At 40.1% G+C, this 144,179-nt stretch overlaps 1 protein-coding gene and 1 long non-coding RNA gene across 3 annotated transcripts; one reads left to right on the top strand and one right to left on the bottom strand.

Annotated features, from left to right (window-relative positions):
- Positions 1 to 73,246: 73,246 nt before the first annotated feature.
- On the bottom strand, positions 73,247 to 123,076 carry LOC126295220 (uncharacterized). Of its 2 annotated transcripts, XR_007552422.1 has the most exons (4): positions 122,597 to 123,076; positions 104,131 to 104,354; positions 81,850 to 82,015; positions 73,247 to 73,367 (listed from the first exon to the last, which is right to left on the bottom strand). It is a non-coding gene; the product is annotated as an uncharacterized LOC126295220 (long non-coding RNA). The 2 variants fall into 2 exon arrangements; XR_007552423.1 differs by lacking the exon at positions 81,850 to 82,015.
- A 1,562-nt stretch (positions 123,077 to 124,638) lies between these two features.
- Positions 124,639 to 126,015, top strand: LOC126295219 (uncharacterized). The gene is made up of 2 exons (XM_049987560.1): positions 124,639 to 124,874; positions 125,464 to 126,015. Exons 1-2 carry the CDS (start codon positions 124,680 to 124,682, stop codon positions 125,818 to 125,820), a joined length of 552 nt encoding a protein of 183 aa, XP_049843517.1. The 5' UTR covers positions 124,639 to 124,679; the 3' UTR covers positions 125,821 to 126,015.
- Positions 126,016 to 144,179: the final 18,164 nt, after the last annotated feature.

Here is a 144,179-nt window from a genome sequence, read left to right as displayed (position 1 = left end):
GGTGCCTTGTCAGACTAAAACCAAAGATGGTTCATCCATATCTGTTGATGCAGATAACATAAGCAACTGATAGGAAGTTAGTTTTCCATTGTCTTAAAGTAACAACTTGTGACCATAACAAAATTTGTATGGTTGCATCTTTAAACACTTCAGCAATTCCACATAAGCACAACCACTAGTAAAAAAGCAGAATGCTTAGATAGGCATCCCACTAACTTAGAGAGACACAGAATACACTGCTCATACATTGATAACTTCTGTTATTGGCATGTTGACGGCTGCATCTAAGATTCCTGTGACCTGCAACTTCTCAGCCTTCTGATTGATGATAGACTTGTCTTATGCACTCTTCTCATATTTACCTGACTATTGGCATATTTGGCTCATATTGTGTAATTTATGGTAGTGGAAAAACTATAGAACCTGGTAATCTAGCAGTAAAGTGTGTGCCTGGAAACAGAGGTCACAGGATAAAATCCCATATGAACCACAAATTTTCAGGCTCCCTTAAATCTAGCCTTCGCCTCTCAATGATGGGAAGAATCACCAGGTACAACACATGGTTTGGATACCATGTTAAACTGTACACCCCCCCTCGCTGTTTGTATAAATTGAGTAGAAAAGGGACATGCCAGTTGCTGACATGGCATCAAATTGAGACTTGAACTATCCCATTGAGCTGAGTCAAATTATTATTAAACTCTGTGTAATCTGTGGTCCATTTCTTCCTCAGTAAAACAAAGATCATATTAGCCTTCATAAAGAAACGATCTGAAGGCTGTAAAATGATAACCACTGAAGAGACCGTAACACCATTACCTGCAGAAGGTGGTTTGGACCCTGTAAGACCTTTTAGGCACCAAACTCATTGCTAGGAGGGCACTGGTGCACACTTAAGTCATGGCTGGGTGAGTCTGTGCACTTAACTGTCCACGCAGTAGTGCTGAAAACAGAAGTGCAGGCATCAGAAGATGAGCAAAGGCATTTCCTGACAGCAGGAGTAGTGCAGGGAACACTGAATGTCCATAGCAATTCAGATGCTTAATGTGACCCGTGGAGCAATGGCTGTCACCATAACTCACCAGTCTGCTTGGATGATTGTATCAGTAATGTGGTGTAGCATTCCACTCAGTGTGTCACTGGTCAATACATCTGCCCTACCTTGAATCACATGTCGCACCTTTATCCTTGAATTGTACATTTATGCCATTCTTGGATGAATTTCCATTTTTTGCACTGCTGCTGTTATGTATTGGCATACCCCTTCACTTCTTTTTACTTTTTTAGCTTCATGTTTTTTGTTTTCAGCACGACTGTGACGAGTGAACAATCAACATGTAAAGGTCTCACTTGCCGCATGGGTGAGCATCTTTGTCCCTCTAGTCGTAAGTTTAGGTTGTCGGTACTCCTGTAGGGACCACACCTTCTTTTGTAGGCAAAGGCAGAACGATCCCTTCAGCAGCTTTCATTTTAAAACCTCGGGTTATTTTCTTTTGAAATGAAACGAATGCAGCCAAAAATCAGCATACTTCCATAAGGTTCTCACTTCTTGAATGAATGATTTGAGATACTTAAGTTATGAATATACGGCATTTGAAGGAGTCTATCAGTAGTAAATGGTAAAAACCTGTGCAATTTGTTACTAAATAAGATGTAGTACTCTGGAAAAACTAAGAAATTGCCATTGCAATTTTATTCTTAATTCCTGTTACATCAGTGTTAATTGTCTTAGATTGTGGCATTCATCACAGAAGTTTTTGTGTAACATACATGTGCTGAATAAGGGGAGCTCACTCTAACAGTGACTAAAGGAAGTCTTATGTGCAAGTTTTGTAACTTCTTGATGTGTCATTGCACAGTTAGCTGAGAATTGAAAATATGGGGAATGACCCATTCACAGTCCCAAGTTTTGAAATATAGTAGTACTTTGTGTGGCAGTCATGCAAGTTGCACAGAATTCTACCCTATCTCACAGTTGCCACGTAGACAATGTTGCAAATCAACTTCACGACTAGTATACACCACAGTGTTTGAAGTGTGCTGTGTCTTATGTGCAGTGAACTGCCACAAGAGTTCAGCACTGGTGTGCCCATGGTGTAGTTGACTGTTGTACTTTCTGAACTTTCATCAGACCTTATCATTTGCTCTAAATACAACATATTGAATGTTTGTGTAGAGTATGATTTTGTCAGTTAAGTGTTTGCTTTTGGCAGAACCTTGCTACATTTTATACTTTCCAGTAAACCCAATAGATGGAATTTATTGATTCTGCATCTTTGTACAATGCGGTGACTCTGTACTATGATAGTCTGCAGAAAACTGTGTAATCATTGTAGATAAATATTCCTAACCACTTCAGTGCCGGGAACATTAAAAAGCTGAGAAACAATGTGTGTCAAAATAATTTGGTGCATGGCAAGAGGTGTGAAAATGCAGTGACCTAAGCATAGCCACAGTTTCAACAATTTAACAAAGAAATTCGCCAATCAGGTGTGCAAATAGCAAAGTTATTTTAATTACTAGCTTATTCATTTCAGTAGGCCGTCTTCAGGCACCATATGCACCTCTCGAAAATATGCTTATGGGGCCTGAAGATTGCATTTTGAACTGATAAAACTGGTAGTGAAAAAGTAAAATAACTTCTCTATTTGCACAACTGTTAGAATTTCTTTGTTAAATATTTGACCAACCGCTGTCTCACATCTACAATGGAGCAACAGAGAAGTCTCAAGTATTGTCAAAAGGGTTAATATTAAAGTGTCTTGAGAAATGATCAGAGTGCGCAAAGCTAGCGACTGAATTTGCCAAAATTTCTCTGTGGGCAGGGATATTCTACTCTCTCATCTTGACAAAAGTTAGACTTTACAAGATTTGTATCGATACCACCACAGAATGGACAGACTTGCAAATGACATACAAGTGTGCACCTGTACACCTGATGATGTGATACAGATAACGTATACATCATAGGTGTGCGGGTGTTGTCTTGTATGTAATCGCCCTGGTGCTCCACTGGCCTCAGTGGAGGTTTCCTTCTGGTTGAGGTGTGTACATGGATGTTCAAACTACTGCTTGCTATGCCCTTATTCATTTTCTGATTAGTTTCATTTTGGTCTTTTTTAAAATGATTTTTACTCCAACTGTTGTTGGTTTCCACAGTAGTAGTATTGCTTCCTACTGAGGAGATTTTAATCGTAGATGCACAGGAGATATTTCTTAACTTGTACATTGAATGACTGAAATACTTTTTACTTTGCTATGAGTAGCACTGCCTTGCATTATGCTCTTAGTCTGATACTGCTTTGTAGGTTTGGAGTGCATTGTGATGGCCTAGTGAAGAGGTTGATATGGAAGGTGGCATTTCTCATAAGTGACTTATTTACACTGCATGGCATGAATTATCTACACAGGAATGTTTTTATTTTTACCTTTAAATATTTTTTTTGCTGTCAGTTTAAAATTAAACCTTAAAGTGAGTATTTCATGTTAAAGTTAATTTTAACAAAAGTTAAAGTTGAGGAAGTTTCTAATTGCCACAGTTGAAAGAAACTAAATTATGCATTTAATTTTTTATTTCTGTAATCAATGTTACCAGGGAAAATAGAATTCTCCGTATGTCATTTATGAAGTGGAGTTGAAACCTCAACCTAAATGTCCTGTGTTACATTCCAAATTGAAGGCTTAATAAACCTGATGAGCATCATTCAGGAGTCATTTTGTAACAGAATCAGCTGAAAATGTTTGGAGGAGGGTGAATGAGCATTAAAGTCACAAATATTGAAGTAATTAAACCTCTCCTTGTAGGATTGGTGGTTTTGTAAGTAGGGGAATTTGTATAGTGAAAAGTCAGTCAATAGTCACTAACATTTTTGCTGGGCATAAAGGATACTTGGCCAGTTGCAGATTTTTCTGTGGTAGTACTGTCAGTCTGTATAAATAGCATCGGTGTATAACAGATGTCTCATCTGATAGTGTTCTAATGTTTCAGTAGATACCATGAATTTCATTTTTGTTATGTTAATGGAGCCAGCGTAAAAAGTGGTACCCATCATGCGATTCGCGCAACATTGGATATTTCGAACTCCAAGGTTCCTTTTGTCAAGATGTCAAATCAGAGTAATGTATTCTACATTGCATGGTTTTTCTTTGTTTTGCCAATATAAATGTGGAAAGAGGAGTCAGTTTAACTGATCTCTCTTTCACTTGCTGCTAATGCAATAAAGAATTAAGAGGACATGTATTGGTTCGCTACTGTGGCAAAAGGACACCAGCCACTGCTGGCAGTGTTGTGTTGTTAAAACTGTGTGGAGCAATATTTCAATTAGCAATATGTACTGCAGGAATGGAACACCACAAAGTGTAATCAGTGCTCTTGTAGTGATGCTTCATGATCATTAAACAAAATTCCATACTAAACTAATTTGGGTCAGCTCTGAGAGGGTACATAGTGACCCATTAAAAACGGAAAGTTTGTACTTGTTGATGAAAAGCAAATTGACAGTTGCAGGAAACACATGAGCAGCATTTGTTTGGGCTGGCTTCATTTACATGTTGCAAAAATGAAGTTGTAAGTATCTGCAACATGAGAGAAAATGCATCTGATAGAAGAGACAATAGTATTTTTGGAATGCTTCAGTTTAGTGTGTGAAAGGGGGGTACATTTCATATTATTGGACATGTCTTTTCTTGCTTAACTCGTAGCTGGGGTGTTGGAGAAATAATTTGGTCTCGTGCAATTACGTAGGAAATCTGTCAAACATTTTATGGCCGTTGGAAAGGTATAATATGAAAAGAAGAGAATAATTTTAAAACATGTTCTAAATATTGCCACTCAAAACTCATCAAGAAGCATTTCATAAAATGAGCATCTTTCGCCTAAAAATTCTATGACAAAACACTTAAGCATTTGTTGCTGATGTCTTGTATCATCTCTAATTGGCTCCAAATCTAGCAGTATTACTTCCGAAATTATTCTTCCATTCATGAATAGTTTGGTCTGGCAAGCTTCACAAAAAGATACTCGGGAATAATCTCAATTGTTTGTTGTCTCTTTGTTAATTTGCTATACTTGCCATGATTTTTGCAGTAAGTCTCCTTTTGCCCTTTCTACAACAGATCTTGAGTGTTTTTTCTTGTTTTGTATCGCTGTACAATGTTGAGCCGAGGCATTTTGAATCGGTGGAGATTTGTTGCAAGAGTTTTATGCTGTACCTGATATGAACCAGGCTTTCTCACTGTCAGTTGCACACATGTTGTTTCCAAGTTATTCTAACCTTCTTTGCAATTACTCGAGTGAATGCAGAACCCAGTTACAGAGCAAGGAATAAATGCAATCTGTATGACCACAAGGTGCTGAGTAATGTCAGTGTCAGCAAAGCTTTCAGAAAGTCTTTTTTAATGAGCTATACATGCAACTAATTAATAAATTGTTTTCCTGTAATTCATTAGTCTTAAGACTTCAAAAATTCAGAGGAAATAGTTTCTAAACTAGAGGTTTTCAGTTTTTAAGAAACCAAATATTATAAAATCTTCAGTTTAATAAGTCATGGTTGAAAAACATTGTCATGAACCATTTACCTAAGAGTAGAAAAAATAGTGAAAGCCAAACTCAGAAATTGGACACCGAAGAAATGTAAGAACATGCACCACAGTAGGGAACCCACGACTTCTCAGAAGGTAGGCTGAAGAAAGGCACACTTACTTTTCTAATATTTATAGGTTTAGAAAATGTTACATGTTCGAGTAGAATACACTTTGATTCAGACGGCAGCAAGTACAAAATACAGAGAGTGAAAGATTATATTTAAAAGTTGCACTCTCAAGGGTCAAAGTAGTTGCGTGGTACTTGAGAATAGAATGAGATAGGATTGCAACTATCCCCAGTGGTGTTCAATCTGTGCACTGAGAAAGCTGTGAAGAAAACGGAGGAGAAATTTGGAAAGGGAATTTAAAGTTCAGGAAAATAAAATAAAAACTTAACACTTTGACACCAGCAGTTTGTTGGTAATCACATGATTTGGCATATCAGTTAAATGGGGTGGATAGTTTTTTGGAGAGAGATCACTAGTAGATAAATATCAGACTAATAGAATGTAGTTCAATTAAATCAATGGTAGGAAAAAGCATTTGGTAAGAACACTATGTAATATACAAATTTTGCAACATGGGAACAAAATAACTGGCAATGGCTGAATTAAAGAGGAAATTAATTGCAGACTGGCAATAGCCAGAAGAGAGAAAGAAGGGGAATTTAACATTGAACTCAAATTAGTGTGCTGTAGTAGTTCAGAGGCGAATGGACAGATGTCAGTGTCCGAAGGCACAATATTTCAGCAAGCAACCAGTGCTCCAGTCGTGAGGTGCGCTGATAAACTGGCCTGTTTAGGGGTTGGGGCAGCACTTTCCTCCCTCTCCCCATTTCAGTTTGCAATTCTGCCTGTTGTCTGCACCCAGCATATCTTCCCCCACTCCTCATGCCAAAAAGTTGCTCTGCCAGAGGTCTGTACCCAGATACATATGCTGCCAGGACCTCTGCTGTTGCATCACTAACCAGGAAATATGTTCGTTGTGTGGACATCTTCCTTTTTTTAATCAGGCTAATTACAGGTCTCCAAGCCTTACTAACAATGTGACAACTATCATGATCAATTAGCATTTCCCGTACCTGAATCTTGGGGAAGTTAGATGCCTGTGTCAAAACCTTATCACAGTCATAATCTGATTCATGTAATTTAGATAGGTAATGCTCAGCAATTGCTGACTTGTTGGACTACTGCAGTCTGGTATGACGGAGTTTTTGACAAAAATCTTTGTGGTATGTACTGTCTGGTTTTTACAGAGTCCGCCAGAAAACTATACACACTGCCAGGCTCGATCGAGATATCAATATTGTTAGATTTGAGTGTGTGTTGTAGTATGGTCTTTGGCTGAACAGATGTTAATACTTTCATCTTGGTATTCAGAAAACAAGATGGATGTAGCTCACTTAACAATCGAGCAACGAAAATGTATTGTGAAGTGCTTTTTCATGTTTGATAGTGCCATTGAAGTGCAATGTCAGTGGAGGTGGCAGTTTGAAACAGAACTGCCTAACTATTAAATGCATCATTGACAAGTTTGAATTGCACGGAACAGTTTGTGATATTTGCAAAGGAGGATCGGGAAGGCAGGGTACAGCTATAGCTCCTGCTAATGTTGTAAATGTTCGTAAATTCTCCACAGAAGTCTGCTACGCAATGTGCACGTGAAGTGGGAATTAGCAGTAAAAGTGTAAGAATAATTCTGAAAGCTGAAAGTGGAAAGTTTACATTTCACAATTACTACACGCGATTGACAACTATCCTGATTGCCGAATGCAGTTTTGCAAATGGTATCAGCAAATGTTAACTGATGACGAACAATTTGTGATGAAGGTAGTGTGGAATGATGATGAGGCACAATTTAAACTTATTAAAACTGTCAGCATAACAGTGTGTACTGGGCACTGGAAAATCCGCATGTTTGTGGATAAAGCAGTTATTCTACCAGGGGTTCATGTGTGGTGTGGACTATCATACAGGGGCTTAGTAGGACCTTTTTTCTTTGTCACTAGAGAAATGTACCTGGAAATGTTATGCACATTAGTTTTTCCAGGTAGACGTGCGCTTGATGGAACAAATGAAGAGGTCTTCTATGAACAGGATGACACACACACACACACACACACTCACACACTCACACACACACACACACACACTCACACACTCACTCACTACCACCTAGCCATAAGAGTTATCCTGGATGACAATTTTCCGGGGCATTGGACTGGACGAAGAGGACCCATTTATTTCCACCACGGTTGCCAGATCTAAAACCCAAGGACTTCTACTTGTGGGGAACTGTGAAAGATAATACCTATAGATGTAAGCCATGCATGCCAGAACTACTTCGCCAAGAGATCACAGCAACATGTGCAGCGATCTCCACTATAACATTCTGACGTAGTTGAGGCGACTACTCGTTGTCCTATTAAATGTATAGCCACTGGCAGTGAACATTTTGAACATTTAAAGTAGCCATGTGCTAAACTGAAGGTTGTAAAACATTTGTGATCAGTTATTAAAGTATTTGTACATTTTTCTGGTGGACTTTGTGTATGTATTGTGCCACTGGCAGGATATCTTGTAGAACGTATTTCTGTAGTCCAGCGTCAGCTTTGACACTGTCCTTGTTTTAGCTGGTGTTCAGAACACAGTCCTCACTTGCTGTTCCTGGAGAACTCATCATTCTGGATAATGCACCAAAAAGGAATAAATACAATGGCTGTGTACTAAAGAGGTTTCTCTTCTATTTCGTTGGTTATACAGTGGGTGAAGATTGTAATGCTTTCTGAATTCCCACTCCTTACAGCCATTCTTGAAGAACACTGTCCTCAAGTGTTAAAGTTCTTGGTTGATACTTTCATTGTCAGAGAGGGTGTAAGCCCTATGTACGAATGTTTTGAGCACCGCATTCCTCTGCGGTTGGTGTAAATTAGTGTGCACCTTTTGTCTAGTATGTGCCATGGCTCTTCTTTTTACCAGAACATCCAGAAAGTGGAGCACTCCATTTAAACTTTCATGGTAAAACTGATGTTCCAGTGTATGGAACTGAGGTGTATGAGGAACTCATTCTACAGGATGACAATTTTTGAATTATGTGAAAAAATGTAAATTACAAACTACAGTGTGCACACACTTTACTTGGTATGTAAATGTCACTACAGATATTCGGATTTAGGTTATGGCACCTTTGATATGCCCCCCCATCCTTGACAATGATGAGATGCAAACAGTAAGCAGAAGTTCTGCGTGACCTGCTGAAGTGTCAGAACATTGATGCTGTCGATGACCTTCTGAATTGCTGTTTTCAGCTCGGCTGTAGATTTTGGTTATTGCTCTTCACCTTGTCTTCAATATACCCCCACAAAAATGAGTCAGGAGTTCAGATCCAGAGAATATGCCAGAGCCAGAATTGGGTCCCCAAACTGCTCCTCCAGGACATCTCCCTCCTGCTTCAATGGGATGGAGCTCCGTCTTTCATGAAGCACACCTCATGAAAATCATCTTCCAAAACCTTCTCGCACCATTTGGCAGTCCCTATGCATCAAGGAATATCACCCAGATTTTCGTGACTGGACATCGCATACCAGTCACACGTTGAGGGTGGAGAGACTTCACGATTGCGAAATTCGGATTCTGTCCCCCAAATGCACCAGTTCTGCTTATCGATGATCCCATCCAAATGAATGTGGGCTTAATCACTAAATCAAATCATATCTACATCAAAGTCCTGTTTGTCAATTCTGTGGGCAATAGTGTTGGCAATACACAACTGCTTTTCTGTGGCCTTGGGGCTTAATGGCTGAGGGGTTTGATTTTTATATGGGAAGAGATGGAGTTCTTAAAAAGTTTGTTGCAGGGACTCCCAGTTGTCTCCACCTGTTTTGTAGCTCATCTGATAATCTCCTGGGACTGGTTCGAAACATAGCGCATGTCACCCTTTCTGGATGTCTGACATTGCCAACACTGTCATCATGAACACTACCTGTTCTTTTAAGCTTGGAAATCAAATTCTTGATTGTTAGCACACTTGGCCCTGTTGTATTCAGCTTGAATTCGGTCACAGACTTCCTTTTAGCTGCAGTTGGGCTGTCACTGCTCACATAGTAGTTCAGTAATTGTGCCCCTGTACTTCTCTTCCGTATGGCTGTACAATAAAGGTAGTGTCTTTATACCAGAAACTGGTAGGTTTCCATAGAGGTGATTCCAGAGCTTCCTCTGTGAAACGTCCCATATACATTTAGGTGACAACTCGTAAAGTGGCTTCTGCATGGCTACTTACTTGGTCTGCTCGTAGTAAGTACCATTGAAAAAATCTCAGCACCATTGCTGGCCTAAAAATGTTGGTCCTCTCTCTCAAATTTCTGGCTCATAAGATATAACGATTCTTCTCAAGGTGCTCTGGTGAAAAGTGACATTGTTGAAGTTCACAAGGATATCTGTATGCTTATTCTCAAAGTTAAGGTGTCCAACAAAATCAGTGTCAGTTGCTTAGCCCTAAGTAAGGACTAAGCAAATCCTTTAGGTACACTACTGGCCATTAAAATTGTTACACCACAAAGATGATATGCTACAGACACGAAATTTAACTGACAGAAAGATGATGCTGTGAGATGCAAATGATTAGCTTTTCAGAGCATTCACACAAGATTGGCGCTGGTGGCGACACCTACAATGTGCTGACATCAGGAAAGTTTCCAACCGATTTCTCATACACAAACAGCAGTTGACCGGCATTGCCTGGCGAAACGTGATGCCTCTTGTAAGGACGAGAAATGCGTACCATCACATTTCCGACTTTGATGAGAGTTGGGTTGTAGCCTAATGCGATTGCAGTTTGTTGTATCGCGACATTGCTGCTCGCGTTGGTAGAGATCCAGTGACTGTTAGCAGAATATGGAATCGGTGGGTTCAGGAGGGTAATACGGAACGCCGTGCTGGATTCAAACAGCCTCGTATCACTAGCAGTCGAGATGACAGGCATCTTATCCGCACGGCTGTAACGGATTGTGCAGCCACGTCTCGATCCCTGAGTCAACAGATGGGGACGTTTGCAAGATGACAACCATCTCCACGAACACTTAGACGACGTTTGCAGCAGCAGGGACTATCCGCTCGGAGACCACGGCTGCAGTTACCCTTGACGCTGCATCAGACAGGAGCGCCTGCGATGGTGTACTTGACGATGAACCTGGGTGCACAAATGGACTTTTTTTTTATGAATCCAGGTTCTGTTTACAGCAGCATGATGGTCGCATCCGTGTTTAGGGACACCGCCTTGAGTGCACATTGGAAGCGTGTATCCATAATCGCCATACTGGCATATCACTGGGCATGATGGTATGGGGTGCCATTGGATACACGTCTGTCACCTCTTGTTCGCACTGACAGCACTTTGAACAGTGAACGTTACATTTCTGATGTGTTAAGATCCGTGGCTCTAACCTTCATTCTATCCCTGCGAAATCCTCAATTTCAAGAGGATAATGCATGACCGCATGTTGCAAGTCCTGTACGGGCCTTCCTGGATACAGAAAATGTTAGACTGCTGCCCTGGCCAGCACTCTCTCCAGATCTCTCACCAATTAAAAAGTCCGGTCAATGGTGGCCAAGCAACTGGCTCGTCACAATATGCCAGTCACTACTCTTGATGAACTGTGGTATTGTATTGAAGCTGTATGGGCAGCTGTACCTGTACACCCCATCCGAGCTCTGTTTGACTCAATGCCTGGGCGTATCAAGGCCGTAATAACGGTGGTTGTTCTAGGTACTGATTTCTCAGGATCTATGCACTGAAATTGTGTGAAAATGTAATCACATGTCAGTTCTTGTATAATATATTTGTCCAGTGAATCCCCTTTTATCATCTGCTTTTCTTCTTGGTGTAGCAATTTTAATGGCCAGTAGTGTGTCAGACACCAGTTTTACCATAAATAGGATGTAAAACTTCAGTCTGTCCACAAAGTGTCAGTGGAACTGGTGCTCAGACAGAGCTTCGTAACAACCTTTTCTTGCAAGTCGGATTCTTTAAGAGGCACCATAGTCTTCTTTTTCACCCTCTTTTTAGGATGAGTGTCAATCTTCATGTGAGCACTGTCTTCTAGAATGCCTGCATTTTCTCAGTGTAGTCCCTTTGAGATAGGACCACAGCTGTGTCGGCTTCGGTAGCTGGCAAGACTGCAGTATCTGAATCTTTGATAGTTCCCACATGGTACCCTCTCCCTGCTACAGATGTTCAGTTTCATAAGACCTGTTTTAGTGTTACAGATTTTGTGACCTACTTCTTCAGGTGGAACTCTTGCAGCTTCCTCTTCCACTGTGCTGATGTCCATGATAAGTGCAGATTTACCAGTTGGAGTCTCTTCTTAGGAAGTGAAACCACAACCTGACCCAGTTGGTTAGTTGTGCTACAGGTCGCATCAGAAGGGTGTCTCTGGTGCATGCCAGACTTTTTGATATCCACTGACCTTTGTGCAGAGTCCACTCCAGACCATGTGACACCATTAATCCATTCCCATGTCAAGGAATACAACTTGTCCAGCTGTAGATGTAATTTGAATAGTTGTTTGTTAGTCAAATCAAGGCACCAGGGAATAAAGTGTGTTCTCTCTTCCCTACCATGGCTAAACTGGCACGTTTCTGGGCTCTTCAGTCTGCCACAGACTTGATGTGATGTTACCTTGTTGAAGTTCTGCACCAAAAGTTCTTCAGCTTCTTGAAAGGAATGAAGAGGCAAATGACTCAACGAGTAATGCAGATTCTCAAGTCTTTCCATGCTATGGTACATCTTCTACCCATAGAGCTGTGGGATGTGATTCTTCACCTTCTCTTGGCATTCTTCATGACAAAATAGTTCACTGGTGAACAGTCAGTCTGTGTCCAATGGGCACAAATTACATCATCAAATGTCTCTTCAGAAGGTATTTGACAAGAATGTAGCTTTGCACGTAAGTGAAAAATGGGCAGAAACAATTCAGAAAAGAAACAAATAGAAGTTTTTAAAATAAGTTGCTAGAGAACAACACAAAATTAGGTAGGTTGATCGTATAACCATTGAGGATGTAATGACTCAAATTGGGAAGAAACGAGATGTGTGGCTCAACTTGACAAAAATAAGATTGATTGGGGTGTAACAATTTTTGGAAGTGACAAATGACGGAGTACAGTAAATAGGTTCAAAGTATGCAGATATGAAGAGCCTTGCACAGGATAAAAAAGTATGGAGAGCTGCATCAAACAAGTCTTTGAACTTATAGCAGAAAAGAAATATGGTTTCATGCAGATTGTTGTTGTTTTCTCTCTCTCTCTCTCTCTCCTTCTATCTCTCTCTCTCTCTCTCTCTCTCTCTCTCTCTCTCTCTCTCTCTCTCTCTCTCTCTCTGAGATTTGACCGCACTTTGATTTTTGTTTTGTGTATGTCTGTCTCAATTGAGGCAGTCCGTTCCAAAACTGGTCTTGTCATCTTCTTTTTTTTTTTTCTTTTAACGAAATGAGTGAAGCCTACTCGGAATTTCTTCAGTACCTGGCGCATTGACTGATTAGTCTGTATTCACTCAAAAGTTGTTCTTTACTGTAGAAATTATTAACTAAAAATTAGTAATAGTTCCAAAACTTTCATTATTTATCCCAAGTGTCGTTCCAATAGTTGCCTTATCCTACGAGCCATGGAAATTCTTCATGTTCCATTTAAAGGAAACGCGCGATGTTTTTCCCACATTTTTACAGCTGTCGTCAATAAAGTCTGAAGACTTGTGTAGTTTTGTGACAAAATAGGATTACAATGGAAGAAAGAATTACTCCAGCTCCAAAAGGCAAAGCAAGATGCCGTAAAAGTAATCCTGCTTTATGGAAGAAAACCAAGGAAAAATATAAAAGGTAAGAAATACGTCAAATTTGTGCAGTATGTTTACATGACTGGTTTAGACTCTGGTGTCAGTGATTAGTGAATGTATAAAGGTTAACAAAATGGCGGTGGTGGTTGCTGTAAATACATTTTTGGTGTTAACAAATTTTTAGTAATAAAATAGATTGTTCGTGCAGATAATTTTTTTATTTATGGTGACGAGCAGTTTCAAAACTCTCAGGGCTTTATCATCTGTAGAAGATCGCCGAAACATTTACTCCATACAAATTTTTTGATTCAGATAAACCTCAAAGTGTGAAATAGCATTTTCTGTAACAGTTATGATGGTGGTCTAAACAAATTTATACAGCTACAACCACTGACAAGAAAAATAATTACAGTAGTAAAAAAATTTATTATCATATTTGAGGAGTGTGCTACCATATAGTGGGATTTATGTCAATCAAATGGGGACATGTCTTGCAAATGTCTGTTGTAATGTGCATTGATGTAAACTGTGTTAGGTTTAACAGTATTCAAAGAATTTAATAACTACCACATCCACGAGGTGTCAAAACTTTGGGTGTTCACATGCTCTTATGCAGCAGCTGCCACTGCAAAACAGGAATGTAACAATATTATATTCCTCTGATTTAATCAAACAGGACGTTGGGCTTTTATTATTAGTGTCCTCTTCATGTCCCGTTTAAATTGGGAGCTATTTTCAGGCCATTATTTTTGTTACAGGCATCGGGCAATGGAACCACCACAATGCAGTCATAATGGACCAACGTACAAATGCAGGAAATTAAGGGTGTTAGGCATTCAACAGTTCCATAAGAACTTCTACAGCTCTCTCAATAAAATTGAGCAAGACACTTTTATACTGAAATATGAGAGCAGAAAAACCTAAAAGACACATGCTCAAAAGAAGGTAGCAGTAGGAAGAGTGTTGCTATTGAGTATTTTGTTAAACTTGCTAATACTGATAAATTTCAAGTAAGTGTGCCAAAATTTCTCAATATTTTACATGTGAGTAAAGATAGAATTCAGAGAATTGCCAAAAATCACTACCAAACCGGTGAAATGCCTAAAGAGAAAAGAGATGGTGCTGGAGAAAGGCCACAGTACGGTGCAAAGAGACAATCTGTAAAGTCTTTTATTGAATGTTTGAAGTACTGTGAAAGTCACTATTGTCGAGGAAAATCGTTGCAAAGAAATATCTTCCCGGAGACTTTAGCATTACAAAGTTACACTGGATTTATAATGCAGAGGTTTGTCACGATATGAGAGTGAAGCGATGGTTCTTTCGCAAAATTCACAACAGGTTACAACATCGGTTTTGGTTCACCTGTAAAAGATGCATGTTCTACGTGTATTGAACTTAAGGGAAAAATTGAGCATGCGAAGGATAAGTCAGAAAAGAATTTGATTATTCAGTTTAGCATTCATAATTTAAAAGCTTAAACTTTTTACACAAAGCTGCAAGAAAAAGGGATGCTATGCTCACAATGTCATTTGACTGTCAGAAAAATCTGGTTAAACCTAAAATACCGGATCAAATTGCCTACGACAGTTGTCAGATACACACCTATAATTTTACAGTTGTGATGGGCCATTCACGTACTGAATTGACAGTACAAAATGTGTTCACATGTACATGGATGGAACACGAATACAAAAAGGGATCAAATGAGATATCCTCTGCAATATTTGACACTTTATAAATGTGATTTATCGAACTACTCAAGTTGGCGACTTTGTGCTGATGGCTGCGGAGGACAGAATAGAAACTCTACGGTGATAATGATGTGCACCTATTTTCTGTCATTAGTGAGGCCCCCTCTAATATGAAGCGTATTAAACTGATATTTCCCATTCCAGGACACTCGTTTCTGCCAGCGTACAGAGTATTTTGACAAATAGGTCATTAGGACCAGGCCAGTAATTTGCAACCCAAGAGTATGAAGATATTTTTGCATCGCATGCTCAGGTTTCTAAATTGGGTGTGGATTGCACAGTGAGAGACTGGAAGAAGGCTGCTGACAATATGATGAAAAAACCAAGTAGCTGGCATTTCAAATTTTCTTCAGCAAAGCGGTTCATCTTGCGTAAAATGTTTGAAGGAAACATGACAGTACAAGGAGAACCGAATTAAAATGTAGACTGTGCTTCAGGAAGGTCTGTGATGAAGAAAGGTAAGTTTGATGAATATGGATGTTACACAAGTTGTGTCCTCAGAAGTGCCCTTGAACCCAGCCAAGATTAAGGACTAAAAGCATTTGCTACAAAAACATTTTGGATTGGAGTGGAAGGTGAATAGAGAACTGGCTTTCTACAAGAATTTGTTAGTGCCCAATATTGGAGAAACAAATTAGTACCCTGAAGAGACTATCAACAAATATTGTGAAATCTTGTGAGGATTTGACAGACTTAACTATTCGAATTCTGCTCTATGAATAATTATGTAAAATCATTGTTTACTATGAACTGTTTAAGTTCTAATAAATGAGTATACACTGAATGCATCAGCACTACCACAAATGCACAAAAGTATACTCCTGAGTACTGCACTTGCAGTGTGCTGCAACAAAACTTGTCTAATCCTGGATATAAAGCAACATAACCAATTTCTTGATGGGAATAATTATGTTCCCAGTTAATCATGGCTTTATTTATTAAAATTATGCATTCCTACCAGAACAGGGTTATGTTTCTGTTGGAATTAAGTTTTTAGTTTTTTGTCTCCTGTAAAATTTATCATGGATAAGGCATGTTTTGGAACAGACTGCCTCAGTTACAGGTTGCAAAAATCTTCAGATTGTTAATGCTGTGGTATCATTGTCAAGTAGGTGCTAGCATATATTGCAGAAATTGTAACCTACATACATGACATTTAAAATTGTGTAATTAAGTGATCTGTTTCATAAAAATATTAAAATGTACAGAATAATGTTCCAAATCATACATGAATGGTTAGATTAGGCTCTTGTTGTAATTCCTGCACATATTTCTAGGAATCCAGACATAGAAACCTGAAATTCAAATTGAAACCATCATATGTGGGACCAAACCTTCAAATGTGGCAGAATATACAAAAATATTTTCTGAAATCTCTGAGAACATTCCTGATAGAAACCTGTTTCTAAAATATAAATGATTTTATGTGTACTAAATTGCAAGACAAATTTCAGTGTAATACCATGTACAAAATGAGATGTAGCTTACAGAAACTACAAAATAGGTTCTTAATCATGAAGTTGTCATATGTAGAAATAGTGTGTGAACCAGAAATGTCTTTCAGAGGTGGTGGTACAGACCTAACCAAGGAAAAAGTCCCATAAACATGGGATCTCTTCTACTAAAATGTACTGACAGCTCTTAAGATATGCATTTTCAAGCTCATGTCTACTTCAGTTTTTCCTTTTTTTTTTTGGTTCATACTACCTCCTTCCAAAATATGGAAAGCAAAGAGCGTGCAGTAGAAGTGTTCTCCATTACTGAAGACGAAGTGCTCGTAGCTTTGAAGATATACATTCTAGAGCCCACGTTTAGTAAATTTCCTTGTTTTTGTTCCATATTACTACCTCTGAAAGTTTGATGGTGGAGCTCTTGTTTGCCCTGTATGTACATAACATGTATTATGTAATCAATATTGTAATTAGAATGCTATCTACCAGAATATAGATTTATATATTAAAATCAAAGATTCCAAGACCCACCAAGTAGGAAAGCGCCAGCAGACAGGCACAACAAAACACACACAAAGCAATATAGATTTACACACTCATAATTTTCTAATTGCTGGTTATTAGACATATATGTATTTTTGACATTTATGATGCAAATTTTTTTATCCATGCAATGTATGTAGTTTATGGGTCAAGTAATAAACATTTAAAAAAAAAAGTTGGCTGGAAACATGGCGTTAAGATTGCTTGTAATGACTGCACTTGTTGATCTGTTGAAGCTAAAGTGGCCAGCCTGTTCCTCACATTATTAATAGATAATTATGTGGATTGGTGGACTGCTCAGTAACTGAAGGTTTAAACAAGTGGATACTCCACATTGTTAATTGAATGGTTAGTGCCACTGTCTTTGGTGCAGAAATATCTGGGTTCTATTCCGTATACCACCTGCTGCCTTTGGTCGAGAAGTGTCTGGGTTTGATTCTGGGTACCTCCTCAGATTTTTGTGAGGTAGGAAGGCCTTGAATGGGATCCACTTAGCCTCGTAATGCCAAATGAGGAGCTGGTCAAATAAAGCAGGAGTGGTGGCGCCATCAGGAGTTGTCTACTGGCTTTAACGGCCGGAGGGATTGGAGACATGAGGGTCATGTGTCTGAAAATTGTAGGTTGCCCCCCCCCCCCCCAATACTGCATTGTAGGCAGCAATCAGGCCTAATCTGTGGATAAGAGTGGCATGAACTGTTGTGATTGTACTTAAGGCAAATCCCATGTTTCCTTGGACAGGGTGCAGCTGATTTCCTTACCTGATCCAAACTTGTGTGTTTTCTTTAATGGCCTTGTCATTGATGGAATGTTAAACTGCATCCAGCCTTTCTTTTCTGTGAACTGTTTTAAGTTAATCTGTAAGCCATGTAACATTTGTGATTATAGTATGTTGTAATGAAATATGTTGACCCAGATGTTTCTGGCTGTTCATTTGTGTCTAATTGTGTTGCCAATGGTGAAAGATTTTTTGTGATAACATGTATTATGATTGAAAATAGCTGTAAGGCTGATACTGCAGTAATACAGAATAATGGGACACTGCATATTCCGGTAACACAAGAAATAAGACCCTACTGCCCATCTCCAACCTGTCATTTTCTTTTCAGCCTTGACAGACTCATTTTTGTGATCTGTTTCTGTGGTATGAAATGTTCCATGTCCTGCAGGTAAGCAGTGGTGAAACCTTAGGCATATTTCATACGCAAGTCAACCTTGTGATGAAATACAGGGGGTTGGGGGGTTGGTGGAGTATTCCACACCAGCTTGCTGCTGTAACTTGAGGGATGTTCAGTAAGTAATGCAAGACATTTTTCTTTCTTGGGCAATTTTGGTTGAAAAAAATTCAGAATTCGCTTTAACGCCATGGAATATACTGGCTTCTGCCCGGCAGTTTCATGAAGTTCAGATAGGTGTCGGCATCATTCGTAACCTTCAAAATGGCATCTGTAACAGTTACATTGCAATGAGAGAGATTCCTTGGGGTTTCTTTTGATGGACGACTTTAGCGTCACAAATATTCGTAGGTGCTGGCAGTGAACAAAAGCACGGTGGGTCATCTGCCAGAGCATCTTTCATTATCACAAGTCACGCAAACCTGTCATATCTTCCACGTCTGCGATTCCTGCAGTTTTGAAATATGTGAAGACTTTCTTTCGATGTGACGCTGGACCACTGTCGATCACTTCACTGCTCTGGTAGTGCTGACGCACTTGTGCACCAGTTGGGATACTCAAATGATACTCAAAGGTGTGTACTGACTGGGTTCCTTGCTGCCTAATATGTCATGAAGAGCAATGAAGGACCATCTGTGCAGAGTTTCTTGCATGTTAAGAGGCTGATCAGGACAATTTTTGTTGAACATTGTCACTTATGATAAAAATGGGTTCATCACTTCGAACTGGGAACAAAATGGCAATTTGTGGAGTTCTGCCACACCACTTCCTTGAAGAAAACATTCAAAGCCAGTGGTCGTAGCGACAGTTTTCAGGGACTCTGGAGGGGTTATTCTATGTACTGTCCTCCCTCGTGGTGCAACAGTCAACTCAGAAGTGTACTGCAGTATCATCAGAAAACTGAAGAAACGACTTTAGTGTATTTGTTACTGCAAAAGTGAAAACGAAATTCTCCTTCCCCATAGCAATGCAAGGCCTCACACAAATCAGCACACCTGAGATCAGCTCACAGTACTTCATTGTACTGTTTTAATCATTTGCCCTACAGCCTGGATCCAACACCTTCTGACTTCTATCTGTTTGGCCCAATGTAGGATTCATTTTTGGGAAGCAGTATATGTTATGATGGAGATTGATGAAGCAAGTCGTTGGCTCCAATGTCGACCAGTAGAATGGTGCCATGCAGGCATTGGCCATTAAATTAAGGTAGTGTAAGGCCATTGCATTGAACAGATTGTGTTGAAAAATAGGATTTTGTGGCTGAAAGACTGGGGAATAGTGTGGTGTATCAGAATCCTGGGTAAAACCAACCAACCTGCCTTGAGAAAAGACAATGTGTTGCATGGCTTATTGAAAGTCCATCGAATCTTTGTAAGAGGCTCATTAACATTGCTGATTAATGATGGAGAGGTTCAAGGTTTTATTCAGTGCTTGTTTCAGAAGTGTAAGTGTTCAGATGTCAACAGGCACACACTAAACAATGAAAAATCACTGTCTTTCAGACAAGTCTTTGAGCTGCACGTGTGTGAGATATGAATGTACATGCCTGCTGCCTTCCTCTCAGAGCTGTTCAGCCACTGTTCCTCAACCCTCCATCCTCCATCCAGCCTCTGTCCTCCCCTCACTCACTCCACCAACAGAAGCTCTTACCCTCACCAGTCTGCATGCCTACCCACAGGCATATATTCAACTGGTACAATGTAGCTGTGGTGCTGTGTTGTGTGTGTTTTGATTTGTTTTTTTGTGTGCCTGTCAATGACTCGACACTTCTACTATTCAATGAGTTGTTACCTTCACTCCTAAGTTATTTTGTGCTAGCAATTTCCGTACCATAATTAGTGACATTGTCGCATAAGCTACTGTAGCTGTGTTCCTCTGATTACTCAGAGGACAAGTTATCTGCAGTAATTTGGCAGATTTTAAAGTAAAGTCTCGCACAACTGCTCTTTAACCTGACACAGGCTCTCAGTATGACCCTAATAATTGCCTCAACTTCAATTTCGATTTGAGGAGGTTGATATTCTGTATGCAGTCCAACATGAAAAATTGGTTAGCAAAAAATAGTACTGTGGTTTGAAAAGGTACAATTTCATAATTTTGTTTCTTTCAGCACAAAACAATGTGTTACACACAGATTTGATTTTCCTTCCCCAGTAGACTGAACAAAGTTAACAATTTTGCTGTTGCTGCTATGTTATCCTTTTCTATGGATAGCAGCTCTGTTGAAATACTTAGTTTGGAAATTTGGTGATGGCTACATAATTGTGTTAAAATAAATTAATTTTGTCTCAAAATCTTGGTTTTTGTTGTTAAATACCATTTCAGTAGACATAATTGTAAACCACAATGACAGATAAATGTGAAACAAAACTAATCACTATTTCACTTAAAATGAAGATGGTTTTGCTTAAGGTAGTTCACGTAGAGAGAAGAGGTCAGAAGGGATACCTCTACACTTTAACAGTGAAAGTAGATCAAATTACAACATTGTCAGAGTGCCGTATGCTTAGAGAGAATGTAAGAGAGCAGTTAAACACAAAAGATGGGAGAATGCATTGCATATTGGATTCAAAGCAGATAGGTCTCAATGTTTCCATGTCTGGTCCTTTATTTGCTAGAAAGAGCTGGTGCATTTGTGAAACAAATGGGTATGGAATTGGTTGCAAATCCAGATCGGTTGGGATGTTGAAGAGGAGCAGCTGCAGCATAGTGTTCAGAAATGTTTGTGGTGAAGGTAATGAAGTTTTATTGACTATGATTCCAGATTGATTGCAGTCTGTATTGCATTCATTAGTACAGCAATGACACAAAACATTTCTTCAACGTTTGTGAAAGCTACTCATCCAAAAGCTTTCTCATTTAAGAGAGAATCATATTCAGGGGAGATACCTCCAAGGAAATTATTATCCTTTCGGTAGGATGTTGTTCGGATCTATTTGGAAAAGTTATCCTTATTTGTCATGGGAAAAATTGAAAATGTAAGAGAATTGCAGTCAACAGATAAGCACAAGTGGTGACCACTTTTTTCATAAATTTGATACACACCTTGTATAAACTGTAAGATTCACAATACACAGTATGTCTGCAAAATCGTGGTGCAATTTTAATCTATCACAGAAAAGAAATGAAGCAAGATGGATATGAGAATCTTTCAAAGTGTGCATATATGTTAAATGTGGCTTCCGTTTCTTGCCCTACACACACCTAAAAGATATTCTAGTTCTTCTCGACTAGGAGCTTGGCAACACTGCACCGACGCAGACTCTTAGAGTATTTGCTGCATTAAATAATTATAAAAAACTATATTAAGCTGTTTTTAAATGTTTACAGTTATAAATATAATCTGTTGCTAAATTAGGTGTGTTAGTGAAGTACCAAATTAGATTAAATGGGGTAAGAAGTGTATTTTTCTTCTCGCACCTGTAGCACGAATCCTAGGCCTAATTTCACGCATGCGAATTGTAAGTAAGCAGCAAATTAAACTTATAGGTAAACGTTTCTTGAGGGTATAAATATAATATGTGTTGTTACATTAGTGGAAGTGTTAATGAAGTGTTAAAGATGATTAAACAGGGCAAGAAGTTTATTTTCCTTCTTGTGCCTATAGCACGGGTTTTAGGCTCAATTTCAAGCATACGTATCGTAAGTAAACAGTGACTTAAACTTATATGTAATCACTAGCTTTTTTATTCAGTAATCTTTCAATTTATTTATATCTGCTGGAATAGTTTCCAGGGCCCTTTGTTTACGTTTTAGTCAGTACTTAAAGCAGCTATGATTTCTGTTTTTACCATGAGTGAGAAGTATGTGACATGCCGTAGGATCGTTAGTTCTGGGGTGTGGTGTGATGGGTGCTGTAGTTTCTTTCATTGGGGCGAATGTAGTGGCGTGGGAAATGGGGACATAAAAGAGGCTCACCAGTGTTGTTGTAGGATCTGCAGTAGACAGGAAAATACTGGAACAGGACAGGAAAATTGCAGCTCTTAAAGCTGACTTAGGCAAGGCAAGGGAGGAACTGGATAGGTTAGAGAGAGAAGGGTGAACAGAGGTGGGAAGTGGCAACAGGTAATAGGGGAACATGCAAAGGAGAGCATCAGAAAACTTTGTCATAAATCTTGAAAATAGATTTGACCTGTTGCCTCAGTAAGAATTGGATGAGCCTCATGTAGCTGAAGCTGTAGAAAGGGCACAACAAACTTTCAAGGACTTGAAAAAGGTAGGGAAATTTGTAAAGAAAAAGAAAGTTCTGTTAGGTAGCTCCCATGGTAGAGGTGTTGGCCAACTACTGCAGGAAAATCTAGGTCCAGAGTACCAGGTCACAAACTTTTTCAAGCCTAGTGCAGATCTGGGTCAGGTAACAGAGGATGTAGGTTCTTTATGCAAAGATTTCACGAAGGAGGGTGCCGTGGTTATAGTGGGTGGTCTGGGAAATAGCATTGACAGACTCTGAATATTCCATAGTGTGTGACCTGGTGAAGATAGCATCAGCAACGAAGCATACGAGTGTGGGATTTGTGTCTGTGTTGAGACGCCATGATCGGCCTCATTTGAACTCTTCCGTAAGGAGGGTGAACTTGGAGTTTGAGTGGCTGCTTAGGATGGATATAGGGTCCCATATTGGTTTGATTCCTGTGGATGCAAAACTGTCTGGGTTCATTGCAGAAAACGTAAGGGGGGGGGGGGGGCGGCACGTCACGTCACAAATGGTAAAATTCCAGTGGTCACAGGTGTCAGAGGAATGCCTTTTTTAGGATAGGGAAGGGGGAAAGAAAGAGTTTTAAGAGGATTGGCAGACACACTCAGTTTGAGTAAACAGATTTTAGCATACAGATTCCATTTAAACATTGTTTAACAGAAAGTAATCAGAAACTGCCAGTTCATCTTTGCCAAAGCAGTTATAATCCCATTAGTATGCAGTATCAGTTATCTTTATTAGACCAGAACATTCCGGGACTCAGAAAGAAAATTGATGAACTACTCATTCGTATTGATCAAATGAATTCATCTAACCAAATTGACATAATCTGCCTCTCTGAACATAAAGTGACCACTGGCAAAGATATGTAGGACATTTCAGGATTTAAGCTAGCTTCCTAATTCTGCAGAGTAGGTATGGATGGAGGAAGAGTTGCCACATTTATTAAAAACTGCCATAAATTCAAGAACATTGACATTAATAAATTCTGTTTAGACCAGCATCTAGAAGCATGTGCAACAGAAGTAGAGTTCCATAACAGATCCTATATAATAGTAACTATTTACTGAGCACCTGCAGGAAATTATAATCTATTCATAAATCATCTAGCTCTTTTGAGTTATTTAACAGAAAGAAACAAAGAAATTTTGATTGCTGGTGATTTTAATACAGATTTTCTAATGCAATCTTCCAGTAAACATTTACTGCAGGTAGTAATGTTGTCTTTCAATCTAACTCACACTGTAAACTTTCCAACTAGGATCACTAAATCCTCAAGGACAGCCATTGATAACATTTTTATAGGCAAATCAGAGGAACAAAATCATATCATACAACCTGTAGTAAATGGACTGCCAGATCATGACATGCAGCTCCTTGTTTTAGATGTAAATTCTGAGCAGATTATCAAGACTGCTAAGTCTGAGTACAGGAGAGTAGTCAGTCAACCAAAAATTGAGCAGTTTTAGAAAACTGCTCAAAGATATGAATTGGAAAGATGTTTATAGTGCCCATGGCGTGAATGAAAACTATAATACATTCATGAACAATGTCAGTGCCATGTTTGAAAACTGTTTTCCTCTAAAAGTTACTCAAATTAAACAGAAGTCTATAATAAAACCATGGATTACGCAAGGAATAAAGATTTCCCGTAAGACAAAAAGGAAAATGTATCTGTCGACCAAGAATAGCTCCAATACTGAGTGTTTAGCTAAATACAAGGAATAGTGTAAAATATTGAAAAAAGTAATTCAGACATTTAAACAAATGCACTACGAGAAGATGGCAATGTCAGGGAACAAAATAAACAATATGCGATATAGTGAAGGAGGAGACTGGTAGAACCAGAAAGGAACAGGAGCAAATAGCATTAAGAGTAGATGACACATTAGTAACCAATGGCCATAGTGTGGCAAATCTATTTAACAAGTACTTTATATCTGTTACTGATAGAATTGGATTGCCAGGATCAGTAAATGCCATTGAATATCTGAAACTGGCCTTTACAAATAGCTTCAGCTACATGAATGTCACTTCACCAAAAGAAATAACTTCCATAAAATCTTTGAAAACAAAGCATTCTAGTGGTTACGATGAAATATCAACAGTTAATTAAGGCATGTTCTTGTGAGTTTAGTACAATTCTAAGTTGCTTGTGTAACCAGTCAATTATAACTGGGGCATATCCTGACTGGCTAAAATATGCAGATGTTAAGCCTCTATTCAAGAAAGGGGATAAAGAGATACCATCAAACTACAGACCGATTTCACTTTTGCCAGCATTCTCAAAAATTTTAGAAAAAGTAATGTATAGGCAGCTTCTCAACTATTTGACCACAAATAACATATCAAGAACACAGTTTGGATTTCTGAAGGGTTCTGATATCGAGACTGCTATTTACACCTACAATGAAAATGTACTAAATTCATTAAATAACAAATTATAAGCAGCAGGTATTTTCTGTGATTTGTCAAAGGCATTTGATTGTGTGAACCACAACACCCTTTTAAATAAATTAGAATTCTATGGTGTTACGGGCTGCAAAAATGGTTCAAGTCACACCTAGCTAACAGTAAACAAAGGGTGTCAGTACAAGGAACTAGTGAATTAAGTCATCAGAATGGGAAGAAATTACATGTGGTGTCCCACAAGGATCCATCTTAGGGCCATTGCTTTTTGTTGTGGACATAAATGATCTCTCATCAGTTACACTGCCAGAAGCAGAGTTCATTGTGTTTGCAGATGACACAAGTATTGCAATAAATAGTATGTCGAGTGTAGTTCTAGAAAGATCTGCTAATGATATTTTCATGGAAATTAATAAAAGGTTTAAAACCAACTCATTGACATTAAACTTTGAAAAGACACTACATTCAATTCAGAACCTGTAAGAGGTTTCCACCCAGCATATGCATAAAGTATGAAGAAGAGCAGATAAAAGAGGTCGACAGTCTTAAATTCCTGGGATTATAGTCTGTCTGTAAACTCAAGAGCGAGCAGCACTTTTGGTGGGGGGAAGTGGCCTTCCCTGGAAAAACACTGCCACCGGCCTACAGGGGCACCCAAAATCTGTTGCCCATTAGCTGTCTAGCGGTGTAGATCGGCGTGCAGTGACATACGTCGTTTCTGTTCGTGGGATCTTAGTTGCCAGTGTCAGTGAGTAAACTTTTTATACTTACTGATGTACTTTGATAACCGGAAGTATGGATAATCATCTAGCATTGCAAGAAAATGTGCAGAATAGGAGGAAGAAGAGGTATTTGGGGAGTAATGAGCGTTTGATTGTCTCTAATGTTATTACAGTGTGTATTAAAGTGCCGACCCAAAAATAACTGTTGGCTAATATTACCAACCCCAATCAAAGGGCTGCAATTTATGCAAATGTCAGCCTCATGTAATAGGATGCATAAGTAAGGAAAAATAAGCCGCATGGTTTACTGGAATAGCCACGAAGAAAAACTAATAATTTTGGAAGGAAGCCTATCATTACAGTTTCAAAATCACGTACAACCTTTGATGCTTATGGAAATCTAAGAGTGTTTCTCGGTCACTGTTCATCTGATTCTAAGACATATTGCTTAAAACATGTGTGCCATAGCTATTCTAAACACTGCTGAAATTTCCTTTGAAACATTTACACTGATTCTGGACCTCTAAGCAAAAAGCTTGATATACGAGATGCATTCACATATAAATTTTTAATTTTTGGCAAGAACTTTCGTTCACATATAAATTTTTAATTTTTGGCAAGAACTTTATTTGTTAATCTACAGCAATGTTATCTTCAAAATATTCCCCTTTACATTCTACACGTTTGTGCCAGTGCTTTTTCCAATACCCGAAACACTTTAGGAACTGTTTCTTCCTCTTTAACTGTGCATTTTTAATCTTATCCATGCTTGTAAAACCGCTGTCCTTTAAGGCCTGCTTTGAAATTTTTATACCACTTGGCTGGCCGTTGTGGCCAAGTGGTTCTAGGCGCCTCAGTCTGGAACCGTGTGACCGCTATGATCGCAGGTTCGAATCCTGCCTCGGGCATGGATGTGTGTGATGTCCTTAGATTAGTAAGGTTTAGGTAGTTCTAAGTTCTAGGGGCTGAAGACCTCATATGTTGAGTCCCATAATGCTCAGAGCCATTTGAACCATTGTACCACTTGTCTGCCTTTGGTTTACTCATAAGTCTCATCAAAAGCAATATTTACCATTTCTAAAAATTTCATAAACTTTATTCCATCCCTATAACAAAATTTAATACAGATTCTCTAATTTATTGTTATACAAAACAAATAATCGTAGATGCTATCAAAATACATGTAACCTTTTGACAGCTCACAGCAGAGTAAGTACCCAATATGCAGAACATTGAACACATACTTTTGAGGCATGTTTACGAAGACAGTGACTAAAAAGTAGTGCAAATTGGACTAATAAAACACACAAAACTATAAATTTCTGCTTACTTTTTAAACAGTCTTTGTGTTGCAAGAATTGTTAAGTTTCAATGCAGTCCTTCAAAGAAAACTTTTACCTTTTATAAGAAACACAAAATAAGAACAAGCCTTAAATTCTACAGACTGATTGCAGTATATGGGGTTCGTTTTACGAATAGCAATAGAGGAACATACATTCACATGAACAGGCATTTGGTTCTATGTTTGTAGTAGAATCCTGACTTCCATTCTTACGTTAATATTTACCCTATAATGTTGTTTCGGAAGAAGCTATCGTTTTTTTTTTTATTATTTTTTTTATTTTTATTTTTTTTATTTATTCCTTCTGGTCTTAATGAATTTGTCTAAAAATAAACGAAGTAGAGACGTATCTGCTCATGACTTTGCCACAGATTTGAAGTGCTCGCCGCAGCAGGGCTGGTACTACGTTGTAAAACAGCCTGTAGAAGCGCCTTGTGTTGTAGATAGGTTGGCAGAGTGGGGACTCGCTCGCTCTTCAGTTTACCAACAGACTATACAACTTGATAACAAATTCAGTTGGGAGGAGCACACCACAGAACTGCAGAAACACCTTAACAAATCTGTATTTGCAATTCGAGTGTTAGCAGACATAGGCGACATAAAAATGAAAAAGCTTGCATACTTTGCCTACTTTCATTCCATAATGTCATATGGTATAATATTTTGGGGTAACTCTTAAAGTCAAACAAGTTTTCAGAGTCCAAAAGCGTGTAATACGTATTATTTGTGGAGTAAATTCACAGATGTCAGAAACCTCTTCAAAGAACTGGGTATACTAACTACTGCCTCTCAGTATATTTACTCCTTAATGAAATTTGTCCTAAATAAAATCTCTTTTTCCAACAAACAGCTCAGTTCATACATTCAATACCAGGAACAAAAATGATCTGCACAGTGTCTCAACAGCACTTACTTTAGTTCAAAAAGGAACACTCACCTTCAATAATTTGCCAGCAAACATTAAAAAAAAATTAGTTACAAATAAAGATCAATTTAAAAGGAGCCTGAAAGGCTTACTAGTGGCCAACTCCTTCTACTCCATTGACGAATTTTTAATAGAAACAAATGATATATTGTATATATTCATACTATTAGTATTGTTATTTCAGCTAAAAAGAAAAAAATGACATGTTCCACATCCACGAGGATCTCCTTAACATGGATCTATGGGACGAAAAACTAATCTAGTCTAATCTTTGTAAGGACATCTGATGTAACAGAATGAATAGTGTGTGTGCGCTTATATATGTATATTTATGACACAAAGGAATTACACATTGGCCGTGAGTGGAAAAAGATTTAAATCGATGAACTGAAAACTTGTACCGGACTGGTATTCAAACATGGGTCTTCTGCTTACTATGTACATGCTCTGATCACTAAGCCATCGAGAGACACAGTGGTCATCACAACTGCATGGATTACCCTAACATGCCTTCTGTCAGCCCCAAATTCTCAACTTACACACACACTACTAATGTAGTGCCCCTGCCCCATTATTAGTAGTGTGTGGAAAAGTTGAGAATTTGGGGTCATGGGAGGTGTGTTGTGTAATCTGTGCATTTGCAATGACCACTGTGTGTGTATGGCTTAGTGATCACAGAATCTGCCTAATAAGCAAGAGACTCAGGTTTGACTCCCAGCCAGCACAAACTTTCAACTTTCACCATTGATTTAAATCAATATCTACTCGCAGCCAATGTTTATCTTTGTATCTTATAGTGAATAGTATCTCTGATTCTGTTTTTAAATAATTGTCACTGGTATGTTCACAGTGCACATTTGCTTTGCATAACCCCAAAAGTACAACAAACAAAAAATCCTGGGAATCGTGGCGGGCATGTCATAAGACGGCATCTAGGGAAATTTTGTATCCAGAAACCCATGAACATTGTTGGCGTAATGTGGAGGAATGCTCTCTCATTGAAAGATTACACTTTCTGGAAATCGTAGCACTGCATACAATTGCAACCTGCTGAGGCAGATGTTTATCAGTCTGCTTCACAAAGAAAATGGGCGTATAACTTTGTCATGCACCAGGGCACACCACACAATCACCTTAGGGGTGTTAAGTTTGTATTCAATGTAGACACGAGGACTTTCAAAAGCTCATATTCTGACCTTATAACAATGAACACAAGACAAGTAATGTGAACTCATTGCTAGTAACATTATTCTTCATAAATTGTGCATCATAGTCACTCATTAAGTGTATCTGTAACAAACTCAAATCATTTGGGTCTGTTGGTTCGTTTGATTAGCTTACTACTTGTGAAATTTGTAACCTGAAAATTGGAGAAAGTTCTTTAAAACTTTTTGAACTTTAGTCTTTCTTAGGACTAATACTCGAGCACACTTTCAGATTTTCTTTGGTGCCCTTAGGTAGCTATCCCACATAGCTTCGACAAACTCATCACTTAAGGCCTATCAGAATGGAGTTTGCCCATTAAGCTGTTGGGATCCTTCAACTGCTTATCCCACCAATTAATGTTGTGGTGGCTCTTCATTGTTCAAGTGACATGGTTTGTGTTGTACATTGGTCACAGATTCAAATATAACAAGTCACATAACACACTAAACTTTCTAGTGTACCATCCACACCTTGACTGATGTGGCCTGGTACATTGTTGCTATAGGGTTTGTTGCTTCACCAGCTTCACACAAACACCAGTGAATATAATACTACAGAAACTCAGTACTGTCCAATGTAGTCAAAGTTTCTCCTTTCGTTTTGTTTCTGTTAGTCACAGCAAGCATCTGTAACTGCACCATGACTTTACAGAAGTACTACATTTTAAAAAGGCAGTGCCCCACAGCTTGTACATATTTGAAAGATGTTGAGTTTCATCACAAAGAGCTGCTGATAAAATTTTTATTATACAACTAGTTTTGGTCCACATACCATCAAAGGTACCATAAAATATTTATAACTGTGTACAATGTGATGTAAAGTACTTGGTGTCAAGTACAAATGTCATGATGAATTGAACATTTTATTTGTTGCCACTGATTCTTTATTGCCTTGTATGCTGTTGTAAAGATTTCATTATACCTGATGATAGTCTGTGGACTGAAACTGGTTACATCATAAATTATCAGCAGCTCTTAGCACTAAATCATGACTCTTTTTGAATAGGTTTCATGCTCTCCCAATAAATGTAGAATATCCATTACATTCCGAATAAGAACAGCACTTTCATGTTACCTGGATTTATTTATTTAGTCTCTAACAAACAGGATTAGTCTTTGCATTTGTAGTAACAATTAAACACAATGTCTCAATTACTATGAAGCATAAGGTTTGCACGACAATCTACTGTCATTCTTAGTAGTACAAAACACTCATAAGACTGACTTTCAGATTCACTTTCCTTTAAACATTTTAGATACATTGGAGGAGCTTTTATATTGCATCTATTAACTTGGCTGCACACCCTCATACTAGAGTTCCACATGTGACGTGTGGATAGACTAATGAAAAATACAAAATACAGCTTTGTTCAGACTTTGCAGCATTACTCATCATAAAAACAAGTTTTTTTAAATTTTTGGCATAAGATATGTGATGTCTCTTCCAAGGAGGGTGTCAGTGTCACACAGTTTTATGTCTATTCCATTGTCAGAAGCCAATTCCATTGCATACCATCAGGTTTGCTATTTAGTTGCTTGTTGAATGGTAAGCCTAAGCTATTACTTTTAAAGTAATTCCTCAAGCCATTTAAAACATTAGAACAATACACTGCCGGATGACAAGTGTTGCCATTTGCATATCATCAACAAAGGGACTAGTTCTGGCCCTTGGGGCAAGCAATGTTTTACTGGAACTGAATTAGAGCTGTACTATTTAATAATGCTAGCCTCTTTTGTCCACGCTGTGCAACCTGGTGAGTCTTGTAAGTATGACTATGAGAGATTTTCTGTCATTCCTCTGATACCATTAGCTTACAGTTCAGTTAAGAATGCATGCTAGTGACCATGAAACAAAGGTCACCTTTTCCTTGTCATTTAATTTCATTAATATTGTATGTAATAGATCATATATATCGTGTATAATGTTAAGTAATCTTTTTTTATTTATTTTTTACTTGACCAAAAAAAGTTTAATTTCAGTGAAATTTTTTTTTCTAACATTACTTGTGACTGGAATTAAACTTATTGGCGATAGAAGGCCAATTTTAAGACAAAATGTGTGGCTAATAAAATTTGAAGTACTTTTTTGATGCACTCTTGTAAAAGTATCCTCACTTTTGGAACGATTCCTGCCAAGGTAGGTTGAGGAAGGTAGAATGGGGTGGCAGGTCAGAGTGATCTACATGTTGAGGACGGAATGAGACAATCGGCAGCACTTCTTAGAACAAACAGTTAGTGGAATTTTAGCTGCTTATTGTACATTCTGGCCAGCCATTTTGTCTCCGTTTACGTTTACAGTTGGCCAAGGTGAATTTTCCTTTTGACCAGGCTTACCATATTTTTGGGTCCAAATCAGGAAAATTCTTACAATTAAGTTTTCTGAAACAGTAAACTTAAGTTATTCAGTTGTATTTTCCATTAGACATTCCTTTTTGGAAATACTTTAATTGCTGCACAAACTTCACAACAAAGTTTTTAATTTTAACTCTTACCTGATTTTCAACAATAGTTTGAAAGTCAACCCCCTTTCTGCAGACCACATTGTCTTCACTTCAGTAGTATCTCATACTTCTTCAGAATATGATTCACATCTAACCCTTAAGTTTAAAGTTACCTGACTCAACAGTGGACATTCATCAACTGTGACCCATATTTATGGAATATTTTATAATTTCACTACAACTTAGGAATTCTCTTCTAAATCAGACCGTGAAATTTCAGTTCACGATTTACCCACTGAAACTGGTTCACCACAACTGTATTTGCTACTAGAATTGTACAACCAGTAGTCTTGCTTCCCCCACCAACACTTTTCCCTTTGCTGGCTTACCAAAGTACAGCTGTAAAAGAGAGGTTTTAAAAGAATGTCTAACAAATAAGTGTAAAGCTTAAAAAAAGCTCTTGCCAGCCATACAATTCTCAATCATTTGAACTTTTTTTTAAGCTGTGGACAGCACTAAAAAGTGGGGACTGTTAGCCCTAAACCTGGACATCTAGTAAACCTGATTTTCATGCAACTGATTTCAAAGATGTACTTATAAATGGAAAAAGTTGATTGCTACTCACTGTACAGACATGTAAAGTTGCAGACAGGCATAATTAAGACACTTACATGTAGCTTACAGCCACAATCTCCACCAGTAAAAACAAAAACACACACACACACACACACACACACATACACAGAGAGAGAGAGAGAGAGAGAGAGAGAACAAAACCAGCATCTTGCACTGGAACGCAACATCACGTGGGATGCAAGCAGCGATCTAGAGGGGGCAGGGAAGATGGATAGTAGTGTGTGGGGGATAGAGGGGTGGAAACCGTTGGCTGGAGGGTGTGGGGACAGTATGTTGCTGTAGGTCAAGGCCGGGATAATTACGGGAGCAGAGAATATATTTTAAAGATTACTCTGATCTCTGCAGTTCAGAAAAGCTTAAGATTGAGGGAAGGATCCTGATGGTTAGGGTAGTAAAGCAGCCATTGAAATAGTGTGTTATGTTCAGCTGCATGTTGTGGAGCTGCTTTGCTCTTGGTCACAGTTTGGTGGTGGCTTTTCATCCTGGCGGACAACTGGTTGGTAGTCGTAGCAGTATAAAAATTTGTACAGGGATTACCGCAGAGCTGGTAAATGACATGGCTGCTTTCATAGATGGTCCAGCACCTGATTGGGGGGGGGGGGGGGGGTGGGTGTTTATGATAAACCTGTGACAGGACTGGAATAGGAAGTGTTGGGTGGGTGGTTCAGACAGGTTTTACACCTGGATCTTTTCCTTGTGGCAAGGGGTTGGAATTGGGGGTGGTATAGGGATTGATGGTTTAGTGGGTGACAGAACTCTGCTGTAGGAGGGGTGGGAAGTATCTCAGGTAGGATGTCCCTCATTTCAGGGCATCATGATTGGTAATCAGTCCTGGTGAAGCATGTGGTCCAGTTTTTCCAATCTGCGATGGTACTTGGTGATGAATGGGACACTCATTTGCAGCTGGTTTTTGGGGGATGGGAGGTTTGGGGTGTGAGGGGAAATGGCACGTGAGATATATTTGCATACCAGGCCTGGGGGATAGTATCTGTGAAGGCCTTGGCGAGACCCTGAGCAAGGGAGCCTTGTCACTGCAGATATGCCATCTGCGGATGGCCAGGCTGTATGGGAGAAATTTTTGTGCGTGAAAGGGATGACAATTGTCAAACTACAGGTATGGTTGGTGGGTTTAATGTGGACAGAAGTGCAGATGGAGCCATCAGAGGAGGAGGTAGACATGTAAGAAGGTGCCACACTGGCTTTAGAAGGATCAAGTGAAGCTAATCAGAGAGAAGGTGTTGAGAGTGTGAAGAAACAAAGAAAGGGTGTCTTGGCCCTGAGTGCAGATCATGAACTTATATTCAACTAATGTAAACCAGACTAGAGGTTTGTTGTTTTGGGAGGCTAGGAAGGTCCCCTCTAGATGGCCCAAAAAAGGTTGGCATAGGAGGGTGCCATGCGGGACCCGATGGCTGTGCATTTGCTCGTATACCTTCCCTTCAAATAAGTAGTTGATGGTTAGAATGAAGTTAATAAGGTGTAAGAGTAGGTGTAGTGGGCTTAGAGTCTGAAGGACAGTGGGAAAGGTATTGTTCAATAGCACTAAGACCATGGGCTGAGGAACCACTACCTCATTCCTCGTACACTTTGCTAACTTCATCCTAACCGTCAACTACTTCTCATTTGAAGGGAAGGTATACAAACAAATGCACGGCACAGTCGTGGGACCTACATGGCACCCTCCTCTGCCAGCCTTTTTATGGGCCATCTAGAGGGGACCTTGCTAGCCTCCCAAAACAACAAACCCCTAGTCCGGTTTAGGTTAATTGACGATATCTGCACTCGGGGCCAAGACATCCCATCTTCGTTCCTTCACAATCTCGACACCTTCTCTCCCGTCTGCTTCACGTGTTCCTCCTTAACCCAGTGTGGAACTTTCCTAGATGTCGACCTCTTCCTCTCCGATGTCTCCATGTGCACTCCTCTCGACACTATACCCGACAACCACACACAGTACCTGCATTTTGACAGCTGTCATCCCTTTCACACGAAAATATCCCTCCGTTACACGGTCTGCAAACAGAACTCCCGTGCCATTTTCTCAGACACTCCCAATCCTCCCATCACCCCCAAGAACCAGCCACAGTGGAGTGTCCCGGATTGAAAGAATAGAACCACAGCCTTTGCCAAAATTTTGATTACCTATCATAGTGCCCTGAAGTGAGGGATATCCTATCTGAGATATTTCCCACCCGTCCTGAAATGGTGTACTGTTGCCCACCCAAACTCCGATATCCTAGTCCATCCCTATGCCAACCTAATCCCAATCCCTTGCCACAAGGATCATATCCTTGGGAAAGATCCAGGTGCAAAACCTGTCCTATCCACCCACCAAGCACTTCGTATTCCAGTCCAGTCCTGTCGTAGGTTTATCCTACCCTATCAGGAGTGAGGCCAGACGTGTCATTTACCAGCTCTGCTGCAATCCTTGCACAACTTTTTGTGTTGGTATGACTACCAAGCAGTTGTCCACCAGGATGAACAGTCACTGCCAAACTGTGGCAGAGAGCAAAGTATATCATACTGTGGCACAACATGCAGCAGAACAGAACACACTAGATTTAAGTGGATACTTCACTACCTGAGCCATCTGGATGCTTCCTACTGCCACAGATGGGAGTTATCCCGGCCTCAACCTATGGTAACATACTGACTCCACACCCTCGAGCCGACAGTTTCCACCCTGTCTATTCCTATCCTCATCTCCAACCATGTGTGTTTGCAGCCAACTACTAATGCATCTGCCACTCCTCCACTCTTTTCCTCATTCCTTATTCCTCTACTTTTTGCTCGTTTTTTACTCACGTTTATGCTCCCTGTCACCGTTGGATAAGCAGCTGCCAGCAGCAAGTCATATACTCCTAGCTCACTTATTTGTTACATAGTTTAATTCTTAATTTCTTTGCTTGTTTTTGGTACTTGCATTGTTTAATTCATAAATTTCTGGCGTATTATAGTATTTGGGAGTTGTAGCATCGCGTTTTAGTAACTGAATAGTGTAAAATCGCGTAGTCTCCTTTCGCCGCCAAGCACTGCATCAGCAGTGCGCTGCATTTACTAGGCAATCTTGTATTTTAATACCTGTTTAAATTTAGTGTCAAATTGTTTGTGCTCTCTGTAGATTAGTTCAGACGTTCTTTGCATAACAGTTTTTAGCTTGGATAGGTGACTGCAATTGCTGTGTTCGGATGCAGGCTGAGTTGGCATCCCTTCGCTCCCAGCTTCAGGCAGTGTTGGCTTCGGTCACACAGCTTGAGGCTGTTGGCAATGGGCATCACTGAGGAGGGTGGAGGGGGGGGGGGGGGGTCCGGATGGTGGTTTGTCGGGGACTGTCAGCTCGTCCTCCCTCGATCAGACTAAGACTGTGGCTGCCCGGGATACTGCCCACATTGAGGCTGACCCCTCACCTGTGGTAGAGTGGGAGGTCGTCTCGAGGTGTGGCAGGGGGCGAAAGACATTCCGGAGGGCTGAACGGAAGGCCTCTCCAGTTTGTCTGACGAATCGGTTTCAGGCTCTGTCTCAGGCTGATACTGATCTTCGGCCGCACATGGCTGCTTGTCCTGTTCCAGAGGTTGCCCCCTCAGTCTACAAGATCTGGGCAGTCACAGAGGGTGGGCTTATTGGTAGTTGGGAGCTCCGTCAGTCGCGTAATGGGACCCCTTAGGGATATGGCAGCAAGAGAGGGGAAGAGAACCAATGTGCACTCCGTGTGCATACCGGGAGGAGTCATTCCAGATGTGGAAAGGGTCCTTCCAGATGCCACGAAGGGTACAGGGTGCATCCATCTGCAGGTGGTCACTCGGCTATCTGATTTGGTGAAGACAGCCGGTCTCGCTAGTGGGATGAAAGCAGAGCTCACCATCTGCGAGAATCGTCGACAGGACTGACTGCGGACCTTTGGTACAGAGCCGAGTGGAGGGTCTGAATCAGAGGCTGAGACGGTTCTGCGACCGTGTGGGCTGCAGATTCCTTGCTTCCGCCATAGGGTGGTGGGGTTTCGGGTTCCGGTGGATAGGTCAGGAGTCCACTACACGCCGCAAGCGGCTACATGGGTAGCAGGGGTTGTGTGGCATGGACTGGGCAGTTTTTTAGGTTAGATGGCCTCGGGAAAGTACAGAAAGGGTAACAGCCTCAAAGGGTGCGGGGCAAAGTCAGGACAAGCGGGGACCAAGCAGCAGTTGGTATTGTAATTGTAAACTGTCCAAGCTGCATCGGTAAAGTACCGAAACTTCAAGCACTGATAGAAAGCACTGAAGCTGGAATCATTACAGAAAGCTGGCTGAAGCCAGAGATAAATTCTGCCGAAATTTTTACAAAGGCACACACGGTGTTTATAAAGGATAAATTGCATGCAACCGGTGGTGGCGTGCTTGTCGCTGTTAGTAGTAGTTTATCCTGTAGTGAACTAGAAGTGGGTAGTTCCTGTGAATTATTATGGGTGGAGGTTACACTCAACAACCGAGCTAGGTTAATAATTGGCTCCTTCTACCAACCTCCCGACTCAGCAGCATTAGTGGCAGAACAACTGAGAGAAAATTTGGAATACATTTCACATAAATTTTCTCAGTATGTTATAGTCTTAGGTGGAGATTTCAATTTACCAAATATAGACTGGGGCACTCAGATGTTTAGGACGGGTGGTAGGGACAGAGCATTGAGTGATATACTAAGTGCACTATCCGAAAATTACCTCGAGCAATTAAACAGAGAACTGACTCGTGGAGATAACATCTTGGACCTACTGATAACAAACAGACCTGAACTTTCCGACTCTGTAAGTGCAGAACAGGGAATCAGTGATCATAAGACTGTTGCAGCATCCCTGAATATGGAAGTTAATAGGAATATAAAAAAAGGGGGGAAGGTTTATCTGTTTGGCAAGAGTAATAGAAGGCAGATTTCAGACTTCCTAACAGATGAAAATGAAAATTTCTTTTCCGACACTGACAATGTTGAGTGTTTGTGGAAAAAGTTCTAAGGCAATCGTAAAATGCGTTTTAGACAGGTAAGTGCTGAATAAAACTGAGGTACGGGAAAAACCCACCGTGGTTCAACAACAAAGTTGGGAAACTACTGCAAAAGCAAAGAAAGCTTCACTCCAAGTTTAAACGCAGCCAAAACCTCTCAGACAAACAGAAGCTGAACAATGTCAAAGTTAGCGTAAGGAGGGCTATGCGTGAAGCGTTCTGTGAATTCGAAAGTAAAATTCTATCTACCGACTTGACAGGAAATCCTAGGAATTTCTGGTCTTACGTTAAATCAGTAAATGGCTCGAAACAGCATATCCAGGCACTCCGGAATGATGATGGCATTGAAACAGAGGATGACACGCATAAAGCTGAAATACTAAACACCTTTTTCCAAAGCTGTTTCACAGAGGAAGACTGCACTGCAGTTCCTTCTCTAAATCCTCGCACAAACAAAAAAATGGCTGACATCGAAATAAGTGTCCAAGGAATAGAAAAGCAACTGGAACCACTCAACAGAGAAAAGTCCACTGGACCTGACGGGATACCAATTCGATTCTACACAGAGTACGCGAAAGAATCTGCCCCCCTTTTAACAGCCGTGTACCCCAAGTCTCTAGAGGAACGGAGGATTCCAAATGATTGGAAAAGAGCTCAGGTAGTCTCAGCCTTCAAGAAGGGTCGTCGAGCAGATGGGGCAGATGCGCAAAACTATAGACCTATATCTTTGACATCGATCTGTTGTAGAATTTTAGAACATATTTTTTGCTCGTGTATCATGTCGTTTCTGGAAACCCAGAATCTACTCTGTAGGAATCAACATGGATTCCGGAAACAGCGATCGTGTGAGACCCAACTTGCTTTATTTGTTCATGAGACCCAGAAAATATTACATACAGGCTCCCAGGTAGATGCTATTTTTCTCAACTTCCGGAAGGCATTCGATACAGTTCCGCACTGTCGCCTGATAAACAAAGTAAGAGCCTACGGAATATCAGACCAACAGTGTGGCTGGATTGAAGAGCTTTTAGCAAACAGAACACTGCATGTTGTTATCAATGGAGAGACGTCTACAGACGTTAAAGTAACCTCTGGCGTGTCACAGGGGAGTGTTATGGGACCATTGCTTTTCACAATATATAAAACTGACCTATAGATAGTGTCGGAAGTTCCATGCGGCTTTTCGCGGATGATGCTGTAGTATACAGAGAAGTTGCAGCATTAGAAAATTGCAGCGAAATGCAGGAAGATCTGCAGCGGTTAGGCACTTGGTGCAGGAAGTGACAACTAACCCTTAACACAGGCAAATGTAATGTATTGCTAATACATAGAAAGAAGGATTCTTTATTGTATGATTATTTGATAGCGGAACAAACACTGGTAGCAGTTACTTCTGTAAAATATGCAGGAGTATGCGGGCGAAACGATTTGAAGTGGAATGATCATATAAAATCAATTGTTGGTAAGGCGACTGCCAGGTGGCTTACAAAACACTCGTTCGACCTATATTTGAGTATTTGCTCATCAGTGTGGGATCCGTATCAGGTCGGGTTGACAGAGGAGATAGAGAAGATCCAAAGAAGAGCGGTGCGTTTCGTCACAGGGTTATTTGGTAAGCTTGATAGCGTTACGGAGATCTTTAGCAAACTTGAGTGGCAGACTCTGCAAGAGAGGCACTCTGCATCGCAGTGTTGCTTGCTGTCCAGGTTTCGCGAGAGTGCGTTTCTGGATGAGGTATCGAATGTATTGCTTCCTCCTACTTATAGCTACCGAGGAGGTCACGAATGTGAAATTAGAGAGATTCGAGTGCGCACGCAGGCTTTCAGACATCATTCTTCCGCAAACCATACACAACTGGAACAGAAAGGGAGGTAATGACTGTGGCATGTAAAGTGCCCTCTGCGACACACGGTTGGGTGGCTTGCGAAGTATAAATGTAGATGTAGACCTTGGCCCACAACCTCCTGGTACTGTGACTGTTGACATTCGGTCCCTCGACACTTCACCAGAGAGCGTTCGTCTGTCTTCCCACTGTATACCATACCTTCCTCTTCCCCACCCCATCCAGATCGCTGTTTGCATCCCGTGTGATGTTGCATTCCGACCCGAGGTGCTGCCAGATCATTTATGGATATAATTTGTAATACAGGATCAAATCAATAAATGAAACATGACACGAAAAAAGATTATATTTTCACTTGCAAGTTTATTGCAGAAAAAGAGTAGAATCTCATTTTTAAAGGTACAGATAAACATTTTGTTAACATTGTCTTCCGTAAGTTATTCTACAGAATAGTAGCAGTTATCTACTAAAACACTTCACAGGTGTCATTTCAATGAGCCGAGCTCCACATTAAATATATTCCTGAGTTTTAATCTATTATAAATAGTCCTATAAGTGCTATTGTCTGTACATAGTGTTAGTTTCATTGTAGGAAGTTTGAAGTTTCTTGTGACAGATGCTGTCATTGTTCTTGAAATGGTAATTTTAAAGTGTGTTGGTTATTGTGGAGAAAAATCAAATTTTCATAAATGGGTACAGAAAGAATAGTTAATATTTTTATGTAGTGAGACAGAGGAATTTTTTGTTGGACTACACACTTCTGATGATTTTTCGAGCGCTGGAACTCTATTGTGTTGGTTACATTTCCCCAGAAAATTGTGGCATACCTAATAAATGATACAAAGTAGCCGTGATATATTACTTGCGGTTATGTGAGTGGCACCAGAAGAAACATACAGTGCAAAAGCTAGGCTATTCAGTTTGTTTGTTAGGAAGTCGAAATGTACTTTCCAATTTTGATTTTTGTATAGATTTGGATCTAAAATTACTTCCGTGATTTCGTGGTCATTGTAAGTTAATTTTATTCCAATCTTTGTCTGGTGATTCAGTTCCAAACTGCATCAACTGGGTCTTTGTTACATTCAGTTTCAGGTCCATTTTGATGAAAATGAAAAACTAGATTTTCTATAGTCTACGTCTACATATACAGGGTGTTACAAAAAGGTACGGCCAAACTTTCAGGAAACATTCCTCACACACAAATAAAGAAAGAGTGTTATGTGGACATGTGCCCGGAAACGGTTATGTTCCATGTTAGAGCTCATTTTACACTCCTGGAAACTGAAATAAGAACACCGTGAATTCATTGTCCCAGGAAGGGGAAACTTTATTGACACAATCCTGGGGTCAGATAAATCACATGATCACACTGACAGAACCACAGGCACATACACACAGGCAACAGAGCATGCACAATGTCGGCACTAGTACAGTGTATATCCACCTCTCGCAGCAATGCAGGCTGCTATTCTCCCATGGAGACGATCGTAGAGATGCTGGATGTAGTCCTGTGGAACGGCTTGCCATGCCATTTCCACCTGGCGCCTCAGTTGGACCAGCGTTCGTGCTGGACGTGCAGACCGCGTGAGACGACGCTTCATCCAGTCCCAAACATGCTCAATGGGGGACAGATCCGGAGATCTTGCTGGCCAGGGTAGTTCTTACACCTTCTAGAGCACATTGGGTGGCACGGGATACATTCGGACGTCCTGTTGGAACAGCAAGTTCCCTTGCCGGTCTAGGAATGGTAGAACGATGGGTTCGATGACGGTTTGGATGTACCGTGCACTATTCAGTGTCCCCTCGACGATCACCAGAGGTGTACGGCCAGAGTAGGAGATCGCTCCCCACACCATGATGCCGGGTGTTGGCCCTGTGTGCCTCGGTCGTATGCAGTCCTGATTGTGGCACTCACCTGTACGGCATCAAACACGCATACGACCATCATTGGCACCAAGGCAGAAGCGACTGTCATCGCTGAAGACGACACGTCTCCATTCGTCCCTCCATTCACGCCTGTCGCGACACCACTGGAGGCGGGCTGCACTATGTTGGGGCGTGAGCGGAAGACAGCCTAACGGTGTGCGGGACCGTAGCCCAGTTTGATGGAGACGGTTGCGAATGGTCCTCACCGATACCCCAGGAGCAACAGTGTCCCTAATTTGTTGGGAAGTGGCGGTGCGGTCCCCTACGGCACTGCGTAGGATCCTACGGTCTTGGCGTGCATCCGTGCGTCGCTGCGGTCCGGTCCCAGGTCGACGGGCACGTGCACCTTCCGCCAACCACTGGCGACAACATCGATGTACTGTGGAGACCTCACGCCCCACGTGTTGAGCAATTCGGCGGTACGTCCACCTGGCCTCCCGCATGCCCACTATACGCCCTCGCTCAAAGTCTGTCAACTGCACATACGGTTCACGTCCATGCTGTCGCGGCATGCTACCAGTGTTAAAGACTGCGATGGAGCTCCGTATGCCACGGCAAACTGGCTGACACTGACGGCGGCGGTGCACAAATGCTGCGCAGCTAGTGCCATTCGACGGCCAACACCGCGGTTCCTGGTGTGTCCGCTGTGCCGTGCGTGTGATCATTGCTTGTACAGCCGTCTCGCAGTGTCCGGAGCAAGTATGGTGGGTCTGACACACCGGTGTCAATGTGTTCTTTTTTCCATTTCTAGGAGTGTAGTTTCGTCATTCCAACGTGATCAAATTGTAAATTTTCTCAATCAACATGTGTGGGATGATGAGAATCCGCACGCAAATTGTGCAATCACGTCATCGACACAGATTTTCTGTGAACGTTTGGGCAGGCATTGTTGGTGATTTCTTGATTGGGCCCCATGTTTTTCCACCTACGCTCAATGGAGCACGTTATCATGATTTCACACGGGATACTCTACCCGTGCTGCTAGAACATGTGCCTTTACAAGTACGATACAACATGTGGTTCATGCACGATCACGCTCCTGCACATTTCAGTCAAAGTGTTCGTACGCTTCTCAACAACAGATTCGGTGACCGATAGATTGGTAGAGGCGGACCAATTCCGTGGCCTCCACGCTCTCCTGACGTCAACCCTCTCGACTTTCATTTATGGGGGCATTTCAAAGCTCTTGTCTATGCAACCCCGGTACCAAATGTAGAGACTCTTCGTGCTCGTATTGTGGACGGCTGTGATAAACAATACGCTATTCTCCAGGGCTGCATCAGCGCATCAGGGATTCCATGCGACGGAGGGTGGATGCATGTATCCTCGCTAACAGAGGACATTTTGAACATTTCCTCTAACAAAGTGTTTGAAGTCACGCTGGTACGTTTTGTTGCTGTGTGTTTCCATTCCATGATTAATGTGATTTGAAGAGAAGTAATAAAATGATCTGCAACATGGAAAGTAAGCATTTCCAGACACATGTCCACATAACATATTTTCTTTCTTTGTGTGTGAGGAATGTTTCCTGAAAGTTTGGCCATACCTTTTTGTAACATCCTGTATACTCTGCAAACCACCATGAGGTGCATCACAGAGGGTATGTCCCATTGTACCAGTTATTAGTGTTTCTTCCCGTCTGCAGTAGTTATTCTAATCTTATCCTCATGATCCCTATGTGAGCAATGCTTAGAAGATTGTAGTACATCCCTAGAGTCACCACTTAAAACCAGTTCTTGAAACTTTTTAATATAATCTCTCAGGGTAGTTTGTGTGTGTTTTCAATTGTCTTCTGGTTCAGTGACACCCTCCCCCAGATTAAACAAATCTGTGACAATTTGGTGCTGCCCTTTTCTGTATAAATTAAATACATTTGTGCTGCTCTTCCCTGTATACATACAATATTCCCTGTTAGTTTTATTTGGTAAAGGTTCCACTTAATTAATGTTCTACATTGGTCACACAAGTGCTTTGTAAGCAGTCTCCTTTGAAGACTGATTCCCAATTATTCTATCAATAAGCCAGAGTGTACCACCAGCTCTACCCATGACTGAGTCTATGTGATTATTCCATTTCACACCTCTGCAGTGCCTTACACCCAGGTATATTTGTATGAGTTGGCTAGTTCCAACAGTGACTCATTGACATTATAGTCAAGTATTATGTTTTTGCATTTTGTAAAGTGCACAATTTTAAATTTCTGAACATTTAAAGCAAGTTGCCAGTCTCCACGCCACTTTAAAATCCTATCAGATCTGACTGAATATTTATGCAACTTCTATGAGATTGTACTTCATTACAGATAACTGCATCCTCTGCAGAAAGCCTGGTTTTACTATTAATATTGTCTGCAGGTCATTAATATACAGCATGATCAGCAAGGGTACGAACATACTTTTCCTCGGGGAAAACCCGAAATTGCTTCTGTGTCTGATGATTCTCCATCCAACATAACATGCTATGTCCTCCCTACCAACATTTAAAGCAAGTTGCCAGTCTCCACGCCACTTTAAAATCCTATCAGATCTGACTGAATATTTATGCAACTTCTATGAGATTGTACTTCATTACAGATAACTGCATCCTCTGCAGAAAGCCTGGTTTTACTATTAATATTGTCTGCAGGTCATTAATATACAGCATGATCAGCAAGGGTACGAACATACTTTTCCTCGGGGAAAACCCGAAATTGCTTCTGTGTCTGATGATTCTCCATCCAACATAACATGCTATGTCCTCCCTACCAACAAGTCCTCAATCAAGTCACAAATTTCACTTGATACCCAATATGATTGATAGGCGTGTTACCGAGTCAAATGCTTTTCGGAAATACAGTACTGCATCAAACAGATTGCCTTGATTGAAAGCTTTCAGTATGTTGTGAGAAAAGGGCAAGTTGGGCTTCACATGATTGACGTTCTCAGAATCCATGCTGGTTGGCATTGAGATAATTACATTTCAGCTCAGAATATGTTCTGATGATCTACAACAAATTGATGTCAAGGATATTGGACTGTGGTTTTGTGGATCACTTCTAATACACAGGGGTATGGCCTGTGCTCCCCCCCCCCCCCCCCCCCCCCCACCCACCCAAGAATTGGGCACGGTGTTTTGTTTAAGGGATCTATGATATATTGTAGTCAGAAGAAGGGCTAAGTAAGCTGCAAATTCTGTGTGTAACCTAAGTAGGATTCCATGAGGCCATGGACCTTTGTTCAATATTAACAATTTCAGCTGTTTCTCAACACCACTGACACCAATACTTATTTTATTCATCTTTTCAGTAGTACGAAGATTAAATTGGGGTAGTTCCTCTGGGTTTTCTTTGGTAAAGAAACATTTGAAAATGACATTGAGCATTTCAGCTTTTGCTTTGCTGCCCCCAGTTTCAGTTACCCTCTCAGTCGGTAGGGCCTGGACATTAACTTTGGTGCCACTAACAGCCTTTACATATGACCAGACTTTCTTTGGGTCCTGTGAAAAATCACTTGGCAAAATTCTGCTGTGGTAGTCATTGAACGCATCATGCATTGTTCTCTTTACAGCCAAACATGTTTTATTCAGCATCCTTCTGTCTATAGCCCTACATTTTTACAGCTATTATGCAGTAATGTTTCTTTAGAAGTTTCTTTACAGTGCCTGTATATTGTGAAGGTTCGCTCCCATTATGGACTGTTGTAATGGGTACATATCTATCCAGTATGTGATCAACTATTCATTTAAGCTTGATCATTAGTTCCTCTACATGCTCCTGCCCTCTTCTGAAATTTCAAGTTCCTTATTGAGATACAATACTAGTTTATTGAATAGATGTCTTTACTTGGTTTAGTTGCCACAACTTTCATGTTCAGTGTTACCAGTTTCGATGCGCACAACCTCAAAGAGGTCGGGTCTTTTCTTCCCCCCCTCCCCTTAGATTTAGTATGTTTCCATCATGAGTGGGATTCCTATCTATCTATTCTAGGTAGTTGCCAGACAAAGCATTTAGTACTGTTCGACAGGATGTATTTATCACACCCACCACTAACAAAACTAATTTTCCCAATTAGTTGTTCTGCGATGAAAGTCTTCACTAATGATTACAGTATGATTGGGGAACTTAGGTACAGGTGAACTGCAGTTTTCTCTAAGGTTTTCAGTTACTTTAGGAGATGAGTCTTGTGGGCGATGGAAGAATCCAATTATTATTTTGTGTCCGCCCCTGATATTGAGTGGATTTACGAGATGGGCGAAAACCGCAGGCCATTTCTGCAGGTATCTGCAATGGATTGGGCCTGCCTATCTGAAGCCATTTGATTCCCACTAATGTGCAGACCGTGCCTGCCCGTTGGACGTAATCTCACTGATCTGCCTGCAGGCTGGGTCTGTTTGTGAGTGGTGTATTGCAGCTGATTTTCGTGGTTTATCCTTAACCCCGGGCTGTGGTGCTTCTCAGCAGGCCAGAGGCCCTGGGTGATGGATTTCAGGAATTGCAACTGTCTCACCACAATTGCGATGTTCAGCGTGGGATTTTATATAAATTTTATTTGTTCTAGTACATTTTGGCACCTAAGTGTATATGTTAGAATATATGGACAATGAGAAGAAAAAAAATTGTCAGTTGCTGGCGTTTTGTACATTATGTTCTCATATATTTCTCGAAAGAAAAACACAATACCAGTGAAATAAAAAATATAACACAGTGGGTAATAACTGACAATAATGAACATAGTAGAGAGGGAGTAACAACCTCATTAAAAAAAAGCAAGGTTCACCTTGCCCAGGTGACAATACCTTGCAAGGGCTTCTTGTTATACTACAGTGAAGACCTCAACAGTAATGAAGGCGAAGGGATTAGTTCCTGGTATGGGGGAACTAGTGGAAGAGGCAACCAAAGAGAAAATCTATGTGGTGTCTGTCTTGAAACAAGCGGCTAAGTGGTCAGCGTCTGTCTACCAGTGGTGGAGCTGAAAACCGTTCCTCGAAGCTGACAATCCCGCGTAGAATCCTTAGGCGACTTGTTCTCTTAACCCAACACACCACCAACAATGGACACACACACATTGTAAAAGCTTTTACCCCAGGGATTAACCAATCTGCAATTTCTAACGAAATTAAAAGTAGGCATTCGGATTCTGGGGGCCTACAGCAATGTGTGAAGGATGAGTCTGAGCATCCTGAAACTTGCCTTAAGCAAGCAACAAAAAATTACACAAAAATATGAACTGTTTGGCAAATTTCAACCTAAGCTTGCTTCTAAAAACAGGAAAATATAATAACAGCACTCAAAGAAACAAGGTATACTGATGAACATTCATTTGATTCAGTATCTCCAAAGGGAAGCTGGGAAAAAGAGTTATGAAGAAAGTACCCCAATTTGGAACAGGATTCGATGTAAACCAAAATATATTAAACTCAATAGCAGAATCTAAATCTATCAATGGAAAAACTTTCAACATTAACCTTCAAATCAATAAACAAACTGTATACCATTGTAAATACACATGCACCAACAAATGAGACAAACAGAACACAGAACAAACAGATTTTTTTTTGCAGGAACTGTCAAACACTTTAGACCAAATTTCATCCAAAACACAATAATATTGCTGGGAGACTTAAATGCTCAAATCGGCAAAGAATGTGATGACTGATTTATAGTAGGCAAATTCCCTGCATGTAAAAGAACCAATGCAAATGAAAAAGACTTACTAGTTTATGCAGAGTACATGACATAGTTCTAAAATCTACAATTTTTTAAAAAAAAACTCCCTAGGAGACAAATTACATGGGTATCCCCAAATCCAGTCTGTGGGGAGAAACGACTTCACCATGTTGCTTTCAGCAGACCATCTACATCAGAGACACTCAATGCAAAAGTTGCTAAAAGTGCAGGTTTAGATTTAGATCACTATCATTAAATTCAAAATTAGGCCAATATATAAAAAAAAGAGCAAATATCAACCTAAAAAGTGTGACACTCAGAAATCTACTAAGGAAGATAATTTCAGAACACTTTTGAGGAAAGGCAAACCTACTTTCCTAACGTTTGTAGAGTTAGAGAAAGCTTTTGACAATGTTGACTGGAATACTCTTTCAAATTCTAAAGGTGGCAGGGGAAAATACAGGGAGCGAAAGGCTATTTACAATTTGTACAGAAACCAGATGGCAGTTATAAGAGTCGAGGCACATGAAAGGGAAGCAGTGGTTGGGAAGGGAGTAAGACAGGGTTGTAGCATCTCCCCGATGTTATTCAATCTGTATATTGAGCAAGCAGTAAAGGAAAGAAAAGAAAAATTTTGAGTAGGTATTAAAATCCATGGAGAAGAAATAAAAACTTTGAGGTTTGTTCGTGACATTGTAATTGTCAGAGACAGCAAATGACTTGGAAGAACAGTTGAGCGGAGTGGCCAGTGTCTTGAAAGGAGGATATAAGATGATCATCTACAAAAGCAAAACGAGGATAATGGAATGTAGTCGAATTAAGTCGGGTGATGCTGAGGGAATTAGATTGGAAAGCGAGACACTTAAAGTAGTAAAGGAGTTTTGCTATTTGGGGAGCAAAATAACTGATGATGGTCGAAGTAGAGAGGATATAAAATTTAGACTGGCAATGGCAAGGAAAGTGTTTCTGAAGAAGAGAAATTTGTTAACATCTAGTATAGATTTAAGTGTCAGGAAGTCGTTTCTGAAAGTATTTGTATGGAGCGTGAAATGTGGACGATAGCTAGTTTGGACAAGAAGAGAATAGAAGCTTTTTAAATGTGGTGCTACAGAAGAATGCTGAAGATTAGATGGGTAGATCACATAACTAATGAGGAGGTATTGAATAGAATTGGGGAGAAGAGGAGTTTGTGGTACAACTTGACAAGAAGAAGGGATCGGTTGGTAGGACATGTTCTGAGGCATCAAGGGATCACAAATTTAGCGTTGGAGGGTAAAAATCATAGAGGGAGACCAAGAGATGAATACACTAAGCAGATTCAGAAGGATGTGGGTTTCAGTAGGTACTGGGAGATGAAGCAGCTTGCACAGGATAGAGTAGCATGGAGAGCTGCATCAAACTAGTCTCAGGACTGGAGACAACAACAACAACAGACTGAAAGCTGCCTACCACAAAAGAAATCGTAAAAGACCTTAAAAATTATAAAGTGCCTAGAGAGGATAATACAGTTACTTAACTATAGAAATACTCTAGGGACAACATGATACGATGTCTATCAGAAATACTCAGACATATGGACAACATACAGCTTACCACCAGAAATTGACTTCTGCATTAATACATCCACTACATAAAACAGGGAAGAAAAGGCCTTAGCAATTATAGGGGAATCTCCCTCTTACCAGTGACCTACAAGATCATGTCTAAGGCACTTTTAAAAAGAGCAAAAGAAATAATTGACAAACTACTAAGAGAGTATCACGTTGGACTTAGGAAGGGAAGGTCACGTGCAGAGCAAATATTTAACTTAAAGAATATAATAGAAATGAGGAAAAATCAGGAACTTAAAAATATGTAATTACCTTTATGGATTTTTAAAAAGCCTATGATTAAATTGACATAAATACATGGCTTGATATCTTAAAACAATTTGGACTCAGTACTAAAACAACTGAAATAATTAAAATACCTTTGACAAATACAAAATCAAAAGTAAAATTTAGGCGAGAGCTATCAGAATAGTTGGATATAAATCAGTGAAAGTATTTTAAATCTGCCTTGTGTCTCCAAGGAAATGCATATGCATTAGTTTTATTAATATGGAGATAGTTTGTCACCTCCGCTTTTCAGTTAGAGAAGGTAGTTAAAGAATAGAAGGCCATCAATACTAAAGAGATGGATCTAGGAAGAAATCCAAACAAGATACCTGTCGACTGTTTTGCACTGCAGATAACTTGACATAGATTGGATTCACTAGATAATGCCCAAGAACAAATATGAGAACTGCAAAACAAGCAGTCAAAGTAGGCCTACAGCTACCCTTTGAAGAAGAAAAAAAAAGGGCCGCAGTTAACAACGATACAATATACAAAACAGATTCCTTTAAATACTTAGGAGAGTGGATTACATACAAAGCAAAAGAAAAGACAGCAATAGAAACTAGAGTGCACAAAATGGAAAGTGTTTCATGACCAAAAACGTTTATAACATAAAAAAACCTTGTCCTGGAACACGAAATTAAGACACTACCAAACAGTCGTCAGACCTGAAGCTCTGCATGTAGCAGAAACATGTAAACTAACAAGAAATGGACATCTTGAGAAACTACAGAAGGTCGAAAGAAGAATTTTAAGGAAAATACTGGGAGCAGATATTCACATTACTCAATAGCTACAAATCCCAGCCTGCATGGTTCATAGAGACTGAAAATGACATGGAAAACTCTGGAATTACAATACAAAACAGAACACATTTCAGAAAGGCAGAATTTCAGGAGAGAAAGGAAACTAGACAAAAGTGTACTCAAGAAGAGAGGGAACAACACTAAAACGATGAAGGAAATTTGGAAACTAAGGAAATCTAATACCATATAGAGTAGCCAAAGGGGATTCATTGTACTCTCCAAATGAGTTACTCGGAAGAGGAAGAAGAACCAACATTTTATTGGCAGTCACCTGCAGTGCTGGTTTACACAATTCTTTCCCACCTTATACACTTCTTTCAAGAGGCCTAATTTTTTTCTGAGGTTATTTCTGAAATAAGTGAAAGAATTTTAAATCTGCCTTGAGACTCCAAGGAAATGCATATTTTTATCACAATGTGTTTCATTTTATTGGAATAAAATATCAGAGGTCTTAATGAACCACACTTACTACAGGGTAACCATAAAGTAAGTGTTCATTTTCCAGATAAGTTACAACAAAATAAACATTCAGAGATAGTAGCTAATACTGTTCAACATGTCCACCTTCATTGGCAACACACTATTCCCATCCCCTTGTGGTTGCGTGGTACACACACTGTAACATTTGAGGGGTTATCAGCGAGCATACCTCTCATATTCACTGGTTCAGTTCATTCATATGTGGCACCCTGGTAGCATAAACTCAGTTCTTGATGAAACCCCAAGCAAAAAATGTCCAGGGGAATGAGGTCAGGGGAGCAAGCACCCCACATTCAACCTGCAACTCTTCCTATCAACCTGTTAGGAGAGGTCTCGTTCAGGTAGTCCCGGACAATGTATGCATGTTGGGGTGGTGCCCCATCTTGTTGATACATGACAGAGGCAATGATACCATCCTGTTGCAACTGTGGCTCTAAGAACAACTGCAGCATGTCCAGGTAGGTTGCTCCAGTAACAGTCTTTTTAGCAAACATCTTTCATGAGACCAAGACACACATTGACTTTGGGAGAGTCCCTTTGCCACTCAGTGCATTCATGGGTTGCTTCTCTGCCCAGATCTGGCAATTGTGTTTCCACAGATCATGACACATGGCTGCTCATGCTGCATGGTCTTCATCTGCTAGCTGGAGAAGCACCTGGATATGATGCGCGTCATTTTTAAGGGTGAAGTTAAACATTTTCCACAGTGTGGATTTCGGCATGGATAGTTCACGACTCAGCTGGCGGGTAGATGCGGTTGGACTTTTTTTGATAGCTTCCCTCACGCTGTGCAGATTGTGGGCTGACTGGTCGTCCAGTGCGTGTCTCGTCAGCTACAGATCCTGTATGCCGGAATTTGTTGACGAGCTTCTGAATGGCAAGTGTTGTAGGGGCATCCTTCCAATACTTCCACTGGACCGCGGCATAGGTTTTGCCACATAAATGATGTTCCAGAATTGTGATTCTTTTGGCAATTGTTAACATTGTGATGTCTCTTTCAGTACCTGTAACGGAAATAATCCACATGTACGTTTTCCACAAAATGGATACCTACTTTATGGGCATCCTGTATTTTTTGGCTTGCTTTCTCCATCTGTAAACAGTTAATTATGAAAGATGTTGATGTTAGTACTTATGATTTTTGCTCACATCAGGAAACGCCATCTGCTTGCAAGGTTTTTTTTTTTTTTTTAAAAAAAGATATTTCCTTGTTTGTACTGTTGTTTCATTTATTGTAACTGCAAAGACACATTGTCAACTGAGGTCTTAACTTACACTTCAGATCTCAAAATTTGTCAGGGAAAATTTTCCCTTGGGAAAACTTATAACAATCCTGGTTATAATGCTGTAGTATGATTTTGCAGGTACATGTATCAATATGGGATGATCCACTAATGTGCTAGTTAGTAGTTTGACGTGGCAAATTTAAATAGAGGAATAACTGCTTGAAACTGAAGGGTGTCATGCCTGCCATTTTGCATGCACTTTTGTGAAAGACATTTATTTATTCATCCATACACGGCATAATGTACAGTATGAATATCAGCAGGAGTTTATACAGTGGTCTCTATTAAGTAACATTAAAGCTTGGGTACATCTAATACCCCCTTTACAGTATAACAACTTATTTAATAAATGTTTTAAGCATTTGGCTTAAGTTACTGGAATCATTTAAATCTTTTATTCTAAAATTTTAGTCTGTGGTATAACACCTTGATTTGTGTGTTACACTTTGTTTCTGCTAACAGCCATTATTTATACGGCCGTTTTCTGCACCTTGAACACAGTCTTTATGTTCGCAGCAGTTATTTGCCAGAATTTATTACAGAAACTAGAAACATTAGGAATAATAGAAATGGTAAATAAGTGGTTTGAATCTTATCCAGAAAACTGAGGTCAGTCAGTTAAAATTTCACATAAAAGAATAATACTTGTACAACGCTTGAGATTCAAACATTACTAGTAAAGGTCCACTCTTTAGAAGTGTATTGGGTGTAATTTCGCCCAATGTGTCAAAAGTGTGGAAAAACTGTTTGCAGACAATAGCACCTACTGATCGGTTGACAGAAAAGCCAATGATGTCCACATCATTCACTTTTAACACAATGTGATGGAGACAGAATGCAATTAAAATTTTGAGAAGTCATAAAATATTCACACCAATATGTATTTATATTTCTTTATTGGTCCTGTAAATCGTGTTTAGGTACATATTTTGCACAAATGATGTAGGACAAGTCAGGTTGGTACAGTATATACATCATCATACACATTGTTATTCTGAAAAGATAAATAATTAAAAATTGTTCAGCACATGTTGAATACTGATGACAAAATTAATATATTTAAATAAAATGATAGATTGGTTAAGAATAATAGAGCAATTACACTATACTGTTCTGGTACTCTAACAACTCGGGAACAGAATAGAAGTAGTGATCAAGCAAGTACTCTTTCAGTTTCACTTTAAACTTTTGTAAATTTTGCATCACTCCTCACTTACAATTGTTTATACTTACTGTATTGACATGCAAATAATGCCTCTGCCTATTATCATGAGGATGGTAATCACAGTTATACTTGAAATATTTCCATCTTTAAAAATACTCCCTTTTGTGAAATTTAGTATTTCATACAAATATAAGCAAGGAAGAGGCAGTATACTGAGATTTTTAAATATTGTCTACAGGAGGAGGTTTATCATTCTAGCCTAAATGTTTTGTTTGTACCTATGGAGTTCCCCAAAGATAATGCCGTACATCAGCAGTGACTGAATACTGCTGTGGTACATTGCGAACACTGACACACGGCTTGTATTTTGTGCGAGGATTCTTACTGCATATGTAAGTGTGTTTAACTTTTTATTTAGATGATTAAGATGTGTCTCCCATTCTAGGTTTTGCTGAATATGTATACCCAAAAATTTTGTGTCGCTCACAGATGAGACAGTTTTTCCATCAATTTTAAAAATCGGTCTTGCAGGATGTAGTTTCTGTGAATTGTGGAAATTTATTGTCACTGTTTTTTCATTATTTATTATTAGCTTGTGTGTTCAGAAACATTGTTTTAAATTTTGTATTATACCTGTAGCTGTTTTTTTGTAGGCTTTCCTCATCACATGATTTGATTAGGATATATGTGTCATCTGCAAAAAGTACTGTTGTCTCTTTAGTTATTTTTTCTGACCAATAACTAACGTCAAGAATGAAAAGAATTGCCCCAAGGACTGACCCTTAAGGAACTCCATATGTAATGTTTTGTGTATTACTGTAAAAATTACATTTTTTTGTGTTTTTATGTCTTTGTATTTTATTTGAGTGATCTGTTGATGGTCATAAGGTAGGAACGTATTCCATAATTACCTAGCTTCTGCAACAGGGTATTATGATCAAATGCATTGCAGGCTTTACTAAGGTCAAGAAATATGCCAGACACATGTTGTTTATTATCTACTGCAGTCAGAATTTCATTTAAGAAGGTATGAATAGCTGACTGTGTTGATCTGCCAGATCTGAATCCTTGTTGTGCATCACTTATGTTTTATATATTTAGAAAGTCTGTCAGCCTTCTAAGAAAGAATTTTACCAAAGCCTGACAATATTGATACAGCTCTAGAGTTTGCAGCTTCAGGTTTGTCCCCTCTCTTGTACAGTGGTGTCACTTTTGCCATTTTCAGATTTTTCGGGAATATACCACTCACGAATGATGAATATATCAGTTAGTGGTTCTATGATAGATGTTACACTTGCTTTGATGATAATATCTGGTATTTCATCAGTACCTGCTGAATATTTATTGGGTAACCTTTTTATAATGACAGATAATTCCTCAGGTGTTGTAGGAGACATGGATAGGGTCCTTGTAAGAATTTTTGTATCTGACTGGAGTGTATTGCTGTCTGGTTGTGTGTTGTTATATTTGGTAATCAGGTGGTGTGCTACATTAGAAAAGCAGTTGTTAAATTTATTAGCCTCTACCATGTGGTTGATTATTTTATTGTTTTCATCAAGTTCTATATTTTTGTGGGCTAATGATGTACTACATGTTTCTCTTTTTATGATACTCCATGTTGCTGTAGTCTTATTCTTGGATTTTTTTATTTGTTTGTTTGTTTGTTTTCCATTTTCTTTGCTTTTGTTACAACTTGTCTAAGTATTTGTTTATATTGTTCAAAGTAATTGATAAATACAGGATTTGTGTTTTGCTTTGAGTATTCATACAAGTTCCTCTTATTCCGGCATGATATTTTTATTCTTGTTGTGATCCATTTATTTGGTTTGTGTACAGAACTTATAAGTGACAATTTTTTAGGAAAAAAAAATTGTATGTGGCCATAAATTTATCAAACTTGTCATCTGTGTTGTTTGAACTGTAAATATCAGTCCAGATTTCTCTTCTCAACGGAGAACAAAAGTAATCTATGTTTTCATTATTAAACTTCCTGGCAATAGCCCTAGTTTTCTGGGCTTTCATGTTTCCTGGAATAGCGATTGTTAGTATTTGGGCATTATGATCACTAAAACCAGTGTTTGCAGTCTGTGTGTTGCTGCTATATTTATCTGAATTTACAAATGCCTGATCTACTGTTGTTGCAGAAGTAGTGGTTATACGAGTTGGGTTAGTTACAGTTGGTTTTAGGTTAAAGCACTTCAGTAAGTCTTTGGTTTCACCTTTAAATTTACTGAGTTTGGAGAAATCTACATAGACATCTACACATATGATTTTTTGAGTGTGTTGAAATCCTCTAACAGCTCTTCCATATGATTATAAGAAAACTTTTTATCGTCTTCTGGTGACCTATATACACAGATGATTACAGAATTTCTAGTTGGCAGTTCTTCTATAGAGAGTTCTATGTCTCTTTCTTTAGATAAGCTGTCAAATTTGGTTATGTTAGTGAAATCTATATCTTCTCGAACATATATGCAGCTACCACCATGCCTGAGCACTTTTATACAAAATGTGGCAGCTAATTTAAACTGAGGTAGGTGTGCTCGTTCTATCATGTCTTTATTTAGCCAAGCATAAAACAGAAATATCACTGATATCATTTAACAAGATTTGTATTTCATTCAGTTTATTGGAAAAAGACTGAACATTCTGATGGAACAATTTAAAGTATGAAGCAGGGGCTGTATTGTGTCTCGCTTGACCACTTACCTCTTTTTTACTTCAAGTATTTTTAGCTGTAAAATATCCTCCTTGTTTTGAGGTGTGGGTGGTGTCTTCTTGCTAGCTGGTTCCCTGGATTCTGGGCCCTGCCTCTCGTGTGCTGTGAGGCTTCTAATGGTAATCCACTTGTCAAGTAGCATTTGTTTCATTTTAGGCACTTGCATTGCACTGGTTTTCACATTGTATTTATTTTGGTGAAACACTGATGTCTTCAGGTACACTGGTCGATTCAGCGATAAATGCATCCGGTTTGTACGATTGTTACTTTTAATTAACAAAGACAGGCTTACTTGCTCCTTCCTGTCTGTTCAAGTGGAATCCGTGACGTGAATTTATCACAATACAGTCTTTCCATTTCAAACTTTATGGATATTCTACTTCTGTTGCAAGATTTTGAACCGTTCACTGTTTGCACTAAATGATGATTAACCGTGTCGATTTTTTTGTTTATATATTCTTTGTCAAATATTTGTGAATTAGATGCAAAATGATGTTTGTCTTGTTACTGAGTTGGAGAACATTTGGTAACATGTCGCCAATGCTTTCCACAATGTTGTTGTAGGAGTCTTCAGTATTGTTCGACCCAGCCATTAATATAAGAGCATCACTCACATTCAAGTGTTCTGCTAATTTGTCAGTTCGATTAAAAACTTCACAGAGAGGAGCATTTGGTTCAATAAAACTTTGAATGTTATATTTTGTGTCTAATTTTGTCTCCAGAATGTTTCTGTAGTACGTGCCTTGGCTGTCACTCACTATTAAAACTTTCGGATTCCGTACTGCATTCCTTAACTCGCAACTTTGTTTCATATGTTCAGGTGTTTTATCTTTTGGATCACTATTGGTATCGTTCATTACAGTTTCATTTTTGCTGATTGCCGTGTAAACACTGTGTTCAGTTACACCTACACCTACACCTACACATTGAACTGGCTCTTTACCAGCTGACATCAGAACAGTTTCTTTATCTGAAAGTGCACTTACTTGTTTAGACACACTTTTTCTGGATACCGTTGGCATTGCAGATACATTATAACACGAGTGCATCTTTAGTTGTGATTTTAAATTGTGTGTGTTTGAAGCATTTTTACGGTATACCACTTTTCACTGCTTACATATTTGCTTGGTTCTTGTTCTAACTTACTGATTCTCGCTAACAGAACTTTTCTATCCTCTCGCAACACTTTAATTATTCCGTCTTTTGATGCTGAGTCGTTTAGAGTTTTTGATCGTCATGTGGCACCAAAACACAGTCCTTCGTTTTTAATCTTGTAAACATACCTTTACAGTTATTTACTGTTACAGCACACAAGCAGCACAGATTGTCCATATCTCCACCATTTTTTATACATTTCGCACATAATAGTCTCGTATTTATATAAGTTTTCGTGAGCTTTGAATATGTTACAGTTTTACTTATCATTCATCACATCCTGTATGTAACATCAAGGAGAAACTTCAGGTACAAGCAACGAGGTGTACATTAACAAAATACAAGCAAATTGTGGGAAATTCAAACTGTATGCCTCATTAACAATAAATCAACATTACAGATTGATTAAAATAACTTTGTGATCGACAGGTTGTAGTGGCAGGAGCAGTGATGCTGGCTGGAAACAAGCCACACTTGACAAGGCTTTGCTGGTACCTACAAAACAGGCAGGACAGCGAGCATGTGGCACCAGAGGAAACAGCGATTTATTTTATTTACATGTCAAGTTCTGTAGGACCAAATAGAGGAGCAAATCTCCAAGGTCATGGAATGTGTCAGTATATTAAACTACAACATAAAAGTAATAACAGATAAAAATAAAATGTTTATGAACCTGAAAAAAATTCAATCCATAAATTTAAGTAAATGCAATCAACAATACAACAAGAATCAGCTTAATTTTTCAAGGAACTAATCAACAGAATAGGAGTGACCCATGAGGAAACTATTCAGTTTCGATATGAAAGTGTGTGGATCTCTGCTAAGATTTTTGAATTTGAGTGGCAGCTTATTGAAAATGGATGCAGCAGTATACTGCACACCTTTCTGCACAAGAGTTACGGAAGTCCGATCCAAATACAGGTTTGATTTCTGCTGAGTATCAACTGAGTGAAAGCTGCTTATTCTTGGGAATAAGCTAATACTGTTAACAGGAAATGACAGTAAGAAATACATGTATTGAGAGGCCAATGTCAAAATACCCAGACTTGTGAACATGGGTCGACAAGAGGTTCGTGAACTTGCACCAGTTATTGCCTGAATCGCCTGTTTCTATGCTAAAAATATCCTTTGAGAATGGGAAGAGTTACCCCAAAATACAATACAGTACCATACGACATAAGCAAATGAAAATAAGCAAAGTAGACTAATTTTCATGTTGAACGATCATTCATTTCAGATACTGTTCGAATAGTAAAAATCGCAGCAGTAAGTCTTTGAATAAGGTCCTGAACACGGGCTTTCCACGACAGTTTACCATCTATCTGAACACCTAGAAATTTGAACTGATCAGTTTCACTAATCATATGCCCATTCTCTGAAATTAAAACGTCAGGTTTTGTTGAATTGTGTGTTAGACACTGTAAAAACTGAGATTTAGCGTTAGTTTAGTTTCTACGAGTCATGAACTACACTATTTGAAACTGAGCCAGTGTTGCACATAACATCCCTTACTACCAAGCTAGTGTCATCAGCAAACAGAAATATTTTAGAGTTACCGGTAATACTAGAGGGCCTACCATTTATATAAAAAGGAACAGGAGGAACCCCCTACAGATCCCTGGGGCACCCCTCACTTGACAGTACCCCACTCAGATCCCACATCACAGCCGTTATCAACATTGTGAATAATGACCTTTTGCTGTCTGTTGTTAAAGTAAGAGGTGAACAAATTATGAGCTACTTCCTGTATTCCGTAATGGTCCAACTTCTGGAGCAATATTTTGTGATCAACACAATCAAATGCCTTAGTTAAATCAAAAATATACCTAGCATTCGAAACCTTTTGTTTAGCTCATCCAGTACCTCACAGAGAAAAGAGAATATAGCATTTTCAGTTGTTAAACGACTTCTAAAGCTGAACTGTACATTTGATAGCAAATTGTGTGATATAAAATGATCGATTATCCTTACATACACAGCCTTTTCAATAACTTCAGCAAACACTGATGGCATAGAAACAGGTATAAAATTGTCTACAATATCCCTTCTGTCCTTTTTATAAAGCTGCTTTAGTACTGAGTACTTTAATGTTTCAGGAAATTGACCATTCCTAAAGGAAAACAATTATAAATAAGGCTAAATACAGGTTTAACATGTGCAGCACAGTACTTTAATATTCTGCTAGGCACTCCATCATATCCATGAGAGTCTTAGTCTTCAATGATTTAATTATTGATTCGATCTCTCCCTTGTCTGTGTCACACAGGAGTATTTCAGACATCAGTCTCGGAAAGACATTTGCACAGAAAGTTATACGATTCCCTGTAGAAACTAAATTTTGATTTAATTTACCAGCAATGCTCAGAAAATTATTGTTAAATACTGTACATATATCTGATTTATCAGTAATAAATATTTTTACTGGGAACTGACTTTATTGTTGACCTTGTGCTGCTGACTGGAAACTTCATCACAACTGACCATCTGGTTTTAATTTTATCCTGTGAACTAGCTATTCTGTTTGCATACCATATACTCTTTGCTACTGTAGCTTGATTGTGACTACTTCCAACATTTTGTTGGCATCTCATTTTTGCCTGTTCTCTTATTTTATTAGTTGCTTAGCTCTTATTCGTTTTGATTAACATAGTCTCATATAATGTTTGTTCATTCCAGCCTGTTCATATTTTGATGTTCTTTAAATACTGCAATAATTATCAGAAGCATTTCTTTCCTTAAACTTGTCTAAAGTATTCTAGATGTAGGATTTGCTGTGTGACAAAGGTGTAAGGTTTTGAATATAAATTATATTCGAAACTGTGCTTTAAAAGGAATTTATTTTTTCAGTTTGTACTACATCAGACGACAATATTGTGACATGAGGGAGAAAATTGAGGGGCGAACCCATGGAAATAGTCTTAAGTGATTCCCTTTAAAAATAAAAATTTGTGTGACACTGAAAGAAATGACACTGTAGGCACCTAAAATTTATATATGTAAAATTATACGTCACACAGTCCACCAGTGAACCTGTATCACAAGGTGTACCATAGGGCTCAATCCTTGGACCCTTTCTCTTCCTTAAAGAAACTTCCACACGGGAAAAATATATTAAAAACAAAGATTCCAAGACTTACAAAATTTCGAGCTTTCGCAACTGGCAGTTGCTTCGTCAGGAAAGAGAAGGAAAGATGAAAGGATGTGGGTTTTAAGGGAGAGGGTAAGGAGTCATTCCAATCTCGGGAGCAGAAAGACTTACCTTAGGGGGGAAAAAAGGATAGGTATATACTGGCACGAGCGCGCCCACACACACACACACACACACACACACACACACACACACACACAGACATATTTAAAGGCAAAGATTATGTTGAATGACAAGTGAGATATGAGTGGCGGTAACTTGAAATTAGCGGAGATTGAGGCCTGGTGGATAACGAGAAGAGAGGATATATTGAAGGGCAAGTTCCCATCTCTGGAGTTCGGATAGGTTGGTGTTAGTGGGAAGTATCCAGATAACCCGGACGGTGTAACACTGTGCCAAGATGTGCTGGCTGTGCACCAAGGCATGTTTAGCCACAGGGTGATCCTCATTACCAACAAACAGCCTGCCCGTGTCCGTTCATGCGAATGGACAGTTTGTTGCTGGTCATTCCCACATAGAAAGCGTCACAGTGTAGGCAGGTCAGTTGGTAAATCACGTGGGTGCTTTCACACATGGCTCTGCCTTTGATCGTTACACCTTCCGGGTTACAGGACTAGAGTAGGTGGTGGTGGGAGGGTGCATAAGACAGGTTTTACACTGGGGGCGGTTACAAGGGTAGGAACCAGAGGGTAGGGAAGGTGGTTTGGGGATTTTGTAGGGATGAACCAAGAGGTTACGAAGGTTAGGTGGACGCCGGAAAGACACTCTTGATGGGTGGGGAGGATTTCATGAATGATGGATCTCATTTCGGGGCAGGATTTTAGGAAGTCGTATTCTCTGTACATCTTCAAAATAGTTGTATTTTGTATAAGTCAACCAACAGAAGCTATCATGAGCAGTGATGTACATGATCACAACACTAGAACAAAGTGTAACTATTTTCGTAACAGAACAATGTTAAAAATGTCTGATAGAAGTCCATATATCAGTGGTTTGATTTAGTATACCAAGCCACCAAATGCTATGACAACATACATGGGATATGTTTTTGAAACAAAATTAAAATCTTTTCTAATAGGTCCTATGGAACTTGATGTGTAAATAAAAGAATAAAAAATAAGCAAATGCAATTTACAACAAATGTCTGTTCACTCCTAAGAGTTCATTAAATGACATTGTCTGTCCAAGTCAGCCCTGGTTCATTATTTACGATCAAGCGGATGAGAGCTGCTCTTCTATTGTCCGATTAGGCTTCTGTCCACGGTCGACTGGTTATTCGGATTGTACTCGGCTGGCATTTGGCAGAGGTGAAGTCGATATCTTCATCCTCAGAGCCACCCGTGGTCTCACATCTTTGCACGTGTGGTGCTTTTGCCCAGGCTTTGTCTTGTTCGCACAACACAGAACTCGCTGCCTCAGAAACTGCATCTCAGAAATGCTGAAGCCGGTCAGCTGTTTGCATGCTATTGTCGTGAGCATCTAAGGAAAGTCCCTGAAGGACATTGGTACCCCAAGTAGGCGATCAGGTTACATCCATTCATGAATCATCACAGAATGTGGAGGTCGGGGGTTTGCCCGCTGTGTAAGGCAGGATAGGCAGTGATCTTTGGTACATAAAACAAGATAGTACAATGCTGGTGCAGGGACAAGTGTTTCGAAGCACACCAATGAAGGAGAAAGGTCAGTCTTTCATTGTTTATTCATTAACACTTGATTAATCACCAATGTAACAGACTATGCACAGCTTACAATATTTGTGCGGCACATTGACTCCAAACTACAGGTTTCTGAAGTACGATTAGACATTATACCCTTGGATTACACTACCATAGGGTGCGATGAATTTGAAGTTCTATATGAATTCGTTGAAAATATTTTTGTTGTGGGACAGGCTTTGTTCTGTGCTGACAGATGGAGCTCAGAAGATAGTTGGAGTCAGCAAGAATTTGTGTCTCGTATGAAAGAAAAACATCGAGACCGTATTTGGGAAAGATTTGTCAAGTATACACTGTTTCATCCACCAAGAAAACCTCTGCACAGAAAGTGTGCAATATGGCAAAGTCTTGAAGGTTCTGGTATAATGTGGGTATTTTGTAATGTGCCATGGTGTCACTCACTGCCAGTTCAAGGGATTTTTGCAAGACCTCGAAGCAGCATATGGTGACACACTGCGACAGTACCTAATGGTTACTGCTTGAGTAGTTGCTCTCCAGACAGCATTCCATATGATCAAACCAGTAGCATCTTTACCTGCAGTTACTCGTACTTTAGGTACTGGGTTTATGCACAGCTCTGTTTAAAAATAACAGCTTGATGTAGTCGTAGCATTGAGCCCCATATGTCTGCTTTCGTGTCTCACATCTAATTCAGTGAAAAAAATAAAATAATAACCTGAAGCCGTGACCCTGCAGTCAAATAGCCTGCTCACTGGATGTAATTGTGAGTTAATAAAATACACAGAAATACAAAGAAAAAGTTAAATTAATAATTTAAGAAGAAGACTTCTATTCCAGTTTGATATAGGTGGCAGAGAATTAAGTTGACTAATGTTTATTCAAGAAAGGACATCTCAAATAAACAGTAAGTGGTCCTATGATATTCAATTAAAAAGCAAATATAAAATACACTTATCAAATACAGTAAAGCTATGTAGAGAGCATTACAAGAATGGTAGCAAAATTCCCAAACTAAGTCCATTTCGTGATCACAATATGTGAAATATTCCCCAGCTCAAAACAGTTCAGAGTTCAATATCATGATACACAAATTGACACATGCAATACAAGGAACAGTCACTCATACTATGCACAGTTCCATATTTCAAATGGAAAAAGTTAGGATTCTAACTATGGAGCACATTCAGACCTCTCGAAACACAAAGCCACCTCAGGAACTAAGTATGGTAGAGACACCGCTCACTGCCCAGAATGAAACACCCATACGACTGAATCACGCACGTTACCATAGGCAGGTCTGCCTTTTTCCAGGACTGGCCACCAAGTGTCCAGAATCTCACTCTTGAGCTCTTCCCTCGAAATATTTCAGTCACCCCAGCATTGGGGAAATTATACATCTTCTTTTGTATAATGGACTCTGTAGTAAGTAACTGTGTAGCAATATCTGAGAAATGTACATAAATGTAAAAATCCTGCTATGTCTCTTTGAAACTGGATGTTATGAGATGAATAAATAAATATCTCTATGTATGTATCTATCTATTGTGACAGACTATCTGTTGTACTTTTGACAAACACATTGTGGGCTTAAAGATAACTTTCTGACAATCTTTTTGTTGTGCCTCTCTACATCTCAGCACCTCCACTATATGGTGAGTAGCAATGACCCTTTTCATTATATTATCTATGTATTTACTTGCAAATGACAAGCTACTAACATACAGTAATATTAAGAGGATCCTCCATAACCCATAAACATAGGAAAAATTAAGATAATGGCAACAACAGACAAATACTGGTTTTAGGCACAAACTTACATTAGAATAACTATTACTTAAAACATGTTTACATAACTTCAAAAAAGAATACCCACTGACCATGGCACACATACAGGGAAACATGTTTGAGTTACTTAAAAAAGCTCTTTGCATAACACATGGACCTGAAATATAGTAATTATTGTCAATATGTACTACGTATGGCCAATGGCCTTGCTGCAGTGGTAACACTGGTTCCCATCAGATCACGGAAATTAAGCGCTGTCAGACTGGGCTAGCACTTGCACGGGTGACCATCCGGTCTGTTGAGCACTGTTGGCAAGTAAGAGTGCACTCAGCCCTTGTTAGGCAAACTGAGGAGTTACTCGACTGAGAAGTAGTAGCTCTGGTCTCGTAAACTGACATACGGCCAGGAGAGCGGTGCCCCCTCCATATCCGCATCCAGTGACGCCTGTGGGCTAAGGATGACATGGCGCCCGGTCGATACCATTGGGCCTTCATGGCCTGTTCAGGCAGAGTTTAGTTTATGTACTATATATGTTGTAATGTTGACTCAATAATAATGTCAGAGAGGGACTGAAATCTCTAATCTTTCCAGGTGAAATAAATATACAAATAACTATATGAGAAGCTGCTTGAAAAGTAAGCACAGAGTTGATGCTCGAACAGTCAAAAGTGGCATAAAAGGCCTGCACCAGGCTCTGTACCATAATGCCTTTTTCATTTATGTTGAATACAATACACTACTGGTCATTAAAATTGCTACACAACAAAGACGACATGCTACAGAAGCAAAATTTAACCGACAGGAAGATGATGCTGTGATATGCAAATCGTTAGCATTCAGAGCATTCACGCAATGTTGGCACCGGTGGCGACACCTACAACGTGCTGACACGAGGAAAGTTTCCAACCGATTTCTCATACACACACAGCAGTTGACTGGTGTTGCCTTGTGTAAGAAGGAGAAATGCGTACCATCACGTTTCCGACTTTGGTAAAGGTCAGATTGTAGCCTATCGCGATTGCAGTTTATCATATCACAACATTGCTGCTTGTGTTGGTCGAGATCCAATGACTGTTAGCAGAATATGGAATTGGTGGGTTCAGGAGGGTAATATGGAACGTCGTGCTGGATCCCAACGGCCTCTTATCACCAGAAGTCAAGATGACAGGCATCTTATCCGCATAGCTGTAACGGATCATGCAGCCACGTCTCGATCCCTGAGTCAACAGATGGGGACATTTGCAAGACAACAACCATCTGCACGAACAGTTCGACAATGTTTGCAGCAACATGGACTATCAGCTCGGAGACCATCGCTGCGGTTACCCTTGACGCTCCATCACAGACAGGAGGGCCTGCAATGGTGTACTCGACGACGAACCTTGGTCCACGAATGGCAAAATGTCATTTTTTTGGATGAATCCAGGTTCTGTTTACAGCATCACGATGGTCACATCCATGTTTGGCGACATATGGTGAACGTACATTGGAAGCATGTATTCGTCACTGCCATACTGGCGTATCGCCCGGCGTGATGGTATGGGGTGCCATCGGTTACACGTCTCGGTCACCTCTTGTTCGCATTGACGGCACTTTGAACAGTGGACGTTACATTTCAGATGTGTTACGACCTGTGGCTCTACCCTTCATTCAATCCCTGCAAAACCCTAAATTTCAGCAGGATAATGCACAACTGCAAGTTGCAGGTCCTGTACGGGCCTTTCTGGATACAAAAAATTTCCAGCACATTCTTCAGATCTCTCACCAATTGAAAATGTCTGGTCAATGGTGGCTGAGCAAATGGCTCGTGACAATACGCCAGTCACTACTCTTGATGAAGTGTGGTATCGTGATGAAGCTGCATGGGCAGCTGTACCTGTACACGCCATCCAGGCTCTGTGTGACCCAAGGCCCAGGCGTATCAAGGCCATTATTACAGCCAGAGGTGGTGGTTCTGGGTACTGATTTCTCAGGATCTATGCATCCAAATTGCGTGAAAATATGTAATCACATGTCAGTTCTAGTATAATATATTTGTCCAACGAATAGCTGTTTATCATCTGCATTTCTTCTTGGTATAGCAATTTTAATGGCCAGTGGTATATGTTTAGTACATGTCAATGGCAACCAAGAGGTAATCATGAACCACTGAACACCTCATACTTCTCCAGAAAATAAATTGCAGTTCTATAGAAAACTCAATATGTTCATATTACAGAAAAAATATAAACAGTAATACGAACATATCGCTTTCATAGAGAGCTGCGTTTCCAGTGTAAGCTACATACCGACCATCTTTGTTTCATTTCTTTGATTAAATAGTTCCACTAATTAACAAATTTGGTGCAGCAAGGCCTCTAAGCATTTCCGTAACAAGTGAACCAGTGAGACAGTCGCTTATAAGTGTGTGTGTCCATGGATTTATTATTCATTCTAGCAGCATTTGTAGAAGCAGTGAACTCTCTGGCAACAGATTTTTGTGCCTAATCTTGTTTTCTTGTGCTTAGTTGTCTGTAATGTGCATTGCTCCAAATGTGCATTGCTCCAAATGCCAGCTACTTAACTGACACCTTCTTATGCTAAAAAGTGTAGGAAGAATGAAAAAATTACTGCCGATCATGTGACCGAATGTATTTGATATACCGATTCTGAGTTTCAAGATAGCAACTTGGAGGACAGCTGTAATCTCAAGAATGCACATGCCTGCCATAATGATGAGAAGCTTTCAAATATGTTTGATAACATTGCAGAATATGAAGATATGGATAATGATGGTGATGGCTATGGTTATGGTGATAGTGATGGCGGTGGTATTGAGGTGATGGAAAGCTCACACATCAGGCGAAACTTGGCATGATGAACCACATGACATGAAGTACCATTTGTTTACAAAGTAAGAATGTTTATTTTTTTTCATCCTACTGGCAATACACCTACGGATCTCTCTAGGCTACTGCCTACAGATGAAATACTTCATGGTATAGTTAATGAAACAAACAGTGCTGTGAATATATTCCTGAGCAATAACACAAAGGACCAATTTACGATTTCTAGCTGGGAAGTGGTTAGTATAGATAAAATACTTGTCTTCTTGTGTATTTTGCTACAAATGTGGAATGTGAAATCCATTTCATTGGTAGACAGACTACTAAAGAAAGATTTTCTGTCTTTAAACAGAGTAAACAATGAGCATGAGCAGAACAGCTGTATGATTACATTACACTCACTACATTTGCAAAAGTTCCACAGCCACAACACCCAGAACCAGTTGATTGATGATACAAAATATGAATTATTTAGGAATAAAGGAGATGACTCATGAAAACGCTGAAGCGCTGTGTCACCGACAGGTACACAAACAAAAGGTACAGAGCTTTGCTTTGCTAACTTTTGGAATGAAATACTTTTCTCAAGCTGTAGGAGAAAGCCCCCCCCCCCCCCCCACACACACACACACTGGGATGGAGTGGGGGTGCAGGGTGGGGTGAGGGCTGCAGGAGACAGGGAAGGGGTTTGGGGGAGATGTCTAGTGGGTCATGGGAGAAAGGGGAGCCATCTGTGGGCTAGCTAGGTGTGCAGGTAGAGGGGCACGTGTCAGATGGCTGGGCACGTGATTTCACAGATTAGGGCGTGAGATGGCAACACACAACTAGCCGACACATATTGGGCACAGGGGTACTGGGACACACACACAAAATTCCCATGCCACAGTCCTGCAGCACTCCACTACAGGAGTCAAAACAAAACAATGCAGTCCTTCGATAAAATGAAGTGCTGTGCTTCTCCACTGCAGCTGTATGAGGCAAATCCAGATGACCTCTTGACCCACCTACCCAGTGTGCAGCACTGTGACCCCAAACAAAGAAGCAAAGCAAGAAGTGGAAACTTGTGGGTTCACCACTGCTGAAAGAGGTAAAGACTCGACCACCATCAGCCACAGTAAGGCTAACTGTTTCTTTATTTTACTGCCACAGTGTGGTGCTAACAGATTATGCTCGTAATGGGCAAACTGCGGCAGGAGCATACCATCGAAATCTCTTTATGAGGTCAGTTGAAGGCTTTCATGAAAAAACATCATGCAAGCTGTCCGAGTGGGACATTTATGCTCCACAACAATGCCCCAGCTCGTTCTGCATAGGACATCCACATGTGCTGCTTCTTTGAGCCGTCAAATTTTGCCTCACATCCTGTATTCTCATAACATTCTTTTTCTTTTCCCTGATGAAGGAAGCATTGTGTGGCAATCATTTCCAGAATGTAAACATGGTGATTTTTGAGAATAACATTTTCCGAAGAGACAAAATGGAGTCTTCTACAAGCAAAGTATCTGTCAAGTCATCCAATATTGGGGGGAAATTGTCCCATAGAAAGGTGAATATGTAGGAGAAGAACTGAAACAAGCACCAAGATTCATGTTTCAAGGCGCTAACTGAAACTTATTGACTGCCACTCATACACTCAGGGTGTCTACAACCCGGGACAACTGGGAGAGCCGGGAAAAACCCGGGATTTGTTTCATCCGGGAAAAACCTGGGATATTTTTATAATTCTGGGAATTTTTCATTGTTTTAGTTTTCAGTTAAATTTTTGTAATTTTGACTAGTAAGAACCGACACATTAACAAATGATATTACTGCATCCCGCTACTGTAGAATAATACTTCAACAATAAAACATAAACGAGAGAAAAAAACGAAAATAACTTAAATTGCAAAGGAAATGCGCCATATACAACAATGACACACAGTGCTCTTGCAAGCTTCTGCCAATTGAAAATGTGTCAAAGGCTTTAGGAAGACTTTTCAGCGCTTCATAACAACAAATTGCCTCCAATGAGCGTGAAGTCGCAACTGTTTACATTCGATTTGTTTTAGCAGTTAACGCGCGGGCTCATGCACATGCGCAGTAGAGTCATGTTTGAGTAGTAGATTCTCCCGCTGCTTCTGGCAACAGGAATGTGGCTGTTGGCTGTGCAAGCAGTCGCAGCAAGCAGCTAGATACTTCCGGGAAAAGAGGGCACCAAATTCATATTCTTGAGGAAAAAAAACTTGTTTCACAAAGCACCTAGCATCCAGCGCATGTTTGCCTATCAATTACTCATATGATTTTGAAACGGTTCCCTGTTGGTTTTTGTACACACTTTAAGTTGATTTTTGAGTGAATCATAAGCTGACTTTAGATGTCTCTGTCAGGAGAATCCTCGTCGCATCTAGAAATAAACTTTCCCGGGGCTATACGAGGTGAGGTAGTAAAGCCGAACCGAATGGACGAATGCTAATCGCTGTCTGACTATGTGGTTGATTGGGTTTGCGACTGATCACCCTTGTTATAATTACTAGCGAAATCCATAGATTCAGACTACCAGAATGGAAGTAAACGACTGACAGGAATAACAGGTGAGAAAGATTACGTATTATCTTCTCGGTGTATTCAAGAAAACGAATTTTTGACAGAAAAGTTTTGGCCAGGTTGCTACACTAGTAACGACCAGTAGTGCAGCCCCCGGCTAGCAGCCGTGTAAGTTCTATTCTGGAAGTAACGCGGAAAACGCGTTGTTCGAACATGTAATAACGCCTAACCGAAAAATAATCGTGCGATAACTAAACCTGTGTTTCTGGCAGGGTTAGTGAAGTTAATCGGCGAACAAATTTGACAGTGGCAGCAATAGCTACAGAATTGGTGATGACAGGATTGTTTGTTAGAATGAGGACGGAGAAGAAACGAGGACATCACGCAAATTATGGAAGAATAAGACGATTCCAAATTTATATAAAAATTTGGAAATACTAGTTTTCGATCTCATGCTAGCGAAGCCGGTGCATATGAATGGAATGTGGAACTGTTTCCTAACATAAAGCCTTTTGCCTGTAGTAGGCCTAATAGGCATTTGATATTGGTACGTCGTGGATTATATTCTGTTGTGTTACAAAAATGACCATTTGTGCCAAAACAGTCTCGTTTATTTGGTGTGTTACGAAATTGCTGCCGTATTAGAAAGGACTATTTTGTTTTATGTAGCAGACAGTGACAAAATAGATGTAATCAGATCGAGAAACCACACCAGTCTTGAGTATTATTTGCATTAACAGCTTTTTCAGTATTAGATAACGGCATTTCGATTTTTCATGTAGCAAACTTTGATGAGGTAAAAGATTCTTTCACAGAAAGGAAAGCACGCCATGTAAAGCTGTAGCAAGATTAGAGATAAAAAAATTGTAGGGGCTAAGGTTTGAAGAAATGTGTAATTTCTTGCTTATCTCTTGTCATTACTGGTTTTATATATCCTATAGTTAATTTTATGCCACGCAAAACAGCAAGTTATTAACTGATAGGCAAGAGTTCAGATTTTCTGAAGAGTTCTTGTTCTCTCGATTACAAATAATCCCATCCGCCATTAATTGCGAGACTTTTTTTTAATTTTTTTTTTTTTTTTAAAAAAAACAGAGGCAGGCTGTCAAACCGGCCGACTGGGAGCAGAAAGGGCACCACAGGACATTTCAATTTCCACCATCCTGAATATAGTTTGGACGTGCGGTAGAAAAATGCTTTATGAAGAGGCGTGGCATTGCACTTTGGCATACTGAAGACCAAATATTATGTCTTACATTTCCTCAAATACATACATTTTATGTTTCAGACTTTTCAGAAAGCTGTGCGCTACAAGATGAACATATTTTGAAAATTCGTTTTTTTTTTAGTATTGACCCAGTTCGCAAATGTCGTAGATGTGGGGCTGATGCGCAGAGCAATCTGAGCTGTAGTGGGTAGTCTCCATGTGACCTGTGTTTACTTTCAGTTATTTTGCTGTTTCCCCTTCGTTTACTCTCACGTCAAATGAAAACAAAATGGATATCCACGGCCGGGAGCTATCAAGTGAATTAAAACACATTCACATAATTACTAAAGGCTGAAATATGTCATTAGTTTCAGATTTTATTTTATTTCCACCTTTCTGACAGTCAAGCATTAATCGCCTTGCGGAACAATGAAGTTATTTTTGTCTGTTTGCTAAAGAAATTTGACTTTTGCTAATCTTTTCCGCAGAGGCAGTCAATGTATTTCAAACGAAATGTTTAATTCCACAGTACTGGCTAGTTTCAACTGTTCGCTGCATTTCAAGTGCACGTTTTCATTTTCTACACATATGGCATTATGCCATAATAAAGAACCAAACACGATATAATACAGTACTGGTGCTCCAAGAAAATTTACTTCCTGAAAACCACACTTAAAAGCTTAATATCAGGTCGGGGTCTACGGTACTTCATTGGGAATCTCAACATACGAATGTTCCTTTAAGTATGCACTTCAAATGTGCACATTTTAATATGGTTCACGAAATTCCGATGCTCTTGCAGTATCCTCTTTTATTGATGATCTTTTACACGTACGTACATAAGGGCTACCTACGTCATGATATCTATCGAAGCATGTGACGACTGTTATCTATGCTCTCTGGCAACTGCTGAAACGAACCTATTTCTAACAGGTCGCGGGAAAATATTGCGAATGGTGGTTTTAAAAGCGTTACTTTCGAAGTAAATATCCTTTTATGTAAATTGAGCTACATACAAGAATGGACCGTGAATTTATTAAATTACAAAGCGTTTGACTCTCATTTGAAAATCAGCTGTCTGATGACGAGCCATTTAGAAGAATTTCAAACCCTGAAGATCAGACATTTATGCCATTATTAAAAAATTTACAGGCGCATTTGTATGATATCTCTTAAAGTGTAACACGTGCAAAAAAATTCAACATTATATGCGAAAGCTTAGCTTCTCTTGCAGCTTGAGACCAATATTATATGTGAAAGCTTTCCTTTTCTTGTAGCAACACTATGTATATTAATTTAAACAATTAACTTTCCCTGTTTGTGTGTTCGTGCTACTTAACACTGATGTTGCTGTTGGCTGACTACATCATGTGTCCTATGCTCTGAATGTCCACTGTCATCGGCTGGTGAGATCACGTGACATGAGTTACGAACGGCTTACAAAAGCGCATCGAAATCTCGATTTCAATGGTTCGGAAAGTAACATGCGGTGTTTGGTGGAATTCCAATGTATACTTTCGTAATACGAAAATACGCAGCGTGCATGTTGCTGCAAATCAAAGATATTTCCAAAACATGTCCTTTTCTCTGAGTTTCGTTTTCTAAAGTGCTGGGAAATTGTACACCCGTGTACAAAACCATAACCATTCAAAGGAGTGATATGGGAAAATATACTGTTACCCGGGAGAAAGTGTGTTTTTAACCGGGAAATCCAGGAAAAATCTGGGAATTTTTTTTCCTTGTCCACGTAGACACCCTGTACACTGCTTTTCTTGCTAAATATAGTCTTGTACACATTAGTCTTTAAAGCACACACATCTCATCAAAGGTTAGCTGAAAATCTGTCCAATCAAAAACCAAACCACCTCATTTCATGAGCCGGCTACAATTTGTGTGCATCCTCAAGAAAATACAGCACTTTTCACTAACTCGCAAGACTCCTTATGAAGTCATTTAGAATGTGACTATTTGTCTTGGTATTTACAAGTGATATTCTGATCCACTGTTTATGAGCACACTGGAGAAACAGTTAGTCATTCCTGAAGAGATACGTTGCAACACTGCCTCTACTATTGATAATGGCTTCAAAATGGCATGATGGAGAATCCGTATCCAGCTGAAGCCACTCATTGGTGATTAGATTCCCCACAATCTGTGGGGATGTTAATCGCAGTGTTTCATTCGCTGTTCCAAATATTCCAAACATTTTCTGTGGGAGACTGCACGTATGCACGCAGCCCTGTGAACTTCGCTGTTGTCATCTTAGAAGACAGGAGTGTCCAGAGCATACTCATCATCAAGATATAGAAGAGAGGCCAACACTGATTCACCAGAATGTGGAAATCGGGATCCTTGTTCATGTCCACTGAAGCACAGATGAGTAGGTCCAAGTAATGTCAAAAATCATCCCAAAAACAACACACAACCAGCATGCCATTACTATGGGATTTGTGTTGGGTATTATAAAATACACAGTAAAACAATGAATAAATGAAGCCACACATTTGTGTGTTTACCTTAAAATTAATTTTGTTATTTTACAATGTACACTTCATTATCTGCAGTTAAGTGGCTATTCAACACAATATTTTAGTAATGAATCACCTTAGACAACCCCCCCCCCCCCCCCCCCCCCATTTTAGTGTGTTTTATTCTCTCTTCAACATTGAGATTTCCAAGCATATATACACTGCTTAGTGTGCCTTTGTTTATTCATTATTTTAGTGGGTGTTTTATAACCCCACCCCCTTCTAATATATTTGTTCATATAGCGTGCTTTATCAGTACAATCACTTCCTTTGGCATGTTTCACAATTGATCAATCCCCCCTCCTCACCCCATTCTCTTTCCCCAATTTCCATTTTTCTTTTAATATTTGCAGGTTCTCCATCACGGTGCGTCCTTGGCAGTATTCCTTCATGTCAGGGGTCAACTCAAAAATCAAGTATTGGGCCCCTTATACACTGCTAATATTTTCTTTAAGCGTTTTTGCTTTGACACTCATGCTCGCTACAATTGCAGACTCAAACGCGAGAGCTTTTCATGCCTTTTTGTGGTATTGTAAAGAGTTTGATATGTTTGCCAGAGCCTGCGGGATCTTTATAAGCCACATGACATCACTGGCACACTTTCTTACCCTTCCTCCCCTCTCCTCTCCCCCTCTCAACATTTTAGTAAAATGTTAATTCTAGTAATTAACTTGTACTTGTGAAACCACACACCTACTCGTTGGGGCTATACCATCTACCAGAGGCAACTTAAGGCCAGTGTCACTACTCTTCAGCCAGTCAGCGCGTGTCATTAGCTCTGTACATGACATACATACGCACTGTAGGATCCGATGCCATGTTTTATATTTAAATGTCACACACACACACACACACACACACACACACACACACACACACACACACACACACACACACACACAATCTTTCAACTGACATACTGCACGTTTGATTCACTGTGAAATGTGTGGTATTTTAAAAGGTTTTCAGACAAATCTCGAAAGTAGATAGCTACTACTTTTATATCATGTACTTTAAATCGTGATTAAGAGAAGGACACACATGTCCTAGACAAAGTCAACAGTTCCCACATTGGTTATAGATAATATACGATTCTACATGAGTATGCTTCACTAAAATTATTTGTAAACATTTCCTGTAATCTTTTTTATCATAATGATACCGCAACTGTTCTTACACACACTGTTGTAATATTTTTTAATAGGTACAATATCTCCTGAAGAGGACAGTTTTAAAATTGTCGAAAAGATAGTCAAGGTGTAATAAACCCATATTTCGCAAATGGTTGTCTGTTATTTCCAATCAGCTGAAGTAGCCAATTGCTATTGGGATAAGTACAGAGGAATACATTTCTCACAAGCAACAAATCCTTTTACAGTTCCCAGGTATGTGCTTGCTATTCAAAGTCTGATTAACATTACTCCCTTCTTCTGTGTTTCACAATGTCTCAAAGAAGCTCTACATTCTCGGGAAGCCCAACACCACTTCCCACTGAAGAACCCAATAATGCAGCACATGGCACTGCAGATTCCGAGACATACACTTGTGAAGTCATAAGCACGTCGGGTGGCAGTCTCGTGTCACCACGCAATGCCCCTGCAGCACCTTAAACAAAAAAGAGTGCACAAAGCAAACGCAGAATAGAATTGATACATGTCACTGAAAACAATTACTCAATTAGTTAAAATGTCAAGGGTTCACTTATTATACCTTGTTGTTGTTGTTTTCAGTCCTGAGACTGGTTTGATGCAGCTCTCCATACTACTCTATCCTGTGCAAGCTGCTTCATCTCCCAGTACCTACTGCAACCTACATCCTTCTGAATCTGCTTAGTGTACTCATCTCTCGGTCTCCCTCTATGATTTTTACCCTCCACGCTGCCCTCCAATGCTAAATTTGTGATCCCTTGATGCCTCAAAACATGTCCTACCAACTGATCCCTTCTTCTAGTCAAGTTGTGCCACAAACTTCTCTTCTCCCCAATCCTATTCAATACCTCCTCATTAGTTACGTGCTCTATCCACCTTATCTTCAGTATTCTTCTGTAGCACCACATTTCGAAAGCTTCTATTCTCTTCTTGTCCAAACCAGTTATCGTCCATGTTTCACTTCCATAAATGGCTACACTCCAAACAAATACTTTCAGAAACGACTTCCTGATACATAAATCTATATTCGATGTTAACAAATTTCTCTTCTTCAGAAACGCTTTCCTTGCCATTGCCAGTCTACATTTTATATCCTCTCTACTTCGACCATCATCAGTTATTTTACTTCCTAAATAGCAAAACTCCTTTACTACTTTAAGTGTCTCATTTCCTAATCTAATTCCCTCAGCATCACCCGATTTAATTTGACTACATTCCATTATCCTCGTTTTGCTTTTGTTAATGTTCATCTTATATCCTCCTTTCAAGACACTGTCCATTCCGTTCAACTGCTCTTCTAAGTCCTTTGCCGTCTCTGACAGAATTACAACGTCATCGGCGAACCTCAAAGTTTTTACTTCGTCTCCATGAATTTTAATACCTACTCCAAATTTTTCTTTTGTTTCCTTTACTGCTTGCTCCATATACAGATTGAATAACATTGGGGAGAGGCTACAACCCTGTCTCACTCCTTTCCCAACCACTGCTTCCCTTTCATGCCCCTCAACTGTTATGACTGCCATCTGGTTTCTGTACAAATTATAAATAGCCTTTCGCTCCCTGTATTTTACCCCTGCCACCTTTAGAATTTGAAAAAGAGTATTCCAGTCAACATTGTCAAAAGCTTTCTCTAAGTCCACAAATGCTAGAAACGTAGGTTTGCCTTTTCTTAATCTTTCTTCTAAGATAAGCCGTAAGGTCAGTATTGCCACACGTGTTCCAACATTTCGACGGAATCCAAACTGATCTTCCCCGAGGTCTGCATCTACCAGTTTTTCCATTCGTCTGTAAAGAATTCGCGTTAGTATTTTGCAGCCGTGGCTTATTAAACTGATAGTTCGGTAATTTTCACATCTGTCAGCACCTGCTTTCTTTGGGATTGGAATTATTATATTCTTCTTGAAGTCTGAGGGTATTTCGCCTGTCTCATACATCTTGCTCACCAGCTGGTAGAGTTTTGTCAGGAGTGGTTGTCCCAAGGCCGTCAGTAGTTCTAATGGAATGTTGTCTACTCCGGGGGTCTTGTTTCGACTCAGGTCTTTCAGTGCTCTGTCAAACTCTTCACGCAGTATCGTATCACCCATTTCGTCTTCATCTACATCCTCTTCCATTTCCATAATATTGTCCTCAAGCACATCGCCCTTGTATAAACCTTCTATATACTCCTTCCACCTTTCTGCCTTCCCTTCTTTGCTTAGAACTGGGTTGCCACCTGAGCTCTTGATATTCATACACGTGGTTCTCTTCTCTCCAAAGGTCTCTTTAATTTTCCTGTAGGCAGTATCTATCTTACCCCTAGTGAGATAAGCTTCTACATGCTTACATTTGTCCTCTAGCCATCCCTGTTTAGCCATTTTGCACTTCCTGTTGATCTCATTTTTTAGACGTTTGTATTCCTTTTTGCCTGCTTCATTTACTGCATTTTTATATTTTCTCCTTTCATCAATTAAATTCAATATTTCTTCTGTTACCCAAGGATTTCTAGCAGCCCTCGTCTTTGTACCTACTTTATCCTCTGCTGCCTTCACTACTACATCCCTCAGAGCTACCCATTCTTCTTCTACTGTATTTCTTTCCCCTATTCCTGTCAATTGTTCCCTTATGCTCTCCCTGAAACTGTACAACCTCTGGTTCTTTCAGTTTATCCAGGTCCCATCTCCTTAATTTCCCACATTTTTGCAGTTTCTTCAGTTTTAATCTACAGGTCATAACCAATAGATTGTGGTCAGAGTCCACATCTGCCCCTGGAAATGTCTTACAACTTAAAACCTGGTTCCTAAATCTCTGTCTTACCATTATATAATCTATCTGATACCTTTTAGTATCTCCAGGGTTCTTCCACGTATACAACCTTCTTTCATGATTCTTAAACCAAGTGTTAGCTATGATTAAGTTGTGCTCTGTGCAAAATTCTACTAGGCGGCTTCTTCTTTCATTTCTTAGCCCCAATCCATATTCACCTACTATGTTTCCTTCTCTCCCTTTTCCTACACTCGAATTCCAGTCACCCATGACTATTAAATTTTCGTCTCCCTTGACTATCTGAATAATTTCTTTTATCTCATCGTACATTTCTTCAATTTCTTCATCATCTGCAGAGCTAGTTGGCATATAAACTTGTACTACTGTAGTAGGTGTGGGCTTCGTGTCTATCTTGGCCACTGTAATGCATTCACTATGCTGTTTGTAGTAGCTTACCCGCATTCCTATTTTCCTATTCATTATTAAACCTACTCCTGCATTACCCCTATTTGATTTTGTGTTTATAACCCTGTAGTCACCTGACCAGACGACTTGTTCCTCCTGCCACCGAACTTCACTAATTCCCACTATATCTAACTTTAACCTATCCATTTCCCTTTTTAAATTTTCTAACCTACCTGCCCGATTAAGGGATCTGACATTCCACGCTCCGATCCGTAGAACGCCAGTTTTCTTTCTCCTGATAACGACATCCTCCTGAGTAGTCCCCGCCCGGAGATCCGAATGGGGGACTATTTTACCTCCGGAATATTTTACCCAAGAGGATGCCATCATCATTTAATCATACAGTAAAGCTGCATGTCCTCGGGAAAAATTACGGCTGTAGTTTCCCCTTGCTTTCAGCGGTTCGCAGTACCAGCACAGCAAGGTCGTTTTGGTTAGTGTTACGAGGGCAGGTAAGTCAATCATTCAGACTGTTGCCCCTGCAACTACTGAAAAGGCTGCTGCCCCTCTTCAGGAACCACACGTTTGTCTGGCCTCTCAACAGATACCCCTCCGTTGTGGTTGCACCTACGGTACGGCCATCTGTATCGCTGAGGCACGCAAGCCTCCCCACCAACGGCAAGGTCCATGGTTCATGGGGGGAGGTTATTCTACCTATCCATTCCAAAAATATAACATAATTCTGTATCCATACATCTGCACCCCTACAATTAAGTAATTGTGTCAGAGTTCGTAACACTTCTATTTTCATAGACTATTTACTACAACAAAATATGTTGTTCCTTATTTCTACACTGAGTCTTAATAATACAACACAAATTTTGAAAATCTACATGAACCACATATAAAACATTCTCAAACAACTATCTACGAGGGTAATCCCAAAAGTAAGGTCTCCTATTTTTTTATAAGTACATAGACCTGTTTATTTCTACAATTGTTCACATCAGTTTACAGCTTGGACATTTCGTTATTTTTCGACATAATCACCATTTCTGTTGATGCATTTTTGTCGACGCTGTAGCAGTTTTTGTATGCCCGTGTCATACCAGCTCGCCGCCATGTTGTTCGGAAAGTTATGATCCTCTTATTTCACCTCGTCGTTGGAGCTGAATCGCTTTCCAGCCAAATGTTCTTTTAACTTAGGGAACAGGTGATAGTCACTGGATGCCAAGACAGGACTACAGGGTGAGTGGGTGATTATGTTCCACTGAAACTGTTGCAGGAGAGCAACGGTTTGCCGAGCGATGTGTGGGTGAGCATTCTCATGGAGAATGTGTAGTCCCTTGCTCAACATTCCTCTTCTCCAGTTCTGAATTGCCCGTTTGAGTTTTTTCAGACTCCCACAGCAATAATTGTGGTCCCAGCGATTCAGCTCCAACATCAAGGTGAAAGAACAGGTTCATAACGTTCTGAACAGCATGGTGGCGAGCTGGTATGACATGGGCATACAAAAACTGCCACAGCATCTACAAAAATGCACTGACAGAAATGGTGATTATGTCAAAAAATAGCTAAATGTTCAAGCTGTAAAATGATGTAAACCACTGTAGAAATAAACAGGTGTACATACTTATAAAAAGAAAATAGGAGACCTTAGTTTTGGGATTACCCTCGTATTTTGCGTAGTCAGTAAATCTCCTCTGAATAATGTATTTCTGTGGTTATACTGTATATTTATAACTACTTCATGTCCAACATCCAATTTGCACTCATTAAATGTCACACATGACCTCAATCCAGTTAATTTCTCTCCATCATAGCTTTGCAATGACTAATGCTATTAACCTCCTTGTTCTAGTTAGTTGTACCTACTTAGTATGAGTTGTGATATTCTTGTAATTATATAGTCCCTTGTACTTTTGTAGGGCAAAACTTAACTTCTAATCAAAATATTGTCCACCACTACAACTACACAATGACGCTGCTCTGAGTATGGAAGCTAGTCAGCCGTTACTACGCCAACATCTACATTAGTTACCCCATCCAGTGCAGTTTGCCACACACTCAAGTACAATGTATAGTTGCATCAGTTTAAATAATTGTGAATACGTACCATCCAGTGAGGCGTCATTATCAAATAATGGTGCTCTAGGCCTACGCACTTCAAAAATTTCCAAATTCTCCACGTGTTATTAGTATTCCAATTATTGTTTTAAGAAAAATTACCCAAATTAATCCATTTAATGTGTCTGCAATAACATTAGTTACCACTTTCTGGGCAGCTATTGACGTCAAAGTCTCAATGTACTTATTTTACTTACAGGTATCTTCACATTGAAAACTACAGAAATCCACCATAGTAATTTTTTAACTTCTCCAATAGGTTAGAAACACCTTATCCCATAATAATAAACATATAATAATTGTAGTGCTTTAGGTTTTTATCATTTTCCATACTGTTTCACACCCAAAACTTAGGGCTCCACTCAGGCACTTGGTAACATAATAACAAACACAGCTGATGCAATAGTGTTAATCCTATGGTCTCTCTAACCACAAGATCCTGGATTCCAAACTCATTGAATGGGCCATATCAAATTGGTACTCCTGTTATTCTTTTCAAAGTCACCTATTACTCACATATCCCCCTGACTAATACCCAGAACATTGTCAGCTTCCTACCTAAATCAAATAATGCTAGTAGCAACCTATCATACATCTAGACCACAGCTTCAGTAATACACCAGTACTACATCTTTTAACTCATTCTTCCACATGCCACCCCTCAGCTCAGGCTCGCAGGCCTTCAGACTTAAAGCCAAATACCCTAACACCTTATTCACCATTGGTGACTACAACAGCTTCCAATAATCTATTTCCATCAACCAAACTTCCGGAGTCCTCTATTTACATATACACTCCCAGAAAAAAATTAGTACACCCTTTTAAAGGTTTCCACTTCACTCAAGATATACTGCTGCAACAATGCATATGGAGTACTTGAAATGATTACATTCACAGACTGACAGCACAAGTTCTGTACATCCATATTAGTATGTGGCGTAGCCTCTGTGGGTGGCAACGTAGGCACTGACTACAACATCCAGTCGATTGTGCAGATGGCAAATATTGTCCTGGGATACATTATGCCATGCATGATCAAACTGTTCATGTAGTTCTGTAACAAGAGTTGGCTGTCAAATCGCATGAGTCACTTCTCATCTCATCATACCACACACATGCCCGACTGGCAAGTCAAGATCTTGCCAGGAAAGTTGCTGCTATCTTGCAGAGTACATCAAGTTTCACAGGCAGTGTGTGGGTGAACATTATGCTGTGGGAACAACACATCACCTTCCTGCTGCAAGAATGTCAAAAGAATGGATCTAACAGTATGCTGCTCATACCAAGTGCTGGATAGCATCTCCTCCAGAAAATACCACAGGTTAACGAGAGTTGTAACTTATCACACCCGAGACCTTAAGGACCGGAATAGGGCCAGTGAGTTTTGGACAGGTGCACTCTGCAAGGCAGCACTCGCTAGGTCTACATTTTACATGCAGCAAACCATCACTTGCATGCCCAGAGCCCCACTACTAACACCCAGTTTGCAACAGTTCACGTTGACACATCTGGGCTCTCACAACCCCTCTTATCTGTTCTGTGGTAGCTGTTAAGTCTGCTGTTGTTGCTCTTAAAATATGACAATCCTGGTGGCTGTCTGTGCTTGGTGGACATACAGAATCTCATATATGGCTGTGAGAATCTTCACACGTGTCCTCAGTTTCATATCTGAATAAAATATTCTCGAAAGGGGATAATTTTATTCAAATTATTGTGGCTTGAAAACCAAGAATTTTATTCAGGGCGTTCACATGACCACTGACACCATCATCACTGCACAACTGATACAGCACATCCAACATGTATGGCAATTCTCCAAAAGGACCATCCTGCCATTTGGAAGGTCACAATTTCGCCCCTTTCAAACTCACCCAGTTGGCCACAGGAAGCATGAATGCATCTCCTGGCACAGTTGCAGTTTGCACCACACTGGGCCTTTTGGCTGCGAGCATTCGCTATTAGAAAGGTAGAAACAGATGGCACTCTGGTTGCTATGCCATTACGTTATCTGTTGACAGTTGGTGTTGAAACCATTATCAGTACACCTATAATCTTTCAGGTGGCATAAGTCATCTTCGGATCAAAATCGACGTTGTCTTTCCAGGTATACTAATGGTTTTTTTCAGCAGCATATATTTATACACTGAAATGCTAAAAAAAATGGTATAGGCATGCATATTCAAATACGTAGATATGTAAACAGGCAAATACGGCACTATGATCGCAACACCTATATAAGACAACAAGTGTCTGGCACAGTTGTTATATCGGTTACTGCTGCTACAATGGCAGGTTATCAACATTTAAAAAACATGTTGCCTGGTCAAAGGAGTCTCCTTTCAAATTGTATCGAGCAGATGGGTGTGTATGGGTATGGAGACAACCTCTTGAACCCATGAACCCTGCATGTCAGCAGCGGACTGCTCAAGCTGGTGGAGTATCTGTAATGGAGTGGGGCATGTGCAGTTGGAATGATATGGCCCCTGATGTGTCTAGATATGACTCTGACAGGTGACGCATACTTAAGTATCCTATCTGATAACCTGCATCCATTCATGTCAATTGTTCATTCTGACAGACTTGGGCAATTCCAGCAGTACAATGCTACACACCATACACCGGAATTGCAACAGAGTGGCTGCAGCAACACTCTTCAGTTTATATGCTTCCATTTGCCACCAAACTCCCCAGACATGAAAATTATTGAGCATACCCTGGGATGCCTTGCAAAGTGCTGTTCAGAAGAGATCTCCACCCCATTGTACTCTTATGGATTTATGTTCAGCCCTGCCAGATTCATGGAGTCAATTCCCTCTAGCATCACTTCAGACATTAGTCGAGTCCATGCCACATCGTGTTGCAGCTCTTCTGTGTGCTTGCGGGGACCCTCCACAATATTAGGCACATGTACCAGTTTCGCTGGCTCTTCAGTGTATATTTCTGGTATAAATTAGGCCAAGTATTACTCGTACTCCTCTTGTTCCCTGGATCAGTCTGGATGTCCTTCTGGACATTCCTTTACTTCAAATTTCTTAATTTATGAATAGGGTTGATTAAGGCCGTACCATACTTGCCTTTCACCCTTCCCATTGCCAATAGCTAATACTGTTGTTTACAAAAGGTAATGTAGGCTATAAATTCAGTCATTACATTTGTTAGATGAATGGACGTTTATTTTTCACAGTTGCTAATACTGCTCTGCAGTAAAACCATCACTTTATTGTAACTGCTTGCAGCTGTCAGGTTCTTCACTTGAAGAATTCACTGGTTATACTGACATAATGTTGTCATTGCTTACAAGGTGCGGGTACATTGTAGTCTCGAGTATCTAGTTTCTTGCAATAATTATATTATGCACTCTTCTGCCAAACTACTACTTCCATACTGCTTACAGGCTTGAAAGCGGCAGTCGCGACTTGAAAGGGTTTCTGTCAAATTTCTTGACAGTGGAATTGAAATTCGTTGATTGGAATCTCACTCTGAAGTCAATCTTACCGCACAGTAATCGATTACTATTGAAATAAATATGGAGGAAAACACGTCACACAAACAATGAATTTATAAACTTTGTAGCCAGATTTAACAATTTCCATATTAACAACTGTCCAGTTTAACAATTGTGGAATTACAAGCTTGCTGTTCAAAGCCTGATTAACAACACTCACTCCTTCAGTGTTTCCCATCAGAAGCCCAATACCGTGAAACTTCAACACAGAATGAACTCCAACATGCAGCAAAGATCACTGCAGACTCTGATAGGTATACTTGTGATAATGTACATAAGTGTGTCCGGTGGCCATCTCACACTGCTGCACGGCGACTGTCTAGCACCTCAAACATAAAAGAACACACAGACCAGAGCTAGAATAGTATTAAACACATAACTAATTCATTTTAACAAATCCTATATGTAAATGAGCACAATTATTCAGTTATTTAAAAGGTCAAGGTAAAAGCACGTTCCCTATCCATTCCGCAATTATAAAATAATTCTGTACCCTTACAATACCCGAGGCAGACAATTCTTCTGTGCCCATCCATTCACTGAGCCAGCTTAGTGCTAGTCATTTCCATGTAAGAAGCTGTGCACTGAACACATTTTAGAAGGTAAACAATAGAGATTCTACATGGCTCATTCAAAAAGTTCAGATACTGACGTTATTCCTAGTGTATGAGCAATGTCAGTGCAGTAACTATGGTGGCAGCTCCAACTAGAAACTATAACAACACATATGCACTCAACCAGTCAATTGTGAGAAGCCAGTGTTAAATGGTCAGCATGTGGCCACAGTGTGTCAATGTCACTGTGTCACAAACTGACACGGAGCAACATCTCTAAACCAAGTGTTCAAGACATTTTTCAGAATGTTTTGAAAAAGAGAAAATTACGTGCAAAGTTTGTCCCGCACACCTTGATTCACAAACAAAAACGACTGCAGCAACTCAACTGAATTGCAAATCACAGACAATTCTTTTCTGAAAATAATCTGAAGGGTTAGCACTTTCACAATGTAACCAACACTTGAACCAAAGGGATGTGCAAACTGAATGACATCCCAAAGAGGTACTTTCTCGGTAGTGTCGTGGTTGTATGAACATTGTGCATGTTATACTTACGTGGGGCAGATGGAGGGGGAAACTATGTAGAATACAATACCTGAAACCACCGTAATAACTTTCCTCTATTTTTTATTAATCCACTTTCAAAACTTTTTGGACAGATGGGGTAGAATAACCATTTGTGTTAGGGACACAGATACCCTGTAGCTTAGCATGCGCTACAGCATGACTCAGAGACTAATACACATACTTTAAGTGCTTTTGAACGATATTTTTAAAAAAGTATATTATTGTACTAAAAAAAAGTTTGCTTCAGTATATCAGTCAGTAGAAGAATTAATAGCATTTATCACCTGTAAGGGTACTGATATTGATCCTGTCCCAGAGAGAGATTGAATGTACCCTTACACATCTTGGATTCAGTGAGTTAGCATCACTGACGGGCAAGCCCCTTTGTACTAGCACGTTACTGCTCGACACCCACCATTTGCTTTGGGTGATGTAGTCTCATCTGAGCCTTCTTAAAGAGAGGCCCATGAATGTGCACACAGTATGCGATCAGGAATAAAAGGCATTATTCTGAGGACCTGAAATTATTTGAATAGTCAGAAGATGGTTTTAAATTGTGACCAACGGTAAGGAACTTACCAGCAACCGGAACATCGATTGAAAAGTGCTAAACGCATAAATGAAACTGCAGAGTGAGTGCGGTTATGCTCAGAGAGATAACCTTGCTTGTGGTTTGAGTACAATAAAGCACATACAGTCAAATCAATGTGAACTTCGTTTACCTTTGCCATGTTAATGACAGTATTTTGGTCAGTGTTTTTATGAAAACTGTGGGGACTGTAGACGGGGCACATGTCAGCAGGCATAGGGGTTAAGAACTTTATCAAAATGATGTGTGTATCCTCCACACTGTTGCAACCGTCATGTCCGATTACCTATTAAAAATCAGACAGCCATAGTAGGTGAGTTAGCTTAAATAAAAGCAATGGCAACTTACACACCTAACAGAATTACATGCCCTTCTGGACATTATGACATATCACAAACCTTGTTTTGATATCGTGAACTGTTCAGGAAAAAAAAGGGGATGTTAAGCCATATACACCATCCTGCTTTTCATGTGTGTACACAGCGTATTACAATTAGTGGCAAAAACTGCAACTGTTCAGCAATAGGAATAAACCTAGGTCCACAAACAAGCCATTTGTGAGATAACTGCACGTGTTTAGATCTGGGTGATACTGACACAATGGTTCTTTTCAGAAATCGAATCAGAGCTTGTCACGAAACAAGATGAGATATTTTTACTTCCCTTCTAATTACCATTATCATATCTGAGTTGTTGTTGTTGTTGTTGTTGTTGTGGTCTTCAGTCCTGAGACTGGTTTGATGCAGCTCTTCATGCTAATATATCCTGTGCATGCTTCATCATCTCCCAGTACCTACTGCAACCTACATCCTTCTGAATCTGCTTAGTGTATTCATCTATTGGTCTCCCTCTAAGATTTTTACCCTCCAATGCTAAATTTGTGATCCCTCGATGCCTCAGAACATGTCCTACCAACTGATCCCTTCTTCTAGTCAAGTTGTGCCACAAACTTCTCTTCTCCCCAATCCTATTCAATACCTCCTCATTAGTTACGTGATCTACCCACCTAATCTTCAACATTCTTCTGTAGCACCACATTTTGAAAGATTCTATTCTCTTCTTGTCCAAACTAGTTATCGTCCACGCTTCACTTCCATACATGGCTATGCTCCATACAAATACTTTCAGAAACGACTTCCTGACACTAAAATCTATACTCGATGTTAACAAATTTCCCTTTTTAGAAACCCTTTCCTTCCCATTGCCAGTCTACATTTTATGTCCTCTCTACTTCTACTATCATCAGTTATTTTGCTCCCCAAACAGCAAAACTCCTTTACTACTTTAAGTGTCTCATTTCCTAATCTAATTTCCTCAGCAACACCCCGTCTTAATTTGACTACATTCCATTATCCGCGTTTTGCTTTTGTTGATGTTCATCTTATATCCTCCTCTCAAGACACTGTCCATTCTGTTCAAGTGCTCTTCCAAATCCTCTGCTGTCTCTGACAGAATTACAATGTTGTCGGCGAACCTCAAAGTTTTTATTTCTTCTCCCTGAATTTTAATACCTACTCCAGTCTACAACCCTGTCTCACTGCCTTCCCAACCACTGCTTCCCTTTCATGCCCCTCGACTCTTATAACTGCCTTCTGGTTTCTGTACGAATTGTAAATAGCCTTTCACTCCCTGTATTTTACCCCTGCCACCTTTAGAATTTGAAAGAGAGTAGTCCAGTCAACACTGTCAGAAGCTTTCTCTAAGTCTACAAATGCTAGAAATGTAGGTTTGCCTTTCCTTAATCTTTCTTCTAAGATAAGTCGTAAGGTCAGTATTGCCTCACGTGTTCCAACATTTCTACGGAATCCAAACTTATCTTCCACGAGGTCGGCTTCTACCAGTTTTTCCATTCGCCTGTAAAGAATTCGCGTTAGTATTTTGCAGCAGTGGCTTATTAAACTGACAGTTCGGTAATTTTCACATTTGTCTTTGGGATTGGAATTATTATATTCTTCTTGCAGTCTGAGGGTATTTCGCCTGTCTGTTACATCTTGCTCACCAGATGGTGGAGTTTTGTCAGGACTGGCTCTCCCAAGGCCGTCAGTAGTTCTAATGGAATGTTGTCTACTCCCTGGGCCTTGTTTTGACTCAGGTCTTTCAGTGCTCTGTCAAACTCTTAACACAGTATCGTATCTCCCATTTCATCTTGATCTACATCCTCTTCCATTTCCATAATATTGTCCTCAAGTACATCACCCTTGTATAGATGCTCTATATACTCTTTCCACATTTCTGCTTTCCCCTCTTTGCTTAGAACTGGGTTTCCATCTGAGCTCTTGATATTCATACAAGTGGTCCTCTTTTCTCCAAAGGTCTCTTTAATTTTCCTGTAGGCTGTATCTATCTTACCGCTAGTGAGATAAGTATCTACATCCTTACATTTCTCCTCTAGCCATGCCTGCTTAGCCATTTTGCACTTCCTGTCGATTTCATTTTTGAGACGTTTGTATTCCTTTTTACCTGCTTCATTTAATGCATTTTTATATTTTCTCCTTTCATCAATTAAATTCAATATTTCTTCTGTTGCCCAACGATTCCTACTAGCCCTCATCTTTTTACCTACTTGATCCTCTGCTGCCTGCACTACTTCATCCCTCAAAGCTACCCATTCCTCTTCTACTGTATTTCTTTCCCCCATTCCTGTCAATTGTTCCCTTATGCTCTCCCTGAAACTCTGTGCAACCTCTGGTTTAGTCAGTTTATCCAGGTCCCATCTCCTTAAATTCCCAACTTTTTGCAGTTTTTAATCTACAGTTCATAACCAATAGATTGTGGCCAGGCTCCACATCTGCCCCTGGAAATGACCTACAATTTGAAACCTGGTTCCTAAATATCTGTCTTACCATTATATAATCTATCTGATACCTTTTAGTATCTCCAGGATTCTTCCTTGTACATAACCTTCTTTTATGATTCTTGAACCAAGTGTTAGCTATGATTAGATTTGTTCTGTGCTAAATTTTACCAGTCGGTTACCTCTTTCATTTCTTATCCCCAATCCATATTCACCTACTATGTTTCCTTCTCTCCCTTTTCCTACTGTCGAATTCCAGTCACCCATGACTATTAAATTTTCGTCTCCCTTCACTACCTGAATAATTTTTTTTTTGTCTCATCATACATTTCTTCAATTTCTTCGTCATCTGCAGAGCTAGTTGGCATATAAACTTGTACTACTGTAGTAAGCATGGGCTTCGTGTCTATCTTGGCCACTGTAATACGTTCATTATGCTGTTTGTAGTAGCTTATCCACACTCCTATTTTTTTAAATTCATTATTAAACCTACTCCTGCATTACCCCTATTTGATTTTATATTTATAACCCTGTATTCACCTGACCAGAAGTCTTGTTCCTCCTGCCACCGAACTTCACTAATTCCCACTATATCTAACTTTAACCTATCTATTTCCCTTTTTAAATTTTCTAACCTACTTGCCCGATTAAGGGATCTGACATTTCACACTCCAATCCGTAGAATGCCAGTTTTCTTTCTCCTGATAACAACGTCCTCTTGAGTAGTCCCCACCATCCGAATGGGGGACTCCGGAATATTTTACCCAAGAGGACGCCATCATCATTTAACCATACAGTAAAGCTGCATGCCCTCAGGAAAAATTACGGCTGTAGTTTCTCCTTGCTTTCAGCCATTCGCAGTACCGCAACAGCAAGGTCATTTTGGTTAGTGTTACAAGGCCAGATCAGTCAATCATCCAGACTGTTGCCCCTGCAACTACTGAAAAGGCTGCTGCCCCTCTTCAGGAACCACACGTTTGTCTGGCCTCTCAACAGATACCCCTCCATTGTGGTTGCACCTATGGTACGGCTATCTGTATCGCTGAGGCACGCAAGCCTCCCCACCAACAGCAATGTCCATGGTTCATGGGGGGAGGCATATCTGAGTATAATCTGCATTTCCAAAAAAGAGAAAGGTTGACCCTCAGTTTTAAAGAATATAACACAAGATCAAATTCTGTAATTGATTTTCTACTCTATTTCAACTATTCCTATTTAATATCTTTTGTTATAGGGTGAAATCAGTAATTGTTTTGTAACTTAAATTCTATTGTTGACTTATAAACAAATATAAATTCTGTACTAATTTTAAACATTTGGAGGAACAACTAACATTATGCTTAAGGGATCTATTTGACTATTCGAAAACATGTTAGCAAAGCCAGTCCTTAATTAATTCCAAAGTAATCAACAGTTTTGTCAAAAGCATTGTTTGCGTAATTATATCTGTTAATTTCAGTATTTAAACAAATAATTTGGCCTAACTCTTGTAGTAGAAGAAACTGTTAAAAATAACCAATTTTTCAATGTATTCAGTTAATAGAATGTGTTAAGTTTGAATTGCAATTTCTGTAAATGAAACATCGAACAACGTATAGTTTCAGTACCTATTATTGTGAGGATATAGAAGGGCCTGATTTTTGGTATTGAGGCAGTCAGTCCACGGCTGAGTTTCAGACAAGAAACCTGTGACCTGTGTTGGTCAGAACAACAACAATGCATCAACTTAACTGTGAAGTAAGTGTTACACCCATAGGCCATGTGTTAAAGCAACGACTGTGTCTATTAAATTTATTTGAAAGACTGTGATTGTGTGATTAGGCTGTGACTGCTCCTAGATGTTCAACAGAAAACTATTGTAGCAGTATGTAGAGGTTTGCCTGCAAACTATTAATGAGGCTTATCGAAAGTTAAACAATAAGGCACTGGCCATATACCTGTGTAATATTGAGGATTTGTGAACAGTGAAAGTAAATAACCATGAAACGCAACTACACAACTACCGGCTACATCATTTGCAGTAATCAGTGTCAAAATTACATACCCCATTTTTCAAGACGTGTAGCAATGCAGTACCTTGACACCGAGGACAATCAACGAAGAAATAAAGCAGGCGAACGTCACAAACTGGTCACTCACTGGAATGAACTAGTTCTTTTGCATGACTCACAATTCACTAACAAAAATAAGTAAAAGGAAGGTACACTACCTAAAACTCAGGTCATTAAACCTGTATTTTTATCTGATCTGGTCCTATCTTGAAATAATGGTAGTGTTCTGTGCCTAGTAATTTTCAGATGCAACAGTTTTAAATTTTGTCTGCTGTAAAAATGGAAAATATTACAACAAAACCCTAAATATTTTTATATAGTGGAAAAATTCATCCTTGTTGTATTTTGATACTTTTGTTGGAAAAAAATACAGTATAAAAACTATAACAACTGTAACTGAAGTGTATCTGCAGTTATAATTTACCATCAGTATTAACATATGGCTTCCCATAATGAAAAAATTAATCAACAGTGTCATTCATAAATAAAAATTGATCCATTTTAGTTGATGTGAGCCTATTTCTCTTCTCAGAGCATATCTGTCCTGCTTTTGAAAATATTCGTTCACAGGCCACTGCTGTTGCTGTGATGCATAATACTTTTAGAGCCAATTGATACAGCACTGGCCAAAGACTTTTTCTTGTTTCCCACCAGTTTAAGGCATCAGTGTTTCAAGGCAAATATCCCCCCCCCCCCACTAAATATTTGTTCAAACTGACAATAGCTGCAGTTTACAGGCCATGACTTGCTTGAAGCTGACTAATAGTTTTATTCAGCTCCTCCCAGATTGAAGAAAACTCATGTGTCACAGTGGTACCTGTTTGAGAAATGAGATTTGTTTTTTTTCCCCTTGTCGAAAAACTAATGCTTTCATTTCTGAGCCTTCTCGTAGCAGTCCTGAAATGTTTCGTCGTATGAAAATCCTTGCCTTTGAATCGAGCGTCCAGTAACATTACCCAAGTTACCAACTCATTGCTGAATATAATGCCAAACCTCTCTGATAACCATTTAAGCAAATTATCAACCAATGACTATTTATTTAGGCTATTCTTTATTTTTGTCTTTAAAAGATTTTAGTTGCCATTTCATTAATCTTGGCACGATTTTAATTTTTGAAAGTGAGACTGTTTTCTCCTAGGATGCCTCTTTGGTTAACTGATCAAAAAGTTTCAAAATCTGTAAACCCTGCTGCATTATCTCCCAGTCTGTGTCTTTTAAGCTTAAGGTGATCAATTTTCCAACTAAAATAGCAAGACACAAAATTGTGTGATCTTTACAAGAAACAAATCTCTGCAAAATTTCATAAGTAGAGTTCCATCTAGTTGGGGTATCTTGTTTCAGTTAAAGTAAGTCTGGTGCCACAGGAGGAGTATACCCAAGTCTAACCTCTGCCCTGGAATTCTGCAAAACTTTCAACTTGGTCTGTCCTTATGTTTTTCCACTCCTAAAAATTGTACATCTGACAAAGAAAGTTTCTTCCATAAACATTGCAGAAAAATAGTTCACTAACAGTTCCCTCAGACTCTGCAAACTCTATACCACAAAGAGTTGGGTCCAATCTTTTAGCCTTAAGTCCTGCTTGTTGTCCACTATCATTGACCTGAACAAGCCTCGGTCCAGTCTCTCGGTGCCGCGACTACAACAATTTTCCTCGAGGCTCACCTGTAGTGTTGTATTCTGCCGATGATACAGCTCCATTTGTATCGACAAATCACAGACCCTTCTAACTATGTCATATTGTTTGTGTTCCATTCCAGAGTGGATAAACTGGAATACCAACAATTCACACACAAAAATAAAATTCTCTCTCTCTCTCTCTCTCTCTCTCTCTCTCTCTCTCTCTCTCTCTCTCAGTCACACACACACACACACACACACACACACACACAATAAAAACATCCCACAAAAAGGAACACAATACACAATGACATTACACACATAAACTCACACATAGAGTAATAAATATTCTAAAGAAACAAGGCCTCTGAAGAATAACAAATAAAAAATACCATAATTCAAAACAGAACAATGACATGAAAACTACCAGAAGAAATATTTACAATAATGCAAGAGGATTATAGTATCCAAAATGGCATAGCAGACAGTAAACTACTGGCAATTACCAAACATATATAAGTAACAACTCATTAAACTTGGCCAAAGACAGGAAATAATTATTAACACACAGTCAAAAATAGTCACCGACCACAAACAACATATAAATGCATTACAAAGCTGACAATAGTACGAAATAAAGATGCTTATACAGCTCATGTGGTGTGCAGACAAGTGACTGCATCATTGGAAAATGAAAAAAACTTTGCCAACAAAATATTGAGAACACATATAGTGTGTCATAAGCACATACTGCAAGTAACAACAACAATACTATGAACAGGACAGACCGCTACTTACCACATAGAGGTAACTCTGAGTTGCAGATAGGCGGAACAAAAAGACAGAAGTACATTTAAGCTTTCAGCCTAAAGGATGAAGGCCTTTTGGCCAGACACTTAAATATATAGCAGTTATTTCATTGTGCCTGCTTGCAAATCACTGCCTCCTCTATAAGGTATGCAGCAATGCGCCTTCTTCATAATACTGTTGTTATTCTATCCTGGACTTTCCACTATTTGTAAGTAATAAAAAATATATTAAGCAAAGCGTACCATGTCATGCTGACAAACAGAAGCATATAACACCAATTTTGTGTGATGTAACAAACTGGGGATGGTATTTTACTATTTCTTATTTGTCTGAACCTGCACATAACTTCCATAATTCAGTTTAGCAACAGCTTGGTTCATAATTAAAATAAAAGATTAGATAACTACCAATTAAATAAAACTATGGTTTCTAGTATAAACCAGCCCAGTGCAGAATAATTACTTCTTTAAAGAAATTTGACGGAGCTGTGGATGCAAGAAGCAAACTAGCACAGGCAAGAGGGCGTTTCTGGCCAAAAGAAGTCTACTGGTATCAAACACAGGCCATAATTTGAGGAAGATATCTCTGAGAATGGAAGCCTGAAGTGCAGTATTAAACGGGTGTGAATCTTGAACTAAGGGAAGAGGACTAAAGCATTTTAGATGTGGTGTTACAGTAGGATGTTGAAAATTGGCTGGACTGAAATGATAAGAAAAGAAGCTGTCCTTCACAGAACTTGTGGAGAAACAATCATATGAAAAAAAATACAAGAAGTAGGGACAGGATGATAGGACATGTGTCAAGATATCAGCTAATAGCCTCTGTGATACTAGAAGGAGTTGCAGAGAGTAAAAAGTGTAGTAGGGGAACACACATTGAAATACATCCCACATATAATTGAAGATGTTCAGTATAAGTCTACTCTGAGATGAAGAGAGGTTGACTCAAGAGATGAAGTTGTTGCAGAGTGAATCAAAGCAGTCAGCTCTCCAATGTGGAACAGAGCATAAAAAAGACTGCTGTCGTTGTCTTCAGTCCAAAGACCGGTTTGATGCAGCTCTCCATATTAATCTATCTTGTGCAAGTCCCTTCATCTCTGGATAACTACTGCGGCCTACACCTACTCGAACCTGCTTGCTCTATTCAACCCTTGCTCTCCCTCTACAGCGTTTACCCCCCACACTTTGCTCCATTAGTAAACTGGTGATTCCTCTATGCCTCTTGTCGTACCCTATCAATAGACTCCTTCTTTTAATCAAATTGTGACATAAATTCCTTTTCTGCTAAAAAAAAACCTACAAAGAGAAAACCATACCCAGTGACATTAAAACCATCACTGTCAGCACCCCCAAAATGCAATGGCATTAGATAGTTCGAGGGTTGACTGAAAAGTAATGCCTCCACCTTCGTAACTCTTCAACAGTTGGCAGCATTGGTATGTGGCAGGTACTGGCTTGTTCCGTAGCCTCTTCTCTACAGCTCCAGTTGGTGGGAAGCCTTAGCACTGAACGGTTGTGTTGTTACAGTGTAAAGTATGGAACCCTGCACAGGCGGTTGGTCAGTGCGATTTAAGCAACGTGCAGTCATTGAATTGTTGACAGCAGACGGTGTCACCCCAATGAAGATTTGTCAGAAAATGAAAGCAGTTTATGGTGATTGTGTCAATGTGAGTACTATGCATCATTGGGCGAATAAGTTTAAAAATGTTGAGGCGGTAACATCTAACCTGCGTGACAAACATGGAGTTGGATGTCCTATGACAGCAACCTCTCCTCTTCTGCAAGGTTTGCAGGAGAGCTTCTGTAAAGTTTGGAAGGTAGGAGATGAGGTACTGCCAGAAGTAAAGCTGTGAGGACGGGGTGTGAGTCGTGCTTGGGTAGCTCAGTTGGTAGAGCACTTGCCCGCGAAAGGCAAAGGTCCCGAGTTCGAGTCTCGGTCCGGCACACAGTTTTAATCTGCCAGGAAGTTTCATATCACCACACATTCCACTGTAGAGTGAAAATTTCATTCTAAAATGTTGACAGATTGATTGAAGACGATCGTCATATCACTCAGAAATTGCAAGCACAATCAGCATTTCACAAGAATGTGTGGGTCACATTATTGCTTTGCTTGGGATTGGAAGATCTGTGCATGATGGGTACCCCGGATGCCGACTCCTGAAATGAAAGCGCACAGACTTGAAATTTGCCAGGAATTCCTCTCACGTTACGAGAATGAAGGTTACGCCTTTCTCCATTCAATTGTGACAGGACACAAAATGCGAGTACACCATTACAGCCCTGAGACAAAACATCAGTCTACGGAATATCGACAAAAAGACTCGCCCCAGAAAAAGAAATTCAAGACACACGGTGACCAGAGTGTTCTGAAAGCAGATGGTGTTATCCGTGTCGATTTCCTTGACCGTGGAACAACAATAAATTCAGAGCGTTACATCACAGTGCTGCAAACTCTGAAATTACAGCTAACAAGGGCCCGAAAGGAAAAGAGAAATGTTTTCCTGCAGCATGACAATGCTAAACTACACACTTCACGTGCCACCACAGTAGAACTTCAGAGACTGAACCTCATTCACCGTACGGCATCCTCCATACAGTCCAGATTTAGCACTGTCTGACTTCCATCTGTTCCCGATAATAATAGACGATCTGTTGGGACACCGTTATACTTCTGATGAAGACATTGAGAGAACTGTGAGACTGTGGTTGGCGAAACAGGGTCAACTTCTTCCGTGACGGCTTCAGAAAACTTGTTCATCGTTGGTAGAAATGTATCCAGTTGGCTGGCGATTATATGGCAAAGTGAATATTGGTAATTAAAAATCACATCCTTAGGATTATTTCTGTGTTTGATTTATTAAAATATTCCCATCCAAATCCAATTAATGAAGGTGGAAGCATTACTTTTCATTCAACCCTCATAACTGAGTTATTGCTATAAAACTATGCAGGCTTACGAGGCCACTGTCACTGATGGTAAATCATCTGAGTTGTTAGGCCATGTCACCCTCCTCTTCGAGCTCCTTCACTGCTCAGCATTTTGATACCTCTGGCATCGGCTTTAACATTCCACTCGTGTACCTGGACGGCTGAACACTGTCGAAAGGCTTTTGTGTTCACTTATAAAAGGGTATTTTCCTACATTTTTCCAGAGAACGGGAGTTACTGTGTAAAAATCTTCAAGCTACTGTCGGCCACTGGATAAATAATGAAATCAGATACTGAAAGAGAGGGGCAGTAAAAAATGTTATTGGTGCTGTGGCACCTCGGTTGTTTTCTGGTGGCCTCACTATCTGTACCCGTGTGTTTACTCCAGTGACAGCAGGTAGCTACGGAGACGGAAGCCTGTAGCCATTGTCTCTACTGTAACTTTACACTTTTTTAAATACACTCCTGGAAATTGAAATAAGAACACCGTGAATTCATTGTCCCAGGAAGGGGAAACTTTATTGACACATTCCTGGGGTCAGATACATCACATGATCACACTGACAGAACCACAGGCACATAGACACAGGCAACAGAGCATGCACAATGTCGGCACTAGTACAGTGAATATCCACCTTTCGCAGCAATGCAGGCTGCTATTCTCCCATGGAGACGATCGTACAGATGCTGGATGTAGTCCTGTGGAACGGACTGCCATGCCATTTCCACCTGGTGCTTCAGTTGGACCAGCGTTCATGCTGGACGTGCAGACCGCGTGAGACGACGCTTCATCCAGTCCCAAACATACTCAATGGGGGACAGATCCGGAGATATTGCTGGCCAGGGTAGATGACTTACACCTTCTAGAGCACGTTGGGTGGCACGGGATACATGCGGACGTGCATTGTCCTGTTGGAACAGCAAGTTCCCTTGCCGGTCTAGGAATGGTAGAACGATGGGTTCGATGACGGTTTGAATGTACCGTGCACTATTCAGTGTCCCCTCGACGATCACCAGAGGTGTACGGCCAGTGTAGGAGATCACTCCCCACACCACGATGCCGGGTGTTGGCCCTGTGTGCCTCGGTCGTATGCAGTCCTGATTGTGGCGCTCACTTGCACGGCGCCAAACACGCATACAACCATCATTGGCACCAAGGCAGAAGCGACTCTCATCGCTGAAGACGACACGTCTCCATTCGTCCCTCCATTCACGCCTGTCGCGACACCACTGGAGGCGGGCTGCACGATGTTGGGGCGTGCGCGGATGATGGCCTAACGGTGTGCGGGACCGTAGCCCAGCTTCATGGAGACTGTTGCGAATGGTCCTCGCCGATACCCCAGGAGCAACAGTGTCCCTAATTTGCTGGGAAGTGGCGGTGCGGTCCCCTACGGCACTGCGTAGGATCCTACGGTCTTGGCGTGCATCCGTGCGTCGCTGCGGTCCGGTCCCAGGTCGACGGGCACGTGCACCTTCTGCCGACCACCGGTGACATCGATGTACTGTGGAGACCTCACGCCCCACGTGTTGAGCAATTCGGCGGTACATCCACCCGGCCTCCCGCATGCCCACTATACGCCCTCGCTCAAAGTCCGTCAACTGCACATACGGTTCACGTCCACGCTGTCGCGGCATGCTACCAGTGTTAAAGACTGCGATGGAGTTCCGTATGCCATGGCAAACTGGCTGACACTGACGGCGGTGGTGCACAAATGCTGCACAGCTAGTGCCATTCGACGGCCAACACCGCGGTTCCTGGTGTGTCCACTGTGCCGTGCGTGTGATCATTGCTTGTACATCCCTCTCGCAGTGTCCGGAGCAAGTATGGTGGGTCTGACACACCGGTGTCAATGTGTTCTTTTTTCCATTTCCAGGAGTGTATTTTGACTGCTTCACAGAATTTCCTTCTATAAATATTACTTTCTCTGCCTATCACACAGAAGTTCTTAAAATCCATAACCTGCTCACATTCTTCATGTGCTCCCTGCCGCCGTTGGATAAGCAGCTGCAGCAGCAAGTCGTATAACCCTATCTTACTTGTTTGTTAGATAGTTTAATTAATTTCTTTGCGTGTTTTTGGGTACTTGCATTGTTTAATTCATATATTTCGGGCGTATTATAGTATTTGACAGTTGTAGCATCGCGCTTTAGTGTTTACTTCGTAGATTCTTATTTAAATTGTGTGTGATTTTCGTATAGGAGGTGCAATTTCGAGTTTTAGTTACTGTAATCGTAAATTCAGCAGATTGTAGCGCAGTCGTTAGGCATTTGTACAGGTTAGTTGATACATTCTTTGCGTGTTTCGCTTGCGTTATCTAGGCACGGACTCGTGTTTCGGTAACTGTTGTTTTAACATCGATTAGAATGGACAGGGACTGCAATTGCTGTGTTCGGATGAGGGCTGACTTGGCATCCCTTCGCTCACAGCTGCAATCGGTGCTGACTTAGGTCGCGCAGCTTGAGGCTGTTGCCAATGGGCACCACTGTGGGGAGCCGGACTTGGGTATCACGGGGATGTCAACCTCGTCCCGTCTGTCCCCAGATCGGTCTGCCGCTGTGGTTGCCCCGGTTGCTGCCCGCAGTGGGGCTGAGCCCTCGCCTGTGGTTGATTGGGAGGTCGTTCCAAGGCGTGGCAGGCAGCGAAAGGCGTCCCCGGAGGCTGATCAGAAAGCCTCCCCGGTGCGTCTGACAAACTGGTTTCAGGCACTGTCTCTGGCTGAGCCAGTGCGTCTGACAAACCGGTTTCAGGCACTGTCTCTGGCTGAGCCAGATGCAGCTGCCTGCCCTGTTTCAGAGGATCATTCTCATTCTCAGCCTTCAAGGTCCGGGCAATCGCAGAGGGTGGGCTTACTGGTAGTTGGGAGCTCCAATTTTAGGTGCGTAATGGGGCCCTTTAGGGATACGGCGGCTAAGGAGGGGAAGAAATCCAGTGTGCACTCCGTGTGCATTCCGGGAGGAGTCATTCCTGATGTGGAAAGGGTCCTTCCGGATGCCATGAAGAGCACAGGGTGGAGCCAGCTGCAGGTGGTGGCACATGTCAGCACTAATGACAAGTGTCGCTTTGGATCTGAGGAAATTCTCTCTGGATTCCAGCGGCTATCTGATTTGGTGAAGGCTGCCGGTCTTGCTTACGAGATGAAGGCAGAGCTCACCATCTGCAGCATCGTTGACAGAACCGACTGCGGACCTTTGGTGCAGAACCGGGTGGAGGGTCTGAATCAGAGGCTCAGACAGTTTTGCGACCGTATTGGCTGCAGATTCCTTGACTTGCACCATAGGGTGGTGGGGTTTCGGGTTCCGCTGAATAGGTCAGGAGTTCACTACACTCAGCTGGCGGCTACACGGGTAGCGGAGGCTGTGTGGCGTGGACTGGGCGGTTTTTTAGGTTAGAAGGCCTCGGGAAAGTGAGCGGTTTGGGCTGCAATGTCAAAGGGTGCTTGGCAATTACAGGACGTGCTTGGATCAAGGAACAGTCGGAATTATAGTTGTAAATTGTTGTAGTTGCGCTGGAAAAGTCCCCGAGCTTCAAGCGCTAATAGAAAGCACAGAAGCTGATATCGTTATAGGTACAAAAAGCTGGCTAAAGCCTGAAATAAGTTCTGCAGAAATTTTTACGAAGTCTCAGACGGTGTTCAGGAAAGATAGATTAGGCAGAATTGGTGGTGGAGTGTTGGTGTCTGTCAGTAGTGGTTTATCTTGAAGTGAAGTCAAAGTAGATACTCCGTGCGAATTGGTATGGGTGGAGGTTATACTTAACAGCCGAATTAAGTTAATAATTGGCTCCTTCTACCGACCCCCAGACTCCGATGATACAGTTGCGGAACAGTTCAGAGAAAGTTTGAGTTTCGTAACAAATAAATACCCCACTCATACGGTTATAGTTAGTGGGGACTACAACCTACCCTGGGTATGTTGGCAAAAATACTTGTTCAAAACCGGTGGTAGGCAGAAAACGTCTTCCGAGATTGTCCTAAATGCTTTCTCCGAAAATTATTTTGAGCAGTTAGTCCACAAACCCACGCGAATTGTAAATGGTTGCGAAAACACACTTGACCTCTTAGCCACAAACAATCCAGAGCTTATAGAGAGCATCATGACTGATACAGGGATTAGTGATCACAAGGTCATTGTAGCTAGGCTCAATACCATTTCTTCCAAATCCATCAGAAACAAACGCAAAATAATTTTATTTAAAAAAGCGGATAAAGTGCCACTAGAAGCCTTCCTAAAAGACAATTTCCATTCCTTATGAACTATGCGAATGCAGACGAGATGTGGCTCAAATTCAAAGATATAGTAGCAACAGAAATTGAGATATTCATACCTCATAAATTGGTAAGAGATGGAATGGATCCCCCGTGGTACACAACAAAAAAGGTCCGAACGCTGTTGCAGAGGCATCGGAAAAAGCATGCGAAGTTCAGAAGAACGCGAAATCGCAAAGATGGGCTAAAATTTACAGATGCACGAAATTTGGCACGTACTTCGATGCGAGATGCCTTTAATAGGTTCCACAACGAAACATTGTCTCGAAATTTGGTAGAAAATCCGAAGAAATTCTGGTTGTATGTAAAGTACACAAGCGGCAAGACGCAGTCAATACCTTCGCTGCGCAGTGCCGATGGTACTGTTATCGACGACTGTGCCGCTAAAGCGGAGTTATTGAATGCAGTTTTCCGAAATTCCTTCACCAGGGAAGATGAATGGAATATTCCAGAATTTGAAACACGAACATCTGCTAGCATGAGTTTCTTAGAAGTAGATACCTTAGGGGTTGCGAAGCAACTCAAGTCACTTGATACGGGCAAGTCTTCAGGTCCAGATTGTATACCGATTAGGTTCGTTTCAGATTACGCTGATACTATAGCTCCCTACTTAGCACTCATATACAACCGCTTGCTCACCGATAGATCTGTACCTACAGATTGGAAAATTGCGCAGGTCGCACCAGTGTTCAAGAAGGGTAGTAGGAGTAATCCATTTAACTACAGACCTATATCATTGACGTCGGTTTGCAGTAGGGTTTTGGAGCATATACTGTATTCAAACATTATGAATCACCTCGAAGGGAACGATCTATTGACACGTAATCAGCATGGCTTCAGAAAACATCGCTCTTGTGCAACGCAGCTAGCTCTTTATTCGCACGAAGTAATGGCCGCTATCAACAGGGGATCTCAAGTTGATTCCGTATTTCTAGATTTCCGGAAAGCTTTTGACACCGTTCCTCATAAGCGACTTCTAATCAAGCTGCGGAGCTATGGGGTATCGTCTCAGTTGTGCGACTGGATTCGTGATTTCCTGTCAGGAAGGTCGCAGTTCGTAGTAATAGACGGCAAATCATCGAGTAAAACTGAATGGATGATACTGTTACTGATCTATATAAATGACCTGGGTGACAATCTGAGCAGTTCTCTTAGACTGTTCGCAGATGATGCTGTAATTTACCGTCTAGTAAGGTCATCCGAAGACCAGTATCAGTTGCAAAGCGATTTAGAAAAGATTGCTGTATGGTGTGTCAGGTGGCAGTTGACGCTAAATAACGAAAAGTGTGAGATGATCCACATGAGTTCCAAAAGAAATCCGTTGGAATTCGATTACTCGATAAATAGTACAATTCTCAAGGCTGTCAATTCAACTAAGTACCTGGGTGCTAAAATTACGAACAACTTCAGTTGGAAGTACGACATAGATAATATTGTCGGGAAGGCGAGCCAAAGGTTGCGTTTCATTGGCAGGACACTTAGAAGATGCAACAAGTCCACTAAAGAGACAGCTTACACTACACTCGTTCGTCCTCTGTGAGAATATTGCTGCGTGGTGTGGGATCCTTACCAGGTGGGATTGACGGAGGACATCGAAAGGGTGCAAAAAAGGGCAGCTCGTTTTGTACTACCACGTTATAGGGGAGAGAGTGTGGCAGATATGATACACGAGTTGGGATGGAAGTCATTACAGCATAGACGTTTTTCGTTGCGGCGAGACCTTTTTACGAAATTTCAGTCACCAACTTTCTCTTCCGAATGCGAAAATATTTTGTTGAGCCCAACTTACATATGTAGGAATGATTATCGAAATAAAATAAGAGAAATCAGAGCTCAAACAGAAAGGTTTAGGTGTTCGTTTTTCCCGCTCGCTGTTCGGGAGTGGAATAGTAGAGAGATAGTATGATTGTGGTTCGATGAACCCTCTGCCAAGCACTTAAATGTGAATTGCAGAGAAGTCATGTAGATGTATATGTAGACTTTCTTTTTATGTGTGTGGCATTTGTGCCCTTTAGTGTGTTAATTTATTGCCCTTCCAATTTCGCTGTTATGTAATTTTCCACAACCACACAACACTTTATATACAATATGTGATCAGAAGTATCCGGACACCTGGCTGAAAATGATTTACAAGTTCACGGTGCCCTTCATCGATAATGCTGGAATTTAATATGGTGCTGGCCCACCCTTAGCCTTGATGGCAGCTTCCACTCTCGCACGCATATATTCAATCAGGTGCTGGAAGGTTTCTTGGAGAATGGTAGCCCATTCTTCACGGAGTGCTGTGCACTGAGGAGAGTTATCGATGTCAGTCGGTGAGGCCCGGCATGAAGTCGACATTACAAAACATCCCCAAGGTGTTCTATAGGATTCATGTCAGGACTCTGTGCAGGCCAGTCCATTACAGTGATGTTATTGTCGTGTAAATAGTCCAGCACAGGCACTCATGTTGAAAGATGCAATCGCCATCCCCGAATTGCTCTTCAACAGCGGAAAGCAAGAAAGTGCTTAAAACATCAATGTAGGCATGCGCTGTAATAGTTCCATGCAAAACAAGGGGTGCAAGCTCCTTTCTTGAAAAACACGACCATACCATAACACCACCTTCTCTGAATTTTAATGATAGTACTACACACGCTGGCAGATGAAGTTCACCGGGCATTCACCATACCCACATCCTGCCATCGGATCGCCACATTGTATACTGTGATTCATCATTACACACAATGTTCTTCCACTGTTCAATCATCCAATGCTTACGCTCCTTACACCAAGTGAGACATCGTTTGGCATTTACTGGTGTGATGTGTGGCTTATGAGCAGCCACTCAACCATGAAATCCAAGCTTTCTCGTCTCCTGCCAAACTGTCATAGTAGCTGCAGAGGATCCTGATGCAGTTTGGAAATCCTGTGTGATGGTCTGGACAGATGCCTGCCTATTAAACACTACGACCCTGACCCTCTTCAACTGTTGGCAGTCCCTGTCAGTCAGTCAACAGACGAGGTCGGCCTGTACGCTTTTGTGCTGTACGTCTCCCTTCACGTTTCCACTTCCCTATCACATCGGAAACAGTGGACCTAGGGATGTTTAGGAGTGTGGAAATCTCACGTACAGATGTATGACACAAGTGACACCCAATCACCTGACCACATTTGAAGTCCGTCAGTTCCGCAGAGCACTCCATTCTAATCTCTCATGATGTCTAATGACTACTGAGGTCACTGATATGGAGTACCGGGCATTAGGTGACAGCACAATGCATCTTACATTTTGGAGGTGTGCGGATACTTTTGATCACATAGTGTACTTCCGCAGTGTGGAGGTGGCCAGCAGTGTCTGTTGTAAGACAGAAGAAGACTTTTTATCTTCTACCGCTCTTCCAGAGAATTCTGAATATGCGGCTGGTTACTCTAATGACAAATGGTAACCTTACAGACGCTATGGGAAGGGCCTCATTGTTCTGGTTGGATACTGAGGAAGTAAACATCCAGCCACAGTTATCAATGAACATCAACAACCAAGGTGGCACAAATATAGCTTTTGGAGTTCTCCTCTGTTTTAGCATCTGATTTGAATATTTATCCAATGAAGGCAGCTCACCAAGAGCAGCCTCGAGACTTTTTACTTCTCTGGAAAAGCTCAAGAAAGTAACCTTTGTACACACCGACAGAAAAAAAATTGCAATACCCATAAGTATATAAATTGCTATGTATGTTTCTACACCTGAAAGACAAATTCCACACTAGTCGCATAAAAGTGCCAGCAGTAGCACCAATATGAGGACGCAAATCAGGTTTGCTTTAAATTTGTGCTGTAATGGTCAGGAGTTTTAGTCACATTTGACATTGGATGTGGCGAATTTATGTTGCTCAAAAATGAGGTTGTGTAATAGGGTTATGAGGAGGTAGATGTTCCTACTGCAATGTTTTAAGACTTGGAAGAAATGTAGCCACTGTACACGAGTGCCGGCAGCAGTGGCCGAGAGAATGTACGGTCAAAAGAAGATCACTTGGCACTACCGAGAGGGAAGAGCGTTCGTGTTTGGTGTATTGTTCTGGCACACCGTATTGCCACTGAAACCGCAATTTGAGCAGCAGCTGGCACCACAGTGGAACAGCGAACTGTTATAAACCTGTTACTTCAGGGAAATCTCCGAGTCAGGCACCCTGCAGCATGCTTTCCACTGATCCAAACCACTGCTATTTGCAACTTCGGTGTGTAATGGTTCTTTATTTACGTGACCATTACAGCACTCCAACCCCAGTTCTCGATACCTGTAATATCGTACTACTTTTCTGCGAAGTAACAGACATATTTTTGTGACAATATTCACATTTGGTTTTATTAATGTATAGGTACTCCAATGTACCGATATATTACAGTGATATGGTTCTTGTCAGTATTCATTTCTGTGAGACTGTCAATCTTTGACATACTTGTAACCGTTTTGGCGCGAATCACTTTGCAGAAGTTAAGTTGTTATTTCGCTTTGTAGAAGAACAGTCAAGTCTTCTGTTTGGTTAAAGTGGAAATTAAATATATGAAGATTGATACAAAACTGTTGATGATGTGACAAGAAGAAGTATATATGAATTTACAAGAAGTTTAATAAAAATATGGATCGTGAACACCAAGTCAAAAATTGTTTCTACCATACCATTGTTCTGATCTGGGATTGTTTGATCATTAAGAGTTTCCGCAAAAACGCATTTGTTAGGTCTTCAAATATTGCAAAATACAGATCTGGACCTTCTAGCGGTCAAAGTGGAATCACCCTAGAATCAACAAGATGAGCCTTAACAACTTTGACGAAATCTACGTGGGAATCCATTCAAGATAAATGCCAAAGTTAATGACTTTTTTTAGAGTGACTTCATCATTTCCATTCTGACGATTCCACCCACAGTCAATAACTTTGTTGTTGCCCGATAAAGCGAACATATGCTGCGTGAGCAACATTATTAATCTGATTTCTAACCCACTTTGTAAGTGGTGGTATTGTTAGAGGTGGTGTCAACTGAGAGCCGACTGGAGGGAAGGGTGGTGGTCTGTCGTGTTTTCTGGTAAAAGCTGGATCTACTTCGGTCTCAGTGACAGTCGTGTGTTGGTTAGGAGCGGGCCAGTCGAGAGCCTGTCACAGTCTGCATGCTAGATACACTGGACCTACATGTGGAACACTCTCGAGGTTATCCCACAGACCCTGACTGCAAATTTGTACACCAATTTGGCAATTTGACCTGTTATGCAGCCACTCACGAACAGCATTCCAGCGAGTATTTTCCAATAGGATCATACTCGGCCACATACTGCTGTCATAACCCAATATTCCCTGCAGAGTATCGACACGTCGCTTCAGCCTGTTCGGTCACCAGATCGGTGTCCGATCGAGCACGTACGGGGCACCATCGGACAACTCCGACGTCACTGACGACCGGCATTAACCGTCCCTGTATTGACTGAGCACGGCATGGAACTCTATCCCACAAACTGACATCTGGCAACTGTACACCACGATGTGTGCATGTTTTCGTGCCTGCCTTTAACGTTCTAGCAGATACACTGGTTATTAATGCACCAGCATTTCACATTTGCAGTGGCATGTCTCGCATTTACATTAACTTGTAACCTTGCAATGTTAGAATTGTAAGGAAAATCAAGCATTGCCCATATTTTGTTGTTTTATTGTCAGCAAAATATATTTTCAGTCACTTAGTGACAGTTCTCAGTGCTGTAATATACAATCAAAATTGGTAGGCACTGGTATCAAGCTATAATCACAATATTATCACATATGATTTGATGAGTTTATGTGATCGCTCTAAGCTTGTGGTTATAGCTTGATACCAGTGCCTACCAATTTTTATTGTATATTACAGCACTGAGGATGGTCACTAAGTGACCGAAAATTGATTTTGCTGACAATAAAACAACAAAATACGGCCAATGCTGATTTTCCTTCCAATTCTAACCAATATTTGGTCGTGGTGCACACAACACGCCAAGGAGTCGACAATCAATACAATCTTGCTTTTGATAGTGTTCAGCCATGGAGGGACAGCAAAGGAATCCAGCAGCTGATCTCACCGCACGTAAAAGTTAAGCACAGAAAAAGTTTGAAGACGAATATGATTCTGCCCAACTACTTGGAACGTTTTATCATCAGTGAGTTACTGCTTCTCAGCCTCTCTCATCACTTCAAAAAGAAATTCTTTCTGAGAATGGTTCTATTAATCAAGTAAATAATGTAAGAAAGCACATACCTCAAGGTGCGGACTGATGAGATTCGGGCAGCAGTTTAGGAAGCCGGTGGCGCCCGAGGATTACAATGCATGCACAAGAGCAGCCGCACAGTTGCAACGTACTTGGACTTTTTCTCAGCTTCAATTGTAAGGCTGCTCTCCCGCATAACATGACGGATGAGACAGCTCCAGTTTAGAGGAAGTTCCTCGGAGCCAGTTCTCAGTGCTGTGCCGACGAACAGGTGCTGCAAGTGTACAATGCGAGGCAGTGCTTGCCAAAAAAAAATGAATGAATCGGCTCTGTCTGAAATGTTAAACATACAATGACAACACAAAACAGAGGAGACTACAATGCTGGGGTTCACTTCTGTTAAAAACAATAGGACCAAGAGGATGTGATCAAAGCATAAAACTGTTAGCTACCTTTTCGATTCCATCTTTGGGAGGTGAAATACTGACAATTGGAATAATTTCCAAGAATGTTTGTCTATCGAAGCTGCAGGTTCCGAACGATAGATATCGAACGTACGACTGTAAATCGATCCCGCGGCTGTGCTGGCAGGCATTATGAGCAGTGTTTACAGTGGTCACCACAGCAATCACAAAAGAGAGTGTCGACTACAATACTTTTAATTATGAAAGAAATGACTTACCTTACTTGTAACCGACAGTGTCATCACGAGAAAGTCTATTTGATGTATATGCCGCGGGAAGCATTCCCATTTTGCCCTAACCTCGATTAAATTGCCTGTGTCATGCAAAAATATGTGTAAACTGTCACATGCGTCAACTTTTCCTTGCAATCATAACTTATGGAAATACATATATTGAAACAAGTGGAGTTGGTCTCTTCCTCCTGGACGCCCTTCTCTTTTAATACAGGTTTATTACAAATGATTGAAGCGATTTCACAGCTCTACAATAACTTTATTAATTGAGATATTTTCACAATGCTTTGCACACACATACAAAAAGTCAAAAAGTTTTTTTAGGCATTCACAAATGTTCGATATGTGCCCCTTTAGTGATTCGGCAGACATCAAGCCGATAATCAAGTTCCTCCCACAATCGGCGCAGCATGTCCCCATCAATGAGTTCGAAAGCATCGTTGATGCGAGCTCGCAGTTCTGGCACGTTTCTTGGTACAGGAGGTTTAAACACTGAATCTTTCACATAACCTCACAGAAAGAAATAGCATGGGGTTAAGTCAGGAGAGCATGGAGGCCATGACATGAATTGCTCACCACGACCGATCCATCAGTTTTCCAATCTCCTGTTTAAGAAATGCCGAACATCATGATGGAAGTGCAGTGGAGCACCATCCTGTTGAAAGATGAAGTCGGCGTTGTTGGTCTCCACTTGTGGCATGAGCCAATTTTCCAGCACGTCCAGATACACGTGTCCTGTAACATTTTTTTCGCAGAAGAAAAAGGGGCCGTAAACCTTAAACCACGAGACTGCACAAAACACTTTAACTTTTGGTGAATTGCGAATTTGCTGCACAAATGCGTGAGGATTCTCTACCGCCTAGATTCACAAATTGTGTCTGTTCACTTCACTATTAAGAAAAAATGTTGCTTTATCACTGAAAACAAGTTCCGCTCTGAACGCATCCTCTTCCATGAGCTGTTGCAATCGCGTCGAAAATTCAAAGCGTTTGACTTTGTCATCGGGTGTCAGAGCATGCAGCAATTGTAAATGGTAAGGCTTCTGCTTTAGCCTTTTCCGTAAGATTTTCCAAACCGTCAGCTGTGGTACATTTAGCTCCCTGCTTGCTTTATTCGTCGACTTCTGCGGGCTACACGTGAAACTTGCCCGCACGCGTTCAACCGTTTCTTCACTCACTGCAGGCCGACCCGTTGATTTCCCCTTACAGAGGCATCCAGAAGCTTTAAACTGCGCATACCATCGCCGAATGGAGTTAGCAGTTGGTGGATCTTTGTTGAACTTCGTCCTGAAGTGTCATTGCACTGTTATGATTGACTGATGTGAGTGCATTTCAAGCACGGCATACGCTTTCTCAGCTCCTGTCGCCATTTTGTCTCACTGCGCTCTGGCATCAGAAACCTAAAGTGCGGCTTCAGCCAAACAAAACTTTATGAGTTTTTCTAGGTATCTGTAGTGTGTCGTGACCATATGTCAATGAATGGAGCTACAGTGAATTTATGAAATCACTTCAATCATTTGTAATAGCCCTGTAGACAATTTCACCGATTTCCTCAGCCGCTCCATGTTTTGGGTGTGCACACTGGGATCATGGGAAGACACGAACTTTACACAATGGTTCAAAAACTCGTGGTTGAATCCTTCTGCTTTCAGTGTCTTGTAGGACAAAGTCATCTATAATCACCGGGCAGTATAAAGTGCTTTATCAAACTGGCTAAAGTCACCTTGTCTCTGGAGAACACTCCTGCCACACAGCACTTCTGGCACTCTCGTCCTATAGCACTGAAAGGTCATTCTCTCTGGTTTTCCCTTCTTGCTATGTGTGACTAGTCCACTTCAACAACTTTATTTGGTCCACCGATCAGTACTCTGTCATCCATCACTACTACACAACACACTTCTCTGCAAAAATCCGAAATAGACGCACACATTATTGGCAGATAAGTCATTTTCTGATGCTGTTGCTCGCAGGGTGTGGTCTCTAATCCAGCAAGATACAAGAATTATGCTGTTCTGGATTGATATTTTTGAATAGTCAAACCATGTATTCTTCCAGATTGCCACTTATTTACCACAGTTTCTGCAATGAAATTGTAGAAGTATTTCACAATTAGAGCTCTTCTTAAAAACTTTTATAGTCTTTGTCCCACTGCAGTCTACACAGCCCCTCCTTCCCTCATCCGGTCTTAATCCATATTTCCAAAAAAAAATTCAAACAATTACATAAGCACAGAAATAGATTCTTCGAAGTGAGGCAATCGGCCAAAGAAATGTCTACTACTGCAGACATCTCAACTCTCTACCGACATAAATCATTAGGTTTCCCTAGCAACTCAGAAATAATTTATCATAATGCCACCACCACAGTCACGCGATCGATTTAGAATTGCACATTCGATATCTTTCGTTTGGAGCCCGTGGTCATGATAGGCAAACTTTCTTGGAAATTACCAGCAATTGCACGGAAAGGGGGGGGGGGGGGGGGGGAATTTATAGTGACAGTATGAACTCTGTAGACAGCACCACAGTTCATCATTTTGTGCCAAGTTCATTTAACTGTATCCGACAGGTTATATTATTATCAATTACAAGTAATTAATCATTAGCACTACTTTCACTGTACAAGGTTAGTATCTTAATTTCCTCTTCCTTTCAGGCCAAATTATTTTATAAAGAAAGAGGGGTAAAAGCATACTTAAAACATCCCTGTCTGTCATATTGCATGCTGCAGTTCATAGCTCACATGAAAAGCAATTGGAACTGAACATGATTAATCACAAGTTAGTTGTTGGTAGCCTCCAGACCACACAGAAGCATCCCCCTTGTCACCCAATATTATCCTGGCCTTGAATACATCGACAAATTACTCTGCTAGGCTATGACTTTCTCAAGTCAAGCCCTGAAATGAGATCATCCCTTGACAATATTCTGAAATGAGATCATCCCTTGACAATATTCTCCCCACACAACCCAAAGTTCCCTTAGTCGCCCCCTACCCCTGTAACATCCTTTTAAAACCCTACAATACCCCAGACCACCTTTTCTACCCAGCGGTTCCTACCCCGGTAACCGACCCCACTACAAAACCTGCCCCATGCATCCCCCCCCCCCACAACTATCTACTCCAGTCCCGCTACTTATAAAACATACAAAATTCGAGGCAGGGCCACGTGTGAAACAACACATGTCATTTATCAGCAGACATGCCTGCACTGCACAGCCTTTTACATCGGCATGATGACAACTAAACTGGCTGAGCGCATCAACGGGGGCACAGATGAATTGTCCGCCAAGGAGATGTCCAATACCCAGTAGCAGAGCATGCCGTCCAGCATAATTCTAGGGACCTAGGAACCTGCTACAACATACATGTCATTTGGCTTCTCCCACCCAACACCAACCCCTTTCAACTGCAGAGATGGGAACTTGCACTCCCACACAGCCTTTCATCCCGCCCTCCCCCTGGACTGAACCTATGTTAACCAACCTCACTCGCATTTACTCTTCAGTCTTCTTCTTTTTCCCTCTCCTCTTTAGCCATTCACACATCTTTTCATCCTACATAGTTGTGTTTATCTTTATACTATATACCTCTTTACCTCTGTATGCAGCCTCTTTGGTTTGAAGCTGGCACAGTACTTAACAATAGAATATCTTTGGCTTCCCTCTGACAACCATGTCTCCATCCTTGCTACCCTCCCTGTTTACCTTTCTCTGTTGCTTCATAACCTGGGTTGTGAGTAACTGAATCCACTTTCCCTTCTTGCCTCCCCCCCCCCCCCCCCCCCCCCATCTCCTCCCTGATGAAGGAACAAAGTTCCCAAAGCTAGAAATGAAAATTTTATGTTCTGTTTTGTGTTATCTATGGGCTGTACTGAGCTGAGGTAAGTACTGGCCAGCCCCTCTATCTCTTTGTTAGTATTTGTTTCACATCTTTATATGAGATTTTCCATTAATCATTCAAGTATCAACAAAATCAAAAATAATACACATGAGTAGGTTATTGCAATGACAAACATATATCTTGGACTACGCTGCACATCAATCTATTACAGCAGACATTTTCATGTTTAGATTTGGTAGCTTCACCATCTCATCCACAAACTGTAACATTCTAGTCTAACCTAAGCCATGGGCTATAATACAGGTGAGTCAGACCATCCAATTTTATTCTATTATGCAATCAGTTTGCACCTCCCATCAAAAGAAATCATTAGATTCAGTGTTTCTCCTCAGCTTCTGTCACTGTATCGGTTACAACTAATGACAACAAATTGCCGTAGCAGCACACGGCGCAACAGAAATGGATACCATAAGTGCACTTTACCTGAAATACCACTATCGACGCTCATTTAACTGAACACAGGAGTAATTGTTGCTTTGGAGGAACTGATAACTCAGTTGCAGCAACACATTCCTTGCACTATGGAGTCCATGAAATATAGTTTTGTGACACTAGCATTTTATCAAGACAATGCATAATCATGTATGTTTGTACAGAAAAGCAAAAGGAATTTATAAACATCATAATAATTTTAACATGAATTTAGAAAATAAATAAAATATGGACAACTTGGTACAGAGAGATGAAATCTAACGCTCAATTACTTCTAATTGAGAATGAGGTCACCTGTCAGACAACTGCTCTCTATACAGCTCATTTGCTTCCACACATTCAGGGCCCCTCGAGCTTCCCACACAGGTGCAGATATGCTCGACTAACTGGGTAATAATAAAACTGTGAGCATTCTGTATGGCAGGAAGTGTGACAGCTCACTTTTGGTACAGAATCTCAGAACACATTTTACATTTCAGGGAAATTTGTACTCACACAGAGTTGTGAAATAATTATGCCAGTACACTATATGAACCTCCACCTTCTGCACACACACATCACATGTCAACTGGTTGAGCACAAATGTATGTTGGTATGCACAAACATATAGCCTTACATGTTGGAGAAAAACAACATGATAATATGGTCACAACAGGATACACGGTGCTGAATTGTGCCAAATTTTCCAAAATACCACAGACAGGAAATACACCATTGTGAAGCTACAGCCATTAAACAGCACCCAATCAGCAATGAGCGCATAGAAGTGTCTGCATTTAAACTAACTTAACACAGATAAAATCTGTTACAGTAAAGAGAACACCTGCTGATCAAATCAGTGGAATGTAATAGCTTCAGCTGAGTAGTCAAAGCTAGGCAAACCTGAAATTCCTATCTGTGGCTGCTTACGCTGGATGAGAATTTAATCTACTACACTTAATGTCTCAGTGGCATTACTTTGCTGAGATAATAAACTATTCTGAGGGAACAGCACCACAGTAAGATAGTCGATATGTGGTACTGTAAGGTGCAATCCTGTTAGTAATGAAGTCTGTTAATAATGAACTCTGAAGGTAACACATTTTAATTTTTGCTAATGTACAGAGGTTGTAACACTTATATTGATTAGAAGTAGGTTTATATTATGTAACTGTGTTTATGTAATTAAGAAGTGTTAATTTTTTGTTAGTTCAGGTCCTTGATTTGTGACAGGAAATTTAGAGTTCTGTAATGTAAACATGGAAGAAACTAAATGGCATTTAAAAAAGAATGTTATATTATGTGTATATTTACAAGAAAAACTATGTCTACTGGGAGCTGGTTCATGCTTAGGGCTCTTGTATTGTAAAATGTAAAAGATGTAGTGAAGTCCTTCCACAACGGAAGTAGCATGGCGCAATGTAGAAGGTGGTTTTGGTGGTCGAATTGGTGGCTACTTGGTGTGAACGGTACGCAGTCAGTGGCTAGCCGTTGAACAGTACACATCGACGGTGCCAAGGGAGGCAACTGGAAGCCACTCTGCAAGGAATTTTGCCTCAGATGTGAATTTGGTTGTTGCTTGGTATTCTCGGCAATAAAGAATGGCTCTAACATGTTAAAAATCTGTCGCCAAGAAGAAATTTTATAGAGCATTCAAACATCAAGAGCTGTGAGTACAGTTAGTGGCCATGTCGCTTGCCACCACAACTTCGCTACTGCTCCACTAACTTCATGCATACAGATATGTATCAGAGCATGGACCAGTTAATGTGTGTGGGTGATTTTAATAATAATCCAAATGCTATACATCTGTGTTTGGAACCATATCTTGTATCCTGATCATGAACCTATGCAGGGTCCTCTCATAAGTGTTTATAGAACCGAGTATCCTGTTTCAAATGAACTAGTGATTTATTTATGTTTGTCAAATGTGCAAGTATTAGCAAAAGTGGAAGTTAAAACCACAAAAGTAAAGTTAGTTAGAAGTTTACTGAAGTACTCTCAGTTTAGTATTGTTTTGCAAAAATACAGTGCTAGATTTTGTAAATGTTACTGTCTAAAATACCTGCTTCACAGGTGGTGAAAAAGGAAAATAAGTTAAACTCATTTGAAACATAATTTAGCCTTGATTACTATCATGACTGATTTTTTTTAAGTTAGTTGAGCCAGTGTTGAACAATTTGCCTTGAAATGTAAAAACGTAAACTGTTGCAAGTGAAGCTAAGAATTAACTTTTGCTGAATTAATTTTTGCTACTGAAATGATCGTAGGGTTTAGCTAGTGATATTATACCAGTTTACGGTTCCCCACCATATTCTTCTCATATTAGAAAGATAATTGGAATATTATTGCTACTAAGGAAATCTGATATATTTCTTTAAATGGGAGTATAAACAGTGTAATTGTGATATTATTATTATTATTATTATTATTATTTTTAATAGTATCTGTCTCGCGTGTGAATAAGTTATAAGCCCCCCCCCATGTCCAACTTAAGTTCTGTACTTCCTGCAGTAACATCTCAGTACTGAATCAAGTAATGATCTTGATTGTTGCTGTTAGTAGTATGAGTTTGGTACATTTTTTGCTTTCTGTTATTACTGGTTTGTGCATTATTGGTAAGTACTGTTACCCACAGCTCAGAGTGTCCTATGTCTGTTTGTATCCTGTGTGCTATTCAAAGAGAATACTAATGAAAGAAATTTCAATAATTAATATTCAATTTTCTTAAACTTATATTTCCAAATTAATGAGCCTAATTAGGCTGGCGACTGTTCATTTTTTCATTCACATAAGATTTTACTACTTTCATTAAAACCCAAAGTTAAAGGCTGTTTAGTTTTTCTATTAATTGCAACATAATCAAAATTACAGTCTGATACCTTTGTTCCATTAGTTATAAGTTCAGTCAAAATTTCAAAATCCTCTCAGAGGGTAACATTAGCTTGTGTCACGGCAAGTTAGTGTTATATGTGGCTTTTCCCGTGACAGGACTTAAGGTTAGGTTGCTAGGGAAGAGTGACTTATAACAAGCTAGTGTTATAAGGTGAAAAATGAATGTTTAGTCAACAAGTACAGTATGTCAGTACATGGCAACAGAAGGAGTGGAACACAGTAGCCACAGCATATTATAGGAGCAGCTTACTCAGACGAAATCTCACTGCCAGACACACACTAACACGTTCACCTATTGGGTGAACTCCAGCACACTCCTCGCCTCCCGAAACAAATGAGTGTAGCGTAAAATTACAGGATGATTTGATGCTGTGTAGGCGAAGTGTGCAACAACAAAGAAGCCACACTGCAGCTAAGTGTTAAAACTTAACTAGCACAATTATTGTAAATCCTCCAGTCTGACATCATAAAAGCAAGTACATGTGCAACACACAATAATGGCAAATACTCAAAGAATAAAGTGAAACCAATACGGAGCATTATGAGGAAGAAAAGAAACAAATGTGAGAGAGTCTTAAAGTCTCCTAAAAAAAAGTTTTGTAATTAGCTTTTAGTTTGTTTGGACATAAACGTCTGTGGTCATGGTATGCTGCACCACACTACCATAGTCAAAACAAAAATAGAGCACCCCATTAATAAAGTGGAATTTGGTACCATAACTCAGTTTCTGCATTTGAAGGGGAACAATGTTGCAACAGTCCACACTGACTTTGGAGAATGTTATGGCAACAATGTACCATCATATGGAATAGTGGCTAGGTGTGTTCAAACACGTCTGCACGACTTAAGACCATTTAGCTGGACACAACTGGGAATCGCAAGAAATGTGGATGCCCTGCAGAAAAGTTACAAATGAAATACACAATATTGTGCATAACAATGAAAATAATCAATTATCGACAATATATTGTAAATGGGTAGACAAAAAATCTACTCACCGAGCGGTGTCATGGGAACACATGCACAAAAGGTTTTAACCTTTACAAGCTTTTGGAACTTCTCCTTCTGGCAGAAGAGTTGAAGGGAAGGAAGAGGGGTGAAGGAAAAGGACTTGAGAGGTTTAGGGAAAGGGGTACTGTTCAGAAAAGTCACCCAAAAGCCCGGGTCTGGAGAGACTTACCAGACAGGACGAGAAGGAAAGACCTTTCTTTCCTGCTACAAAGAGGAGCCACTAGCTCCGAAAGCTTGTAAAAGTTAACCCCCTTTTCTTTTCTTTTTTTTCTGTGTGTGTGGAGGAGGGGGGGGAGGGGGTGTTCCCCTTCTGTCACAATACTGTGCATGTTTCACATGCTTAACTTATTCAGGTAACCAGTTTTCAACTTATGAGGGCATCATTGGACTTTTAACTATCACCATTAAAGAAGCAAAAAATTTGTTAACAACATTGAAGATGTTACTCGCCTAACTGAGGCACAAACACACAGTGGAGTCCATCTCTGGAAGTGCAGTGGTAATGCAATTAAAAAGGAAAAAAGCTGAACTTTAAATAAGTATAAAGAGAGCAAATCAGGAAAAACACTAAACTCAAGAAACATTGCCTATACAACAGTTTAAATTAACAAGGCCAATTAAATACAATTAGTACTTGACAAGAGTACTAAAGAATGACTTGAAGAGGAATTACATAAGGAAAGCGATACACGAACAGAGCAAAAAATAAAAGTGACAATTGTAAAAAAATATACACCGAGATTTTGCCTGCCGCAGTGCAGCGACTAATCGTGACTCTGTAGCCATTCATAATTGTTAAATTTTTGTTAGTGCACAATTCTGTGCACAACCTGACCTCCCAAATACGTCCCACAAATGTTCGATGGGTTTCACGATGGGCCACCTGGGTGACCAAACCATTTGCTTGAATTGTACAGAATGTTCTTCAAACCAATCACTGACAGTTGTGGCCCTGTAGCAATTCCATTGTTGTTTGGGAAGATAAAAGTCCACGAATAACTACAAATGGTCTTCAAGTAGATGAACATAATACTATCGTAATAACCATATACAGCCAATGATCGGCTCTGTGGGACCAGACAATCTAGTCCAATCCGTGCTGACACGTCCCACACCATTATGGAGCCACCGCCTGCTTTCACAGTGCCTTGTTGACACATTGGGTCCAAGGCTTCACGGAGTCGCGCCACACTCTAACACTACTATATGACCAGATTACAGTCATCTAGGGTCCAATTGATAGGGTCATGAGCCCAGGAGAGGAGTTGCAGACGATATTGTTATATTTGGCATTAACAGCTCACTAATGCCAAATTTTGACTCTCTGTCGTAAAGTGAATGCTGCGCCACTGCATTGCCTGTGGTGAGGGGCCTGAAATTTGGTATTCTCAGCACACTCTTTATCCTGTGAAATTCGGAATACTGAATTCCCTAATGATTTCTGAAATGGAATGTCCCACGTGTCCAACAACCATTTTGCATTCAGAGTCTATTAATTGCAATTGTGGGGCCATAATCACATTGGAAGCCTTTCCACATGAATGACCTGAGCGCAAATGACAGAACTTACAGCGCACTGCCCTTTTACATCTTATGTACGTGATGCTACCGCCATCAGTATATGTGCATATTGCTATTCCATTATTTTTGCTGCCTCACTGTATATGAAGTACATAAGCAATTACAATACAATAAATAAATACTGGAAAATGGAGGAACAGAAAGGAACAGACACTGTGGGAAGTAATGAAAAATTGGGATGATTAAGTGAGTTTCAGAGGAGGGGAAGTACTGAGCTGTGTTTGGTCATTTGACGTTAAATCGGACCGTGGGCCAAATGTTTGTCGATTTCCAGGGCTTCCAACACGTTTGATTTTTTGGCCTCTGCTCGTGAAGTGAAATACATGCCACTTTGAATGGTACCTGCAACCCTCACTCAGTACATGATCAGCAAATATGGAGTCATCATTCCACAACTTCCAGTTGCATTCACCTTCAGCCAGCCTAGATGCTGCCTGACTGACCAATATAAAACTTATGACACTCAGGACAAGTAACTTTCTATAGCCTACTGTTGGCCTGGTAACTGTATCTCATTTTTGCTATTGAAAATAAACTGTGCTGTGGTGTTCCTCATATAATTAAAGACAATCCTATAGTAGCAGGATTTCAGTGTTTTTGCTGCACTCTGAGATCACTATCCTAGGTATGGCGTAGCCCAGTGCAGGCTGAGTCCTTCGTTGAATACCACTTGCTGCAGACAGCAGTAGCGGCAGGAGAGGAAGCGTGGAGGAGGGCTATAATTTTCAGTTTTTGTTTCCCGTGCACGATGTGATCAACCAGGACAGGACTGCAGCCATTTGTTGAGGCAATACATTTTTTCTGCTTTGAAATCTTTCTTGGACAAGGGAACAGATATGAGACAGCGCACCACTGAGTGTAAAGCTGCATGTTCGTGTGTTACCGAGTGTTGTGAGCAAGAAGGTATTGCTATTTCTGTAACTGTAATTTTCTATAAATTTTGAAACATGTTTGTGTGCTAGTGTCAGTGGTCAGATGTAGGAAGTTTATGAGTTGGTTAGTAATCTCCATTGTAAACTGAATATTTTTATGTCAGCTGTTTAAGTTACGAAAAAAAATTGTTAAGCTGTCTTAATTGTGCCTGTCTATATACACAGCACATGATCTATATATCTGAACCGGTAGTTAATACTTGCACTCAAAGGTTCTTTATTCAAAAAATGTTGCTCACAACCAAAATGTGGACCGAGAGGGGACCCCATAGCAACGTCATCTGTTTACACAGAGTCCCCTGCCACTGAAAACAATTTTGTGCCTGCAAGTCTTAGTGCCCCATTTCACATCATTCAATTCCAAATGGTTGACATTAGACCTAAAGATCATCTCTGTCAAAATATCAACGTATTGCCTTAGTGGTATGTTGGAAAACCAACTGCAGAGATCAAATGATACTAATTTAGCCCTCTGTGACTCAAAACAGCATTTTCTACCAGGGAGTAAATATGTACAATAAACTGCCCACGGAGGTGAAAAAGATTACACAATACTTCTATTCAGAAAGGCAGTTAAAGCATTCTTTGTAAATAATGTATACTACACAGTCAAAGATTAGTTAGTTTCAAGGTAGTGGTTAATAATGAAAAGGGACAACTACAACACCCCGTCACATTACAGTACACATGATCACAATGTAATGGTTTTACAAGAAAATCATAAGCCAATATGTACAGTGCATGATAGTAATGTCTTGTCACATGGATATTAAGATGTGCATGGGTTGTAGTTGGATGTTAATGAGCCTGGAATCAGTTTTCTGAACAGACAGGAGGGAGTGCATAGGGCAGAGCCACATGTTCACGGTCCACAAGTCGCCAGCACATGTCCCTAGTCTGTGCTGCAATGATGAACAAAAAAAACTCTGCCTAAACAGGCCCTACGGTACTGACAGACCGCCATGTCATTCTTAGCCCACAGCACAATGCTCTACCAGGTGTTGTCCGTTTTCATGATCAGAGCCACTACTTCCCAATCAAGTAGCTCAGCTCCTCAATAGGTCTCACAAGGCCTGATTACACCCGGCTTGCCACCAGTGCTCGACAGACCGGATGGTCATCCGTCCAAGTGCTAGCCAAGCTCGACAGTGCTTAACTTCGGTTATGAGAACTTGTGTTACCACTGCAGCAAAGGCCACTGATGAAGAACAAAACTATGTTTTATAATAAAAGTTGTCTGGTGAAAATTGTGTACAAATTGAAGAAAATTGTGCAATGACGACCATGCGAATAAGGCACTGCAATTGTTAAAACACTGACCTCATATTTGGGAGGATGGAGTTTGCTCTGTCCAGCAATCCTGACTGATTTTTGTTTTGTTTTTTATGATTTTGGTAAATCACATCAGGATTGTTCTTTCATCAAGGTCACTTCCAACCATCTGTCCTGTCCTCATAAAAGCAAACATATATTCTGTGTGTGTGTGTGTGTGTGTGTGTGTGTGTGTGTGTGTGTGTGTGTGTGTGTATTATGAGCTATTTATTTTCATTGTATTACAATGACAAATCCTGTATCACTGTCCGATGATCCCTGGATCAATAAATCAAATCAACTGTAGTCAACATGCAGATAAACAAATCAAGATCCGTCCACTTGCTGTGAACTTAGAACTATGTCATTGTTCTGATACGACACTGTATAGTCTTGAGATTAAATGCAATGGAACTTACGTAAAGAAAATGTATGTTACACAGCAGTGAGCTGTAAGAATATTGTGTAATATGGAGGATCAAACATGTCAAGGGACTGATTCAAAGATCTTTGTTTCCTTATTGTACCTTCGAGTAGTTCCTTTACTACATTTGTAACTACAATGAAAATCATTCGGTTCAAATGTGATTAACACAATCGGAGAACAAGATGAAACTTCCTGGCAGGCTAAACTGTGTGCCGGACCGAGACTCGAACTCGGGACCTTTGCAGGAGAGCTTCTGTGAAGTTTGGAAGGTAGGAGATGAGGTACTGGCAGAATTAAAGCTGTAAGGACAAGGGGTGAGTCGTGCTTGGGTAGATCAGCTGGTAGAGCACTTGCCCGCAAAAGGCAAAGGTCCCGAGTTCGAGTCTCGGTCCGGCACACAGTTTTAATCTGCCAGGTAGTTTCATATCAGCACACATTCCACTGTAGAGTGAAAATTTCACTACAGAACAAGATATTTTCACAAAATCTGTGTAGACTACTACTTTGACCAGGAGTCTGAGTGGAGTTATGTATTCTGGTGCAAAGTTATTTAACAAGCTCACGCCAAACATAAAACAACAAATTGAGAATTCCTATGAGTTCAAAAAAAATTGAAAACATATTTATTAGTCTCTGCTTCCATATATTTACTGATTTTCGAAATTCAAGGACTTATTAGCATTAGGTGCATGACAAATCACAATGTTCAATCATTCCTACAGTGAGCTGCAGCACATAAATAACATTTCTCCATGATAAATATTAATTTGGCCACAAAGCTCAGAACAGGAAACAAGCAACTGCTATTTAATATAACTGATGATGTAGCATCTATTTTCAAAGCAGTGGCATCACTGTAAATTTTGCTATGTTCAATTTAGGTTTATAGCAGTTTAAAAGTAGTTAAAATTGCTGTTTCAAACTAATGCTCGACTTCATTAACGTATGCCTTGACATACTCCTCTTCACTGAAGATTTATCTTTAAGAAAGGACATAATTAGCACAGTAAATGAATAAGTAAATGAAAAGTTGCGAACACTGTTACAACATTGTTAACCTCCAGTTATCTACAACACACAATGATATTTAGTGCTGCCATATACTGATTTTGTCAATTACAAATGGTTTTTTTAAAGTCTGCAACTGTGAAAACAATGAGTTTGTTTATAAATAACTTTCCGCTACCAGTCAAGATTTTCTTTTATTTATGTTTCACATGACACACTCAGGGAAATGATTCCCATTTTCAAGTGTTTAATTTCTTTGTTCACATACCGAAAACATACATAAATCATTACAAAAAAAAAAATGACATACGGAAGTACAAACAAATACATATTTGTAAAAACAAAGATGTGACTTACCAAACAAAAGTGCTGGCAGGTTGATAGACACACAAACAAACAAACACAAACATACACACAAAATTCAAGCTTTCGCAACAAACCGTTGCTTCATCAGCAAAGAGGGAAGAAGAGGGAAAGACGAAAGGATGCGGGTTTTAAGGGAGAGGGTAAGGAGTCATTCCAATCCTGGGAGCGGAAAGACTTACCTTAGGGGGAAAAAGGACAGGTACGTACACACACACACACACACACACACACACACACACACACACACACACACACACACACACACACAGGGGTGTGTGTGTGTGTGTGTGTGTGTGTGTGTGTGTGTGTGTGTGTGTGTGTGCGCGTGTGCGGGCGAGTGTATACCTGTCCTTTTTTCCCCCTAAGGTAAGTCTTTCCGGTCCCGGGATTGGAATGACTCCTTACCCTCTCCCTTAAAACCCACATCCTTTCGTCTTTCCCTCTCCTTCCCTCTTTCCTGATGAAGCAACGATTTGTTGCAAAAGCTTGAATTTTGTGTGTATGTTTGTGTGTCTATCGACCTGCCAGCACTTCCACGTGGAATGTTTCACTCTATTATATTCAAATACATATTTGAAAATGGGAACCATTTCCCAAAATGCATCATGTGAAACATAAATAAAAGAAAATTGTGACTGGTGGCAGAAAGTTATTTATAAACAAACCAGGCCTCCAAAAGCTCAAAAGTGTGTGGAAGCAGAATATTTAATGTTAAAATAGAGAACTAGGCTGCTACAAATGGTTCATTCATTTTCAAAGCTCTATATTTTACAAAGTATTACACGTGCAAATATGATTGACACACAATTACAATCATAAACTCACAGAGTTTGCATTGTGTCCATTAGTTGGTGTTACGAGCGCACTGCACTGTCTTAAGAAAGTGGTGGCCACAGCAAGAAAATAGTTTTTGTGTGTTGGAATATGCGAGATACTCACTGATGAAGCAACCTCTATTTATCTGGAAAGGTTAAGCATCACAATGTGAAAGTAAGAGCACTGAACAGCCTCACAAAATTGTCGTGCGAGATTCACCGAAGGTTAAAGTTTTCTGTGCAATGTCACAGATAAAGCTGTATGGGCCATTTTTCTTCTGTGAAAAGGCTGTGATGGGTACCTATTACCTTGATATGTTGCAGCTGTGGTTGCTTCCACAATTGACTGCTGATTCTGAGGATTTCATCTTCCAACAAGACAGAACATATTCTCATTGCAGCATCAATGTTCATCGCTACCTGAATGGTCAACTTCTGCATTGTTGAATTTGGCATTGTGGTGAACGTGGTGTGGCTCTGTTCCCTTGGCTCCCCCAGGGCACATAACCTACTGCATTGCGACTATTTTTCGGGGATACATTATAGACCATGTTAGCAGACCCCCCCCCCCCCCCCAATGCCAAGAACCTCATGTAGAGCACAAAAGTCAAAATTTGCAAGTTTACAGTCCTATTTGTGCATAAATCATATTTGCACATGTAGTACTTAAGAAGATATAGAGCTTTGAAAAGAATGAATCATTTATAGTAGCCCTGCATATTTATATTACTTACTAACAGCCACAATGAGCAGACTCAGTCAGTTACGCTTTCAACAACTAAAATTTTACTTTCTATGTTCTCTGGGGGAAAAACCTTTAGCATAATTCAAAGTATCACATTATAAAGTTATTCCAACTACTACGTTAACACCATTAATCCGATTATGGCATCTGGTCAATGACAAAGTATTCACTGCTTCTCCCAAAACTAAACAATAGCAATGCTCTCACTGATACTTCATACTATTAGACCCCAAGCAGTTTACACTCTGGTCGGTACAAAAGTCACATATTTGTGCCAACGATATTTCTGAGCAATATGGTACACAAATTCTAGCTGTAATCTTAATCTCACACTGGACAAATACCATAACACACTCAAACCCAGATACCTTCCATTAACTCTTTACATTTTCATTTCTGTGACATTTCAAGTGACACCAGAATTAAAAAACAGCAGATGGTTACCAGCATACAACTTATTTACCAGCTGATAAAATAAAAGAGCTATAAAAGTCACAGCGAACTGAAGGACTAGCAGAACAATAAACATGTTGGAAAACACCTACTGAAAATCAGCCTACATGTTTATCACAGCAGAAGCAGCAATTGGAAGATAGCAAGCAAGTATTAGCTCTGGCAAAACCAACTATTTACCAAATATTCATTCTGAGACAGATACTGAAAAAAAAACAAGGGTACAGAATATAAAAACACATCACATATTTCTTTATTTTAAAGCAGCATATGACACCATAAAAAGAAATAAGCTTGTTGAAGGCATGAATGAATGTGGCATACCAAAACATTAAATATGCCTCACAAGTTTGACTATGGAAATAGTAGTATGTAAAATACAGATACAACAAAAGTTAACACCAAGTTTTGAAACTACCTGTGGCGTGAGGCAAAGGGAAGTACTCTCATGTACGCTTTTTAACATAGCACTACAGAAGATAGTAAGGAGAGCCCAAATCAACACAACATGCACAATATAAAATAGAGTACTGCAGCTTCTGGCCCATGCAGATGATGTGGATATCACTGCAAGAACAAAACTAACAGCTAAAGAAATGTATAGGGCACTAATGTTAGCAGCAATACAAATGGGACTGGAAGTGAGTGTCAATAAAACCAAATATATAACACAACCATAACCAAGTAAAATGTTAGAATTTGACAAGGCACAAATAGACTGTTACTGAATTTGTCTATCTGGGACCACTGGTAACATAATGGTGGAAATAAAGCACTGCATCCACTTAGCTAATAAATGCCATTATGGGCTGACCCTAAAACTTAACTCAAGAAATCCATCCAGAAGTACAAAGCGTCAGCTGCATAAAACTTTTAAGATGCCCGGTATTAACAAATGGCTCAGCGACATGGGCACTGACACAACGGTGCCAAGAGCTAATAGGACGTATTGAACAAAAGGCATTACACAAGATCTATGGAACAACCAGTGATGATGGGGTATAATGTAGACCTCATAATTTTAAACTTTACCGATTATATAAAGATCTTGAGATGATAAAGTTCATTACAATAAACCACCAGAAATAGGTCAGCCGTGTTTTCCATATGGAACATGGGAACACAACAAAACTAGTGCTGCAACAAACGCAGTGATACAAAGAAGCAGGGGAAGACCAAGACTTTGGTACTTGGAAGGCGTACAAGAAGATCTAAAAATTATTGCTGTCAGTGGATGGAGATGCAAGAAATTGGGCAGGGACAAATGAAATGATGTCATACAGCATGTCAAGGCCCATTAAGAGCTGCAGATCCAGGAGGAAAATTTCAGTGTAAGTACAACATTGTGTTTGCTCATATGAAGAGATGCTGAATCACACTGGGGTGACATTAAATTTATGTGCTTCAGTTGAAAAGATATATCCTGAGGTATGAAGGAATCATCAGTTAGGCAACGGGTGGAAGTGAAGGTGGTAAGAGCTATAGTGAAAGACCAAGGCTTGGCAGTTAAAGCGCACTTACAGTGTAGTGGCTTTTCCATTGCATGCTGCAGTTGGTAATATTTTGCACAGTGAAAGATAAGAAATGAACACAACAAATGACGATTGTGATGATTAGACAAGATGGTAGAACCAATGACAAAACAGTGATCAATAAACGACTTCCTGATGTGAACCATTAAATTAGGCGACAGCATATTGGGATATGTTGTGCAGAATCTAGTCGTATGAAGCAAAAAGTACTCTTAGCATCCTGCATAATCACAACCTTGGAAATCAGAACATTTAGAAAATACCCCACAACGATTTTGAAAACATTGGGCTATGCTGCAGAAGTCGACGATGCCAGTTTTCTTACATTCATTGGCTTCTCCAACTCATGCTGCAGAAGTCGACGATGCCAGTTTTCTTACATTCATTGGCTTCACCAACTCGCAAACAAACTGTAACATATCATACTAACCTAGTCCTTGGGTTACACGACAGATCTGCCCAGTACCATAGTGAGTTTTTCTTCATTCACATACATTGACTTCACCAACTCATCACCCAAATGATCACTGGAATACGCAACAATATCTCAAAGGAATTCTGTCATATTCTGGGAAACACAATACAAGAAATACAGACGAAAACGAGTAACCAACTTCATAATTCATAACAGCCGTATAAAGAACTGTCAATCTCACACTATCCGTGACGAAAGCAAATGCAATTAATTTATATCTTCCACCGAAACAAGTCACTAGATTCAGCAATTCTCACTGGCTACTGTATACTGTCACTAGATTGGCTATGACTTAACAGAAACGAACTGCTAACTCCACCACACAGATGATGAGCCGCCGACACCGTAAGTGCACTTAACTAGGCTAGACCACAGTAAGCAGGTTTAAATCAGTGTAGGGTGCAATAGTAGTAACGCAATGATAGGGATTGCATAGAACAGACATGCATGGGGAGTTACGTAACACCAGTCTTCAAACTAAACACTTCAACCATAATGTGTGTGTGTGTGTGTGTGTGTGTGTGTGTGTGTGTGTGTGTGTGTGTGTGATATCTCAAATTATAAACGCTCAATCAATTTTGAAGGGTCAAAGATAAGTTGATAATCCTTCAAGTGGGGCACTATAAAGCACAATCCAAACTTCTTCAATGCTTCAGTTTACATCGTAGCTAACACCGCACCGAGTGTTGATATATGTACAAGAGTTGAAGAACTGTACTTACGAAGTAAGAAACTTTTTGACATCACCCAAACAATGCATTTTCAAGGCAGTTCCTACTCTGCTACGTGTTTAGCAGAACATTTTCTGCAATACCAGTTGACATTTCTCGTATGTTCATTGCTATTAATTAGGCCCATATTACACTGTCAAAAATCTTTGACAATTCTTTTACAAAAGATATGACAACGCTCTGATTTTTATTCATGATAAGAATATCTCAGTATGTCGTCAAATATTTTATAAATGACATCTGACAAAGTACTTTTATAGTGTAAAAGGGGCCTTAAAAACATCGGGGAAACAATCATCCATAGATTAAATGTAACCTAATTTTTTCGACAGCTCCAAACGTAATCTCTCAGCACTTCACTTTCCAACTAACTGTTAGCCTCCGTAAACATTTTCGGAGCGAGTTAAATCACTAACGTATGCTGTGATTTAAAAATGTAGGTATTTCTCGTCATGGAGCGCTGTTGTTTGGTCTTAAGACTTTTTTGGATCATTCTTCTTATTCTTAATTACTGTCAGTTTCTTTAGCTACCGTCACGTCATGTCTCCTTGTCGTATGATTAAGTTCCCACAATACTATCTTCTCACTACAACACCTACGACCTGAAATTGTAGCCGGTTCGTCGCTAACCGGCAAAAAGTCTGCGCCACGTTTGCTACCTATAGTGACGTCAACGCGGTTTTTCGATCTATCGATAGAGTAATTTAATGTTGGTGTGAGCTGCGAACATTATCGTATATCCTGGAGATCATACGCAAACTATAATTTAATCGGTTTGCTTTGACTATTTTGCAGCAATGTTTGTACATAGAGGAAACATGCAATACAGTACTGTTGCAGCAGATTCAGAATCACATTTGTTTTTAATGAAGAAGGAAGAAACAAGATAGTATTCACTATTCAGCATGTGTCGAACTACTCAAACAGTTCATTGACAGGAAATGACCCTCTATATAGTGTAGGAAGAACGCCTTGCTACAATAAAAAAGGGAATTGCACTCATTTGTAATATAACAAGTTTCGAACTTTTCGACCAAATACCAAGATACGATATGAACGCAATCTGTAAATATGCGAGAGAGCGACGCTTGAGAGTTTAGATAAATTCGGCGAGTTACTCTCGAGAGACGTTCTCGAGAAAACCTCGCCCAATTTGACTCGCAGCTGACCGAGATCGGCCGAATCACAAGTCGATCTGTAGTGGCAATGGTGCTCATACACCCATACACTGTCTGGCAGCAGCTCTTCAAATACGAGAATTGTTCACATAAACCGAGAGTCGCTATCTGACAGTAGTGAGGTACAATATGCGGAAACAATGGTCACGTGAAGAAATTATGGAACTAATACAACTTTACGAAGCAAACGAATGCTTGTGGAACATAAAATGTTCCGGTTATCGAGACAGGACGAAGAAACATAAGGTTGGGGAAGAAATAGGGCTGAAGTTTTCTTGTTCCCAAGAAGAAGTTGAGAGGAAACTTCACAATTTAAGAAATCAGGTACGAAACTGTAATGTTAGCAGAAATTCCCTTAGAAGTAAATGTATGTATTGCACTCTATAATTCAATCTGGATTTAAATTACCGGCGTTAAATAACTGTCACTAGCATTGTTAATGTGTAGTATGAATGATTGGGACAATAATATAAAAAAAGAAAGAAAATATTCGTAGTAGTCTGTCATCCTTTAAGGTATCACAAGAGCTGAAGAAAATTAAGCAGAGAAGAAGCGGAAGCGGGGCAGGTGACAATTGCAAAAGCAATTGGCCTTATTTCGATGCGCTGAAGTTCGTAATACCAGGTTTGGCTGCCTGTGTTTCCAAACAAAGCAATTTGGTATGCGGAAATCTTTTCTTCAAAATTTCCTATCAAATTTCGATATGTTAGTACTGTCATGAAAATTAAATTTAAGGTGACATCTGTGAGATTTATCTCTCACATTTCTTATATCTGAATGGGAAAAAAATGTGTTTCTTCAACATCGTCGGGTACCGGATACAACATACCGGTATCATTTGCTGTATCGAATCAATCCAAAGTATCGCTGCAATGCATTTCTTTGCACCCATAACTGTGATGATCAATTTCAGGCGGAGACAAGTTCACAGCCTGTAATATTATGGGAAGTCGAAAGCACTGGCGCTTCGGAACAGACTACCGAGGTCGTAACAGAGAGGCAGGACATTGTTGAAGAGCCGACCCGGGAGAAAAGTTCAAGAAAAAGGAAACATGAAGAAAGCGACGACCTGTTGGCAAGAGCTGCACTCAAAGTGTTAGCGAAAGGGGTACCTGACGAATATGAGATTTTTGGAGAGTATGTAGCCTCTGGATTACGCACACTGCGCTCTGATAATGTCAGAAGAAAGCTGAAAAATGAAATTAGGAAAGCTATAATCCGTGCATCTGACGCTGATGAAGTGTCATACACGAGCGCTAGCACTTCCTGAGTCCGAATGTGTGTCCATCACCAACGCAGAACACCAAACTATGGATCCTCATCTGCATTAAATTCTAAGACACAAAATGAAGTGTGTGACCATAGTATCTTAGGCCACAGGATGTTTTAAAATAGAACAGTTCCCGCAACTATCAGGTATTAAGGTCTTATTGTAGTAATCTTCAAATTCGCTGTTGGTAAATAAATAAAGCTGTCTTTCTCATATAATGCGTTACCAACAATTGTAAGAAGTGTAATACACACACACACCTCACGTAACCAATCATTCTAAAAAGTGTAACACACATTCGCACACACAGACATCAGGCTAAAAAAATGGTTCAAATGGCTCTGAGCGCTATGGGACTCAACATCTTAGGTCATAAGTCCCCTAGAACTTTGAACTACTTAAACCTAACTAACCTAAGGACATCACACACGCATGCCCGAGACAGGATTCGAACCTGCAACCGTAGCAGCCCCGCGGTTCCGGACTCCTCAGGCTAAAATTGTAGCTAATTGCACAAAAACAGCAGGGGAATAGGTATTAACTGAACCTCGGAGTTAATTGAATTGTTACATTAATTAACAATTCAAGAGCGAAAATTATTTTTTTTCGTACTATAAAGTTGTTTTCTTACGTTTGAAGTACTATTTGAACGTATGTGGTTTGCCTGTTAGCCAAAATCGCATATATATATACTCTGGATTTAACTCAAAGAAACGAAATTGTGTACTGTTTCTTTGAGTTAAATCCAGTGTTTATTGTTTTATGATACTCCATGAAATATAATCTGCACATGGAGCAGTTTTCTCACTACTTTGAAGATTTTCGATAAAGTTAAGGGGGGGGGGGGGGTTAACTGGACCTAAAAAGTTTGGGATTAGATAGAATAGTTCAGTTAACCCCAGAAAGTTGCTGATGAATGAATATAACGAGTAATTTCAAAGAACTACCTGCCAGTGCCCTCAGAATTAATATATAAGGCATTGCTGCTGATGACCTCGATGTTGAGCGCCCATAAGCCGCCCCCCTCCCCCCCCCCCCCCTATGAGGCATTGCAGCCTTGTAGAGGTTGCATATTCTTTGGCTTTTACTGTCTCTGACATCTTGAGAGGCTTTAGTGTTAGGGGTAGGAACCTTTCAATTCATACATACACTGGCCAAAACTTTTTTTGTCATCAAATGCAGCGGCCAGACCTGTATCAATTCAGCAATAAACAGCCAATAGCACACTGGCAGAAGATGCTAGGATACCTGATCACCCATCCTTACCAGAATGCCAATTAGACGCAGCAGCAAAAACAGAAGATCAAAGCAGTTACCAAAAAAAATATCATTCAAGAATGAGAGACCAGCAGGAACTCTCAAGATGCTGATTATGTCCAGTACATTGATTTCTCTGGTACTGGCTTATACACAAGTGTTAATGAAAATGATGAAACAGTTAAGACGGGGGGGAGGGGCCTTCACTGTAGTTGAAGCAGAAAGGGAAACTACCATAGGTGATCACAATTATGGTGCTCAAACCTTAAAAATGTACAATGATAGCCGAGAAGATGATGCCTTTGTTGCTTTGAATTAAATAATTGATGAGCTACGCAATCAGATGCATGAAACCAGAGCTCACTATGAAAACGTGATTTGGTTCTAGATATCGCTAAATTCATTGTGTGGAAGTTTTGTTATTTCCACGATTTTTTTCCATTAATATACTCAAAAAAGTGTGTTGAACTTTGTTACTAATGTTGTTGCATTAAATTTTTGTATTTACGGTCCTGTAATTCATTTATTTAACTGAGGGATCCAGCAAACCCTGACATATGGCCCATTTAATGCAGCCACTGTTGTTAAGTGGTCCAAAAGTAGAGTCAAAGTTCTTCCCCAATTGTGTAAAATCTATGTTAGATAAAGCAAAACTGAATATGCCTGTAGCTTTTGTACATGGTTTCTTCCAGATTCAGGAATAAAAGTTTTAGAAAGACCCATTCTTTAAGCAAGATTTCAAGGGAAGAAAAAATAGGTCCAGTTAACCCCAGCTTCTCCTAATAAAGCTCACACAAACATGGGGAATTATTGTTACTATAGCTCAACAGTTGACAAGTATATTTCCATACGACTAAGTACTAAGAGCATCTATAAACATTTTGATTCATTACAGGAGGGTCTTTTTCAAAAATACTTCTTAACAGCTAAAAATTGAAGAGGCCAGCAGAAGAAAATTGTAATCCTCAATGTTATGATTAGACAAATGGTACTGTCTGTTGTGTTTTCAAATTTAACATATAATGGTAACAAGTAGGCTTGTTTCATATTTTGTACTTCTAGGATATATTGTCTGTTAAAGGTACGGTTGGTTGGGTTGTTTGGGGGAAGATACCAAACATCGAGGTCACCAGATTAGAGAAGGACAGGGAAGGAAGTCGGCTGTGCCCTTTAAAAGGAACCATCCCAGTATTTGCCTGGAGCGATTTAGGAAAATCACAGAAAACCTAAATCAGGCTGGCCGGACACGGGATTGAGCCATCGTCCTCCCGAATGCCAGTCCAGTGTGCTAACCACTGCGCCACGTCGCTCGGTATATATGTTGTATCCGTAATTGGAGAAACAACAAATAATGATTGGCGTGAGTTCCAAATTCTGTTTATTGCCAACAGTTCCACAATAATAACACAACTTGGTGCTCGATCAAGTGCAGCGACTGGGCTGCAGAGTCCAAGTCCGGTATGGTAAACAGTCGTAGCACAGTGTAGCGTCATGACTAGGTGCTACGACGACGTAGCAAGTAGGTAGCCCGACACGAGGCTGCCAGACATGGTGGTGTATGCGGCTATATAGGGCAAGTGGTGCAGTAATATGCCCGCCGTAACAGAGTCCGCTTGTCGTGTCCTGTTACGATTGGCGGTACGGCCTCACGTAACTATCTCTCAGGAGGACGCCGGCCGAGGTTACCATGACAGTGCAGAGGCACTCAGTGTGTGAGGCCTGTGCTGTACAGCTGTGCAGAGCTGCGCATAAGCGTGGTGTGCCGGCCGTTGGCTGTATGACGTGAAGACTGCGGCCATGCAGCTGCAGGCGCCATGGTATGGACATTGACTATTCCACAATAAATGTATGATTTTTTTCTTGTTGTGTTAAGGTATTTTATCTTTGAATTTAACCAGCATATAACACACATTAATTTAAATGACACCATCAAGGGTCAGCACATTCTTCCCTGAATCCTCAGTTATGTGCTGGACTGCTACTCAAACTTCAGATTTATTTTCTGCCCACACCATGCAGTTTCACATGCATGGGCAGTGTTAACAAAGGATGTATTACAGCATTATTTTATACAATATAAAAAATAAACAAACACCATGCTAATAGACCTTGAGGGCCCAACAGTATCAGCTGGCTGCCAAGTAATCGTCAGCCCTTAGGTGTCACCAGGTGCAGATACGGAGGCACTCACCCGGCCATTGTCAGTTTCCATGACTGATATCACTACCTCTCCATCAAGTAGTTCCCCAATTGGCCTCACAGGGGCTGAGTGGACCCTGCTTGCCAACAGCACTTGGCAGATCTGGCCAGTGACTCATCCGAGTGCTAGCCAAACCCGACAGTGCTTACCTTCAGTGGTCTGACAGCAACCGGTGTTACGTCTGCTGGAAGTCCATTGGCTTTTTATACAATACACTGCAATTAAATAATTCAAACAGTAGGACAATAATTCATTCCATAGTGCACAGTTGATTTTATATGCAATTTACTACTATTCATTTATGCATTTATTTATTTTTCTTCATTCATCCAAAGACTGTCTCACAATGATGTCAAGGTAATACAATGCAAGTCAGTTGGGACAAATATAGAACACATCGCATAGATAATATACATTATTAGGATAGGACAGGTGGTTACCATGGCCTCGATTGAGGAACCAATGTGGCATTCGCCTTAGTAATCTGGAAAAACCCAAATCGGGATGGCTGGAGAGAGCAACTTCTAAATGAGGTCAGTATCCTAGTAGCCACACTGTCTTATTCAGTAAGTCCCTATAGTATAATATTCTTTGATTTAGACACCATTTTGATTGCTGATTCCTTGGATTGTGAAGATGCTGTTGTGCTCCTTGCAACAGCTCCATACTCTGCTCCTGCCATATTCCAGAAAGATAAATGCATGATAGATGAAGTAATAGATCTCATCAAAAATGTCATACCAAACTTGGACTCTAAAAATAAATGTGTTGGAGTATTTATGGATCTAACAAAGACATTCGACTGTAGACCACAAACCTTAGTAGAAATATTAGGAGCATATGGCATAAGAGGAAATGCAGGAGTCTTGATTCTCTCATACCTGACAAAAAGGAGCCAATATAGTGAATTTCAAAAACTACTGGTGAAAAAATAATATATAAAGCAAGAATTTTACACTTGTCTGTGCCACAAGGCTCCATTCTTGGGCCAATACTCTTCATTCTATACACAAATCACATCTCAAATATGATTAGGTATGGTAGTATAGTTAGTTATCTATGCAGATGACACAACTCTTCTGTCCAAGGATAAAGACACAGCAAAGCTAGAAATAAAAGCCAGTGTAGAACTAAATAATGCCATCCAAAGATTTACTGAATTAAACCTGCACAACAATATTACTAAAACACTTTGTGTAAACTTCAGACTTTGAGACTTTCACAGTGAAGATATTAATGTATGCATAGATGAGTGCCTAGCAGAGAACACCAAATATACAAAATTCCTTGGGATAATTATTGATGAAAATGTAAACTGGATAAGCATGATAGAATATATAAGAGGGAAACTCAGTGCAAACCTATATGTGCTGCACAAACTCAGCTACCTAAAAGATACAGGCATTATGAAAACAATATACTGTGCATTAATTCATATGACATTAAGTTACGCCACAATTTTGTGGGGAGGTACCTTGAAAACAAACATTAATAAAGTAGTAATTACAAAAAAGAGCCAAAAGAATGATAGCCAACCTCAAATGGAAAGATCTATGTAAACCAGCATTTGAAGCTCTCAAAATACTAATGTTACCCAATATATACCTATACAAACTCTTCTGTTGGACAAAATTCAAATATTCTCCTGATACTAGAGATAACAATACACAACACAACTATGACACAAGAAAACGGAACCTCTTCCATGAGCCTACACACACCACCACAAAACACAAGAAAGCCATCATACACTGGTCCAAAAGCCCTTGAAAAACTTAGTTCTTGAGAGAAATAAACAAAAAAATATTTTCAAAAAATTTCTAATATGAAACTGTTATTACAGTGTTAATGACTTTAAGTGCACTACAGTTCAAAACAATTGCGATTCCATTATTATATCAAAAGTAAAATTGCACAAAATCTAATTTAATATGAAATAGCTGTAGAATAATTTTGTAATAAATTATATTTTTGTTAAACGGTAGACAGTAGAAACTATGTACCTGTCGATGCATGAAATGAAAATATATCTTGATCAATACAATGTACTTTGTCAAGGGATAAATAAATAAATAAATAAATAAAAGAAAACATTCAACTATGATCCTCAGCTATCTGAAAAACTGAGTCAGCAGTATACTTGAAATTGACCCTTCACCTTTTCCAAGTAGCTCCCTTACCTGTCATTATCACCTGTAGAATTTGTGCTCTATGATAAATCTGGACCAATTAAAATACCATATAACTAAGTCATTTCAACATGTCTCGTGCCCAAAAAAAACAAAAACTTAGTCTGCTAATAGCTTGCTTCTATTTTCAAAACTTCATAAAGGCTCACCTGTATATCTTGGCAGACTAAGAACTATAGGAGGATGGATATTAATTAAAATCACTTTACACTTGTCTTAAGAATAAATTTTTCATTCTGCAGCATACTCTATATTGAAACTTTGCTGCAATAAAGCTGAGTTTAATGTTTGGACTCAAACCCGGAGCTTTGTTTTATGTGGTATTTGTTGAGTAAGCCCTGAATGAAGTTGCAAAGTGATTGGTTTTATTTGCAGGTGACACATTTGTAATCATTGAAAGTGAAAGTACTGACCAAATTCCCCAAATTGTATTAAATACATTAGCAAAAGTAGATATCTGGTTTGATTTAATCGGGTTAAAATTAAACATCTAAAATACTCAGTTAATGCAGTTTAAAGCAAAACAAGCAAAATTAAATAATATTCAGGTCAGTCACAGAAACCAGAATTTGCAGGAAGCTATCTGTTTGAAATTCCTAGGAAGACAACTAGACAAAAATCTATCATAGGGCCCATATATACAGTACCTTACAAATAAATTAAATAGCCTAGCATTTGCAATATATTGTACAATGCTACCAGTATGGGCATAAGGAAAGTAGTATACCGTAGCTTCTTTGAATCAACATTGACGTATGGAATTGTATTATGGGTTAACTCAAACCATATGTGTTGAATATTAAAACTTCAAAAAACCATCATTAGAAATATGCACAATGTAGGATGAAGAAAATCATGTCATCCACTCCTAAAAAATCTGAGTATACTATGTGTTCCCTCACTGTACATCTATGAACTGATTATCTTTGTGCACAGTAACTCTGATTTATTTGTAACAAATCATTTTCAACATGATTACGACACCAGAAGTGAAAATAATATAATACTGCCCACCCACCGTTTAAAACTTTATGCTGAAACTCCACATCATAGGGTACACAGGTATGAAAATTGATAACAAAGTGAAAGGAAGATAATTGCTCACCATAAACTTAGAAACACTGAAAAAAAAAACCTTATATGAGAGACTAGTGCAGAAATGTTACTATTCTCTAGAAGAATTCATGAATGACAACCTGAAAATTTGAAGCAAGTACTTATGACTGCTAATTTTTAAAAGTTTGTTACTTTTCCTGAAAAATTATTAATTGCTTATTTAATTAATTAATAGTACAGTATATTATATTTCTGATATTCTAAGGAAAACTGTAAACCAGTTTTTGTGTTTTGATGAGTCTTCTCTACATTAACTCAAAGACTTCTCTTGTTTGTTACAAGACAATAAACTTCTATTCTTTTCTACTGTTCAAGTGTTTGCACTTTTTCAGTAATGTTTTATTTTCAACATTTCTCTTTATATATTTATTTATTGTGCATGTTGCACTCACAGTGTAGATGATGTATTTTGTTATTCCCTTTAAAACATTTACTGAGCGAGGTGCCTACTCCAGTCTTAACATACTGGATTCTCAATCAGGAGGACTGGGGTTTGTTACGAATTTGGTCTCCTTGATCTCAGTTTTCTGTGGTTTCCCCTGGTCACAAAGGTGAATGCTGGGATGGCCCCTTTGATTAGGCCATGACTGATTTCCTGCCCTATGCCCTATACTCATCTCCTCCTATCCAATTTTGAATATGTTTTTTATACTTACATTTCTGTTTGTTTCTGACCCTTCTGATACTAGTGTACCAAATAGCGTATGGATGAACAAATAAATAAGTGGGTAAAAAGAATGAAAAAAAAAAAAAAACATTGGGAAAAGTGGCGAAGACTGGTACAGAGCAGCTGGGAAATCAGAGAAGATGGAAAGGCTTGTTTTCGAGCAGAGCCTGTTGGTGATGGAAATCTGCACATTGTGATGATTATTAATTGTGAATTTACAGTAGTAATTTATGACAGCTAACACTTACTACTGATCTATACTATGTCTTATTTCACATACCTGAAATGCCTTCTCTCAGTAAAATTCTTGGAACAGCTCAGAAAAAAGAATGTTAGAATGCTGTTCTTGAGGGATCGGGTGAGTGACACTCAATATCAATTTACATTTATGTAAAACAGAAACAGAATGGAACCTAAGACAGAATCTTGTGGTACTCCATGTGAAATGGTTTTCCATTTTGAAGTATAAGTTCCTCCCTGATGATAAAACCTCTCTTTGTCTTCTGTTGGTTAGATAGGACTTAAACCATTGTAAAACTGTGCCCCTAATTCCACATTTTTCCATTTACAGAGTAGTAAGGCCTGTGATAGGTCACAAAAAATTCCTATGGCATGCAGTGACCAGTCTAAAGATGAGCTAATGTTATCTACAAAATGGTTTTGCCTTTTTGAAATCCATACTGATTTTTTTGAGATTATTTTAAATTTTTCTGTGAAATTATGAATTTGTATGGTGACTACCTTTTCAAATATTTCTAATAGTGATAGAAGAAGACAGAATGAATGATAGTTTCCCATATGCTCTGTTGTGCATTTTTTGAATAGTGCGCTTAACTACTGCATACGTCAGTGTGTCTGGAAAATAACCTTCTTGAAGGGATTGGTTAACTATTAGATATTGGCTGTGCAATTATTTTAGAGACTATTTTTAACACTTTTGTCGATATCCTATCCCATCCTGCTGATGTTTTACTTTTTAGTGATAGTATCACATTTTATATGTGTTTTATGATAGTTTTGGTAAATGTGCTGAAAAGTTCACCTTCAAATTGTTTACTGTTGAAGAAATTCACCTTATCATGGTAATCTTCTGCATTGATGTTTGATTTGTTTACATTTATAAGGAATTCATTAAGTGATTCAGAAATTTGAGTAGGATTTATCCTCCATCTTGATTTCAGAAATATCATGGCCTCTGTAGCCGTGGCACCTGTTTCAGCTTTGATCACTGACCATAATGCCTTTGATTTGTTTTCACTATCGTAAATAAATCTATTATTTTTCAGTTCTTTTGCTGCCTTTACAACTTTTTTTAAAAATATTCTTGTAATTTTTTACATACATAGCAAAGTCAGGACTTAAGTTATAATTTAGTTCCCTATGTAGCTGTCTTTTTCTTGCACTTGAGATTTTTATTCCTTCAATAATCCACTTTACATTATTTCCTACTTTGTTATGATGTTCAGTAAGGGGGAAAGTTTCATTGAAAACATGTAGGGAGTTCCCCAAGAAAGTAGCAAAATTTTCAGAACATGAAATACTATTATCCATCGTATTTAATCTACGATGGAATAAGTTCATATTTTCTTTGCTGAGCTGGCGTTTGGTGTAGGTTCTTTTTTTTTTTTTAGCAAGGTTCTATTGTTTTTGGTAACTCCATAAACAGAGCACAATAATCAGAAAGACCTAAATCTAAGCAAAACTTATTTGCCTCATTATAAGTACACAACACTGAGTAAAAGTACAAAATGCATAGAAAATCAATCGATGATGTAGGTAAAACACGAAACATAGGTTAGCACCAGACCCTTTCTCAGCAGAGGTGTGTCACACTGCATCTGAAACAGAGGAAACAGAAGACCAACAACAGAAACACTCTTTGTAAAGACAAACACAGCACTGACAGTTCATCAGCTAACAGAACCAAAAACACTCACCAATGAATGAAGCCTTAGTAATCCTATAAGCTAACATACAATAATATTGTTACATTCCATCCTAGATTTTCCATTATAAGCTAGCATATTCATTTACATTAAAGAAACACTTCTCAACAAGAAGTGATTTTATCTCTGATCTAAAAACTGTCTCCTTCTCCAACTTCTTTACGTGTGTTGGCAGCGCATTATAAAGAATGACACTAAAGTGGATCACATACCTTTGAGTGCATGATGTTCTAACTTGTTCTATATGGAGGGACCCACAGTTGCCTGTATTATAACTCTGGTAGTCAGAGTTAGCAGGTCACAAAGTCTAGCTCGTCATCAACACACATTTGTATATATACAAGAAGGGAACGGTAAACAAACACAACTTTTTAAATAGGAGCTTGCAGTGATCCCTAGCCGAGCTAAGTGTCAAGATTCGAATACCCTTTTCTGTAACATAAAAATTTCATTTAATTGACTGCTAATTTTACCACAGAAGATTATTCCATAAGCTACAAGGGGCCAGAAGCAACCAAAATAAGCCATTCTGGCAACATCTGGGAAGAAAACTTCAGAAATAATTCTCAGAATAAAACATGCAGAACTGAGTTTTTGTGGTGGTCTTCACACTTTAAATTTTGGTCAACATCCATTCCTAAAAAAAATTGTGCATTACACCCTTTCTAGCTCTTTTACACTCAATACCACATGGAGATCTTGGTTTTAACTCTTCTTTCCAAATTTTGTACAGTTTGTTTTCTTCACATTTGTGGTCAACCTGTTGGCATTGAACCATGAATGCAAGGGCCTAAGGGCTTTAGAAGCTGCAGTGGACAGAGATTCCATAATGTCATTTACTATTACACTTGTCATCTGCACACAACATGATCTTTGCAGTAGTGTCTTGGGTATGTATATCATTTATATAAATAAGGAACACCAGGGGGGGCTAAAGCAATACCCTGGGGTGCACCAGTTTCCCTTGTATCAGATACTTATTGATTTTATGATTAGCACGGGCTGATGGGAGATCCACAACCTGTAATCTATTTGAAAATATGACAGCCTTCCCTATTGGTCTCTTTCCCTCTATTTTTGTCTCAAGCATCTTCTGAGACATCCTCAACTCACCTCATGCCATACCATTGTAATCCTGTGCCCTCAATCTTCTTGTTTTAGAGTTCATTGTGTGTAATCTTCCTAACAACTTCATTTTTCATATTTTCCGTTTTTATTATACTTACTTTACTCCTCAAAGAAATCATTTCACTTGCTTTCCCTTTCCTTCCGGACCCATGTTCCTGCAGTGTACAATAGGATGGGGTATTAAAAAAGAAGTGGCAGTATGGACAGAAACAAGAAAAACAGTCCAGTAAACTTGGGCTCTAAAACATATCCCTTAAGACTATGGGCACTTGTCCATCTCTCCTATTGCAAGCTCTTTGCTACTACAAATGACCTGTAGAATTCAGTAAACAAATGGGAATACTTTAGTTTATTACTCTGGAACAACAGAGCTTCTAATGCAATCTGCTTGCTATTACATATGACCTCCACTTCTGAGCCATCACTGAAGGATGACCTCAATACAGTGTCTGTTCACACACAGCATGGCACACTTCTGTCACTCAATACAGTGCCTGTTCATAGTGTGGCACACTTCTGTCCAATGTCTAAGGAAAATACCAGGTTAGCCACAGATACACCAGCAGGCATTAATGATATGTTCTCATCGTGTTTCTGCACCGTTAATGGCACTTGCACACATCAAAGATTTCAAATATCCCCACAACCAATAATGCAAAGGATTAATATCAGGGGAATGAGATGCCCAATGCACTGGACCTCCCAATGCAAACTAGTTCCATTAGAAATAATCCTGTTGGAAGAAAATCTGCAACTGAGCGTTATACCAGAGGTTGAAAATACCACTTAAGTTATAAATTTCTTTTATTATCACGACCAGTTTCGGGCTCTCATAAGCTCTGATGAGAGCCCAAAACCGGGCATGATAGTAACAGAAATTTACAACTGAAGTGGTATTTTCATCCTCTGGTAGTTTCATTAGAACTAACATACATCATGAACGTACCCAGAACTATGAATACAGTTTATGGTAACAACATTAGCAGTTGTTTACTTCATGTTGTAACCATTGACAATAGAAGAATGTGTCTCATTTGTCTACTGCATACTGTAAGCCACTCAGCATCACATCTACATGATTACTGTGCAATTCACACTTAAGTGCACAGCAGTGATTTCATCGAACCACCCTTAAGCTACTACCCTACCGTTCCTCTCTCGAACAGTGTACAGGAAAAACGAACACCCAATCCTTAAATCTTTCCGTGCAAGCTCTGATTTTATTATGATGATAATTTCTCTCTATTTAGATGGGCACCAACAAAATATTTTCACACTCTGAGGAAAAAGTTTGTGATTGAAATTTCATGAGAAGGTCCTGCCACACTGAAATCACCTTTGTTTTAATGACTGCCACCTCAATTCGTGTATCATACCTATGGCACTATCTCTCCCCTGTGTCATGCTAATACAAAGCAAATTGCACTTCCTTTGAACTTTTTCGACGTCTATCTCATCTGATGCGGATCCCACATGGCACAGCAGTATTCTGGAAGGGGTGGACAAGCATAATGTAAGCTGCCTCTGTAGTAAACCTGTTACATTTTCTAAGCGTTCTGCAGTCTTTGGTCTGCTTTCCCCATAAAATTATCTGTGTGATTGTTCCAATTTAAGTTATTCATAACCATAATATCTAAGTATTTAGTTGAGTTTCCATCCTTTAGATTTGTGTGATTTATCCAATTTTTGGGGGATTCTTTTTATTGCTCATGTGAATGATTTTACACTTTTCATGATTTAGTCAATTGCCATTTTTTGTTCCATACAGATATCCTGGCTAAACCATTTAGCAATTTGTTTTGATCATCTGAAGACATTCCATGACAGTAAATGACACCACCATCGGCAAACAATATAAGAGGACTGCTCAGATTGTTTGTTAAATTGATCTGGAACAACAGAGAGCCTGTAAAACTTCCTTTGGGAACACCAGATATTACTTCTGTTTTACTTTCCATCAATCATTGCAAACTGTGATCTTTCTGACAGGAAATCACGAATCCAGTCAGACGACTGAGATGACATTCCATAGGCATACAATTTAATTAGAAGTTGATTGTGAAGTACGGTGTCAAAAGCCTCCTGCAAATCTAAAAATATGGAATCATGGGACTGATCCTCCATGGTACACAAAACAGGTCAGAATACTATTGCATCTACATCTACATCTACATCCATACTCCGCAAGCCACCTGACGGTGTGTGGCGGAGGGTACCCTGAGTACCTCTATCGGTTCTCCCTTCTATTCCAGTCTCGTATTGTACGTGGAAAGAAGGATTGTCGGTATGCTTCTGTGTGGGCTCTAATCTCTCTGATTTTATCCTCATGGTCTCTTCGCGAGATATACGTTGGAGGGAGCAATATACTGCTTGACTCTTCGGTGAAGGTATGTTCTCGAAACTTTAACAAAAGCCCGTACCGAGCTACTGAGCGTCTCTCCTGCAGAGTCTTCCACTGGAGTTTATCTATCATCTCCGTAACGCTTTCGCAATTACTAAATGATCCTGTAACGAAGCGCGCTGCTCTCCGTTGGATCTTCTCTATCTCTTCTATCAACCCTACCTGGTGCGGATCCCACACTGCTGAGCAGTATTCAAGCATTGGGCGAACAAGCGTACTGTAACCTACTTCCTTTGTTGTCGGATTGCATTTCCTTAAGATTCTTCCAATGAATCTCAGTCTGGCATCTGCTTTACCGACGATCAACTTAATATGATCATTCCATTTTAAATCACTCCTAATGAGTACTCCCAGATAATTTATGGAATTAACTACTTCCAGTTGCTGACCTGCTATTTTGTAGCTAAATGATAAGGGACCTATCTTTCTATGTATTCGCATCACATTACACTTGTCTACATTGAGATTCAATTGCCATTCCGTGCACCATGCGTCAATTCGCTGCAGATCCTCCTGCATTTCAGTACAATTTTCCATTGTTGCAACCTCTCGATACACCACAGCATCATCTGCAAAAAGCCTCAGTGAACTTCCGATGTCATCCACCAGGTCATTTATGTATATTGTGAATAGCAACGGTCCTATGACACTCCCCTGCGGCACACCTGAAATCACTCTTACTTCGGAAGACTTCTCTCCATTGAGAATGACATGCTGCGTTCTGTTATCTAGGAACTCCTCAATCCAATCACACAATTGATCTGATAGTCCGTATGCTCTTACTTTGTTCATTAAACGACTGTGGGGAACTGTGTCAAACGCCTTGCGGAAGTCAAGAAACACGGCATCTACCTGTGAACCCGTGTCTAAGGCCCTCTGAGTCTCGTGGACGAATAGCGAGAGCTGGGTTTCACACGACCGTCTTTTTCGAAACCCATGCTGATTCCTACAGAGTAGATTTCTAGTCTCCAGAAAAGACATTATACTCGAACATAATACGTGTTACAAAATTCTACAACTGATCGACGTTAGAGATATAGGTCTATAGTTCTGCACATCTGTTTGACGTCCCTTCTTGAAAACGGGGATGACCTGTGCCCTTTTCCAATCCTTTGGAACGCTTCGCTCTTCTAGAGATCTACGGTACACCGCTGCAAGAAGGGGGGCAAGTTCCTTCGCGTACTCTGTGTAAAATCGAACTGGTATTCCATCAGGACCAGCAGCCTTTCCTCTTTTGAGCGATTTTAATTGTTTCTCTATCCCTCTGTCGTCTATTTCGATATCTACCATTTTGTCAACTGTGCGACAATCTAGAGAAGGAACTACAGTGCAGTCTTCCTCTGTGAAGCAGCTTTGGAAGAAGACATTTTCAAGAGCAATAGTCGATAGCACTCATTCATGAGAATAAAGAGTGAGTTGTGTTCCATAAAAACAATATTTTCTGAATCCATGTTTGCTGTTTGTCAATAAATCGTTTTTTTAAGGTGATTCACAATGTCCAAGTACAGTATATATTCCAAAACCATACTAGGTCTGTAATTCAGTGGATTACTCAAATTTCCTTTCTTGGGTATTGGTGTGATTTGTGCAACTTCCCATTCTTTGGGTATGTATTTGTCTATGAGTGAGCGGTTGTATACAGTTGCTAAGTATGGAGCTATTGTGTCAGCATACTCTGAAAGGAACCAGACTGATATAGAATTTGAATGGGAAGCCATGACTTTCTTAAGTGTTTTAAGTTGCTTCACTACACCAAAAGCATCTACTTCTAAGTTACTCATGTTGACAGTTGTTCTTGATTTGAAATCTGGACTATTTATTTCATCTTCTTTTGTGAGGGAATTTTGGAACTCCGCTTTTGTGGCGTTGCCATCATTAACAAAACCATTGCTATCGTGCAGTGAAGGTATTGTTTCCGTCTTGCCTCTGGTGTAATTTGTATATGATCAGAATTTCTTCAGGTTTTCTGGCAGAATTTGAGACAGATTTTCATTGTAGAAACTATTATAATCATCTGGCACTGAATTTCGAACTTCTGTAAAACTTCACCAGTCTTGTGGATGTTGCATTCTTTTAAATTTGGCATGCTTTTTTCATTGCTTCTGCAATAGTATTCTGACCTGCTTTGTGTACCATGGGGGATCAGTACCATCTCTTATTAATTTATTTGGTATATATCTCTCAGTTGTTGTTGATACTATTTCTTTATATTTAAGCCACATCTGACCTGTGCTTACATGGTCAGGTTGGAAGGAGTGGAGACTGTCTCTTAGGAAGGTGTCAAGCAAATTTTTATCTACTTTTTAAAATAGATGTATTTTGTGTTTATTTTTGGTGGGTTTGGATGCTACAGTATTTAATCTACCTACTAATTACAATATATGTCATGACACTCCCCATTGGGTAGGATTATTTGTTGCTAAGAGGTCAAGTTGTTTTTGCAACCATTTGCTCTGTACTAGTTGTACGAAATAATTTTCTAAGAAGGCTTTCAGTATGATTTTGAATAATGTTTTATGCCTACCACCAATTTTAAATATGTATTTTTGCCTGTGTATTGAGTCACCACCAACTATAATTGTATGAGTCAGGCATCTGTTTGAAATTGTCCTTTGTAAAAATTTTGGCTGCACTCATTTCTGGCTTTAGCCAGCTTTCCGTACCTACAATGATTTGAGATTCATTGTTTTCTGTTAGTGCTTTGAGCTCTGGTTCTTTCCTACCACGTTCATCCTGTACCCTTTGAAACAGAAGCTCTTTTTGCATTCCCAAGACCCTCTAACCTAAGGAACCACCCAGTCCCGTCCACGGAGCCCCACTACCCATGTAGCCACTTCCTGCATGTGGTGGACGACTGGCATATTTAGCAGAACCTGGAAACCCACAACCTAGTTCTGCTAGGTTCGCAGGAGAGCTTCTGTAAAGTTTGGAAGGTAGGAGGCGAGGTACTGGCAGAAGTAAAGCTGTGAGGACGGGGCATGAGTCGTGCTTGGGTAGCTCAGTTGGTAGGGCACTTGCCCGCAAAAGGCAAAGGTCCCGAGTTCGAGTCTCAGTCCGGCACACAGTTTGAATCTGCCAGGAAGCCTGTTATAGTGAGGATATATAAGGGCCCAATTTTTGGTCCCAAGTATGGCCTTAGTTTTAGACGAGGAACCCGTATTGGTTAGATCAACAACAATGCAGCCACTTAATTGTGAAATAAGTGTAATAGGCCATGTGATAAAACAATGACAGTGTCTGTTCAATACATACAGTATTATTCGGCAAGAACTGTGTGGTTAGGATTTTACTGCTCATAGTAAACTATTGTAGCAGTATGTTGATGTTTGATTGCAACCTATTACGGAGACTTATCGAAATTTAAACAGTAGTGCTCTGGCCATATAACTGTGTAATATTGAGGGGTTGTGAACAGTGAAAGTAAAGAACTGTGAAATGCAACTGTGCAATTGAAACTTCCTGGCAGATTCAAACTGTGTGCTGAACCAAGACTCGAACTCAGGACCTTTGCCTTTTGCAGGCAAGTGCTCTACCAACTGAGCTACCCAAGCATGACTCACGCCCCGTCCTCACAGCTTTACTTCTGCCAGTACCTCTCTCGTCTCCTACCTTCCAAACTTTACAGAAGCTCTCCTGCGAACCTTGCAGAACTAGCACTCCTGAAAGAAAGGGTATTGCGAAGACATGGCTTAGCCACAGCCTGGGGGATGTTTCTAGAATGAAATTTTCACCCTACAGCGGAGTGTGTGGTGATTTGAAACTTCCTGTCAGATTAAAACTGTGTGCCGGACCAAGACTCGTACTCGGGACCTTTGCCTTTCACGGGCAAGTGCTCTACCACCACCCTTGGTTTGGAAGGTAGGAGACGAGATACTGGCAGAAGTAAAGTTGTGAGGACGGGTCATGAGTTGTGCTTGGTTAGCTCAGACTGTAGAGCACTTGCCCGCAAAAGGCAAAGGTCCCGAGTTTGAGTCTCGGTCCGGCACACAGATTAAATCTGCCAGGAAGTTTCAAATCAGTGCAGACTCCACTGTAGAGTGAAAATTTCATTCTAGAAACTGTGCAACTGTTGGTTACATCATTTATAGCAATCAATCCCCATTTTTCAACCAGTATATCAACACAGTACGTTGACACCGGGGACCATCGACGAAGAAGTAAAGCAGGTGAACATTGCAGCTTCTCTTCTCCTTTCCTCATCGTTGCTGCCCAAATCTTACTTCTGGAAATTTGATTTCTGTAAATCCAGGGAGACTATCAGTAGATCCCTCCCATACTCTGTGTCAGTTGTCACACTGCAAATGTAACATCTGACACAGATGAACCTGGCCTGTAGTCATACTGTTCTTCTCTCAGATGCTTTGCCACTGTTTCCAGATTGGTGCCCCTAAAATCGTACAGATCACAGACAGTATATGCAGGATGTTTCAGGACGAACTTTGAGGACTGATAGATGACACAAAGATAATAATTTTTATTAAGGAACATATACACACATAAAAAAAAAATTTTGCATCAACTCGGTTTCGAGTGTTCCGGAGCCTGTACAGAAAACTGGAATAGAGATCAACATAAACATCATTTCCGCCCATTTTACTGCTCATGAAAGCCGCACATTGCATGTTGCACCACCAGACAGTGAAACCTTCAGAGGTGGTGGTCCAGATTGCTGTACACACCGGTACCTCGAATACCTAGTAGCATATCCTGTTGCATTGATGCATGCCTGTATTCCTCGTGGCATACTATCCACAAGTTCAGCAAGGCACTGTTGATCCAGATTATTCCACTCCTCAATGGCAATTCAGCGTAGATCCTTCAAAGTAGTTGGTGGGTCACGTCATCCATAAACAGCCATTTTCAATCTATCCCAGGCATGTTCAATAGGGTTCATGTCTGGAGAACATGCTGGCCACTCTAGTTGCGCGATGTCGTTATCCTGAAGGAAGTCATTCACAAGATGTGCACGATGGGGGTGTGAATTGTCGTCCATGAAGACAAATGCCTCACCAACATGCTGCCAATACGTTTGCACTATCGGTTCGAGGATGGCATTCACATATCATACAGCTGTTACGGCGCCTTCCATGACCACCAGCGGCGTACGCTGGCCCCACATAATGCCACACTGAAATGTCAGGAACCTCCACCTTGCTGCGCTCGCTGGACAGGGTATAAGGCGTTCAACCTGACTGCTTTGCCTCCAAACACGTCTCCGACTATTGTCTGGTTGAAGGTATATGCGACACTCATCGGTGAAGAAAACGTGATGCCAACCCTGAGTGGTCCATTTGACATGTTGTTGGGCCTATCTGTATCTCACTGCATGGTGCCGTTGTTGCAAAGATGGGCATCAGGAGTGATGTTGTGCATCATACAGCCTATTGGGCACAGTGTGAGTCTTAACATGGCGTCCTATGGCTGCACAAAAAGCATTATTCAACATGGGGAGTTG

The sequence above is a fragment of the Schistocerca gregaria genome, chromosome 11 (genome assembly GCF_023897955.1).
Source record: "Schistocerca gregaria isolate iqSchGreg1 chromosome 11, iqSchGreg1.2, whole genome shotgun sequence".
Classification (NCBI taxonomy): domain Eukaryota; kingdom Metazoa; phylum Arthropoda; class Insecta; order Orthoptera; family Acrididae; genus Schistocerca; species Schistocerca gregaria.
The sequence above is the reverse complement of the archived record's forward strand: the minus strand, read 5'-3'. Positions and strand labels throughout refer to the sequence as shown.

Coding starts and splice junctions, on each gene's coding strand:
- LOC126295219 (XM_049987560.1), top strand. CDS start 124,680: ATGCGGAAACAATGGTCACGTGAAGAAATTATGGAACTAATACAACTT. Junction 124,875..125,463: donor TTCACAATTTAAGAAATCAG/GTACGAAACTGT, acceptor GATCAATTTCAG/GCGGAGACAAGTTCACAGCC.